This window comes from Miniopterus natalensis, chromosome 1 (assembly GCF_054644295.1).
Source record: "Miniopterus natalensis isolate mMinNat1 chromosome 1, mMinNat1.hap1, whole genome shotgun sequence".
Classification (NCBI taxonomy): domain Eukaryota; kingdom Metazoa; phylum Chordata; class Mammalia; order Chiroptera; family Miniopteridae; genus Miniopterus; species Miniopterus natalensis.
The window spans coordinates 23598625-23717442 of record NC_142081.1 but is presented as its reverse complement, the minus strand read 5'-3'; the positions used below and the strand labels follow the sequence as shown (position 1 = coordinate 23717442).

The window sequence follows — 118818 nt, the reverse complement described above, 5'->3', positions numbered from 1 at the left end:
TCAGAGCACATGCTCGGGTTGTGGGCTGCAGCCGATCAGTGACACTCTAATCATTGATGTTTCTCTCTCTCTCTCTCTCCCCCTCCCTTCCTCTCTCTGAAAGCAATAAAGATGTATTTAAATAAATAAGTAAATAAATAAATGTGGGATGGGAAGTTGACCAGCTTAATAGAGATTTTGAGAAATAAATCGCCACAAAAGATTAGGCTGAATGGTAATCAGTATAGTATCTTGCTAATCACTGAACCTTTAATGCTAATGCTTTTACTATGAAATAGCCTATACTCTTCATTTATGAATGTCAGTTCCTCACTCATTCAAACTATGTAGCACATCTTTATGTGGATCATTAGAAGGCTCCAGGAACACAAAGATGAAAAGAGGTGATCCCTGCCTTAAAGATGCTGGCAGTCTAATGGGCACACAAGTGAACATGGGTCTAACTGCTGTGAGAGCTCAGGAAACAGCCCCCATGTGCCATTTACCAGGGCGAGTCAGAGAAAGCCTCACCTACCAAGAACTACATAGTCACTCCAACTTTCTCAGCAAGGAATTTGAGGCCCTTTGTGATATGACTTTGGCCTGCCTTTTCTGCCACTTTTCCTCATCCGCTCCATACTCCATTCTGGAGGAGATAGCCTTCCCTGTGTATTTCAAGAACTTCCATTCCCACACAGTGCAGCTTCAGGAACACCAGGTTCTTGAATCCTCCCTACTCCACAGGCAATGTCAATTACTCCCTGCTTGGGCGGTCCAGTAGCCTTTGACTAATATACATCACCGAGCATCATCACTGTAGTTTTAGTATATAAAGTCATTGTCGCGCTGCATAACATGTAAGCAAAATGAAAACAGCACAGTGGGAAGGATACTTCAGTTTGAATTTGAAACTTGGGGTTTTCCTTTTGCTTCTGGACTGAGGAAATGAGTCAAACCTGCCAACCACCATCACCATCCCCAAAAGCATCACCTAAACTGAATCAAGAGAGATTTTGGAGTATAAAAGGAAGACTGCTAATTCCTTTCCTCACTCCTATTTCTCCAACCTTTCCTCCAGTCTCTCCAAGGAAGAAACACCTTGCAAATCTGAAACAGTAAGAAAGGTGGGAGGACGTAACCTGAGAAGTTTGGGAGTGCTGGGAGAAAATTCTGTATATTTATGGGGGAGTCTGGAGCATTTGTAGAATGCAGGAGAGTTTAGGATTGAAACGATGGGCTTATAAACAGGGTCGTTATGGTTTATAAATAAGGTCTCCTTTAATGTTGTGATTCTTTTGTACTTTATTTTGGATTGTTTGACTTACGCTTTTTGTTGTGTCTTTGTTTAATCTGTGTGCAGAGAAGGAACCATACAGGGCCGTAGGGTTTATTAGAGAATGTATTGTGACATATGCTAGATTTGTGTTTGGGATTGTTTCTCTCCTCATTCATCTCCTTTGATATTTCAGAACTCCGACAGCATCCAGGTTAGTTAAGTGTATTATTTTTCCCCTTTCCCTCAGATCATAGATTCCAAGGGCACTATTCTAAAAGTCTAGACCCTTTTCTATCTTTTAACTACAAAAACATCACCATACTGGATCCAACTTCAATAAAGCTTTTGTACTCAGCTAGAGATTAACAATGGATTAAATAATACACATATACTCTAGGTAATACTATAGCGAATCATCTGTCACTCCTTCCAGATGAAGCATGTATTCAATTTAAGTGAATACATGTCTTCAGCCTCTCATTTGTTCAATCGTTCTAATAAGCATTTATTGAGAACCTTGAGATGACCCTGAAAATGCAACTAAATTGTAAGAACTACAAGTATGCTGGAAAATTGTCAGGAGACAAATTTGGGGTCAATGAGGAATTTAAGCACCAATTGAATATTATTATATAGGTGGGAAACTCTATTGTCTATGTTTAGTGCCCACCTGAAGTATCACTACTTGTATACATCAGTTTCTTTTTTTAAATATATTTTTATTGATTTCAGAGAGAGGAACAGAGAGGTAGAAACATCAATGTTGAGAGTCATTGATCAGTTGCCTCCTGCACACCGCCCACTGAAGATCGAGCCTGAAACCTGGGCATGTGCCCTGACCGGGAATCAAACCTCGATCTCCTGGATCCTAGGTCGATGCTCAACTCCTGAGCCACACCTGCCAGGCTACCTCAGTTTCTTTATCATCGTTTTTTTACAGTTCTCAAAAAACAACAAAAAAACCACACACAAAATAGCTCATCAGTATGGCCTCTACTATCTTCTCTGAAATATGACTCAAATCCCATCTGTGCATTTCCAATGTAATAAACAATCAAAATGTTTACTCAGCCATTATAACTGTCACACTTCCAAGTGGGAAGATATGAAAATTTACATGCAGGAAACAAGGCATCTCCACCACCCAATCCAGTCCCTCAGGACTGGTTATGTTCTTGATCTCTAGGTACATTATCCTCCAGTATCTGCTCTACCATCACTTAACTCATGCAGATACATGAGAGTTATCAAAATCACCACTCTTGAGGACTTTAGCACTGAGGTCAGGCTTTAGAACTATGGCCAGATCTAATGGCTTATGGTATGAAAAGATTAGTTACTTCATGAATCTTTGTATGATTCCATAATTGACATCTAATATCTAATTTGATTCACTCAAAAACTTTATAAAGTTTGAAAGAGCATGAGTGCATATTCATTTTGCAGGTGAGCACATTGAGGCTCAGAAAGATTAAGAGGCTTGCACAAGGTCCCACTTTGTAAAGTAGTACAAATGCCCCAACTGGTACTAAACTTCCTATAGCATTTGACAACAGTATCTCCTTCTTAAATGCCCTCCTCCTGTGACTTCCAAGGATGCTTGGCTCTCATGGCTCCTCTCCAGCTTCAGGACTTCTTTTTATCTCCTTCAGCTTTGTAGACTGCAAACTGGAGTCTTCGGCCCTTTTCCACCTTTGTTCTGCCCCAGGGACTCTCAAACTATAGTGTGCACAGAATCCCCTGGAGAGCTTGTTAAAACACAGATTGCTGGGCCTCATCCCTGGTTTCTAATTCAGTACGTCTGGAATGGGACCTGAATATCGGTTTTTCTAACGGGTTTCCAGGCACTGCTGCTGCTGGTAGTCTGAGGACTACACTGTGAGAACCACTGCTCTATTCTCTTTCCCTAGGTAAACTTAACTTTCACCTTGGCTTCAAAGGTATCACAGTGTGGATGACTTCTGGTACATTTCCAGTAGCCTCCATGGTTCTTGTACACCTCACAGTCAACCTGCCATGAAGATTTATTCCTTCTTCCCTTCCTCCCTCCCTCTCTGCCTTCCTCCCTTCCTTCTCTCTGTTCTAATTTCTATGGCTGGAACTAGAGGGGTTAAGAGTTGGCTACTCGGTTTCCAGTTCAGTCCAAGATTAAACCAGTTAAAATTAAGTCCTTGACGTTATTCAGCTACGGAATCAAGTGTTTCTCCTTTAACACACATTTCTCTTAAGATAGCGATCGTTAATTAACATTCTAGTTTTAGAATTATTTGTGTATTGTCGTATTACTTTTTATGGAATATAAGCTATGGGATGAATGGGGCCACGTCTAATACGTTTCCGTCCTTCATGACTTCCTTTGTAGTTCTAAACCACAATCCACGGTTTTTGGAAAAACAAAGAAAGTGGCAACAGGGAAGGTAGCAAGAGCATCCCATATCATGCCTTACCAAAGAAGAATCTGTTTTACACTTTGGAGAAAATCAAAGCTAACTCTTCCGTACAGATTAATGAAGCCAAAAACATTCACAGTTAATTGTATTGTTTTGAAGTGCACTGTTACCTAGATTGCAATGAATTTCATCAGGTAGAGCAAATCAGGAAAACTCTAACCTTCCAATTGCCTGGGGACTAAAGCCCATCTGAAAGCATTCTAAATATTGTCAAGGTAACTAGGGTTCCCTTTTGGGGTAGGTGGGTGTGTGTTTTTGTGATGTACGTCAATGGTGACAAGAGATTTTATCTATTGAGATTTATGTATGAAAAAAACTTTGCAGAAAAACATATTTAGAAATGTAAAGGCAAATGTTTGACTCTTGAGCAAGTAACATGTGTTTTTATCTCAAGATAAACTCTGAAAAGGAGACCGTTAACAAATGGCCTGTCTGCACGTGTGTTTTGTTTTGTTTTGTTTTGTTTTGTTTTGTTTTGTTTTGTTTTGTTTTGTTTTGTTTTGTTTTGTTTTGTTTTAAGGGCTTGAGTAACACTGTTGTCCACCACTGGTTAAAAAAATGTCAAATATCATTGTACATATAAAGTTTTGTATAAGTCAAAACACAGTTCATCCTTCAATAGATGATTGGATAAAGAGGTGATATAAATATATATATGCGCACACACACATATATATACATATATACATGCACACACACACATTGGAATACTACTCAGCCATAAAAACAATGAAATATTGCCATTTGCAACTACATGGATAAATCATGAGGGTATTGTGCTAAGTGAAATACATGGAAAAGGACAGGAACCATATGATTTCAATCATATGAGGGATATAAAACAAAAAGCATCAAGTGAACAAACAAACAAAAAAGCAGACTCACAGATACAGGCAATGGAATGGTGGTTAACAGAGGGGAGGAGGGTGCGGGGAGGGTGAAGAAGGTAAAGGGGATCAAATATATGGTGATGGAAGGAGACTAGACTTCAGGTGGTGAGCACACAATAGAGCACATGGATGTTGTATCATAAAGTTGTACACTTGAAATTTACATAGTGGTATTAACCAGTGTTATCCCAATAAATTTAATTTTTTAAAAATCCACACTGCACATCCAGTAAAACTAGAACTTGACACCTCAAAAGTCAATCTACTTCCAAAAGTAAGCCCTTCAAAATCATTTTTAATTAAAAATTTATAAATTTATAATTTAATTTAATAAATTAAAAATTAAAAATATTTTCCCGTTTTATTGAGATATGACTGACATAAAACTTTATGTAAGATTAATGTGTACAACATAATGTTTTGATATATGTATATATTGCAAAATGATTATCACAATTAATTTAGCTAATATCCATCACCTCACATAGTTATAAATATTTTTTCTTTGTAATGAGAACTTTTAAGGCCTACTATAATGGTATTAGTAGCACTATTTTGAATAACCCCCAAATCAAGAAGGATATAAAAATAAAAATTATAGCCCAGCCGGTGTGGCCCAGTGGTTGAGTGTTGACCCGTGAGACAAGAGGCCACTGGTTCGATTCCCGGTCAGGGAACACGCCCAGGTTGCGGGCTCAATCCCTAGTAGGGGGCTTGGAGGAGATAGCTGACTAGTGATGGTTCTCTCTCATCGATGTTTCCATCTCTCTATCCCTCTCCCTTCCTCTCTCTGTAAAAATCAATAAAAACATACTAAAAAATAGAAATTAGAAGTTATTTGGCAATTAATAAAAAAGAAAAAACTTTCTGTGAAATCCTATGATGACAGAAAATAAGCATCCAACTTATAAAAAAGAAAACAACGGCCCCCAAAAGAACCCAAAGAAAGTATAAAAAGAGAATTAGTCAAAATGAAAGCTAAAATAAAATAAATGGAAGACAAACAAAACCAGAATAATTGATTAATGTAAAACCAAAAACTAGTATTAGAAAAAATCAGTATATTAAGAAGAAAAATTAAATCTGTTAGGGATGATACAGAAAATAAAAAAACATAAGAAAGTAAAAAGGATCATATGAAAATTTGAAGTTCTAGTCTATGAACAGCTAGATACTTTAATAGTTTTGTGATAAAACATAAATGATCATTTAAAAGTCAAACAACAGTTAATAAGGAAATTGGAAATTTACCATTAAGAAGGGCTAGGCCCTTGGCTGTGGCATAGAAGGAAACATTCATCTTAATTGAGCCAAATCATAACTATCTTTCAAAAGTCAAGGAAAAACTGGTCTTTTTAACAAACAGCAGGGTGAATAAGTTGGACAAGGTTTATCAACAGCGGGAGTAAAATATATTTTACTTATTTCTCAACATCCATCACAGCACGTGTTCCCTTGGACAGATACTTTATGATCTTATTATCTAAAAGAATTCACCTTTATTTTCCTTAGCGCATCGCAGAAAATGACAACTGTATTAAAAGTCTAAAATAAACTTCCCAACCCCCTAAGATAATGCTGAGATAAAGAAAAGCTCTTTGTACTTTCCTTATCTCAGCAATCTGTCATTCACTTTGTTCTGCCAAGACAAGCACCAAAAGGCCCCTGAGTGCTGCTGCTGAATTTCCCTAAACTTGCACACCAGCAGCCCTCCCAAAACAGCCAGATTAAAATATGCTTGTTTCCTGTACCCCAAACCCTGTGCAAAATTTTATTCCTCTGTTAAGATCTTACTGGAGATTATTCTATTGATGCTTTTCCTGGTGCCTTAAAGGAATTTATCATTTCATGGACCTAAGCCTTTCCCTCTTATTTTCTGTACCATCCCTGAGCAGTTAGCTACCTCTTCTGCCAAATGTTTGAAGGTTTTCAGAAGAATTTGAGTTCTTATGGCCTGTCCTTTATGTCCTCTCTGGGTACAAAGCTCTTCACTGTCTATATATGTTGGGTGTCTCTCAAACAAAAAATTATATCACTTTCTGTGTAGCCCCAGAGTTGATGCCTGGGGAAAATGTAGAAACCCAAGGGAAAGGCTTGGAGACCTGAGCAATAATGAGACATGGACATGGACAACAGTGTGGCGATTTGGGTGGGTGGGGGCATAGGGATGGAAGAGGGCATAAATGGCGATGGAAAAAATTAAAATAAATAAAATGTTATTTATAATCTTTAAAAAATTCTTTAATACTGAGAATAGTGTATACAATCACTCAGTAAATGTAATGTATGTATAGGTTTTTGTGTGTGTTTTTAAAAAGCAAATTTGGAAACAACTGTGAATGAACAAGTAGTTGGTATTAGGACAGACTGATGGATGGAAAAGCTAGATGTTAACTGGTTAGTTTGTGCATGTTTCTGTGAGAGGCATGTTGGGCTGTGGGGAGAAGGTACCTGAAATACACAGTGACCAGGAAGGGGTGTAGAGACTGCATGTAAGGAACCAAAGTCTAAGGGGCCTTTGGGACCAGATAAGCTTGAAAATAAGGAAGGCTTCTGAGGAAATGACGCTAAATTGAGAATTTAGCCAGAAAAATCAATGGGGCAACAGACAAACTTTTGAGTTTGTGGAAAGACCTGATGTCAAGAGTCTGGCCTTTCTGAGTCACTGAAAGGCCAGGGAAAAGAGGGGTCAGAGAGAAAGGGTGGGATGTGGAGTGAGATGGGTTTGGAGAAATAGGCAGGAATAGATGGCATGGTGCCTTATAGGACTGAAGCCTGAGGGCAATGGGAAACTTCGAGGGGATTTTAAAACAGAGGAGAGACATGATTGAATCTATGTTTTGCCAAGATCTCTAGCCTAAGAAGGACAAATTGGAGGGGGCCCCGGTGGGTGGGGAAGAGGGCAGTTAGGGAGCCGGTGCAGCGGCCCAAGTGAAATTGAATGGTAGTTTGGACTAAGATTCAAGGAACGATGTGAGAGGTCAGGAGCAGTCATTGGGAAACCATAAAATGCTTAAAGCAACATGTCATTGAATTTAATAGGCCTAAGGACCACTCAGTGCCCAGGGTCATGTGACATGGCTGGAGACAGACCAATAGACTTTGCTTTAGATAATAGTTGCTGCCCAGAAAAGCTGGCTTAAAACTTTCTTTCTAAAGAGTGGTTCCTTATTGACCATTAAGGTCATGTATAAAGTTTGAAGTGCAATTCCACTGTGGTTGAGGATGGATGAAAACTGCCACATGGAAGAATCACTCTGTTAACTGCCTGGGGCCCTGGCGGGTACACATTGCCACACCCTAGCAATGCAGTAGGGCTAGCCATTGCCTTAACTAGTCATTAATGATGTAAGAAAAACAGCCAGCCAAACTTGTTAGAAAGGTATATAAGATAAAATGAAAGACTTTTTGTGCATGGATTTGGTGGTATCTGTTTTGGTTGCTTGGGCTTTTTTTAAAAATAAAATTTATTGTTGTTTTCCTTCCTTCCTTGTTCTTGGCTGTTTTCTAGATAGTTTAGATTACCTTTGGATAGTTCAGCCATTTCTGTAGGTTTGGGAGTAAAGGTAGAAATTAGAAGGACAGAGAATCTCCTATGTTAGTTGTGCATTCACTATGTCTTTTATTTTCTCTATTTTGAATCTTTAACATCTGACCCTCCCAGGGTCAGCCAAATTTTAGAGATCGTAAACAACTCTATCATGAACTCACTCTTCTTTTTTTTTCTCCCCTCCCCTCCCCTCCTCTGCCCTCTTTTCTTTTCTCCTCACCTGAGGATATTTTTAAAATTGATTTTAGAGAGAGAGGGAGAGAGAAACATCAATCAGTTGCCTCCCGCACGTGCCCTGACTGGGAATTGAACCCACAGCTAGGTGTGTGCCCTGACTGGGAATCAAACATGGACACACTTTTCAAATATAAACCAACCAATCCAGAGCCCACACTCCAACCACCTTCTTTATTGAGCTCTCACACACAGGGTCATTATCTACGTGCCTAATCAACCCAAGGCCAGGTACCAGACAACTAGGGACAGCCCCTATGCCACAGAGACCTCGGACATTACTCACACTAGACAATCCACAGTCTGCTTGCCTGGCCTTGCCTGTTCCTTCCCACAGAAACCACGATAAAGGTTCTTGCCCACAGGTCTTCCCTCTCCCTCTGCCAGGTGACCAATGCCATTGCTCCCCTGTGGCCCCACAGCAGGGTGTGTCCCCTTATCTTGGGAACTGTGAGTAACAGACAATCCTTTCAATGTCAGTTGTCTCCTGATCTTTTGGCCTTATGTACCTCACGTATTCTGTTAATACACACTATTTAAAACAGGTGGGAGAAAACTACCAATCCCTTCTTATTCCCTATCTTCTATCTGCACCCAAAGAGACACTATTTTTTGTAACTACTAGCAAATAATTGTTCCATGAGTAAGTTTTTTCCTACAAACATTACTTTCTTCTTAAACTCAAAAGGCAAGGAGCATAGAAAAAGTTTTGGTTCTGGCTTCAAACCTTGAGTGTTAAAACCCAATGATACTAACAAGGAATGGTAACTTCTCATCTCTAAAGTTCTATTTTTCCATCTTTAAAATAGGGAAATAGGGCAAGCATGGCTCAGTGGTTGAGCGTAGACCTATGAACCAGGAGGTCATGGTTTGATTCCCGGTCAGGGCACACGCCCAGGTTTTGGCTTGATCCCCAGCAAGGGGCGTGCAGGAGGCTGTTGATCAATGACTCTCTCATCACTGATGTTTCTCTCTCTTTCTCCCTCTCCCTATCTTTCTCTCTAAAATCAATAAAAAACATATTAAAAATGAAAGGGAATAATTTTAATCTAATAAGTTTATTTAAGCATTAAGTTACTTCCACTACAAAGTGCCTGGTAAGTACAAAATATCACTAGTATTTTTATGAGTCCTTGAATTTTGGGTGGTGTCCTGGCCATGATGGGGGCTCAGTCAAGTCTGACAATGGTCATTCTTCAATTCATTTCCACAATTACACCAGGGGAAATCTCTGGACTGTCTCTGGCTTCTCTTTCTTGGAGAGTAAGAGATTTTCTCTCTCTCTCTCTCTCTCTCTGTCCTAGGAAATGTGTCAATATTCTTCAATCAGGAACTCAAAAGGAACCAACATTTGGGAGCTTTCTCCTCTCCATTTTACTCCTACAAGTCCATATCAACCTGCAAGTCTTTGTCAGCGGTCCTCAAACTAGTCTGGCAGGGCCTGTTGTTTTCATAAATACAGTTCTACTGGAACACAGCCACACTTTTGCTTATATACAGTCTATGGTTTCTATCACCTTAAAACTGCAAAGAACCAAGGCCTATAAGCCTAAAATATTTATTATCTGGTCCTTTACCAAAAAGTTTGCTGACTCCTGGTCTTTGCTGTTCAAATCCTAGTTCCTTTCTGTGGTGGATTAAAAAAGGGTCACAAATTCTTTGCACTACCTCCCGTCAAGGGGTGGAGTTTAGGTCCCCTTTCACAGTGACTCTGGGCTTGGCCATGGCTTGGTCTGTGAAGAATGCAAAGGCTTGATTGGCGCTTTCCACATGGGGGCTTGCCTTCTTGAAACACGTTCCTAAGACCACCCCACCCCCACCCATTCTGTGAAGAGCCCAGTCCAGTCTATTGGAAGGCGAGAGGCAATGTGGAGAAGAACCAAGGCACCATAGCCAATAGCCAGCGCTAACTTCCAGATGGGGAAGACAGGCCATCCAGGACTACCTGCCCCTGTTCTGCCATCAGATAAACGCAGCTGCATGTGGCACCAAGTGGTGTCAGAAGGAGAAACACTCAGGCAACCCATAGGATCTTTTTAAAAAAATGTTTTTATTGACTTTAGAGAGAGGGAGGGAGAGACAAACATCAGTGACAAGAACAAGTCATTGATCAGCTGCCTCCTGCATGCCCCCTACCAAGGATGGAGGCTGAAACCCAGACATGTGCCCTGACTAATAATCGAACCATGACCTCCTGGTTCATAGGTTGATGCTCAACCACTGAGCCACCCCAGCCAGGCCACAGACTCTTTTAAAAATGTATTAAAATGTTGTTTTAAGTCACTAAGTTTTGTAGTGGCTTGTTATATAATTGGTAAGTGGTGTACTTTCTTTGCCCATCAAGGGAGATGACCATTCTATACACACTGCAGATATAAACTAGTGGTTTGACTCCATGTTTGCACTTCTCTTAAGCTGTGTGATGGAGCAATGATGACATCAAAGTAGGCTGTATGCAGAGTAACTTCAACAGGAGGTCAATAATCAGTTCTGACAAGTCCTTTTTCATCCTGTGGCACAAACCCATTTCTGCATTCTGTGTATCTTTTAAGGCTTTGGGGGATGAAGGGGTTACAAGTGAGACACTAAAGGTTGGCAACTGCCTTCAAACTTTGTGTATACATGCAGAATGGTACGACGACTGCTATATTGTACCTAGTGCAGCCAATTCCACAATGGAAAGCTGGGCTAGCCTGTATACTAAACTGTAATTCAGTATACTGAACTTTAATTTTCTGGAATGGTGAGAAATGAACTCCTCATTGGTTTTAAGTAAATTCCCAGATCTGGAACTAACTAGCTATGTATCATGACCAAATTAACCTCGTTAAACCTGAGTTATCTCATCTATAAAAATGGAATTATCAGTACTGCATTGCATAGTCCTGAGAATTTGTTGACACTAGGGTTATGCAAAAGAGCACCCCAGTGTAGTGCCTGGCACCATGGATAATAGGGACAGTATAGTGCCATGGTTATGTATGCAGGTTCTAGGTGTATAACTTGGGTGAAGTACTTAATCTCTCCATGCCTTGCTCACCTCATCTGTAAAATGGGGGTAATGACAGCAGTTGTTGTGAGGCCTAATGAACACATGCTTAGAACAGTAGTTGACATATTGAAAAGAGCCCAACAGTTGTTAGCCAATTAATAGTAGTACATGGTAATGCCATTATCTTTACCTCCTTAGTCAAAGCTAAGCCTCAAATTGATCATTTAGACTTTTCTTTCCTTTTTCTATTGTTGTCAAAGGTGCTACTCTAAGAAGTCGGCAAAAAAAAAAATAAAACAAAATTCAACAAACTTCAAAATCAGGTGGGAAAAAAATTGCAAAGATCACTGACAAATGCAACAAGTTTTTATTGGATGCCAACATTGAGCTGGGTACAGATACATTATCATCTCATTTGCTCTATCTGGTATCAAATAGCAAAGCTTAGGAAGTTATCTATTTTCATGGCCTCACTAACATATTTAATCTGTAGTGACATTTCCTAGAAGATACAGCTTTATGCCCATGTGTCTTCCAAGTTGCTATCGGGTATCTATTTGCTACTTAGATCCAGGCATGCAATGTGGCATTAGGATCAAAGTAAAAAGGAAGCAAAATAAAATAAAGTTCATAAGGTAAATAATCTTGTAAGAACTAATATGGCCTGGGGGTAAAATGCACATATATCCAGTAATAAGAAATTTATATCAAATCAGCACTGCAGATACAGAATTAAAATCAAATTCAACTTTGGGATTCCATTTGCCAATCTGCAAACTATGAACGATTATCCCATTTTCCTGTGATTGGTCAATAAATTTAATGATGACAGTAACTACAAAGTTCTTTTGTAAGTAACTCTGTTAATGATCGATTTGCATTTGAAAACATTACCCAGCCTTCTCCCTTTCCCTTTTCACTCTGCAAGAAGAACATGAACAGTAAGGATAACGTTTAGAAACAAGACCTAGTGTTTGCTGTAACTTGGTTTCTTAGACACAGCAATGCTTTCTTATATGTTATTATATTATCATCATCAAGTGCATCAGGTAAGCAGATTAAGTGCTTTGTAGCCCATATATAAATATCAACATCAGGCAAGAGTCTATGGCACTTAAGAACCTGGTTCTGATCAGAACAGAATTCCTTAAAATACTGTCTTCCTTTTTACCACAACTGCCCTTTTGAATATAAGTGCTGGTCTCAAAGATTTGCAGATAAAAGAGAAACAGCCAAAGGGGCTTACACAAGATCATAACCACCTTTAAACCTATTATAGCTGGGAGGTAGAGAGCTTCATAATTCAATTTTCTGCTTCTAGGTGGTGTTAGAGAAATACTTTAACATCAACGTCACCAACAAATACTCCACCACTTTCCGATAATGAAATTTTAGCTTAGAGTGACCATCTTATCTTTGTATCTTCAGCACCCGGCATGCACTCATTTGCTGAACGAAGGGAAAAACCTCATCTGTACAAAGATAAATTTCAACTGAAGTTGACTAGAATAAAATCTTTACTGGCTCCACATGAGATTGTATCTTAACCTGCTTATTTACACAAGAAAAATGATGTCTAATGTAAAAAAACATACTTCTCTAGTTTAGAACTATTGGAATTAGTCTCAGAAGAGCTCATTTAATTGAATTTGATATTAGATCTTTCTCAGGTTATTCTGTGGCACCTCCCAATTATGCATGGTGCTTGCAATACCCTTAAGTAGTCAATCAGTTCCTCTGGTCTTTATTTAAGACCCAAAGAGAGAAGATGGAAGCAGACTGAGATAAAAAGGAGTTTTGTGTATGTTCATGTAGTGGATACATTCAAGATATAAAGATGAGACAGAAAGAGCACCTCTGCAACAAGCTAAGTCTGTGACATGGGTTAAATTAGCTCACCTCCCTGAGCCTCAATTTGCTCACCTCTGAGACAGATTCATCCAACAGTCATTCTGGTTCCTTTTGCTCCAGTGTTCCAGTTTGATTTTGATGTAACAGATGCACAACCTAAAACACTAATACATTTTGCTGCAGGTTGGACAGTCCTTAGCAAATCAGAAGCCAAACAATGTTCCACTTATTTCACATCTATATTTGGGGCAGAAGCTCATGGAGAGCTGGGCTCTAAAAAGGCCCAAGTGAAATCGTCATTATTGGCTGGAGCAATGCCTGTGTGTAACTTAACCGGTGTCTAGGTTTAAATGCCACTGCGCATTTTTTACTGACACTGCACACCAGAATCACCTGGTAAACTGTATTCCATGGTGCCTGACTCCCACACCCAGAGCGCCTATTGAATTGGCCGAGGTGCAGCCGGCATCAGAATTCTTACAAGCTCTCTGGGTAATTCTGAACTGAGAACATGAGGACAATTTTTGGCACTGAGAAGTGATTCTTAAACTTCAGCTGAATCAGTCACCTGAAGGGATTATTAAGACACAGATTGCTGGGTGCCCTACTCAGTTTCTGAGTCAGTAGGTCTGGGATAAAGCCCAAGAATTTGCTTTTCTAAAAGCAAGTTTCCAGGTGATGCTGATGCTTTTGACCAGAGACCTCACTTTGAGAAGCACTGCCAGTGAGGAAATGTCATTGCTGGCGCACCTGTGGCCCTGAGTTTAAATCCTGATTCTGTTATTTCCATGTATGTAATCCGAAGGAGTAATCTTGTCCTCTTTTCTACGGTGTCTTTATAACAATACTTAGATCTCAGAGTTGTGAGGCATGAACAAATAGTGCTACCAACCAGGGTTTATAGTACAATAACTGGCACAGGATGCAGTAACAAATATTAATTTCCCTGTTCCATTATACATGGCTAGATGGTATGATTAATTAAATCAATTAGCACAGATAAAACTTGGCAGGAAAAGGAAACAGACGACTGACGCAAACAATGTCTTATTAGGGTTATATGTATAATATTGGGTAACTATAGAAAAGTGTTCTAAGTACATGGTCTTAAAAATACTTCTTTTTTTTTAAACTTTGAACACAGTAATTTAGGTGGTGGGAATAATTAGATACACTCTATAAAGTGACAGGAATATTAGATTCAATTTATAAAGAGCATAGACTTTTTTAAATGACTTACAATAGACTCTGACATCTTATCTATGATAATGTAGTAGTCTTCTAGAGAATCAGAAATAAAAATATAGCACACCTGCCTAAAATGTTAGTGACCCTTAGATGCTATTTAAATCCAGAGAAAACCAAAATTATTAAAGTGCATCAGAATCCCTATTATCAACCGAAGCAAAACTTCTAACAGTGATGGGATAGGTGTTCTCTTTATTTACACAAACCAATAAAAAACTAAAAATAGCTTTTCTTCTTGCTTGCCATTTTGCTTCCTTTGGTATGTATGTCCCAGGTCTTCTCAAGAGTTAATGTCCAAACCCTGAGGTGCATCCTGGGAGGCAAGTAGGCCCACTGCAGAAGTGGCTGCACATACCTCCAGATACAAGGAGAGCCCAAGAGGCTGCCTCCACAGTGGGGCAGTTGAGGCGAGAACTAAAATACTGTGTTTCTCTGTGGAACGTACAAATGCAGTTGTCTAAGTGAACAGTTCAGGTTTAAAGGCACGAGTCACACCAGCATTGTTTAAAGCCATTTTCTCCCTATAGGAATAGCTGACCCAGAGGCGAGGTCTTACTGGGATTTTTATTTTTAAAAGCCTTCCCTTTCCACTCTGGCCTCATGTCATTATGTGCCAGCTTTCTTTTTCTGAATACCTTTAAAAAAAAAAAAAAAGTGATGGCTGTCTGCATATCTTTTTTTGCTACGTGTTGTGAACAGTACTATTTCTTTTATTAGTGTTTTCAACTGTTATTTAACCTGATGATATATATCCTTTTAATTTCTCATCTACTTACAAATTCTCCTAACTAGACTGTGAGCTCCTAAAGGGTCCTTAAGTTGTCCCCTTCCTCCATGGAACTCTCTCAAGTGTCTCAATTCTCAGTAACTCTTCCCTTTTGTTGTCTGCAATATAAATCTGACACCAACTTAACATTGCCCTGACTATGAGGCCAATTACGTTTTATGTGTATAGGTGTTCTCTTCCAAACTGGAACCAAAAAACCCTTTAGGATGGAGGCTACATGTATTTTACTACTCTGTAAAAGTGTATTAACAAAGCTGATGTACAATCAACATTTGTAAAATACCTGCTAGATCATCTGAGCTAAAAAACAGACACAACTGATCATCCGAGGGAAAGTCCTCATACTCTTGTTGTCAAGATTGTATGCATAAGGCCGATGGTCTAGCCGGTATATTTGGACTATGGAAATGATTTTCTTGAAGCCAGGAAATTAGCCTTGGGCCAGCTCTCCTGAGTGCTTTAAAACCGCCCTTCAGCAGCACATAACCAGGATGTCCCTACCTTATTATTAGCCTTAGTATTCCCCAGCATCCATTCCTCCGCATCCTTCCCTCAAGGTTTCCCTACGGAGCTTCCCTCCCTCCTAAACAAACAAACCTTTTCTTCCCTTCCCCACAAAATTGTTCATTCATTAAAAGCCCAGTGTTAAGAACTTTTTTTAAAAAAACAACAACTAGCAATCCAAACCCTCTAAACTGAACTGAATCAGAAGCACGGCTGGTTTCATGCCCTTGCTGCCCAGGAGCAGTTCCTTCGCTAAGATTTGCCTGTTACTAGAAACCGGAAAGACTGGTTGATAGCCTGAGCGCTCGGGCACCACCTTGGAGGCACTATCTTCTTTCTTTTTAGAGTTTTTTCTTTCGGTTGGTTTGGCCCCATCACTAGTGCTCTGACCACAATCATTCCAGCTGATACTTTCACAGGACTGTAAGGTATCAAAAAAGTCACTAGGGCAGACCACAGATTGGCAAGATTTATCTTTAAATCTCAAAGGTTTTCGAACAGATTGACATGCGCAAAGCTGTATTATGGAATTTTGCCTCAATTTCACCTTAATTATTATGAGAAAAATAAGAATTCTAAGATTTTAAATTAGTTGCTTTAGTTTTTTGTTTTGTTTTTTTTTTTTAATGACTCAGATTGGGCATCCTGTCAGGCTCTCTCTCACTCCCTCAATTAAGATCATCCCTTACATCAGGAACCTAGAAAACAGGGCAGCTTTCTACCTCTTTACCTCTCCATAAGGCATCACTGTTATACTATCATTTATGCATGTATGTGTATACATGTGTAGATATATATTTGTTTTTTAAAAAGTAAAAATGGTCTCCTCATTATGTTTTGTTTGATACAGGCACCCAAGTATGTTGTCAGAAAGTAAATAAAGACCACAAAAACTTCCCAAGGAAGATCATTAAAAAGAAAAATCCTCTCTTCCTCTTATATCACACCGCTGGCCTTTGCAGCATGCCAGCTAAGAAAATAGGTATCACCATGGTGACGGGAAGACTGGACTTTTCCCTCTTTGGCTGTAGCTGAACTTCTACTGGCGGTCCTAGTAAAATGTCCAACTCCTCATTTGTTCTAAGCAAGTCTTTTCTTCAGCTTTCCTTCAAACAATGCCTTTCCTCTCCCATTAGAAAACAAGGACTTGGAGATTTTGAACAGCAAGGTTCTAGGCTGGGAAGCAGTCTCTTTAAATCATGTGTGAGCTATGCAAAGTGAGGGAAAGATATGGGAGAATGGCAGGGAGGATGAGAGAAAGGAAGAAATGTTCTCCTCATCAGGAGCACTGGGAGAAAGCAAGCTTTTCAAAGCTGTTGCCGGTATCTCATGAAGGCCCAGGCTGCTACCATGGCGAGGGCAAACAATGGCACCAGCACCATAGGTATGGGAATACCACTCGGCTCCCCTTCACCTCGATGTCCTATAGGCCCATTTTGCACCTGTAACTGGAAGGGAAAGAGAAATGTTAACTCTAGTGACCAATGTGTGTTTACAACAACTGAAATATCTGGGTTGACACATTACTTGGGTCTACAGTCTCTAGACTACCCAAAGCTGCAAATCCAGGCACTACCTAGCAGAGGGTGTCCTCTCCGTTTGTTCTTACTTGATACATCAATGTCACCAATTTTTTGGAAACAAAATAAGTCTTATGGGGAGGCATCTGACTTTGCTGTGCTACTGACCTAACGGAACCCTGAAGGTAAATGAGATAACACCTTTCTGCTTTTGTACTGCTTCCACCAAGTTCTACGTGTATCATATCGGGAAATGAAGATATGAAATGAAGTCCATCGATCCTATAAGAAACCTGAAAATTATTGGGCGGGATGAGGGGGGACGTCCATCTTCCTAGAACGTTTACTTAGAAAGATTATCAGTCATTAGAGTACAATAAGAGCAGATCTGAGCGATGTTATTTAAATGATCTGTTATCTAACCGTAAGTTGCACATCGGTGTAATGCCATTATTTGGAAATGCTTTACAATTCTCAAAAGGCACCCACTCCCTTCTAAGATGCGGTTGTGTCCTTCATCCCCTATTGTGTAACACTGGACATGGACAAAGGTGAAATCTGTATGGAATGGAGGTAAACAGATTCAGAGGTAAGTCAGTAAAAAGAAATCACATCCAGGCATCAAGTTAAGAGGAAATAACTTTAAAGACACCTTGAACCTGTGTTGCAAATGCCCCCAAAATCCTTGCTATGGGAGGAATTATGTCTATAGGCTTCTCTTTCCATCATTCAAATTATAAGACACCTGACCTAAGAAGTGGATACAGGGATAGGTGCTGCCTTGACTGAATCCTGAATTCCATTTTCCGTTCTCCTGGAGCTCACCTTTGAGCATCAGGGCTTTGGTCAGGAGCGTCACCAAACTGATAAGTAAATGGTTCGTGGAGGTGAAAGGGAAAAGCACACAGTGAGTAGGCATGAGAAAGCCCACCATCTTTGTACTTAGAGTTTTATAAACAAGAATGTTCAATGGCAGACATATGTTTTCCTTCTCTACTGAAAAATTGATTGTGGTGGTATTTCTCCCCCATTTATTTCAATTTGGTTGTCAAGTTTTATCTTTAAGGTACATTACCTTGAAGCTAGGACCTGGGTTGCAAAAGATACTGTGATGAATTTCCTTTGATGATAAGCAGAGTTCCAGAAGACCCTTGCCACACAAGCTGTTCAAAAGAGCGGGAGTGGCCCTGGCCTGTGTGGCCCAGTGGTTAGTGTCGGCCTGCACACCGAAGGGTAGAGGGTTCAATTCCCGGTCAAGGGCACATACCTGGGTTGTGGGTTCGCTCCCTGCCCCCAGTCGGAGTGCGTGTGGGAGACAACCAATCGATGTCCCTCTCTCCCCCCTCCCTCCCTCCCTCCCTCCTTCCCTCCCTCCTTCCCACTCTCTCTCTGAAAAGCATTGGAAAAAATATCCTCGGGTAAGGATTAACAAGAAAAAAAAGAATGGGAGCGAAAGGAAAAAAAGCCAAACACACCACTGAAGATTACATCACAGGGTTTATTCACAAGAAAGGTACAAAAGCCTGGTGCCAGGTTCCTAGCAGCAAATAACACGACACCTACACGACACCTACCCTGTGCTGCACTCTCAGGGACACGGCATAGCCTGCGTTACGAAAGAGGTTTACAGCATCCTGGTGCAGCAGGTTCTTTAGGTCTTGGCCATTTACCTGTGGAAAACAGCAAGAAAAAGTAGTAAGTGGTAGAATGTAAACTCTCTGAAGTCAAAGATTTACTTTCGTGTGACCAAACATTTAAAAAACAAACTCCTACAAGAGCAAATTCCAAGGGTTAGGAGAATGGGTAAAGTCCCTTAGAACTCAGCATGACTTTTTTCAAAGCTATGTATTCCTAAAATTGAAGTTCCATGGGCCATGTGAAGATCACTTAACTTAAAAAAAAAAAAAGTAGTCTCCCTTTCATCTTAGCTCTTATGGCCTGTCTCATTTGGACACCTGGAATTCTTTTTGCTGTATTTGTATGTTTTCCATAAGCATCGGCCTAGCTTTCTACAGCTAGCATGGTCTTCCAGGTTTATTTCTAATCCCTGGTATTGCCACCTTCAACTCCAGAAATATAATTATATGAAACTCTCCCACAATTTATTTTGGTGTGGTACAGATCTACTGGCCCATTCTGTTGGTCTTGTTCTATTGTGAACAATTTCCCTTGCTCCCATTAACACTCCTATCCTCCTCAAGTTTACCAAAAAACATGTTTCTGTGATAATACAAGCATGCTTCTGGGTAGGTCAGTCTTACCACTTAGAGGTGAGAGATGTGAAGAACCACTGGTATTAATACTTTTTAGTGTCAGGAGTGACACTGGCTACAGTGCTATCTATCCTATGCTGCACTCAGTGACACAGCACAGCCCACTTTATGCAAGAACTACCTATCCGTTACACATGTCAATGTCACCAACAGCAGCAGCAGCAAAAACATCTATCTAACATGTTTACTCGGCAGGCTCTGTGCTACATGCTTTACATTATGAATTATCTAATTTAATTCTCACAATAATCCTATCAGGCAGACACTATTTTTATCTTGTTTTCACAGATGAAGAAACTGAAGCTTAGCAAGGTTAGGTAATTTACCCAAAGACATAGTAAGTGTAGAAGCTAGGATTAGGGTTTTTAAACACCGGAAGGAAGCTGAAAGTGCCCTGCATTTTATCATTCTTTCTGCACTACACTACTCCTCCACTTTGACTCACCGACTCTTCTCTGCTCAGTGGAAGCCCAAGTCATTGACTTTTTGAACCCTCTGTCTTCCTTGACAGTGTTCCTTCTCCTAGGGGTTTGTCGTAGTCCTTCCACTCTATCTCCTGCCAATATCCTTGGTGAATTCATCTACCAACAGTTTGGCCTTCCCAAATTAATAGTTCCTACTACTACTAATTACTTCTACTCCACATTAGTCACCACTTGGCATAAGCCTTGGGCTTCAACGTTATGCAGTGAAATCCAATAATCAAATCCTACAGCCCCCTCTGCAGGCTCCAGACCACCTCCCCATTCTGCAGCTCTCCCCTGTCGGTTATGAATACTTGGCTCTCTTGGTTCTTTACTATTCCCTTCCTAATTCCTTTCCTCTTCCTTCCCTCTTAATATTCCTGTGCCAGCTGTCTCTTGTCATCTTACTTTTTCTCCCATGTGATCTTTCACAAGGTCAGCTGTAATCTTCAAGACAACCCCCAAATTTGTATCCCTACTTCTACTTCCAGATTTACCTAATTTCCTGTTGGGTACCTGTACTTCGATATTCTGCTAGGCCCCAATTCAACACTTCCAAGGCCTCTTTATTACTTTCCACAAAACCAGACTATCCCAACTTCCTTCTTATTGCCACTACCATCCCTTCAGGCTAAAATTTTGATAATAGTTTTAAACTCTCCCCATTCTGTCAATATTCACATATAATATATTGCAAAATCCTATAGTCTAACATAATGACATTCCTCATATGCTATTATTTTCTTTCTATTACCTCTCTCTTTAGGCTGTGGATACTTTTAGTTGAACTATTGTAATCTTCTTTCTGATTTACTTTTCTCTGGGTACTCCCCCATACCACCCTATTCAAACACTATGTCTCCAGACCAATCTTTCTAAAGCACAATTCTGTTTATACCACTTTATGGCTCAAAAACAAAAACAGAAGTAGGAACAGGGGAGGGGAGAGTACATGCCTGATTTCTCATTCTGATATGCAAAGTCCTCCAGGAAATGGCTGGAATCTACCTTCCTAATTTAACCTCTCATTACTCCCTTTCACATATCCTTTGCTTTAGCTAAATCACATAACTTATTGACCCCGAGACAAAAAACATATATTCTTATTTTCATACCTGTGCTTAAGCTATATCCACCATCTGAATACCCTTTCCTTTAAAACAATTCTATTTATCTTCCAAGATTGATCTTAAATAAAATCAGACCTGGTACCCATAGTATAGAAATGAATACAAGATTTTCTAAATTGATGGACTTTGATTTCATGCTACCAAACCATGTTCTGATCACATCATTTTTTTAAAAATAAAAATTAATAGGCAGGGAAAGGATCTTTTAAAAAAATATACATCTTTATTGATTTCAGAGAGAAGAAGAGAGAGGGAGAGAGAGAGAGAAACATCAACGATGAGAGAGAGTCATTGATTGGTTGCCTCCTGCACGTCCCCCACTGGGGATTGAGCCGAAACCTGGGCATGTGCCCTGACCAGGAATCAAACCAAGATCTCCTGGATCCTAGGTCGATGCTCAACCGCTGAGCCACACCCATTTTTTTGTTGTTTTTTTTTTGTAGATATGCCACAGGGAAAGAACTTCAAGTTTTCTGAATTGAGTCATTCTCAATGACTTGATTTTTAAGTTAATTCCTGGGGAGAGAATAGGTGTGAGATTGCTGCAGTGAGAATACTCACTTACCTAATTTAGCCCATATGATAACTGTATTTCTCATTTAAAGAAATAGGTATTTATTTACTTTCTCTCAGAGATAGACAAATAAGTTAATGATGCAGTTCTGTTAACAAAGTGCCAGATATGTCATAGCTCAATATCAGAGACAAGTTTCATAGTAATATGAATGCAAGTGAGAGAACTATATGACATTCAACGGCAAGAATACTGAGTTCAACCCTGGCTGGGTGGCTGTTGGCTGGAGTGTTGTCCTACATACCTAGGTTGCAGGTTTGATCCCCAGTCAGGGTGCATATTGGAGGCAACTGATCAAAGTTTCTCTCCCACATCGATGTTTCTCTCTCTCTTTCTCCCTGTCTCTCTCTCTCTCTCTGAAAAAAAAAAAAAAAAAATCAATAAAAACATATCCTCAGATGAGGATTTAAAAATATATACTGAGTTCAAAATAATCTTTGCCACAGTAGTCAGTAATAATCGCCAGGAACCACTGCATATTTATCATCATCTCTGGAGCTGTCCGTTCATTTTACGTGTACGAATTTATTCAGTCTTCACAACAGTCCCATAAGCTAGGAGCCCCATTTTATTGATAAAACTAGAGAGGCTATACAACTTGTGCAGGGGCATATACAATGGGAGCAACAAAATCAGGATTCAAACTCAAGCTGCCTGGCCTCAAAACCCTCACTTTAAAACGCTCAACTATAGAAATTTACACTGTAAGCAGGGATTTTATTTCAGTAGTATGGAACCATCCATCACGTTAATGCTGTAAATTGAATTTTTCTTGATTCTGCAGTTTCATTTGTATCTAATATAGGGTGTTCCCCCAAAAATGTATACACACACTTTGAATAATTATAAAGGCAGTGTTTATTAAAATACATTTCATTTTCAAAACTGAGCTATCAGCTGTTAAAGTGAGTAGACATTCTTTTGGGACACGCCTGTACATAACACATTGAAAAAATTTAGAGTTGTATAAAAATATGTGATCGTATATTAATATTTTTATTCATTTGAATATATTGAAGTAGCATTAGAAAAGCAATTTAGTTAACTGCCACTTCACTGACAAGGTTGTTCTAGATGTGACTGATATGCTCCCTTGACTCTCTGTACTATATAACCATCTTAAAGCTCAAACCAGACTCTGCCTTATATCATAATCACTTTACATTCTACTGTAAATAACTTGGAGAGCTCCTATCTCAACTCATCATTATAATCCCTATAATACATGAATAGTGTTGAATAACACTTGAGCATAAGTGTCACGTGATTTCCTGAGGCTTGGTTGCAGAGTACACCCTGAAAAAGCCATAACTACACAAAGCCTGACTGACATATTCTCAGTATGACACAAAGCTGAAAAGCCTGGGCCCTATTAGAAGCTTTACCCACCAATGACTCAGTGTGTATGTAAACTTGGTCCTCTGCTGAGCCTCCTTCTGCTAACAGGAAGAAAGATATTGGAGACATCAGGCAAAAGAAGGTGCTATACAGGGCACGGGCACATTATACTAATTATGTCTTTTGACCCTCCTAGTTAAGCCTAACGGTATTCTAATATAAGAGGACTTTTACTCTAATTGCTTAAAAATAAATAAATAAATAAATAAATAAAACCCCAAACAAGAGGTCTTTTAGAAATGCAAAGGGGATTCTTTTTTTAAAGAACCATTTCTCATCCTTTGCCCAAGGTAAAGCAACCCCATAAAACAAATTATGACTCTTTCTTTCTTGACAATGTCATCTCTACTCCAAAGACAAATTTGCTTTCTAATATTTACCTCCTCTACGTGTTTTTACAGATTCCAGCTCATACTGATTAACCACCAAGTTCTGTAAGCTTTACCCCTAAACATATGTGATATCCACTTTCTTTATCACCATCTTTACTAATACAGACCAGAGGGTCTCAGTGTGGTCCCAGAGTCCGCAGCATTAGCAGTAACTGGAGAACTTGCTTCACGTGAAAATTATTAGGCCCTATCCTAGTATTCTGTGCTTTAAAAAAGCCCTCCAGGTGATCCTGAAGTTTGAGTTAGCTCTAACCTAAAATGCCTGAAATAGTCTTCTCACTGGTTGCCATACCCACTCTATTTACCCTATTTAATACATATTCTACGCATCCACAGATTTCATCAATGATTTTCCATTCACTGCAGTGGTGATTTTTAAAACAATATATGGTCTGTTGACCTATTACAGAAGACAGTGAAGGCAATCCAGTATTTAATTTTTAAAAAGTGAAATGAGAAGAAAACACAACATATCAGAAATCATCACATATAGAAGAATTATTATTTTGTTAAACTTTGCTTCAATTGTGTGTGTGTTTGTGCCCCCATAGGCACACGTGTATTTCCTATTATAGGTAATAATTTAAAAGGCTTGAAAGATATTTGCCTAGAGCAGTGCTTCTCACACTTTATTCACACTCACCCAGGGATCTTGTTATAACGCAGGTCTAGGAAGGTTCCTGGGACTCTGCATTGGTAACAGACTTCTGGGTGACGGCCAGATGGTCTTGGACCTCACTTCTAGTACCAAGAGCTACTCAACTGAGAAATCTTAGAACACTCCTAAACTTACTACTTCAGCTTCCGTAACTCATGGCATAGTAAGTTTTTTACTGAACCTGAGATATGGCAGATTTGCAATATGCTAGAAAATTTTACTAAATGTTCGGCGAATTGGGATGGTGGTACTCTAGGTGCTCTGATGGGAAAACACAAATGTTTTGCTTTAACTATGGTTGTTAGCAGTCTTTAAAAACGAGTTTCCTATTTCCTGCCTTAGGAAATGAATAAACTGAGTTAAAATTAGTTTTCTTTGACGATTAATCATTTTGAATTGCCTCAGGATAATCTAGCATTATCTCAGGATGTTAGTTACAAGAACTCTATTAACTATAGGATAATATAAATGGAGATGTGTAAGACGTAGAGGAAAAAATGGGCTCAATTTAATAAGCACTGACCTCAGATTATACTCTGGATATTTTAATTTTTTACCAAGATCCTGAAATGAACTGCAACTTTGGGGAGGGGGGATGTCTCTTTTTCCATCAAAATTGAAGGAAAAATATTATCCTGTTCCAATTAATCAGGCCCAACCCAAAATGTCAATCATGCTGTAATATATTCACAGAGCAAGTAACTTACTAGATACTTACTCTGTGTCAGCCTCAGGCCTACATCCTGGAGGTACAGAGATGACAAGACAAAGACTCTTCCTTAGAGGTACTTTGTCTAAAGGATTCTGTATATTTCAATGTCTCTGCAGCTGATTGGATGAGGATTTCTGGTGGGTCTTTCCTATTGATTTCTAAGCTGAGGGCAGAAACAAGTCTTTTATTTTCTTTGATTTTCCATAGCACCTGGCACAGTGCTCTGCAGGCCATCAAGTACAATAGTTGATAAATGTTGATGACTACTCAACTCTTTCATCCACCAAATTAATAAGTGCATTTGAACAGAATATGAAATGCAGCTGACTAACGGCCTGATCTGTGCCATTGTTATCTAAGGGGTGTGGTCAAAATGATACACTCATCTGTGCAGTACAATAACTAGCTATATCACCCTAAGCTTTATAAAAATGTATAGTTCACTGACGACTCACTATTCTTGACTACCCACCTCTCTTCATTTAGGCAGACACATGGGAAAAATGAGAAACCTATACAGCTGACTTTTCTTTTCCCCACAAAAGTAAATTTCCCTCAGATTCCCTGGTAACCTATACAAATATTAAACCATCCTTGCCATCACACACACACACACACACACACACACACACACACACACGAACTTTGGATAAGGAATCTCTTGCCCTCATCTCAACCCAGGTCTGTTCTTCTATTGGTAATATCTGTTTTTTTGTTTCATGGTTATCAGATGTAATAGGGCCTAAATCTTAAATATCATTTACATTTATTAAAGAAATTTTTTTCTTTCTTTTCAGTTTAAACCATCCACAGTGATCACAAAAAATTAAACTTCACTTTTGATGAGAAAGGGAAAACTGCATAATAAAATATGCAGTTATTTAATTTTAGAACTTGAAATGAAGACAAAACATTGGGATTTGGGGAGAAATGCAAAGATTAAATTAATGGTCAATAACAACTCACAAGAAATCTAGATAATGTAATGATACTTCTATTAGTTATCCAAAACGATTGTGTGCTAAGGAAGGGGCATACTCTTAGTTTGATTATCTAGCAAAAGTTAAAAGAAAGAATTAGGGCATATTTTACAACAGGGACCCATGTGAGGAGAATAGGAAAGTCCATAAAGACTAAATGGGGCCCTGGCAGGTGTGGCTCAGTAGTTAGAGTGTTGGCCCATGCACCAAAGGGTGTGTGGCTCGATTCCCAGTCAAGGGCACATACCTGGGTTGTGGGTTCAATCCCCCATCCTGGCCAAGGCGTATGCAGGAGGCAGCCAATCAAGGTGTCTCTTTCACATTGATGTTTCCCTCTCTCCCTCCCTCCCTCCCTAAAAATCAATGGAAAAAATATCCTCGAGTGAGGATTAACAACAACAACAAAAAGAATGGGAATATAGGCTAATAAATAACTTGGCATCATTTTATAGAGACTCCAAAGCCAATAAAAAGTACTCAAGTACGTCAAAGGGATAAAGTGAGCTAAAGCATAGATGTTAATTGTTTAATAATTAATGGCTAACTAGTTCACTCAAGGATAAAGAGGAAACAGGATGGTGAGACAAGAGAGTCACTCTTTCTTAAGGAATGGGATCTAGAAAGAGTAATTTTGGAGCAAACTCTTGGAAGGGAAACTGGAGTCAACGACTATAGATCTGGATAGAATGGAGAGGATATGCTGGCGTTTTCTATCTATATATGCTCCACCGTTTCCTCTTTCTCTGTCTTCTTTATCTCTCTCCATATCTAACTTGCACTTTCCTCTCCCTTCTTTCACATGTCTTTTCCTTATTGGACAGAACATAAACTGGAATCATTCTTTGTAATGTGTTTTATATATATTTGTAATACTTAATACCTTGTATAGATCTTCATAATATCTTGTATTTTGATAAAGTGAAATCCTCTTTGCTATAAATTTTAAAGTCAAGCGAACTAAGTTATTTAGACATCTACTTCTCTCCTCGACATTCATGTCCTACCCTTTTTAACAACTAGAGTGGCTTTGTGATAATTTCTCTGTGGGGCGATGGCTCTTCATCTCGGCTGCTGTCCAACAAATTCTCTCGCACTGAAGTTTAAGTCCTTTCTTCCTTATCCAATTCTACCCTTTATAGAAAGACTAATTTCCATTTTTATATAAAACCGTTTTTACATAAAATCTACTATTAACTCACCACGCAACTTTCTGTTTAGGATAACTAATCCTAGCTTCCCATTGACCTGTTAGGAGGCAGTATAGTAGCTGGTTAAGAGTACAGGCTCCTCCTGGCTGCTGTGGCTCAGCGGTCGAGCACCGTCCCACACACCAGGAGGCCACCAGTTTGATACCAGGTCCGGGTCCACGCTCGCGGTGCTGGCTCGATCCCCAGTAAGAGGTGTGCAGGAGGCAGATGACCAATGTCTCTCTCTCATCGATGTTTCTATCTCTCTCTCCCTCTCCCTTCCTCTCTCTCCCTCTCCCTTCCTCTCTCTAAAATCAATAAAATTTTTAAAAAAAGAAGAAAAAAAAGAGTATAGGCTCCAAATTCAGACAGGCCTAAGTTTTAGCCTCTCTGCACTTACTACTTGTGTGACCCTGGGCAAGCTGCTTGACCTTACCAAGCCTCAGCTTTCTTAGCTGCAAAATAGGCATAATAATTGTACCTAACTCATAAGGTTACTACAATATTAAATAAGTTTAAAGTTCTCAGCATACTGCTTAGTCTATGGTGCTGAAAAACTTCCAACCGTTCTCATTTTTCAATAATATACCTTTAACCAAAGCTTTCCAAATAAGATGGCTTTCTTAACCCTTATACTTTTCAAGTCCCTCTTGTGTCAAAATATGGGACTGTATAGTTTCTAACTACATGCTACACCTTTATTTTAACCCCTGTCAAGTTTTCCTTCATGTACCACTCAAGTTGATTTCATGTCTTTAGAATGTCTGCCTCCTTGGAGCTATAGGAAATCTGCTTCTTAACTTCTCAATATCCTTTGAGATAAAGGGTAGGTTACACTATCATTGTCTCTATCTCAACAGATTAATAAATGGGGTCCAGAAGCTTAATGGACTAAAAAGAGGGAAAATGATCAGTGAGAAGGACTACAGTGGGATATTACCATCCATGATGCTTTATTTATATTCTGATCAGCCAACCTTGCTTGGGCTTGCCTGAATTTACTAACTTGTTTTATTTGTTAAATACATATTAAACACTGTGCTAGAATGTAAAAGGTTAAAAAAAGATGTGGTCCCTGCCTTAGGAACTTCCAGAAAACAATAAAATTAATGGTTACCATGTAGTAAGGGTCTTACCCGAGGCATTAGCAGAATGAAATGGGAGCACAGTGGACAGATATCCAAATCAGACTGCATTCCAATTTTTTATATTAATAATGGGTAGAAAAAGGGCTCTGAGTCTAAAAAGAACACAATTCCTACATTCTTTTTTTGCTGCTTCTGGTGTAAAGGGAGACATTAATCTTTTATTCTACAAAGAGGAAGTGATAAAGTATAACGGAAGAACAACAAAAATTGTGGATTTTAAGTTCCTCCCCCCACCCGCCAGTCCCTCAACCCTGTTTCATGTTTTTGAACTTGGGTAAGTAACTTCACACTCTGGACTTAATTTTGCTTTGTCTATCAAGCAAGTTAATATACTCCATATTCTAGGGCAGGGCTGGAAAAGATCACTGATCAAGGTCCCTCCCACTGAACTCTACAAATTGGATATTTCCTGATCCAAAAAGGCAGGCAGGAATCTTACCAAGGAAGGCGCTAGGAGTAGGAAGCAGGGTCTAGGGAGCAAGGGACACTAAAGGAGGCCGAAGCCAGTTCTCACCGAGAGGATCTTATCACCCTCCTGGAGCCGCCCATCCAGGGCCGCAGCCCCATTCTCTTTGATGCGGCTGACGTAGATGCCACTGTCGTTGGAGACATACTGCTGATCTGTCCCACCGACGATGTTGAAGCCCAGCCCAGAGAAAATCATGAAGGAGTTGTGAAGGAGACAGGGGTGAAGAAAAAGAACGGGATTAGAGAAGAAGAGAAAGAGAGAGGAAAGGCCTAGTAGAGAGGGGAGGCTGGTGAGGCAGACTGATGTAGCTGGTGAACACTCATGGGCAAGGTCAGCGAAGAGTTATCACCAACAGAGGCTAGGAGAATCTAGAGTTGCCCACTCAGATCAGGTAGAACTAAAAATACGAACACAGTGACCAACATGGTTTGTTGAATATAAATAAAGATCTGTGCTAACTCAGTGACAGAATAATGGTGATTATTTTAAGATGTGATTCTGATTCTGTTGATGGCATTCAGTGAACCCAATTCTTGACTTTCCTTAATGTAACAGGGTTAGCTGTGTTCATGAGAAGCAGCTACGCTTTTAACTAATTAGCAAATAAAATTCCTAATTTAGTGGAAGAGAGATTCCTAACCAAACTTTCCCTTCCATACTTCTCCCAACCTTTGGGAGACTTTGGGTATGGTGGTGTTTTGGAAGAAATGGTCTTGGTAGTCTCATTTATTTTTTCTATTTTAAGTTGAGGGAGCAGTAGTGTAAGTGTTGGCAGGAAACCTAGAATTAGAAAAGTAAGTGATGCTTCATGATAAACTAAATCACCAAATTCACTCTTTTTTCCTTTTCTACCTCAAGTGCAAACAACCATATACTTGGGGACAATGATTGCTAAGTTTTATGTGCAGAAGAAGCCTGACTACTCAATGATTAGCAACGCCCATTTCCCCTTTGCTCCAGCCTCTGGTGACCACCATTCTATCCTTCGCTTCTAAGAGTGACTATATTAAACAGGCACGGGCATAAAATTTCAGTTACACAACAGTAAGTTCTAGATATATGATGTACAACATTGTGCCTACAGATAACAATAGTGTATTTTACACTTAAAAATCTGTTCAGAGAGTAGGTATCATTTAAGTGTTTTTAACGTAATAAAATAAAAGAAGAAGAAGAAAACTGACTACCAAAGTACTATTTCAATGGACCAACCACTAAGTTGTGGGAAGGATTTCAGTTTATGAAAACCATTGTTATAAAGGGATTTTACCTATGCATTAAAAAGAAAAGAAAAAAACAGAACTTCCCTAGGGTTTTCTTTATGTCAGGTACTGTATAAGTCAAAGCACAGTGCAAAGAGAAAGGAGATAGTTTGGAAACAATTAAAAATCAAAAATCTGGTAGCACAATTGGAAGGACTAGCCATAATCACTAGCCTACTACTGGTTTCAATAGAAAGCAGATACTTAAAGAGACATAAGTGGGCTTTCTAAAAGTTCTCCTCATTGGTGGGATGAGAACTTGCATGTAAAGCTCATAATATTAATATAAGCACTAGAAAATTAATCTGTTATTTAAGAAAATGCATGGCTGAAGAGAGAAGCCGCAGGAAATATTTCACTTAAATAGCATAAGTTGTGCACAGAATATCTGTGGCTAGAGAATGAAAAGAAGGATTTACGATACATGATAGAACTACTTCTGGAAGACGACCACTTCAACTTCCTTGAAGGGTAGGGTATAAAAAAATGTAAGTTACTATATGGTTTCTCTTAGAACACTCTTAATTTGTATTATAGTGGGTGGCCGGGATTGGAAAAGGGATGGTGAGTGGTTATTCGAGATAAGGTGGAAAGGTAGGTGGAGACTACCTTATGGAAGGCTTTGAAATGATTTCAAAACTGTGACAGGTTTGAGGTAGGTGGCTCAGGCCAACCAGCCATTCTCAATACTAGAACAAACTATTTGGAGAAAAATCTTTCAATGAAATCCAGCATCCTCAGTAAGCACTACAGCTGCCTCTGGGAATCTTGGGTAGGAAGCATGTGTTAAGCAGATGAATGCAATACAGTAGTAAGAAAGAGGAGGGACTTTGCTTCTGGTTATTTAAACTTACAGGACAGTGTCTAAACAAGAAGAGCAGAAGAAATCTTACTGAAATTTTCTATAAACAAACAAGTACAGTCTACTCCCTCCAGAAATCACATTATACAGGCATGTTTACAACCTACTGCTGTTTCGGTTGTAAATGAACCACACCACTTACCATGAGAATTCCTAGACTGATTGATGTGAAATCCCTTTCTTCGGCCAGAACATTTACAGAACTGGACTCACTTGCATTGCCGCAATAAACAGAAATCACCAAAGCACTGAGTAGCAGCAACATTACCAATTCAAATCTGGGCCCTATGGATATCTGCATAATCCCCAGTTCATTTGTTCATTAAAAATTACTGGTGATTGGCCCTGGCCAGGTAGCTCAGTTGGTTAGAGCATTCAGATAAGCCAAGGTTATGGATTTGATCTCCAGTCAGGGCCGGCACATACAAGAATCAACCAATGAATGCATAAATAAGTGGAACAACCAATCAGTGTGTGTGTGTCTCTCTCTCTCAAAAATCAAGCAATAAATAAAAAAAGCACTGATGATTTGCCATATGTCAGGCACTGTGTTATGTTCTGAGAAAGACATAAAGCTAAACTGGACAGCCCTTGCTTTAACCACAAACAGAAATTGACCCTTTTCCCTGTCCCTTTCAGATTTTGCAGAAGCAAATGAAAATCAGAAGACCTGCTCACAAATTCAACTCCGTAACTTAACAGATATGCGGACTAAAAAAAGTCATTATACCTCTGATCCTCTGCTTCATTTTCTGTAACATAACAATTACAAATGCTGCCCTCTCTATCTCAAAAGGTAATTGTTAGGGTCCAATTACCTTAACAAATCTGAAAAAATCCTTATAAACTACAGAGCTGCTATATTGAGTAACTGCACTAAGAGTAGTTGTTAGCAAATTAGTAGTACCTGGTACAGCCCAAAACCAGATAGTCTGATAAAGGATGAATAACTACACGGTACGAATGTGAATAAACCTGAAATACGGGAAGACAGAGATGAAAAAGTCCATCTATCTATTAATAGGATAAGACTGGACTGGAACTCAAACTTTTAAGTATGTCTATAACCTGTGACCCAGACATTCTCCCTCATAACTACTATCTAGAAAGAATGGTATTAAAAATAAGCAATAATAAGTCCAACACATTCACCAATCAACTGCAACAGATATCAGCTGGAAACAAAAGGGGAAGGACTATCCCACTGCATATCTGCTGATTTATTGGCTGTGTCCTAGAACAATGAACAGGGTGGACCACATATCCTGGTTTGTTGGTAGTCCTGATATACACACCTGTAATCAAAATATTCCCCTTCAATTTCACAAGCATCTCAGTTTGGATCAATGTGATCATCCTATCTATAAAGGGGGATGTAAGAATATGTTAATCGCAGGATGTTTTGTGATGGTGTAAAACTGATTGTAATCTAGGTGTCCATTCTTTGGGGAATTGGTAACTAAAATATAGTTAAAAGTTAGAAGCATTGAATAATCATATATAAAATAATGGAGGTTTAAAATTTGATGTTGATATTAATAGCACAATATCTTCTCATTAATTAAAAACTCATGCACACAAAACAGTATTACCTACTTACCAAAAGGCATGCACATTTAAGGGCATGTGGAGACACATTAGAGTCAGTAGCTATTAGGGAAGGATACAGGATGAGGTTAGAAATGAAGGGTAAAAATGAAACCAAAAAAGGATCTTGCTTGTACTGATGATGACAATGTCTTTATGGAGCTGAAGGATATAATTAACTCAGTTCTCAGAATCTACGATCCAAATAGGATTAAGGGGAGAAGTCAAAGAAAAAGACCTAGGCTCAATAGGCTTAAAAAAAATAAATTTTAAAATGTGGTGTGAAACACATATCTAAACTGGAGTCACTAATAATGGTGTGTGGGGAGGGGGGAGGGACGAGGGACTAAAATGGAGTCAGGAGGCTATTAAGAAAGTAGGGCCTTTGCAGCCTATGCACCTTTGAGCCTCAGTTCTCAGAGCTGCTATTAAGTTGCTAAATCTGTTGCTAAACTCAGCTCCAGGCTGAGTCATCAATATCCTGGAACAACCCTTCTGTAGACACATATGGACTTTATCTCTTTTCTTGTAGTTTTTGCCTCCCTTATTTGCATATCAGAACTAACCAGGCCTGGTAAACCTAGCCAGTAATCCTTCATTTGCATGAAAGAATTACATTTTGTGATTTTTGCCTTTACGAATCCTTCTCTTTGTTCTCCCCAGAGCACAATCTAGGTCGCTACCTGAATCGTGTATCCTGGGTTGCAGCTTCTTATGCTCATATAAATGCTCTTTACTCTTTACCTCAGTCTGAAATTAATTTGGGTTTACAGTAGCAAGATTAAAATGGGTTGCTTAGTCTCAAAATTTAGAAGTCTCAAAAGCAAAAAAACTAAATATGGCATGAGAATGACATCCCCTTTTCCATAGGACTGGGAGAGAAAGAGTGCCTAATATAAAAGCCTTAGAGCCCGGTCAGGCGTGGCTCAGCGGTTAAGCCTCAACCTAGGATCCAGGCGATCAGGGTTCGATTCCCGGTCAGGGCACATGCCCGGGTTGCAGGCTGCAGCCGATCAATAACTCTCTCATCATTGATGTTTCTGTCTCTCTCTCTCCCTCTCCTTTCCTCTCTCTGAAATCAATAAAGATATTTTTTAAAAATAAATAAATAAAATAAAAGCCTTAGAAAGTTAAACAAGAAATGCCTTCTTGTGGACTTGTTTCCAGGTCTGGACCTTGAGCTTGTTTATGAATAACAGCAGCAATAGTAGCAGCAACACCTAATATTTATTGAGCATTAAATATGTACCAGGTATTCTGCTACGTACTGTACATACGTTACCTCAATCTTCTCACATGAAGTGATTATTACATTTTACAGATGAATTTAAAAGGTGAGGCATAAAGAGATTAGATAACTTTACAAAAGGTCAATTAGCTCTTCTCAAAGAAAAGACACTAAGCCAGGATGTTTGGTTCCAAATGTAAGTTTTAAACCATTTTGCTATACTGTATCTTTGTAGAAAATATGAACAACTGCTTTACAAAAAAAAGTCTTTGGGCTGGCTGTGAATAAGAAATGGTAGGACAATTGTTGTAGGACAGTTCCCAAGGGTAGTACATTGCAGAGGAAGAATTGGTCATTCTGGAGTTCTGTCACCTTAGTTGGGGTCTCTACTGCCTACTTTCAGGCCAGGGAAGAAAACCCTTCATTTCATTCAGATTCTTGTCTATTAAATCTAAAAGTTAAAAAGTAGACCATTGTTTAATAATCTGTTATTCCACAAATAATAACTTTGAGCATAATTAAAATGAAACAAAACAGTCCACTAACACAAATGATAATAGCCACTTGTTGAGTTATGACTACCAGATTGACAAACACCCTATTTTCCCCCTATTTAACTGTAGGCCTTTTCTATCCCAAGATAATCTTATAATTTCCCCTAGACATCAATCCAACTCTACAGAACACGCAACCCACTATTTATTTATTTTGTGATAAAATAAACATAACATTAAGTCAAACTGTATTAGACACACAACTCGCTGTTTGTTTAGTAGTAAAATATATGTAACATAAAATTTAACATTTTAACCATTTTTAAGTGTGACATTAATTCAGTGGCATAAAGTACATTCATAACGTTGTGTCACCATCACCACTATACATATCCAGAACTTTTTTATCATACCAAATAAAAACTCTGTACCCATTAAAGAATAACTCCTCACTCCTCCTTCCTCTAGCCCGAGAACTTCTATTATACAGTACTTTCTGTTTCACGCTTGCCTATTCCACATACTTCATGTAAGAGGAATCATACTATTTTGTTCTTTTGTCTTGCTTATTTCCCTTTGTACAATGCCTCCCAGGTTCATCCTTATTGTAACACATAGCTGAATTATTTCATTCCTTTTAAAGACTGAATAATAATCCATTGTACATATATACATTTTGTTTATCTAGTCATCTGTCAATGTGCATTTGACTGTGTTCACACTTTGGCTGTTGTGAATAATGCGGCTGCCTTAACACTGGTGCACAAGTATGTGCTTAAGTCCGGGAAGATGTGAGCCCTCAAACTTTCTTTCTTTTCAAGACTGTGCTGGCTATTAGGTCCTTTGAGTTTTCACATGAATTTTAGGATGGGGTTTTCTATTTCTGCAAAAAGGCTGATGAAATTTTGACAGAAATTGCATTGAGCCTGCAGGTTGCTTTGGATACTATTGCTTCCTTAACATTACTAATTTTCCAATCCATGAATGTCAGATGTATTTCCACTTATTTTTGTCTTTAATTTCTTTCAGCCAAATTTTGTACTTTTCAAAGTATAAGTTATTGTCTCCTTGGTTAAACTTACTTACAGTATAAGTATTTTATTCTTTTTGATGCTATCGTTAATGGAATTTCTTACTTAATTTCCTTTCCAGATTGTTCATTATTAATGTATAAAAACTTAACTGATTTTGTTTTGATTTTGCATCCTGCAACTTTGCTGAATTTATTATTAATTCTAACAGGTTTTTTGGTACTTTTTTGTTTTGGTGTAGATTCTTTAGCTTTCTACATATAAAGATCATGCCTTCTGCAAATAGAGACAATTTCACTTCTTCCTTTCCAATTCGAATGCATTTTCTTTTTCTTGCCTAACTATTCTGACTAGAACTTCCAATACCATGTTAAACAAAAGTCGTGAAAGCAGACATTCTTGTTTGTTCCTGATCTTAGAAGAAAAACTTTCATTCCTACATCATTGAGTACATTAGCTGTAGATTCTTTGTATATGGCCTTTATCATGTTGAGGAAGTTTCCTTCTATTAGTAGTTTGCTGTTTTTAACATGGAAAGGCGTTACATTTTCTCAAATACTATCTCTGTATCTGCTGAGATAATCATGTGCTTTTTTTCTTCATTCTATTAATATGTTTTATTACATCGATTGATTTTCTTAAATTTCTTTGCATTCCTAGAACAAACCCCAGTTTGTCACGGCACACAATCCACTTAATATGCTGCTGAGTTAAAACCATGTAGCTGTAGGATCAGCCTAGCTTTCTGTATAAAAGCAATTTCTGGATCATGACCACAGAAAGAAGGACCCGAGTAGAACCCAGCAGCTTCACTGAGTTGATGAGATGGGAATCAAAGTTTGGGGAGGTTGGGTTGCTAGAAATTACACGGTAAAGTTCTGGAAAGGAGGGAGTTAGACGGAAAAAAAGGGCTCCAGGTACCTACATGTGTCTTTACCCAGTACTAGGCCATGCATATGTTGAGTGAAACTCTACAAGGCTGGTCAACAACAAAAAAACAAGCAGGAATTTGTATGTTGAATAATTCTCAGAGCTCACACAAGGCAGGGAGACCTTCAAGTTCTGACAAGCCAGAATGGAAATCCTCAATGATTCACTTGGAAATTCAGTTGACATCCACTTAGAACATACCTCATGTATAGGGTTGAACTGTCCCTGAAGTGAATGCTACTTCAGAAGCACCCTAGAAAAGCTTACAAAGGGGCCTTAAAGAAATCAAACTCACCTGCAAGTTACTTAACTGCCTGCCAAAACAAAGATCAACAATTTAACATTAACCATGTTAATGAATGAAAATAAAATGCAGATATTCAACGACATAATATTCACAGCCTCCAGAATCTAATTAAAAATTACTAACATGCTGTCCTGGCTGGGTAGCTCAGTTGGTTAGAGTGCTGACCCGATACGCCAGGTTGTGGGTTCAATCCCAGGTCAGGGCACATACAAGAATCAACCAATGAATGCGTAAATAAGTGGAACAACAAAGTGATGTTTCTCTCTCTCACCCTCTCTCTTTTCCTCTCTATCTCTAAAATCAGTAAACAGATTTTAAAATTGTTTTAATTAACATGCTGAGAAGCAAGAAAACATGACCCATAGTCAACAGAAAAGCTGCTCAATAGAAACAGAACCAGAAATAACACAGGATGAAATTAGCAGATGAGGATGTTTGAAAGACTATTACAACTAGGCGAAAATAATTAAAGATAAGTCAAACGTAATGAAAAAATGGAAGATTTGTTTTTCATCTTTAATCCATTTTGAGTGGATTTTGTGTATGGTGTGAGATAGTAGTTTGGCTTCATTTTTCTGCATGTGGCTGTCCAGTTTTCCCATCACCACTTGTTGAAGAGACTATCCTTTCCCCATTGCATATTCTTAGCTCCTTTCTCATAAACTGACCATACATGCATGAGTTTATTTCTGGACTCTGTCTTCTGCTGCACTGATCTATGTATGAAAATGAAAGATTTAAAAAGTAAATAAAACATACACTTGAAAACTCATTCTGAAAAGAAAAATACACCAAATGTGATTAACATCAGATTTAACACCACAGCAGAAAAGGTAAGTAAACTTTAAGAAACCGTAGTAAAAATGAATTCGGTAAAGTATCAGGATACAAAATAAATATCCAGAAATCAGTTGCATTTTTATACCTTAATAATGAACTATCAGAAAGGGAAACTAAGAAAACAATCCCATTTACAATTGCATCCAAAGAAAAAAATACCAAGAAATAAATTTAACCAAGGATGTAAAAGACCTGTACTAGGAAAATTATAAGACACTGAAAAAAGAAATTGAAGAAGATACAAATAAGTGGAAGCATGGAGAGGAAGAATTAGCATCATTAAAGTGTCCATACTACCCAGAGCAATCTATAGGTTCAATGCAATTTCTATCAAGATATCAATGGTGTATTTCACAGTTGTAGAACAAATATTCCAAAAATTTATATGGAACCACAAAATATCCTGAGTAGCTACAGCAATGTTGAGAAAGAAGAAAAAAGTTGGATGAATCATGCTACCTGGCATTAACCTATACTACAAGGCCACAGTAATCAAAACAGCATGGTATTGACATAAAAACAGGCATACAGATCAACAGAACAGAGAGCCCAGAAATAAACCCACACCTATATGGTCAATTAATATTTGACAAAGGAGGTAAAAATATACAAGGGGGTAAAGACAAATAAATGGTGCTGGGAAAATTGGACAGATACGTGCAAAAAAATGAAACTAGACCACCTTCTTACACCATACACAAAAATGAACTAAAAATGGATTAAAGACTTAAATGTTACATTTGAAACCTTAAGGATCCTAGAAAAAAACACAAGCAGTAAAACCTATGGCAATATTTTTTCTGGGCAAAGGAAACAAAAAAATAAACAAATGGGACTACGTCAAACTAAAAAGTTTTTTGCACAACAAAGGAAACAATCAACAACATGAAAAGACATCCACTGAATGGGAGAACATATTCACCAATGATACATCTGATAAGGGATTAATACCCAAAATTTATAAAGAACTTATAAAACTCAACACCAAAAAAACAAACAATCCAATTAAAAAGTGGGCAAAGGGTCTGAAGAGACACTTCTCCAAAGAAGACACAGAGATGGCAAATAGACATGAAAAGATGCTCCAGGTCACAAATCATCAGAGAAATGCAAATTAAAATCACAATGAGATATCACCTCACACCGGTCAGAATAACTATCATCAAAAAACCAACAAACAACAAGTGTTGGCAAGGATGTAGAGGAAAGGGTACCCTCACGCACTCCTGGTGGGAATGCAGACTGGTGCAGCCACTGTGGAAAGCAGTATGGAGTTACTTCAAAAAATTGAAAATGGCCTGGCCGGGCTTGGCTCAGTGGTTGAGTATCAACCCAGGACGCAGGAGATTGTGGTTCGATTCACAGTTAGGGCACATGCCCAGGTTGTGGGCATGATCCCCAGTGGGGGCATGCAAGAGGCAGCCGAACAATGACAACTCTCTCATCATTGATGTTTCCCTCTCTCTCTCCATCTCCCTTCTTCCTTCTTTTCCCTGAAATCTGTGAAGATATATTAAAAAAAAAAAAAAAAGAAAGAAAGAAAATTACAAATGAAACTGCCTTATAACCCAGTGATTCTACTTCAGGGAATATATCTGAAGAAACCCAAAACACTAATTCAGAAGAAAAAATGCAACCCTATGTTCACTGCAGTGTTATTTACAATAGCCAAGATTTGGAAGCAGCCCAAGTGTCCATCAGCAGATGACTACATAAAAAAGCTGTGGTACAATTACACAATGGAGTACTACTCATCCATAAAAAAGAAGGAAATCTTACCCTTTCCAACAGCATGGATGGACCTGGAGAGCATTAGTAAAATAAGCCAGGCAGAGAAAGACAAGCACCATATGATATCCCTCATATGCGGAATCTAATGAACAAAATAAGCTAACAAACAAAATAGAAACAGACTCATAGATAGAGAACTGACTGACAGCTGTCAGAAGGAAGGGGAGTTGTGGGGCTGAGTGAAAAGGGTGAAGGGATTAAGCAAAAAGAAAGAGAAAAAGAAAAAAAAAATCCACATAGACACAGACAATAGTATGGTGACTACCAGAGGGAAAGGGGGTAGGGGAGGTAGAAGAGGGTGAAGGGGGGATAAATGGTGATGGAAGGAGACTTGATTTCGGGTGATGAACATAAAATACAATATACAGATGATATGTTATAGAACTGTACACCTGAAACCTGTATAATTTTATTAACCAATGTCACCTCAATAAATTCAATTTCAAAAGTAATAAAGAAGTAAATTCAATTAAAAAAAGTTAAAAGAACAACATAGTAACATATGCAATAATAATAGCAAGTGGTTTAATATATATGTTACTGGAGTTCCAGAAGGAGAAGGAGAAGAAAAAGGAAAACAGTAAAAATACTTGAAGAAACTGGCTCAAATCTCATGAAAAATATAAACAAATACATCTAAGAAGCTCAACAAACTCCAATCAGGATAAACACAAAAGGAACCAATGACAAATCATATCATAATCGCACTGCTCAAAACCAGGTATAAAGAAAAAATATTAAAAGTAGTCAGAGGAAGAAAGGACACATTACATACAAGGAGTAAAGATAAGAATGACAACGGACTTCTCAAAAACTAGGCAAGCCAAAAGTCAATAAAACATAATCTTTAAAATGCTAAAAGAAAAATACAAGTCAAGTTAGAATTCTATATCCACTGAATATAGCCTTCAAAAAGTAAGGTAAAATAAATACTTTTTCACAAGAACAAAAGCTGGGAGAATTTGTTGCAAACAGATCTACACTATGAAAAATGTTGAAAAAAAAATTCTTCAGACGTAAGAAAAATAATATTGAATAAAAATATGGGTCTATATGAAGGAATGAATATCACCAGAAGTCATAAATAAATGGGTAAAATACAAGCTAAAATTTAAAGGATAGACACAGATATACTAAGCAGTTGGACTTTCCCGATTAATATAATAAAAAGTAGATTTCAGAATAAGGAATATTACAAGGGATAAAAAGGAACGTTTGCTAATGAAAAAGGATTCAATTTATCAAGAAGACATTAAAACGCTAAATATGAGTGCATCCACTAACAGAACTTGAATATCAATGGAACAAACAAACATGAGAAAAGGGCATATAAAAAATGACAGATGCAAATTTCAACACTTCTCTCTCAGTACTTGATAGACAAAGTACAGAAAAATCCGTAAAAATATAAAACACTTGAACAACACTAAAAACCAACTTGACTTAATTTACCTTTTACAGAACAAACTCAACAACTATAGAATAAGCATTCTTTTCTAGTGCACAGGTCATGTTCACAAAGATTGACCGATGGCTGATCCATAAAGTAAGTCTCAGTGAATTTCAAGAGGGAACTGAATGAGAAGCCAGCAAAAAATAATTGTATTAGTTTTTTGGGTTGCCATAACAAAATACCACAGACTGGATGGTTTAAACAACAGCAATTCTGTTCTGGAAGACTAGAATGCCCAACATCAAGGTATCTGCAAGGTAAGTTTCATTCTGAGGCTTCTTCTCTTGACTAGTAGGAGGCCACCATCTCACTGTGTGTTAATGATTTCTTTGTGCCTGTGGGTCTCTTCCTATAAGGGCAGTGATTCCATAAGATTAGGGCCCCACTCTTATAACTTCAGTGAACCTTAACTACTTTTGTAAGGGCCCTATCTCCAAATACAGTCACATCAGGGGTTAGGGCTCCAACATATTAATTTGGGGAAGACACCATTTGAAAGTCCCTAAATGTTTGGAAAACAAATAACCTATTAGTTAAAGATAAAATTATATGGGATAGAAAAGATTTTAGCTAAATAACAATGAAATCATAATATATTAAAAATTGTAGGATGCGGCCAAAGCAGCATTTAGAGGAAAATTTACAACTCTAAATTCTCATGAAAGAAAGGAAATAAAAAGGCATAATATTAATTATCTAAATTTCTATCTTAAGAAACTAGAAAAAGAGGAGTAAATTCAATCCAAGGGGAGTAGAAGTTAGGAAATAGTAAAATAAGTACAGAATCAATAAATAGAAAAAAATTTAACAGAGCCAAAAGACTATTCTTTGAAAAGATTAATAGAGTTGATGAATGGCTGGCAAGACTAATCCAGAAAAATGAAATTTACAAATTACCAGTATCAGGAATACAAAATAGATTTTCACTAGAATGGCTAAAATACACATATTTCACTGACATTGCTTGTTTAATTATCTCTTTACTTCAACAAAAGAATCAGTTCCAATTATGAACAAAACTGCTATAAACAGCCATGTACAAATAAATGTTTGTTCATTTAAAAAAATCTTGGTCCGGCTGGATGTGGAGGAGGAAGCCGATCAATGACTCTCATCATTGATGTGTCCATCTCTCTCTCTCCCTCTCCCTTCTTCTCTCTGAAATCAATAAAAATATACTTAATTTAAAAAAAAATTGTACTCCTGTGCCCATACACTACCTAGTACATAAACAAACCTTGGTTGGTGCCAAATGACTATTAATGCCATAAGAAATAACAGGAATTCCTGACATTTCTATTTCTGTGCAAATCTAACAAGGTTAAAAATGTCTCTGTGAGCCGCTAGCAGGCTTTTCCATAATCCAAAAAAAGGACATTAAAAAAGGGGAGGTGGGGCAGGAGAATATAAAAGAGGAAGCCCAATGTCCTTAAAATTCCTATGACACAGGTTACCCTATCTTTTCTACATGACTCAACTCTTGCCCCACTAAAATCTATTCTCTACACAACAGCAGTAATGACAGGCGGCATTTAAGCTCTGTAAATTAATTAAGTGATTACCTTTTGGTAAAATGCTTAGAAAAGTGCCTGGTAGAGTCAACACTATAAAAGTATTTGTAAAACAAAACAAAAAAACATTTAATTTTTTCAACTCTATGAGTAGGTTCTATTAATACTCCCATTTTTTTGGCTTAAAAAAATTAAAGCATAGAGAAGTGAGGTAACTTGCCCAATGCCACAGAGCTAGTAACTCAGACATTGTAGCTTTTATTTACTATGCTCTGCTGCTCACTGCACTTGTATTAAAATTCAATTCTTTTGTATCCACAGAGCCTGGCACAGAAACTTGCCCTACAGTTGTTGCTCAATAATATGTCTGGATTGAAAGAATGATTCAGTGATTCTAATGAGTGAATCCAGAGATTAAATGACTAGGCATCTTTAGACCCAAAACTATTATATATTCCCTGGAGAAACTCTCTGATCCAAAGATGAAATATGTCACTTGTCATTTTGTTACCTCTCCCAAAAGCCAGTAAGAAATATGCATTGACAAATAAAGGCAGCAAGAGGAAAATCTTTCACCTCAAAGGAACAAAAAGATGGTGCAACAATAAAAAAAATGTATTATGCCCACGGTCAGTCAGTGCCTGCCCATCCCACTGCTTCATCTGATGGGGGCAACAAGTATGGCCTACCAAAGATGTTTCAGGCAGTACGTGCCAGGATGTACACCGGGGCCTCTTCTTATTGCTCCTCAACTTCTCTTTCAAATATCTAAGTAGACATTCTTATTTTCACATCCCAGAATAAGCCCTTGTTCAAGCACTGAATGTAAATGCCTGGCCTCTACTACATCATGTCTCTGCTCCCTTGCTTTTGAAATGTTTCAGTCTCTTCATTTTTGCCTCATGGTACAATATGTACCCTCTCCACTGCCCTCTTTTCAACTTTCTCTTACTCTACCTCTTCTTGCCCAACATATAGTAAACTGCACAATGTCTATTCATTGCATGAATATACTTTAGTTTTGTGCAAGGGGAAAATGACATTATCTGTTTCCAAAATATTTCCTAAAGGTATTTAATATTTTCTTGGGTCTTTTGCCTGAAATGGTTAATTGACTTTGACTCTTCAAGGAACACAACATACCTGATGAAGATCCATAGCTCTTTCATTATTCTACCTCTTGAAGGTACTTAACACATGCCTACCATCCTTATCCTCCTATTGAACTGCAATATTCCTAAAAATAAGGATCACATTTTAATGTTTTATTCTAGAATCCATGATTTCTAATCATAATGTAATAAACACTAAATGAAGATTTTTAAAAAGAGCTTCCCACCCAGCCGGGCGTGGCTCAGCGGTTGAGCGTCGACCTAGGATCCAGGCGATCAGGGTTTGATTCCCGGTCAGGGCACATGCCTGGGTTGCGGGCTCGATCCCCAGTCGGTGGCATGCAGGAAGCAGCCGATCATGACTCTCATCATTGATGTTTCTACCTCTCTCCCTCCCTCTCCTTTCCTCTCTGAAATCAATAAAGATATATTTAAAAAAAACACACACAAAGAAAAAAACCAGCTTCCCTTAATTTCTGAGTCTCCTGAGACCAACAGTTTGTTCTGATTCATAATCTAAGTATAAATTTTTTCCTCAATAAATAATTTTGCTTTTATTCAAATACAGTAATTGGCTACTTTGCTGCCTAGTCACATGGCTTTACAAAATGTTTCTACAGTTGAGCATCTATCAGCTTACCTTTCTACTTCTTCAAAGTAATTCCTAGATATTTAACACTTTATTGTTATACTAAAGGAGTGTCTTTGAAAAAAATCTTAATAAGATTGATCCTTGCCCTGGCCGGTGTGGCTCAGTTGGCTGAGCATCATCCTATGCACCAAGAGGGCGCCGGTTTGATTCCAGTCAGGGCACATGCCTGAGTTTTGGTTTGATCCCAAGTGGGGGGCCTGCATGAGGCAGGTGATCAATGTTTCTTATCAATGTTTCTCCCTCTCTCCATTTCCCTTTCTCTCTCTCTCAAATCAATAAAAACATGAAAAAAATAAATAAAAAGACCGATCCTTAAGCAATCTTTAGAGACTTGTACCATATACTCTTCTCTCTATGTGGTTTCCCATCTATTCCATCTCCTTGTTTCTGGTATCTTAGTTTCCTATTCATTATAATATATTATGTCCAAGTTCATTCTTTCAGTCTTAAATTATATTTATTGGAGAACCCTGTTTGTGACTTTTTGAAAGCTGAAACAGACCACGTTACTGTTTTAATTTATTTAACAACATGCCTAGTCATTGAATAAACATTTGCTGACCACTTTATGTCATGTACCAGGCAAGGTGTTAGGAAAACAAGGGATGAAATATATATCCTTTGAATCAGAAGAGCTCAGAGTAAAGTAGAGGAAGGAGACACAGTAAGCAAGCAAATATAAAAATAAACACTGAGATAGGAATATGCACAGAGTCCTTTAGTAGCAAAAGGATAAAAATAAAACTTTCTATGATAGTTCAGAGCCTCGATTTTTAAGTCACACAGACCTGGATCCAGTTCTTAACTCTGCCACCTAAAGAGTTATATGACGTGAGGGCCAAGGCTTTCTCATTTGTATAATGGAATAATAACCATTTCATCTGTTCTTTGTTGGGAGTAGATGAGACAAAGTGCTTAGCGTGGCAGTACACGACAGGTACTCAACAAGAGGTGTATGATATTCTTAATAAGAGGAATATCTGACCTGGGTCAGGAAGGCTTCCTAGAGGCAGCGACTCCTGAATTCAGTCTTAACCACTGAATAGGAAGGGAAAGGAATCAAGATGGAATCTTAAAGAAAGGTTAAGTTTCACCCTGGCTGGTGTGGTTCAGTGGTTAGAGCGTCGGCCCATGCACCAAAGGGCCGCAGGTTCAATTCCCGGTCAAGGGCACATACCTGGGTTGCAGGTTCGATCCATAGCACTGCCAGTTGGGGTGGCATTCGGGAGGCAACCAATCGATGTGACTGTCTCACTTTGATCTCTTTCTCTCTCCCTTCTTCTTTCCCTCCCTTCCTCCCTTCCACTCTCTCTACAAATCAATGGAAAAAATATCCTCTGGTGAGGATTAACAAAAAACAAAAAAAGAAAGAAAGGTTAAGTTTCCACAGTAGCATTGAGAACTTTTCATAATCCATTCTCCACCTCTCTTAGCAACCTCGTCTCCCTTAACTCTCCTTCTACCCAGGCTGCTTGACTCACTAATTTATTTCCTTTTCTCTATTACTGCTTAGGCCATACTCATCCCTGTTCCTCACACTAGTCTAAAGCCTATCTATAAAACTAACATAAGTTCTATCTTCTTGGAATTGATCAGTCTGGCCCTTATCAATGCCTTCATTCTCTGAGCTTTTCAATGACAGAGTCAGATGAACACACTCCCCTACACACATCCTTTGCCCTCCCTCCCATTACATACATGCTGGTCATAGTCCATAACCATCGCACCGAGATTTCACTTTTTACATGAGAATGCCATGTCTCCATTGAAATGTAATTTCCAGGAGGGCTAGATTTCGTGTAATCAAGAGAAAATAGGGCAAGGATATAGCATTTTAGTCTCAGATCTATTGGGTACATGAAAGAACAGATCAGAAAACTGTGAGCAGCAGTCTCAGGGTTAAACACAAAGCATGTGATGGGTCTGTAGAGGCTTAAACGCTTGCCCTTAATGAGGTTTCTTGTTTTTAGGTTCTCACCTTGACATGCCCTCAGCTCTATCAACAGCAAACTATAAAAACTTTCCCCTGTGGATTGTGTAAGTCATTTAAGATGCCTCAAATCCTCTGGGGATAAGGCATGATATAATAAAATAAAGGTCAGGAGAAAAGTTGGAGTCAGCTCCTTAGACTTCGCTACTATACTGGGATGCAGCATATGAAATAGTAGAAGCAAGAGATCGGGGGTTAGCCCAGCCGGTGTGGCTCGGTGGTTGGGCATCAGCCTAGGAATCAAGAGGTCATGGTTCAATTCCCAGTCAGGGCACATGCCTGGGTTGCAGGCTCAATCCCCAGTATGGGGCATGCAGGAGGCAGCCGATCAATGATATTTCTCTCTCACCAATGTTTCTCTCTCTCTAGTCCTCTCTCTAAAAATCAATAAAAACATATTTTTTTAAAAAGAGAGAGAGATCTGGGTTAAATTCCTGACTCCTGAAACGCAATGGCTTTAGAACTTGGTTAAACCCTTAACCTCTCTGGGATACAATTTCCTCATCTAATAATGTGGATTAATCACTTAACCACTCAAGGTTCCTGTGAAAGTTATATGAGTTTAATACATATATAAAGCAAATAGCAGAGTGCCAGAAAGATAACATTTGCTTAATTATTCATTATTAAAACATTAAACCAACCCATTTATCCTTTGCAACTCCTTTAAAGTAGAGAAAGGGAGATTTTTTTTCCCTCTTTAAAGGTGTATCAGGAGCAACTTGCTGACACCCACTGAGGCCTCAGTCCTGAACAAGGAGTCCTAATCCTAATACCCAATGTACAACAGAGTTGTATTTATGGCCAATCTCTGGGGGGGGGAAGCTAGATTAGATTCTTGTCATACTTCTTGTAGTAACTGAGTCTTTCCAACATTAAGAACTCTCAGTTTGATAAAGGAAAAAGTGGGAGGCTTAGAGAATTAATCAAGCTGGACTCCCATAAAAAGAAAAGAGATAAACAGTGTTCCATAAAGCATAAAAGGTAAACCCTTCAAACCCTTAAAGGCACTTGAGATTCTGACCACTGCCTTTGACAATTCTTTGAGCACCTATTGTCAAACCAAAGTGGCAGGAATCACAAAATAACAGGCGAAATAGGCCAAAGAATCCTGAACTCTTGGAAGTGGAAAAACCTACAAAGTTATCCGGCCTAAGTAAGCCTCTCCTTACAAAGTTGAGGAAGTTGGTACAGGAGAGAAGCCAAATTGCATGCCAAGCTTCTCTTTGTCTCCCCAAATTGTTCTAATTTTCCTAAGACTTCATTATTTCCTTTAAAGTAACCAAGATCAGACGGTTCATCTGCCTTGCAAAATGGATCCAAACACTGGGAATATTTAAGACTCTTGCCCCTGACACAACACTGCTGCCAAAAAGAAAGGAAAGGTATGTACATATTTGCAGTTACCTGATTAAACTATCAAGTCCTTGCATAGGAAGTTGTACACAAACAGTGACAATACTACCTACAAACAGAAATGAGAACTAGAGGCTTTTCATAGTTCTACAGAAAGATCTCTATGGGACTACCAAAATCACTGGAAGTTTCTAGTGGTGGTAACTTACTTCTTGCTTGTTTATCTGCATGATGACACAGGGAAGAAAAGCAAACTAGACTGAGAGACTTCTTAGGAGTACCAGCTCTGGGAGGTGATAAACAGAAACTTGATACCTTTTCTTGTTAATTGAAGCACCCAAACTTCAAATGACGGATTTAATCTAAGTGCAATCCAAAATTTGTGGCTCTACTCTCTAAAGTTCATCAACTTATATGAGTATGACATGAACACACTTAAGAAATTTAAAGAAGTCACCCGGTGAATAAATCCATTCATTTTGAGGGTTTTTGTTTGCTTGTTTTTGTGTTTTTTAAATATGTTTTTATTGATTTTAGAGAGAGAAGAAGGGAGAGGGAGAGAGAGAAACATCAATGATGAGAGAGTCATAGATTGGCTGCGTCCGGCATGCCCCCCACTGGGGATGGAGCCCACAACCCGGGCATGTGCCCTGACCAAGAATCGAACGCTGACCTCCTGGTTCATGGCTCGACCACTGAGCCACACCAGCCATTCATTTTGAATAAATGTACGTATAATACAGAAATTAAAACACTTTTGAGTGAAATATATTAGCTAAATATAATTATTATTCTTAATTAGTCCCTTGAAGTTTGTCCAAACTCCAATGATTCAGAAAAAAATGCTAACATTAGGAACTTTAGGTCTGCAAGATCAACATGGAATTTTAGTGAATGGTGAACTAAACATTAAGCAACACTGTTAGGCAAATACCAAAAAAAGGTGAAGCAATACTATACTGAACTTTAAAAATATTTAGTGACTGGAACATGCAAGATCATTTCAGAGTTCTGCTCTGCTCCAGTCAGGAGATACTGAAAATACTGTTGGATACCACAGCCCAAGGTCTATGTCAAAGTACGTTAAATTCCTAACAGACAAGAATCAAACCTCAAATCACATCACAAGACAACAAGTATAATAACTACAGGTATTTAGGCTATAGAAGGAAGAGACAAAACAGGAGGAGGACAACTCGATGCCTTTAAATACAGGGGGTCCCAAAAAAATGTGTACAAACTTTAACAGCTGATAGCTGAATTTTGAAAATGAAATGTAAATAAACATTGCTTTTATAATTATTCAAAGTGTGTGTATACATTTTTGGGGGGGACACCCTATATTTGCAGGGAAATCAGAAAAGGAACTACCATTGTTTTAATGGGCCCTTAGGAGAAGAACAAGTACCAATGAATGAAAAACAGATTTTGGTTTAATAATAATTTTCCATGTTAGCTTCAAAGACAATAAATATTGAGAGTGAAAGGAGAAATTAATACAGAACGGGAAAAGTGAACCTAAGAAACAGGCATAAGAGCTTTTGACAAAAGTTTAGGAGCTCATACGGCGCATGACACTAAACCATACAGATTAGCAATGAATTATATTGATAAGTCAACTTCCAATTTTTTATAACCAGAAAGAAGGCAAAGTATGAATGATTCTGAAAGCCATATTTTGTGGAGAATAATCTAAGTGGTGGTCAAGCTACTGCAAAATTCCAGGTGAGAAAATATCATTGGACTGTTCTAGGTAGTGGTGATGGGAACAGAAAGGAGTGGAAGGCTCACAGAAACATTTCAGAGATTGTGCTCTTGGTACTTGATGACTTATTGGAGACTCTCAGGATAACAGTATTGAGTGGGATTTACTGTGTTATTAACAGTAACAACAGTAATAGTAAATACTTACATAGTGCTAACCCTGTGTTCTAAATGTTTTACATAGTTTAATTGATTTCATTCTCATAACCCTATGAAGTGTATTCTATTATGCACATTTTACGGAAGAGAAACTAAGGTTTCCATCAGTCAAACTGAACAGAGAATAAATATCAAAGAACCTACATTATCCCACAGCTAAAACTCTGAATCCATACACTACACAGGTGTAAAGGAAACGCAACGAAATTTGAGGCAGGCAGCATGCAGTAACAGTAACAGGCTCAGTGAGTGAAGAACATCAGAGGGAAGAGGGCTGTAGGTGTGAGAATTTGGCAGTATCAGAATCAGAGAACCATGATCCATGTCAAGAAACAGAAAATCGTTGGCGCTCCAGAAGCATGATGCGCTTGTTTAAAAAAGAAAAACAAAACAAACACACACAAAAACAAAACAAACACACACAAAAACACCAACACATAAAACACCCGCATTAAATCTAAATTCCTAGAGACAGGGCCTAGTAATTTTATTTTAAAAGCAAAACCCCAAACGCCTGAGTAATTAATTCTGAGGCAGAACCAGGTTTAGGAACTTCTGTAATAGATCTCTAAGGTCTCTTTATAATTTAAAATTCTAGATGACACGAAATGAATTTCCCAGAAGTGAACAGCGGGAGGGAGGGATGGATACTAGCACCAAGAAAACGGCTGTGCATTTTACAGTCTACACCGTTTATGCTCCCATTTTTACTATACAGTCCTCTCATAGAACAGGTATAGCCCAGGCAATGGGAGGAGAGGTGTGTTGTTCATGGTGTGCTGGCTAAAAAGCAGGCTTTCCCCCAGGATTTTCTGGTACCATTCGCAGAAAGAAACCTGTCCTGACTATAATAGAGGCGGTAATCAATTGAAAAAATGAGATGGATTCCTCAGGTCCATGTCTGGCTAACAGTGGGTACCAATATATTCTTCTACGTGCTCAAAAGCATCGCAGGTAACCTCTAGGTTGGGGGCTGTCTGCTCTGAGGCCAAAAAATCTGGCTTAGCAGAAAAGGTGTCTGCTCTGCAAGCACACCTCAGTACGCCGCTCCCAAAGATGACCAGGACCTGTTCCGGACGTACCTGAGGGTCCTCTGGTAAGATTGATCTCTTCCTCTATGACCAAATAATCCACTCTTCCGTTCATGTTTTACTACCTGCCTGGTTTCCCACTTGGTCCACTAAGGCTCTCACAGGTGAAGGTGAATCAATCTCAGCAGGGCGCCTAAAACACCGCACTTTCAGTTTCAGCGGCCCCTAGACCGGAAGAGGAAGCCGGGAACGCTGGGAGCGCCAGGAATGCTGGGAATTGTGGTTCCGGTGGGGGGCGCGTTGCGACGTCTTCGCCGGCCGTCCGGCCTAGTGTGAGGTGAGCAAAGAGCTAGTTACTGTTGAGGGTGGGGACGGAGGGAAGGTAAAGGTAAGAGGCGTAAGTAAATTCAGTGTGGAGGAACATGAAAACTAAGACCTCCTGCTACTTCAGGAAATCTCCACAATGAAAAGGGAAAAAGAAGAACTGTGTTATTCAGTACGCACTAAACCAGACTGGGCTGGGCGTCTCCGGCAATCTGCTCTTAGGACTCAAAGACAGAAACCTCACCCTTTTATGTAGCCAGGCCGATACAGTGCACGTTTTCACGTAGGAGGACTTCCAACAACACCGTTTGCTATACCACCTTTGGTAAGTCACCTTTTGGGTGGCCATTATCCAGAGTGAAAAATAAAACTTTTCTATCTCTATGGCAAGCAGGCCCTTACAGCTTGGAGCAAGGCCCCTATCGACATATAAAAGGGGCAGTGGAAGGATTTATGATTACAAGTTCGCTCAAGAAGATACCTTAAGAAAAGGGGTAAAGTTCTCTTTCTTCTAGTAAAAGAGAAAATGCAATCTTAAAAAAAAAAAAAAAAATCCTTGCAATAAGACTAGTGGGTGAACTGTGACTTCAGCCGGGCCTTCCAGACCCTGAAGGTGGAATTCCAAAACAGGGCTTGAAGGAAGCTTAAGGGGTCAAAATCTGACAAGCCTTAAGGGCCAAGAAGGTGATTTAAATGTGGGAACAACCTGGAGTTAGACCACAGCAGTTAGCGGGGACTCTGGGGGACTGAACAGTGCAGTTCCAATTAAGGCATTCGAATTCAGATTAAATAATTAAAACAGAAGCTACAGTGTTTACCAAAGAAAGAAAGAAAGAGGTGGATTCCTCAGGAAGGCCTTTTATTTGCTAATCCTGAGAGAAGTTAATAGGAAACAGTGGAAAAGAAAACGAGATAATGTTAGAAGGCTTGATCTCAAGTTTCGATTTTATCTTCTTCCAGTTGTCGAGCTTTGAGCAGGTAACATAATTGTCTCCCTTGTTTCCCCATCTGAAAAAGGGCATAATCATAGATCTTTAAAAGGTTGTTGAAAGGATTAAGTGAGATGAAATTTTAAAGCTTGCGCCTCAACTTCAAACTCAGATCCCTACCACCCTCACTTCCAACCCTCCTCAACATAAGTTGGTTGAATGAGTGAATAAAATGATCATAATAAAACATGGAGTATGATAAATTAAAAAAGTATGGTATAAGTAAGAGACGCTGGAATACTGAGAGGGAAGAGATAAAATAGAAATAGGAAAGGGAAATCAAGGAAGTTATCAATGAAGAAATTTGGAGGGGAAAAAAGTTTCTTGGGGACTACTGGGGGAAATCACTAGCCTGTACCTAGGAAGGTTACCTTTCTCACCTGAGCACACAGCTTTAAGAGAAACACGTAGGACAGTAAAAGGAAGAGTCACCAGTTATTTGCTCAGGAAACTATGTTCAGGAAATGCTGGTAATAAGTGGGGTGACAGATTAGGCATGTAAATTGACTTTATATCTTAATGTAAGTATAGTTTTTTAACAATGAGGAAACTTTAATATGTATGAAGAAAGAAAACAGGATATATGGATTTATGCTCAGAGAGAACAATTCAGAAAAATGATGGAATCAGGATAGTAATGGGTGGGGGTGTTTAGAGAATAGCAAATACAACAGAGCCTATGAGTAGAAAAAGCATGACTTGGTAGGTGATGACACTGAAAAAATCGGCTACAAACAGATGATGGAGGAACACTATGGCAGAAATATTCACTTAATTCTATATGCAATAGGCTAAGATGGAAGTTTATTTCTCTTGTATTAAAAAACTCTGGAAATCCATAGTTCAGGCCTCATATCAAGGCTCCTTAGTCACTGAGGCCCAGGTTCCTTCCAGCTTTCTGTCCTCTCTCCAGCCCCCTCCCCAGAGTGTGGCCTTTGCTTCATGGTCCAAAATGGGTTTTGGAACTCCCACCCTCATCTTCACACTCCAAGAAAGTAGTGAAGAAAAGGCAAAGAAAGTTTCACTCCATACTTTTATGGAGACCTCTTGGAAGTTTCATACACTTCTTATATCTCAGCCAGAAATCTGGTCTTACGGTTATACTTAACCGTAAGGGAGGCCTAGGATATGTCATATTTTAGTGAGATAGAAATGTGCCGACTGAAAGAAACCAGGATTACTATTATAAGTAAAAGGTGAGAATGGATATTGGTAGTCTGACACACAAAGCGACAGTCTGAACTAGCCTTTCTACTTAAGGCCTTATGACTTTGAGGTATGTAAAAAGTATGAATCTTGGTTACTTCAGCCTACTGTTTTTACAAGATTAGTGGAAACTTTGCCTCACAGCTTGAGGGACTTTATTCACAACTTGCTCTATTTTTGCATATTTCGTGTCATGTAGTCACTTTTTCTTCCCAATCTCCTGTTTGCTCCTACCCCCTCCTACTTCAATATTTTATTGAAAACACTGACAGCCAGGTGTATCATAATCAATGCCTAAGTTATGACCTAGTGATTATGCCCCAATAGTGGCACCTAAAAATAAGTGATAATCCGCTATACATACATGTGCTACTCTCCAATTGGGGTTGCATACTACATCAAAGTTAGAAAAGTAGGTCGCCCCATGTATTTCATGTTCTGTAAGAAGCAATGAAGTATCATGAGGAATAGTGAATCACCATCCCCAATATTTCCATAGACCAAATCAATTTATAGCAGCTGCAACATTGGGCCAGTTATACATATCCACCTAATCCCACCCATTTCATATACATATCATATGCATGTGGACCTCTAGAGTATTATGGTTACAAATGCTATGCAGGATGCTGTTTATGACCACTGCATTCTCTATTACATGTGTCTCATTATTGTACATTTGAAAGCTGTCAAGAGAATAGGTCTTAGAAGTTCTCATCACAAGAAAAAGTTTTTAACTATGTATGGTGAAGGGTGTTAACTAAATTTATTGTGGTGGTCATTTCTCAATATATACATATATGAAATAATTATGTTATACAACTAAAACTAATAGGATGTTATATGTTAATTATGTGTCAGTAAAACCCAAAAACACACACACGCAAAAGACAAAAACTAAAAAAGAATGTGTATACTTTTATTTTTCTACTTTAAATTTTTAAAATATTGACTTCACATTTTGTGATAATATAATTTCAAGGTCCATTTCTTTTTTATTTTATTTATTTTTCAGTTACAGGTGTATTTTGCTCTTGTTGGGTGGAGAATTCTGTGTATCTCTGTTGGTCCAATTGGTTCAAGTCCTAGTACCTTATCAGTACTCTGCCTCATTATATCAAATGTTTATAGTGGTATGTTGAACATCCAACTATTTTTATAAATCTGTATTTTCCCTTTCAATTCTGTCAATGTTTGCCTCACATATTCTGGAACTCGGGTGCTTGTGACATATATGTTTATAATTATTATATCTTCTTGGTGAATTTACCCTTTTATAAGTACATAATGTCCTACTTTGTCTCTTTGTACAGGTTTTCCCTTACCATTTGAATATATTTAAAACAGTTGTTTTATAGCCTTTGTCTAGTAAGTCTGATGCCTGTGCTCCACTGGGGATGGTTTCTGTCAGCTTATTTTGTTCCTTCAAATGAGCCACGGTTTACTGTAGTTTTGTATGTGTTGTGATTTTTTAGTTGTTGAAAATTGGATATTTTATTAAAATGTGGTAACTCCGGAAATTATTTTCATCCTTCCTAGTGATGCTTTTTAAAAATTTGATTGTTGCCCTGTGTAGTGTGGCTCAGTTGGTTGGTGCATCATCCCGTGGACCAAAGGGTCATGGGTTTGATTCCAGGTCAGGGCACATACCCAAGTTGTGGGTTCAATCCCCCGGTCAGGGCCTATACGAGAGGCAACAGATCAATGTTTCCCTCTCACACCGATGTTTCTCTCTCTCCCTCTCCCTTCCTCTTTCTAGAATCGAAGAAAAACATATCCTTGGATATAGATTTAAAAAAATTTGTTGAAAGTCACTGGAGACTTTTTCAAACAAAAGTTTCAAAGACTGCTCAGGGTTATGGGTGCTCTCTGAAGACTGTTCCTTTAGCTCGTCTTGAGCTTATATGTTCACAGAGGTTCCCATGAATTCCTGAAGCAATTTGAAGATGGCTCATTCCTTTTTGTTGTTGTTGTTAATCCTCTCCTGAGGGTATTTTTTCCATCTACTTCTAGAGAGAGTGGAAGGAAGGGAGGGAAGGGGAGAGGGAGGGAGAGAAACATCGATGTGAGAGAGACACATCAATTAGTTGCCTCCTGCATGTGCCTGGACCCAGGCCAGGGATGGAACCTGCAACCCAGGTATATTCCCTTGAAGGGGAATTGAACCCATAACTCTTTGATATGCTGGCCTACGCTCCAACCACTGAGCCACACCAGTCAGGGCAAAGATGGCTTATTCTTGATTGGGCCTTTTCTTGGTTGCTGGAAACATTTATTTTTTCCCCTGATCTCCTATAAAGTTGGTTCAGATAGTTTCTAGTTGTTTTTCTTCAGTTTTACTGTGGCGGAAGGAGAGCTTGGAGCTTCCTAGTCTGTCATTTTACTGATGTCACTCTCAGTACAAAACTTTTAAAAGTTGTATGATTTACACTGACCAGGTGGCTCAGTTGATTGCAGCGTCATCCTATCCATGGAAAGGTTGCCGGGTGTGTACAGGAGGTAGCTGATCAGTCTCTCTCTCTCTTCCTCTCTCTCTAAAATCAATGAACGTATCTTCAGGTGAGGATAAATAAGTAAATAAAATCTGTATGATTTCACAAAACAACACAGAGTAGTTCATTAAAACCCACAAATTGTTTCAAGACTGCCACTTAGCAAAACATGGTCCTGTTTCATTTATCACCTTAGGGAATGGTATGAATTACAATTATTGCAAAATCCATCGAATTACCTCTCATTTTCATATATATCCAAACCTCTTTCTTTTTTTCTTTCTGTAATAGTAGAGCCTAATTCTACCATAAGTACACCTTTGCTTATAAAATATTAATTTATATTCTGGTCCATGATATTCTTAAGAATCTTACTGACTCTAAAACCATGATTTGTTTAAAATCTCATGCAGTTTTTCAATTGGAAAAATACATGAATCAGCGTCCAATTGTCTCCACATCCTAACTCTCATATTGAATACCCCCACACTTACCACCCTCCTTCCTCCTCCCAAAATACCCACATTACCCTCCCTTAAGCAGGAGATAATATAAGTTGGTACAAGTGTTGACAGGTGAGATGCAAAAGAAAAATTCACAAAGACTTTTTTCTGACTTTCGGTTTTTTAATAAAATGAAGAAGAATTTTGAAAGGTTAAACATACACACATGATTACTCAAAACTAACTCATTTCTGATTTCTCCATGTATGGGAACAATCCTCTTCAGACCATTCAGATAGCCTATGCATTTGGTCAACATATTGTGTAGTAGCTTTCCTGGCTATACTTTTTCTACAGCCTGAATGCTAAAAGCAGCTTAATTATCTTTCAAACATTACCATCCTTGTATCACCCCTGTCCTCACAAATACCCTCCCAATAAACATAAAGGAAAAGTGGGTAACTTACTATCACTCTGTCCCAAATGGCCGAACTTTCTTTTCTGTTCCATTTTTCCAAAAATACATATCTGATGTTTGAGTTCATCAGTTTTTCTAATCCTTACCAATACAGTTAGTTCTATTCATTTTTATACCATTCACAGTACTTTTTGTTCTTAAAATTATCTTTTTTTTAATCATGGCCAGTTCATCTCAGGCTGAGGTCAAGGCATGCTTATAACTTTGCAAATGTTCCATATTGCACTGATACTGAAAAAAATCTTCCAGTGCTGCATAAAACATTTAAACATTTAAATATTAATGTGTGAGTTACTCTTCCCAACTGAAAGATATGATCCATAAGAGAAGAAAATAGGTGCCTGGCTCGTCATCCCATGAACCAGAAGGTCATGGTTTGGTTCCCAATCAGGGCACATGCCCAGGGTTGTGGGCTCGATTCCCAGTAAGGGGGTGTGCAGGAAGCAGCCAATCAATGTTTCTTCTCTCTCATTGATGTTTCTGTCTCTCTCTCCAGCTCCCTTCCTCTCTCTGAAATCAATGAAACATATATATATATAAAAGAAAAAGAAAACAGATGAGATAAGTTCTTCTTGGTAACTTCCCTATATGGACTTGAGTACATTCACATGCAATTCAATGTTGAAATGATTTTTGAAAAGGTAAAGAAGATGGTGCGTGAGATAAGTTAATGATGTGTTTCTTCAGACTGGGTCAAAAAGAGGCTGAAGTCAGAACTTTTATACAAAATTAACTTCCTGAGGCATACTTAGCATTGCAATAAAATACACAGATTTTAAGGGTGCAGCCTGATGGATTTTGATTTGTAACCACAAGCCTGTCTTAGTCTGTTTGGGCTGCTATAACAAAATGCCATAGAGAGCAAGGGGGCTTCTAAACAAGAGAAGTTTACTTCTCACGGTTCAGGAGGCAGGGAAGTCCAAGTCCTAGGCACCAGCAGATTCAGTGTGTGGTGAAAACTGCTTTCTGGTTCATAGATGGCACCTTCTTCCTGTAACCACACAAGGCAGGCAGAAGGGGTGAGGGATCCCTCTGAGGTATCTTTAATAAAGGCACTAATCCCATTCCTGAGGGCCCTGCCCTCCTGACCTAATCACTTCCCAAAGGCCTCATCGCCTGATGCCTTCCCCCTAGGGGGTTAGGATTTCACCCTTTGAATTTGGGAGCTACACAAACATTCAATCTATAGCACACCCCCGTCAAGATACACAAGTTTTCCATCACTCCAGAAAGTTCCCTCCGTTCCCACGTCAGGAAACTGCCACGTTAAATTTTATTCCCAAAACTGACTCTGGACTATTCTAAAACTTTATGGAAATTAAATCACATATTAACTTCCTTTGGTCTGATTTCTTTCTGTCGTCATCCTTCTCCTCCTCCTCATCATCATATCTGTGAGATACATCCATGTTCTTACACGTAACAGAACTTTCTTCTGATTTACTGGTTATTCCACTAATATACCCATTTTTTTATCCACTGCTGTATTAAGTGCTGGTGGTTCCAGGTGGTGGGATAAATTCATGAATAATGCTGCTATGAACATTCATGTGCAAGACTCAGTGAATAATTTCCTAGGGCTAGAATCGCCGGGACATAGGGTAGATGTAGGTTGCACTCTTCAAGAAACTATTAATATACGCCCTGAATTTCATACTCATGACATTTCTTTACACTTTCTTTCGATAATTCAGCCCAAATGCATTCAGTTTTCATAAAGTGTGTGAGAATATATTTCTCTCCTCAAAATTCTTAGAGAGAGAAGCTTCCACTCTCCTCACCATGCTCTATTTTCATGTCATGTTGACGTATTATGTCCTCCAAGCTTAAGGCAAAAAGCCACCATGTGTCTTAAAACTGTCACAAAAGCACATCCCCTGTGGGCCAAGACCTGTAGCCCTGGAGACTACACAGGTGCAGGGAGGGCAGCGGAACAGCCGCCAGTGGGTCAGTAAGAGGAATGGAAACTGGGCCACCCAGCTCCTACTCCTTGGTTCCTGGTCCCATGTGTTCTGCGTAACGGATGTACAGCACCACATAGCGGTCTCTGATTTAACACAGACACTGCACGCCGAAGGAGGGCGCTCTGTCCGTCCAGAGTAGTGTTTCAGGGCTGGCATTTTGGCCATGTCTTCAGTAGGCTCTCTCACACACTACGAGGGTAGCTGCTACTAAAAATTTGATAAGCGATGCAGACTGTGTATTCCCATGGGTGGGCCCGTTCCTGTACCTCATTCTCTCAAGGGTGAATTCTCTGTTTTCACACTCAGTCGTGTGGGATTCCGTTTTTAAAGATCACACATCTCACCAGGAAATCCACTTATTCTTCCCCTGGGTGTTTTCTAAGAGACCAAGGGACCTTTCAGTGCAGGCTCCCTGGATCCCTGAGCACAGCCTCCCCTAATGAATGCACCATTGTTATGTAATAGCTGCCCCCTCCCTGCTCCACCTCTCTGGGGGTGCCAGACCTCCAGTCTCTCTCTGCTCTCCTCCTGACTACACAGCTGGGAAAGGTGCTGTTGCAGGTTAGTCTTGCCTGCCTCCCACTTGCCTGTAGTTTCTTTGGTCACAGGCTGCCTCACTCATGGGGCCTGCCTGGGCCCAGGCCCACCTGACAGGTGATCTCTGGCTGCCTCTACTCTGGCTGCTCCTGTCCCAGGTCTGCTGCTCCCATGCCCTGCCAGGATGGCGCTTCACTTCCTCTGAAATTGTGATCCCCAGGAAGGTGTCCCACAGGGTGGGTGGAGCTGGGGTGCAAGACCAGCTGTCCTACAGGATTCACTTCAGGGGCCATAGGCATGTGGTTCACATGAAGGTCAAGAAGAACTTGCTGCCCAGACAGTTTCCTGTTATCACCGATAACGACCAAGGTGCCATGCAGGAGGACTACCCCTTTGTCCCTCGAGACTGCTACTACTACAGCTACCTGGAAGGAGTTCCCGGGTCCATGGGCACGCTGGACACCTGCCGTGGGGGTCTGCGTGGCATGCTGCAGGTGGATGACTTCACTTACGAAATCAAACCACTGGAGGATTCTTCCAAGTTTGAGCATGTGGTTTCTCTGCTTGTGTCGGAAGAACAGTCAGCAGAGAATGAAAGGTGTAGGATTGAAGAAGAAGATGGTGATCTAGCATATGAAGAGGCAATGGTTGCTGAAAACCCTAGAGCTGTGCCCGTGTATTTGTGGTGGACCCATAAGCAAGACGCGAAAATTCACTATACAGTTACTAGCTCATTATACAAGATGTGCCGTAATATGACACAGGTAGTAGAGAACGTGGTGATGATAAACAACATAATGCATACCATTTATATTCAAAATCAACTAGTCATCAACATACGCCTTATGTGCATATGGCAACATTCGGATCCTACGGACGTAACCCGTCAGAATTCTTACAAAATTGTAGAACAGTTTGCTTTGTGGAAATTTTGGAGGTTTTATAAAGAAATTCCTCATGATACTTCATTGCTTCTTACAGGACATAAATTGGTTAGAGATATATATTTTAGCCACGACAATGGAGTATGCAACCCGAACTGGGGGTCAATGGCTGTATTTGTAGCAAATTATCATATATTTTTAGCTGCCTCTATTTCAGCACATGCACTTGGTCATGGTTTGGGCATCCTACATGATAAACCCGGATGTAGATGTTTTCGAAGGACCTTCTGTGTCATGGTTCCTAAGCCAGGTCTTTTTGATATGTTTAGCAACTGTTCTTATCTCGCACTCCAGTTTCGTCTGGCTGTCTTTCCCAACTGCCTGGCGCATAAAAATGTACCATATGGTAATTTTCCTTATATAGCTCCTCGTTGTGGTGACCAGATCATAAATGAGAGGGAAGAATGTGACTGTGGCACCTTTAGAGACTGTGCTAAAGATAAATGTTGCGAGACCAATTGTGCCCTCTCCCTTGGCAGTCAATGCAGTGGAGGAGGTTGCTGTTTGAATTGTAAACCTGCTAAACCTGGATGGATTTGTAGGGAGAGGTTTGGCATTTGTGATCTAGCAGAATACTGTGACGGGAAAACGGCTCTTTGTCCAGAAGATGTTTATATCCAGGATGGAACCCCGTGTTCAGGATTAGCCGTTTGTGTGAGCGGAAACTGTAGTGACCATGATATGCAGTGTCAGGCCCTTTTTGGCTACCAAGTAAGAGATGGTTCTCCAGCGTGCTATAAGCAATTGAATGCAAGAGGTGACCGATTTGGAAACTGTGGGTTGGTGAACGTCATTTACGGAAAAAGAACTCAGAAATGTGAACCAGATGATGTTTTTTGCGGAATGTTGCACTGTCGTAATGTCCCAGAAGTACCTGGTGGAGGTGATCATATTACATTTCGTCACATAATAGTAAAAGATGTTCAACAAGAAGTATGCTTTGGATATGATCTACACCTTGGCTCAGAAGAACCAGCTCTCGGACTTGTAATGGATGGTGCAACATGTGGGCCAGGAAAATTTTGTGTGAAACAGAAGTGTACTTTTCATGCAGACATGGGTTATGATTGTGATGTCAGGACATGCAATTTCAGAGGGGTGTGCAACAATAAGAAACATTGTCACTGTCAACGAGGGTGGAATCCACCAGGATGTAACCAAACAGGACCAGGTGGTAGTGTGGACAGTGGCCCTGCACCTGACAGAGAACCAGGTGTTCGCGGCAAAATAAGTGTTAATGTAAACCACATCCTAGTTGCGCTCTTTATTCAATCAGCCCTTTTACTGCTTGCATTCATTTTGGGTTGGCTTACATACTTAACTGAAGATGATGATGAAGGTGATGATAAAAGAAGGGGTAAAAAGTAAACTGGGAAAGAAACAGAATCCCCTGAACTTTACTAAATGCTAACTGGAACCTACACAATGGAGAAAAATCACATTGGCACTTACTGGGAGAATCGATCAAGAATCACTCTGAGAATGGCATCATCCTACAGCTATTCATCCCAAGGTTGTCATCTTGAAATAAAGTGACTTGGAAACTGAAAAACATTCTGTGTGTTTCAGTTCACTTAACATATCATGTGTGGCCATATTGTTAAAATTCCTGTAGATGTCAGTAGGACCTCTTAGATTCGCTAGCCAGAGGGCCTGTACTTACTTAAGATGTTGGCTCTTATGTCTTGGAGATGCTCCTGTAGGAGATCTTGTGGGCAGTGGTGTGCCCTTTGTTATAACAGTTTTGCCCAATTGGTTATGTGCTAGATTTTTGTTATTTGTTCATTTTATTGGTAGTGTCAAATAAGCATAAAGAGAACCCCTCAGCACACAGAGTAGGAAGATCAAAAACTTCTGTGTCATAGGCCCGTGATGTCAACAGTAGTGCTAGCACCTGCTCTTTATGTGATCTTGCCTGAAGTCTTTGAAGTTTACATTTTCAAGGTCCACAATTACATTCAGAGAAGAAATAGATTTTTCTAAGGTTGTGTGATGATCAAAAAAGCCTGTAAGCCCAGCTGGTGTGTCTCAGTGGTTGACCCATGAACCGGGAGGTCACAGTTTGATTCTCGGTCAGGGCACATGCCCAGGTTGCATACTCGATCCCCAGTGGGGGGCATGCGGGAGGCGGCCAATCAGTGACTCTCTCTCATCATCGATGTTTGTCCCTCTCTCTCCCCCTTCCTCTCTCTGAAATCACTAAAAACATTGCTTTTCGTTTTTTCTTTTTTTTCCCCCAAAAAAGCCTCTAAGAAAAGCCAGCCCAATTTAAGCACTTACAGGCCAACTCTTATCATTTTTGTTCTTCTTCGGTTGTGCTAAAGCTGGGGTATTCCAAGTATGATGAGTTCAGCATCCCTCCTTATTGTAAAGCTTTCACATAAGGAAGGGGCCACTGATGACTGATCCATCATTTCCTAAGGCCTCGGGTTATTGTGTCATAGTATCTCACATTCAGAATCACGGGAATTGACTCATCACAGCCTGTCCATAAATTACAGAATGGCACCGACTGTCTGACACATAGGGTGTTTCCAAAAAAGTGTATATACATTCTTGAATAATTATAAAGGCCGTGTTTTATTAAAATACATTTAATATTCCAAATTGAGCTATGGGCTGTTAAAGTGTGTATACGTTTTGGGGGGACACAATGTATATATGAAGACAAAATTTTAGGTAAGAGGAAACAGGAAGCGGTCACTTCAGAAACAGTGCACTAGAACAGAGTCTGACAAGTGGTGTGTTGTGTTTGTGCTATTTAGATGCCTCAGGCCAAAGTTTACATCTCTTTCTGAAAATATGGGATGCAGATGAGGCCAGCCACCAAATGGTGGAGGAAGGATGCAGCAGTGGAGAATCGGTAGGATCGCCAGTCTGTGACACTGTAACTTGTCCATCTTTTATAGAGCTCTCATGGCCAGCTCTTTGTGTCCGGTTGGCTTCTCTGATCGAGTGATCTGGACCTTCATCCATGATGGGTCTGAGCCCCTGCTTCCTTTACTCTTATCAAATATGGGTGCTCCATCAGCAACTGTCATCAGTACCTCCTAAAATCGAGGTTGGATGACCATTTCCTAAGAGGGTTATTTCTTGCTGATCCATGGGCAATTGTTGAAACTAGACTGTCTTCCTGCGGGGGTGGGGGTAGGGGGTGGGGGGTGGGTAGCAATTCTGTTTCTGTTTCAGCAGCCTGTTTACCAAAGCATGTGAACTCTGGGCCCTGTCACATTTTCCCTCTTTTTTCCTCACTTTCCCAATACTGGTTCATATCCTCACTGATCTGTTTTGCATTTGTTAAGGGCCTGTTGTTTCCCTCAGGCTGTTTAATTTGTACTACAGTAAGTTTGATTGTGTGTGTGTGTGTGTGTTTTCTTTGGTTATCATGCTCTCTCCAAAAGTGTGAAGTAAGATTTTGACCCAAGGATGGGTGTGGCGTGCAAGTCTACAATGTTTCTAAATAGCATTGACAATTCAGGTTATATGCCATAACTTCTAAAGAGGTGGCTGTGTCATGTTAAGGCCTAACATGTGTATTCCTTAAAAGTGGTTTCTAATTGGTGCCAGATACTCAAGACAGATCCCTTACAGCCTAGTGAACACAGCTGGACTTTTCCCAGTTAACATAAGAGCAGACATGCTCAGGGTTAGCCTTAAGTTCCGTTTAACCCTATTTGTAGGGCTTTGGCATATCAAGAAAGGGTGAAGTTCCAGGACAAAGGTAAGGGGGAGCTGCAGAAGGTGAGGAAGAGGAGCAGTGGGGCTGAAAGGAAGAGAGGGATCAGGATAGGAGGGAGGTGAGAAAGGAGTGGGGCTATGAGACACACAGTTACAGAGGTAGACCGGAGGACAACGTCTTTGGGAGGGGGAGAAGGCTGAAGTTGTTTAAAAGGAAGCCTCAAAGTCTTAGAATTTGTTCAAAATCTTTCTTTCTTTTCTTTTCTTTTCTTTTCTTTTTTTCTTTTCTTTTCTTTTCTTTTCTTTTCTTTTCTTTTCTTTTCTTTTTTCTTTTCTTTTCTTTTCTTTTTTCTTTTCTTTTCTTTTCTTTTCTTTTTTCTTTTCTTTACTTTTCTCTTTTCTTTTCTTTTCTTTTCTTTTCTCCTTCCTTCCTTCCTTCCTTCCTTCCTTCCTTCCTTCCTTCCTTCCTTCCTTCCTTCCTTCCTTCCTTCCTTCCTTCCTTCCTTCCTCCCTCCCTCTCTCCCTTCCTCCCTCCCTCTCTCCCCCCTCCCCACCCCTCCCCTCCCCTCCCCTCCCCTCGCCTCCCCCTCGCCTCCCCTCGCCTCCCCTCGCCACCCCTCCCCTCCCCTCCCCTCCCCTCCCCTCCCCTCCCCTCCCCTCCCCTCTCCCCTCCCTCTCCCCTCCCCTCCCCTCCCCTCCCCTCCCCTCCCCTCCCCTCCCCTCCTCCCCTCCCCTCCCCTCCCCTCCCCTCCCCTCCCCTCCCCTCCCCTCCCCTCCCCCTCCCTCCCCTCCTTCCCTCCTTTGGACCAACAGAAGTAAGCGGCCCGTGGTGTGATCACTGTTTCTAATACCCTCTCTTCTAAGGTGGCACGCTACACAAGTGTGACCTGCCCAAGAAACCAAAGGGCCCCTGCAGTTCAAGACTGTACTTCCTAAAATCATGCCACTTTCAGAAGAAAGTAATAGAGTCAGGAGCTTTGTGGCACACGACAGAGCTAGCACAAATCTGACCAGGGCTTGGGCGGATTACGGGTTTCCCCTAGTTAAAGAGGACTGACATAGAAGGAGGGACTTGCCCGACCTTACAGTAAGCCTGATTCTCTGTTCATCCAAAGGACTCCAGAAAGCAGGCAAATACTGACATGAGTCTGGCAGAGGGTTGACCTGCAGAAGAATGGCAGCCTGCAATCTCCATGCTATAAAAAAGAACAGAGACCAGGAGGAGGACTTGCAGCCCCACCCAAGGAAGTTAGGGTTCTTTGATAGGTGCTGTTCTTGACCCAGCCACCCAGTGTTTGGGGTTTGCCCAACCTTTCTCATGTAATGGCACCAAGTTATTTTAAAAAACAAAGATGTACATGCCTCAGATAGAGGTTAAAGGCTTCATTCGGTTGAAGCCTATCAGGGAATGCCTGAAGACCAGGCGGGAACCAAGGTCAGGGTTCTTCTAAGATGGAAAGAATTTGAATAACCCACCCGTGTTTTAACTTCAGTGGCAGTTTCCACCTTTTGCAAAACTTGTGGATGGGGGTGGTTCCTCTTTTCCTGCCCCTTGTTTGGAGTCCCAGTAACCAACAGAACAGTATTTCTGACAGCTGTTTCTGTAAGCCTTGCGGCACTTTTAGGTGGTCATGGGGTGTAGGAGGTATAAAGCCAAAGAAAGAAAACGGGGCAGAGTAGTAGGAAGGTAAGGGAAATGAGAGGACTCTCTGTATTATTTGTTGAAAATCTTTTGCTCCTTTATCCTTGAGGGGTCTGAGGCCTTCTGGGTCAAGTTGGCTACACAGGTCCGTTCGGAGTTACCATTGCCCAAGGGAGTTCCACGTGGCTCCCAAGTGAGTCACCTGGATTCCACATATAATCCTCCATGGCTGTACCGAGGTTCAGCAGCAGCCGTTCCCTCCCCTGCTACTCAGAATCAGTTAGTACTCTGTCCAAAATGGCAACTCCCCTTCTCACCAGCTGGACACAAGATGTGTGAGGTGCCCTGATGGCACCTGTAGCTTGCAATTCTGTGGGACTCGTGCCATATCCCTGGCAAAAGCACATCCCTGTGGGCCAAGACCTGTAGCCCTGGAGACTACACAGGTGCAGGGAGGGCAGCGGAACAGCCGCCAGTGGGTCAGTAAGAGGAATGGAAACTGGGCCACCCAGCTCCTACTCCTTGGTTCCTGGTCCCATGTGTTCTGCGTAACGGATGTACAGCACCACATAGCGGTCTCTGATTTAACACAGACACTGCACGCCGAAGGAGGGCGCTCTGTCCGTCCAGAGTAGTGTTTCAGGGCTGGCATTTTGGCCATGTCTTCAGTAGGCTCTCTCACACACTACGAGGGTAGGTGCTACTAAAAATTTGATAAGCGATGCAGACTGTGTATTCCCTTGGGTGGGCCCGTTCCTGTACCTCATTCTCTCAAGGGTGAGTTCTCTGTTTTCACACTCAGTCGTGTGGGATTCCGTTTTTAAAGATCACACATCTCACCAGGAAATCCACTTATTCTTCCCCTGGGTGTTTTCCAAGAGACCAAGGGACCTTTCAGCGCAGGCTCCCTGGATGGCTGAGCACAGCCTCCCCTAATGAATGCGCCATTGTTATGTAATAGCTGCCCCCTCCCTGCTCCACCTCTCTGGGGGTGCCAGACCTCCAGTCTCTGCTCTCCTCCTGACTACACAGCTGGGAAAGGTGCTGTTGCAGGTTAGTCTTGCCTGCCTCCCACTTGCCTGCAGTTTCTTTGGTCACAGGCTGCCTCACTCATGGGGCCTGCCTGGGCCCAGGCCCACCTGACAGGTGATCTCTGGCTGCCTCTACTCTGGCTGCTCCTGTCCCAGGTCTGCTGCTCCCATGCCCTGCCAGGATGGCGCTTCACTTCCTCTGAAATTGTGATCCCCAGGAAGGTGTCCCCACAGGGTGGGTGGAGCTGGGGTGCAAGACCAGCTGTCCTACAGGATTCACTTCAGGGGCCGTAGGCATGTGGTTCACATGAAGGTCAAGAAGAACTTGCTGCCCAGACAGTTTCCTGTTATCACCGATAACGACCAAGGTGCCATGCAGGAGGACTACCCCTTTGTCCCTCGAAACTGCTACTACTACAGCTACCTGGAAGGAGTTCCCGGGTCCATGGGCACGCTGGACACCTGCCGTGGGGGTCTGCGTGGCATGCTGCAGGTGGATGACTTCACTTACGAAATCAAACCACTGGAGGATTCTTCCAAGTTTGAGCATGTGGTTTCTCTACTTGTGTCGGAAGAACAGTCAGCAGAGAATGAAAGGTGTAGGATTCAAGAAGAAGATGGTGATCTAGCATATGAAGAGGCAATGGTTGCTGAAAACCCTAGAGCTGTGCCCGTGTATTTGTGGTGGACCCATAAGCAATACGCGAAACTTCACTATACAGTTACTAGCTCATTATACGTGAAGACCCGTAATATGACACAGGTAATAGAGAACGTGGTGATGATAAACAACATAATGCATACCATTTATTTTCAAAATCAACTAGTCATCGAAATACGCCTTATGTGCATATGGCAACATTCGGATCCTACGGAAGTTACCCGTCATCAGAATTCTTACAAACTTGTAGAACACTTTGGTTTGTGGAAATTTTGGGGGTTTTATAACCAAATTCCTCATGATACTTCATTGCTTCTTACAGGACATAAATTGGTTAAAGATATATATTTTGGCCACCACGATGGAGTATGCAACCCCAACTGGGGGGCAATGGGTGTATATGTAGCAAATTATCATATATTTTTAGCTGCCTCTATTTCAGCACATGCACTTGGTCATGGTTTGGGCATGGGACATGATGGAACTGGTTGTAGATGTTTTCGAAGGACCTTCTGTGTCATGGCTCCTACGCCAGGTCTTTTTGATATGTTTAGCAACTGTTCCTATGAACGATTCCAGTTTCGTCTGGCTATCTTTCCCAACTGTCTGGCTCATAAAAATGTACCATATGATAATTTTCCTTATATAGCCCCTCGTTGTGGTGACCAGATCATAAATGAGAAGGAAGAATGTGACTGTGGCACCTTTAGAGACTGTGCTAAAGATAAATGTTGCGAGACCAATTGTGCCCTCTCCCTTGGCAGTCAATGCAGTGGAGGAGGTTGCTGTTTGAATTGTAAACCTGCTAAACCTGGATGGATTTGTAGGGAGAGGTTTGGCATTTGTGATCTAGCAGAATACTGTGACGGGAAAACGGCTCTTTGTCCAGAAGATGTTTATATCCAGGATGGAACCCCGTGTTCAGGATTAGCCGTTTGTGTGAGCGGAAACTGTAGTGACCGTGATATGCAGTGTCAGGCCCTTTTTGGCTACCAAGTAAGAGATGGTTCACCAGCGTGCTATAAGCAATTGAATGCAGTAGGTAACCGATTTGGAAACTGTGGGTTGGTGAACGTCCTTTATGGAAAAAGAACTCAGAAATGTGAACCAGATGATGTTTTTTGCGGAATGTTGCACTGTCGTGATGTCCCAGAAGTACCTGGTGTAGGTGATCATAATACATTTCGTCGCCTAATAATAAAAGATGTTCAACAAGAAGTATGCTTTGGATTTGATCTACACCTTGGCTCAGAAGAACCAGCTCTCGGACTTGTAATGGATGGTGCAACATGTGGGCCAGGAAAATTTTGTGTGAAACAGAAGTGTACTTTTCATGCAGACATGGGTTATGATTGTGATGTCAAGACATGCAATTTCAGAGGGGTGTGCAACAATAAGAAACATTGTCACTGTCAACGAGGGTGGAATCCACCAGGATGTAACCAAACAGGACCAGGTGGTAGTGTGGACAGTGGCCCTGCACCTGACAGAGAACCAGGTGTTCGCGGCAAAATAAGTGTTAATGTAAACCACATCCTAGTTGCGCTCTTTATTCGATCAGCCCTTTTACTGCTTGCATTCATTTTGGGTTGGCTTACATACTTAACTGAAGATGATGATGAAGGTGATGATAAAAGAAGGGGTAAAAAGTAAACTGGGAAAGAAACAGAATCCCCTGAACTTTACTAAATGATAACTGGAACTTACACAATGGAGAAAAATCACATTGGCACTTACTGGGAGAATCGATCAAGAATCACTCTGAGAATGGCATCATCCTACAGCTATTCATCCCAAGGTTGTCATCTTGAAATAAAGTGACTTGGAAATTGAAAAACATTCTGTGTGTTTCAGTTCACTTAACATATCATGTGTGGCCATATTGTTAAAATTCCTGTAGATGTCAGTAGGACCTCTTAGATTCGCTAGCCAGAGGGCCTGCACTTACTTAAGATGTTGGCTCTTATGTCTTGGAGATGCTCCTGTAGGAGATCTTGTGGGCAGTGGTGTGCCCTTTGTTATAACAGTTTTGCCCAATTGGTTATGTGCTAGATTTTTGTTATCTGTTCATTTTATTGGTAGTGTCAAATAAGCATAAAGAGAATCCCTCAGCACACAGAGTAGGAAGATCAAAAACTTCTGTGTCATAGGCCCGTGATGTCAACAGTAGTGCTAGCACCTGCTCTTTATGTGATCTTGCCTGAAGTCTTTGAAGTTTACATTTTCAAGGTCCACAATTACATTCAGAGAAGAAATAGATTTTTCTAAGGTTGTGTGATGATCAAAAAAGCCTGTAAGCCCAGCTGGTGTGTCTCAGTGGTTGACCCATGAACCGGGAGGTCACAGTTTGATTCTCGGTCAGGGCACATGCCCGGGTTGCATGCTCGATCCCCAGTGGGGGGCATGCGGGAGGCGGCCAATCAGTGACTCTCTCTCCTCATCGATGTTTGTCCCTCTCTCTCCCCCTTCCTCTCTCTGAAATCACTGAAAACATTGGTTTTCTTTTCTTTTTTTTACCCCCAAAAAAGCCTCTAAGAAAAGCCAGCCCAATTTAAGCACTTACAGACCAACTCTTATCATTTTTGTTCTTCTTCGGTTGTGCTAAAGCTGGGGTATTCCAAGTATGATGAGTTCAGCATCCCTCCTTATTGTAAAGCTTTCACATTAGGAAGGGGCCACTGATGACTGATCCATCATTTCCTAAGGCCTCGGGTTATTGTGTCATAGTATCTCACATTCAAAATCACGGGAATTGACTCATCACAGCCTGTCCATAAATTACAGAATGGCACCGACTGTCTGACACATAGGGTGTTTCCGAAAAAGTGTATATACATTCTTGAATAATTATAAAGGCCGTGTTTTATTAAAATACATTTAATATTCCAAATTGAGCTATGGGCTGTTAAAGTGTGTATACGTTTTGGGGGGACACCATGTATATATGAAGACAAAATTTTAGGTAAGAGGAAACAGGAAGCGGTCACTTCAGAAACAGTGCACTAGAACAGAGTCTGACAAGTGGTGTGTTGTGTTTGTGCTATTTAGATGCCTCAGGCCAAAGATTACATCTCTTTCTGAAAATATGGGATGCAGATGAGGCCAGCCACCAAATGGTGGAGGAAGGATGCAGCAGTGGAGAGTCGATAGGATCGCCAGTCTGTGACACTGTAACTTGTCCATCTTTTATAGAGCTCTCATGGCCAGCACTTTGTGTCCGGTTGGCTTCTCTGGACGAGTGATCTGGACCTTCATCCATGATGGGTCTGAGCCCCTGCTTCCTTTACTCTTATGAAATATGGGCGCTCCATCAGCAACTGTCATCAGTATCTCCTAAAATCGAGGTTGGATGACCATTTCCTAAGAGGGTTATTTCTTGCTGATCCATGGGCAATTGTTGAAACTAGACTGTCTTCTTGAGGGTGGGGGTAGGGGCTGGGGGGTGGGTAGCAATTCTGTTTCTGTTTCAGCAGCCTGTTTACCAAAGCATGTGAACTCTGGGCCCTGTAACATTTTCCCTCTTTTTTTCCCCCACTTTCCCAGTACTGGTTCATATCCTCACTGATCTGTTTTGCATTTGTTAAGGGCCTGTTGTTTCCCTCAGGCTGTTTAATTTGTACTACAGTAAGTTTGATTGTGTGTGTGTGTAAGTTTGATTGTGTGTGTATGTGTGTGTGTGTGTGTGTGTGTTTTCTTTGGTTATCATGCTCTCTCCAAAAGTGTGAAGTAAGATTTTGACCCAAGGATGGGTGTGGCCTGCAAGTCTAAAATGTTTCTAAATAGCATTGACAATTCAGGTTATATGCCATAACTTCTAAAGAGGTGGCTGTGTCATGTTAAGGCCTAACATGTGTATTCCTTAAAAGAGGTTTCTAATTGGTGCCAGATACTCAAGACAGATCCCTTACAGCCTAGTGAACACAGCTAGACTTTTCCCAGTTAACATAAGAGCAGAAATGCTCAGGGTTAGCCTTAAGTTCTGTTTAACCCTATTTGTAGGGCTTTGGCATATCAAGAAAGGGTGAAGTTCCAGGACAAAGGTAAGGGGGAGCTGCAGAAGGTGAGGAAGAGGAGCAGTGGGGCTGAAAGGAAGAGAGGGATCAGGATAGGAGGGAGGTGAGAAAGGAGTGGGGCTATGAGACACACAGTTACAGAGGTAGACCGGAGGACAACTTCTTTGGGAGGGGAAGAAGGCTAAAGTTGTTTAAAAGGAAGCCTCAAAGTCTTAGAATTTGTTCAAAAGCTTTCTTTCTTTCTTTCTTTCTTTCTTTCTTTCTTTCTTTCTTTCTTTCTTTCTTTCTTTCTTTCTTTCTTTCTTTCTTTTCTTTTCTTTTCTTTTCTTTTCTTCTTTCTTCCCTTCCTTTCCTTTCCTTTCCTTTCCTTTCCTTTCCTTTCCTCTCCTCTCCTCTCCTCTCCTCTCCTCTCCTCTCCTCTCCTCTCCTCTCCTCTCCTCTCCTCTCCTCTCCTCTCCTCTCCTCTCCTCTCCTCTCCTCTCCTCTCCTCTCCCCTCCCCTCCCCTCCCCTCCCCTCCCCTCCCCTCCCCTCCCCTCCCCTCCCCTCCCCTCCCCTCCCCTCCCCTCCCCTCCCCTCCCCTCCCCTCCCCTCCCCTCCCCTCCCCTCCCCTCCCCTCCCCTCCCCTCCCCTCCCCTCCCCTCCCCTCCCCTCCCCTCCCCTCCCCTCCCCTCCCCTCCCCTCCCCTCCCCTCCCCTCCCCTCCCCTCCCCTCCCCTCCCCTCCCCTCCCCTCCCCTCCCCTCCCCTCCCCTCCCCTCTCCTTTCTCCTTTCCTTTCTCCTTTCCTTTCCTTTCCTTTCCTTTCCTTTCCTTTCTCCTTTCCATTCCTTTCTCCTTTCCTCTCCTTTCCTCTCCTTTCCTCTCCTTTCCTCCTTCCTTCCTTCCTTCCTTCCTTCCTTCCTTCCTTCCTTCCTTCCTTCCTTCCTTCCTTCTTTCCTTCCTTCCTTCCTTCCTTCCTTCCTTCCTTCCTTCCCTCCCTCCCTCCCTCCCTCCCTCCCTCCCTCCCTCCCTCCCTCCCTCCCTCCCTCTCTCTCTCTCTCTCTCTCTCTCTCTTTCTTTCTTTCTTTCTTTCTTTCTTTCTTTCTTTCTTTCTTTCTTTCTTTCTTTCCTTTCCTCCCTCCCTCCTTTGGACCAACCGAAGTAAGCGGCCCGTGGTGTGATCGCTGTTGTAATACCCTCTCTTCTAAGGTGGCATGCTACACAGGTGTGACCTGCCCAAGAAACCAAAGGGCCCCTGCAGTTCAAGACTGTACTTCCTAAAATCATGCCACTTTCAGAAGAAAGTAATAGAGTCAGGAACTTTGTGGCACACCACAGATCTAGCACAAATCTGACCAGGGCTTCGGCGGATTACGGGTTTCCCCTAGTTAAAGAAGACTGACATAGAAGGAGGGACTTGCCCAACCTTACAGTAAGCCTGATTCTCTGCTCATCCAAAGGACTCCAAAAAGCAGGCAAATACTGACATGACTCTGGCAGAGGGTTGACCTGCAGAAGAATGGCAGCCTGCAATCTCCATGCTATAAAAAAGAACAGAGACCAGGAGGAGGACTTGCAGCCCCACCCAAGGAAGTTAGGGTTCTTTGATAGGTGCTGTTCTTGACCCAGCCACCCAGTGTTTGGGGTTTGCCCAACCTTTCTCATGTAATGGCACCAAGTTATTTTAAAAAACAAAGATGTACATGCCTCAGATACAGGTTAAAGGCTTCATTCGGTTGAAGCCTATCAGGGAATGCCTGAAGACCAGGCGGGAACCAATGTCAGGGTTCTTCTAAGATGGAAAGAATTTGAATAACCCACCCGTGTTTTAACTTCAGTGGCAGTTTCCACCTTTTGCAAAACTTGTGGATGGGGGTGGTATCTCTTTTCCTGCCCCTTGTTTGGAGTCCCAGTAACCAACAGAACAGTATTTCTGACAGCTGTTTCTGTAAGCCTTGCGGCACTTTTAGGTGGTCATGGGGTGTAGGAGGTATAAAGTCAAAGAAAGAAAACGGGACAGAGTAGAAGGAAGGTAAGGGAAATGAGAGGACTCTCTGTATTATTTGTTGAAAATCTTTTGCTCCTTTATCCTTGAGGGGTCTGAGGTCTTCTGGGTCAAGTTGGCTACACAGGTCCGTTCCGAGTTACCATTGCCCAAGGGAGTTCCACGTGGCTCCCAAGTGAGTCACCTGGATTCCACATATAATCCTCCATGGCTGTACCGAGGTTCAGCAGCAGCCGTTCCCTCCCCTGCTACTCAGAATCAGTTAGTACTCTGTCCAAAATGGCAACTCCCCTTCTCACCAGCTGGACACAAGATGTGTGAGGTGCCCTGATGGCAGCTGTAGCTTGCAATTCTGTGGGACTCGTGCCATGTCCCTGGCAAAAGCACATCCCCTGTGGGCCAAGACCGGTAGCCCTGGAGACTATACAGGTGCAGGGAGGGCAGCGGAACAGCCGCCAGTGGGTCAGTAAGAGGAATGGAAACTGGGCCACCCAGCTCCTACTCCTTGGTTCCTGGTCCCATGTGTTCTGCGTAACGGATGTACAGCACCACATAGCGGTCTCTGATTTAACACAGACACTGCACGCCGAAGGAGGGCGCTCTGTCCGTCCAGAGTAGTGTTTCAGGGCTGGCATTTTGGCCATGTCTTCAGTAGGCTCTCTCACACACTACGAGGGGAGCTGCTACTAAAAATTTGATAAGCGATGCAGACTGTGTATTCCCTTGGGTGGGCCCGTTCCTGTACCTCATTCTCTCAAGGGTGAGTTCTCTGTTTTCACGCTCAGTCATGTGGGATTCCGTTTTTAAAGATCACACATCTCACCAGGAAATCCACTTATTCTTCCCCTGGGTGTTTTCCAAGAGACCAAGGGACCTTTCAGTGCTGGCTCCCTGGATCCCTGAGCACAGCCTCCCCTAATGAATGCGCCATTGTTATGTAATAGCTGCCCCCTCCCTGCTCCACCTCTCTGGGGGTGCCAGACCTCCAGTCTCTCTCTGCTGTCCTCCTGACTACACAGCTGGGAAAGGTGCTGTTGCAGGTTAGTCTTGCCTGCCTCCCACTTGCCTGCCGTTTCTTTGGTCACAGGCTGCCTCACTCATGGGGCCTGCCTGGGCCCAGGCCCACCTGACAGGTGATCTCTGGCTGCCTCTACTCTGGCTGCTCCTGTCCCAGGTCTGCTGCTCCCATGCCCTGCCAGGATGGCGCTTCACTTCCTCTGAAATTGTGATCCCCAGGAAGGTGTCCCACAGGGTGGGTGGAGCTGGGGTGCAAGACCAGCTGTCCTACAGGATTCACTTCAGGGGCCGTAGGCATGTGGTTCACATGAAGGTCAAGAAGAACTTGCTGCCCAGACAGTTTCCTGTTATCACCGATAACGACCAAGGTGCCATGCAGGAGGACTACCCCTTTGTCCCTCGAGACTGCTACTACTACAGCTACCTGGAAGGAGTGCCCGGGTCCATGGGCACGCTGGACACCTGCCGTGGGGGTCTGCGTGGCATGCTGCAGGTGGATGACTTCACTTATGAAATCAAACCACTGGAGGATTCTTCCAAGTTTGAGCATGTGGTTTCTCTGCTTGTGTCAGAAGATCAGTCAGCAGAGAATGAAAAGTGTAAGATTGAAGAAGAAGATGGTGATCTAGCATATGAAGAGGCAATGGTTGCTGAAAACCCTAGAGCTGTGCCCGTGTATTTGTGGTGGACCCATAAGCAATACGCGAAACTTCACTATACAGTTACTAACTCATTATACGTAATGTCCGGTAATATGACACAGGTAATAGAGAACGTGGTGATGATAAACAACATAATGCATACCATTTATTTTCAAAATCAACTAGTCATCGAAATACGCGTTATCTGCATATGGCAACATATGGATCCTACGGACGTAACCAATTATGAGAATTCTTACAAACTTGTAGAACACTTTGGTTTATGGAAATTTTGGAGGTTTTATAGAAAAGTTCCTCATGATACTTCATTGCTTCTTACGGGACATAAATTGGTTGGAGATACATATTTTAGCCACCACGATGGAGTATGCAACCCCAACTGGGGGGCAATGGGTGTATATGTAGCAAATCATCATATATTTTTAGCTGCCTCTATTTCAGCACATGCACTTGGTCATGGTTTGGGCATGAGACATGATGGAACTGGTTGTAGATGTTTTCGAAGGACCTTCTGTGTCATGGCTCCTAAGGCAGGTCTTTTTGATATGTTTAGCAACTGTTCCTATGAACGATTCCAGTTTCGTCTGGCTATCTTTCCCAACTGTCTGGCTCATAAAAATGTACCATATGATAATTTTCCTTATATAGCCCCTCGTTGTGGTGACCAGATCATAAATGAGAGGGAAGAATGTGACTGTGGCACCTTTAGAGACTGTGCTAAAGATAAATGTTGTGAGACCAATTGTGCCCTCTCCCTTGGCAGTCAATGCAGTGGAGGAGGTTGCTGTTTGAATTGTAAACCTGCTAAACCTGGATGGATTTGTAGGGAGAGGTTTGGCATTTGTGATCTAGCAGAATACTGTGACGGGAAAACGGCTCTTTGTCCAGAAGATGTTTATATCCAGGATGGAACCCCGTGTTCAGGATTAGCCGTTTGTGTGAGCGGAAACTGTAGTGACCGTGATATGCAGTGTCAGGCCCTTTTTGGCTACGAAGTAAGAGATGGTTCACCAGCGTGCTATAAGCAATTGAATGCAGTAGGTGACCGATTTGGAAACTGTGGGTTGGTGAACGTCCTTTATGGAAAAAGGACTCACAAATGTGAACCAGATGATGTTTTTTGCGGAATGTTGCACTGTCGTGATGTCCCAGAAGTACCTGGTGTAGGTGATCATAATACATTTCGTCGCCTAATAATAAAAGATGTTCAACAAGAAGTATGCTTTGGATTTGATCTACACCTTGGCTCAGAAGAACCAGCTCTCGGACTTGTAATGGATGGTGCAACATGTGGGCCAGGAAAATTTTGTGTGAAACAGAAGTGTACTTTTCATGCAGACATGGGTTATGATTGTGATGTCAAGACATGCAATTTCAGAGGGGTGTGCAACAATAAGAAACATTGTCACTGTCAACGAGGGTGGAATCCACCAGGATGTAACCAAACAGGACCAGGTGGTAGTGTGGACAGTGGCCCTGCACCTGACAGAGAACCAGGTGTTCGCGGCAAAATAAGTGTTAATATAAACCACGCCCTAGTTGTGCTCTTTATTCGAACAGCCCTTTTACTGCTTGTATTACTTTTGGGTTGGTTTACATACTTAACTGAAGATGATGATGAAGGTGATGATAAATGAAGGGGTAAAAACTAAACTGGGAAAGAAACAGAATCCCCTGAACTTTACTAAATGCTAACTGGAACCTACACAATGGAGAAAAATCACATTGGCACTTACTGGGAGAATCGATCAAGAATCACTCTAAGAATGGCATCATCCTACAGCTATTCATCCCAAGGTTGTCATCTTGAAATAAAGTGACTTGGAAACTGAAAAACATTCTGTGTGTTTCAGTTCACTTAACATATCATGTGTGGCCATATTGTTAAAATTCCTGTAGATGTCAGTAGGACCTCTTAGATTCGCTAGCCAGAGGGCCTGCACTTACTTAAGATGTTGGCTCTTATGTCTTGGAGATGCTCCTGTAGGAGATCTTGTGGGCAGTGGTGTGCCCTTTGTTATAACAGTTTTGCCCAATTGGTTATGTGCTAGATTTTTGTTATTTGTTCATTTTATTGGTAGTGTCAAATAAGCATAAAGAGAACCCCTCAGCACACAGAGTAGGAAGATCAAAAACTTCTGTGTCATAGGCCCGTGATGTCAACAGTAGTGCTAGCACCTGCTCTTTATGTGATCTTGCCTGAAGTCTTTGAAGTTTACATTTTCAAGGTCCACAATTACATTCAGAGAAGAAATAGATTTTTCTAAGGTTGTGTGATGATCAAAAAAGCCTGTAAGCCCAGCTGGTGTGTCTCAGTGGTTGACCCATGAACCGGGAGGTCACAGTTTGATTCTCGGTCAGGGCACATGCCCGGGTTGCATGCTCGATCCCCAGTGGGGGGCATGCGGGAGGCGGCCAATCAGTGACTCTCTCTCCTCATCGATGTTTGCCCCTCTCTCTCCCCCTTCATCTCTCTGAAATCACTAAAAACATTGCTTTTCTGTCTTTCTTTTTTTACCCCCAAGAAAGCCTCTAAGAAAAGCCAGCCCAATTTAAGCACTTACAGGCCAACTCTTATCATTTTTCTTCCTCTTCGGTTGTGCTAAAGCTGGGGTATTCCAAGTATGATGAGTTCAGCATCCCTCCTTATTGTAAAGCTTTCACATAAGGAAGGGGCCACTGATGACTGATCCATCATTTCCTAAGGCCTAGGGTTATTGTGTCATAGTATCTCACATTCAAAATCACGGGAATTGACTCATCACAGCCTGTCCATAAATTACAGAATGGCACCGACTGTCTGACACATAGGGTGTTTCCGAAAAAGTGTATATACATTCTTGAATAATTATAAAGGCCGTGTTTTATTAAAATACATTTAATATTCCAAATTGAGCTATGGGCTGTTAAAGTGTGTATACGTTTTGGGGGGACACCATGTATATATGAAGACAAAATTTTAGGTAAGAGGAAACAGGAAGCGGTCACTTCAGAAACAGTGCACTAGAACAGAGTCTGACAAGTGGTGTGTTGTGTTTGTGCTATTTAGATGCCTCAGGCCAAAGTTTACATCTCTTTCTGAAAATATAGGATGCAGATGAGGCCAGCCACCAAATGGTGGAGGAAGGATGCAGCAGTGGAGAATCGGTAGGATCGCCAGTCTGTGACACTGTAACTTGTCCATCTTTTATAGAGCTCTCATGGCCAGCACTTTGTGTCCGGTTGGCTTCTCTGGTCGAGTGATCTGGACCTTCATCTATGATGGGTCTGAGCCCCTGCTTCCTTACTCTTATCAAATATGGGCGCTCCATCAGCAACTGTCATCAGTATCTCCTAAAATCGAGGTTGGATGACCATTTCCTAAGAGGGTTGTTTCTTGCTGATCCATGGGCAATTGTTGAAACTAGACTGTCTTCCTGGGGGGTGGGGGTAGGGGGTGGGTAGCAATTCGGTTTCTGTTTCAGCAGCCTGTTTACCGTAGCATGTGAATTCTGGGCCCTGTAACATTTTCCCTCTTTTTTCCTCACTTTCCCAATACTGGTTCATATTCTCACTGATCTGTTTTGCATTTGTTAAGGGCCTGTTGTTTCCCTCAGGCTGTTTTATTTGTACTACAGTAAGTTTGATTGTGTGTGTGTGTGTGTGTGTGTGTGTTTTCTTTGGTTATCATGCTCTCTCCAAAAGTGTGAAGTAAGATTTTGACCCAAGGATGGGTGTAGCATGCAAGTCTAAAATGTTTCTAAAAAGCATTGACAATTCAGGTTATATGCCATAACTTCTAAAGAGGTGGCTGTATCATGTTAAGGCCTAACATGTGTATTCCTTAAAAGTGTTTTCTAATTGGTGCCAGATCCCTTACAGCCTAGTGAACACAGCTAGACTTTTCCCAGTTAACATAAGAGCAGAAATGCTCAGGGTTAGCCTTAAGTTCTGTTTAACCCTATTTGTAGGACTTTGGCATATCAAGAAAGGGTGAAGTTCCAGGACAAAGGTAAGGGGGAGCTGCAGAAGGTGAGGAAGAGGAGCAGTGGGGCTGAAAGGAAGAGAGGGATCAGGATAGGAGGGAGGTGAGAAAGGAGTGGGGCTATGAGACACACAGTTACAGAGGTAGACCGGAGGACAACTTCTTTGGGAGGGGAAGAAGGCTAAAGTTGTTTAAAAGGAAGCCTCAAAGTCTTAGAATTTGTTCAAAATCTTTCTTGCTTTCTTTCTTGCCTCCTTTGGACCAACCGAAGTAAGCGGCCCGTGGTGTGATCGCTGTTGTAATACCCTCTCTTCTAAGGTGGCATGCTACACAGGTGTGACCTGCCCAAGAAACCAAAGGGCCCCTGCAGTTCAAGACTGTACTTCCTAAAATCATGCCACTTTCAGAAGAAAGTAATAGAGTCAGGAACTTTGTGGCACACCACAGATCTAGCACAAATCTAGCACAGGGCTTGGGCGGATTACGGGTTTCCCCTAGTTAAAGAAGACTGACATAGAAGGAGGGACTTGCCCGACCTTACAGTAAGCCTGATTCTCTGCTCATCCAAAGGACTCCAAAAAGCAGGCAAATACTGACATGAGTCTGGCAGAGGGTTGACCTGCAGAAGAATGGCAGCCTGCAATCTCCATGCTATAAAAAAGAACAGAGACCAGGAGGAGGACTTGCAGCCCCACCCAAGGAAGTTAGGGTTCTTTGATAGGTGCTGTTCTTGACCCAGCCACCCAGTGTTTGGGGTTTGCCCAACCTTTCTCATGTAATGGCACCAAGTTATTTTAAAAAACACAGATGTACACGCCTCAGATACAGGTTAAAGGCTTCATTCGGTTGAAGCCTATCAGGGAATGCCTGAAGACCAGGCGGAAACCAAGGTCAGGGTTTTTCTAAGATGGAAAGAATTTGAATAACCCTCACTTGTTTTAACTTCAGTGGCATTTTCCACCTTTTGCAAAACTTGTGGATGGGGGTGGTATCTCTTTTCCTGCCCCTTGTTTGGAGTCCCAGTAACCAACAGAACAGTATTTCTGACAGCTGTTTCTGTAAGCCTTGCGGCACTTTTAGGTGGTCATGGGGTGTAGGAGGTATAAAGCCAAAGAAAGAAAACAGGGCAGAGTAGAAGGAAGGTAAGGGAAATGAGAGGACTCTCTGTATTATTTGTTGAAAATCTTTTGCTCCTTTATCCTTGAGGAGTCTGAGACCTTCTGGGTCAAGTTGGCTACACAGGTCCGTTCGGAGTTACCATTGCCGAAGGGAGTTCCACGTGGCTCCCAAGTGAGTCACCTGGATTCCACATATAATCCTCCATGGCTGTACCGAGGTTCAGCAGCAGCCGTTCCCTCCCCTGCTACTCAGAATCAGTTAGTACTCTTTCCAAAATGGTAACTCCCCTTCTCACCAGCTGGACACAAGATGTGCGAGGTGCCCTGATGGCACCTGTAGCTTGCAATTCTGTGGGACTCGTGCCATATCCCTGGCAAAAGCACATCCCCTGTGGGCCAAGACCTGTAGCCCTGGAGACTACACAGGTGCAGGGAGGGCAGCGGAACAGCCGCCAGTGGGTCAGTAAGAGGAATGGAAACTGGGCCACCCAGCTCCTACTCCTTGGTTCCTGGTCCCATGTGTTCTGCGTAACGGATGTACAGCACCACATAGCGGTCTCTGATTTAACACAGACACTGCACGCCGAAGGAGGGCGCTCTGTCCGTCCAGAGTAGTGTTTCAGGGCTGGCATTTTGGCCATGTCTTCAGTAGGCTCTCTCACACACTACGAGGGGAGCTGCTACTAAAAATTTGATAAGCGATGCAGACTGTGTATTCCCTTGGGTGGGCCCGTTCCTGTACCTCATTCTCTCAAGGGTGAGTTCTCTGTTTTCACGCTCAGTCGTGTGGGATTCCGTTTTTAAAGATCACACATCTCACCAGGAAATCCACTTATTCTTCCCCTGGGTGTTTTCCAAGAGACCAAGGGACCTTTCAGCACAGGCTCCCTGGATCACTGAGCACAGCGTCCCCTAATGAATGCGCCATTGTTATGTAATAGCTGCCCCCTCCCTGCTCCACCTCTCTGGGGGTGCCAGACCTCCAGTCTCTGCTCTCCTCCTGACTACACAGCTGGGAAAGGTGCTGTTGCAGGTTAGTCTTGCCTGCCTCCCACTTGCCTGTAGTTTCTTTGGTCACAGGCTGCCTCACTCATGGGGCCTGCCTGGGCCCAGGCCCACCTGACAGGTGATCTCTGGCTGCCTCTACTCTGGCTGCTCCTGTCCCAGGTCTGCTGCTCCCATGCCCTGCCAGGATGGCGCTTCACTTCCTCTGAAATTGTGATCCCCAGGAAGGTGTCCCACAGGGTGGGTGGAGCTGGGGTGCAAGACCAGCTCTCCTACAGGATTCACTTCAGGGGCCGTAGGCTTGTGGTTCACATGAAGGTCAAGAAGAACTTGCTGCCCAGACAGTTTCCTGTTATCACCGATAACGACCAAGGTGCCATGCAGGAGGACTACCCCTTTGTCCCTCGAGACTGCTACTACTACAGCTACCTGGAAGGAGTTCCCGGGTCCATGGGCACGCTGGACACCTGCCGTGGGGGTCTGCGTGGCATGCTGCAGGTGGATGACTTCACTTATGAAATCAAACCACTGGAGGATTCTTCCAAGTTTGAGCATGTGGTTTCTCTGCTTGTGTCAGAAGAACAGTCAGCAGAGAATGAAAGGTGTAGGATTGAAGAAGAAGATGGTGATCTAGCATATGAAGAGGCAATGGTTGCTGAAAACCCTAGAGCTGTGCCCGTGTATTTGTGGTGGACCCATAAGCAAGACGCGAAAATTCACTATACAGTTACTAGCTCATTATACTCGATGTCCCGTAATATGACACGGGTAATAGAGAACGTGGTGATGATAAACAACATAATGCATACCATTTATTTTCAACATCAACTAGTCATCCACATACACATTATGTGCTTATGGAAACGTTCGGATCCTACGGATGTAACCCGTCGTGAGAATGCTTATAGGCTTATACAACAGTTTGGTTTGTGGAACTTTTGGAGGATTTTTCATGAAATTCCTCATGATACTTCATTGCTTCTTACAGGACATAAATTGTTTGGAGGTATATATCTTAGCCACCATGATGGAGTATGCAACCCCAACTGGGGGGTAATGGGTGTATTTGTAGAAAATCATCATATATTTTTAGCTGCCTCTATTTCAGCACATGCACTTGGTCATGGTTTGGGCATGGGACATGATGGAACTTGTTGTAGATGTTTTCGAAGGACCTTCTGTGTCATGGCTCCTAAGGCAGGTCTTTTTGATATGTTTAGCAACTGTTCCTATGAACGATTCCAGTTTCGTCTGTCTATCTTTCCCTACTGTCTGATTGATAAAAATGTACCATATGGTAATTTTCCTTATATAGCTCCTCATTGTGGTGACCAGATCATAAATGAGAAGGAAGAATGTGACTGTGGCACCTTTAGAGACTGTGCTAAAGATAAATGTTGCGAGACCAATTGTGCCCTCTCCCTTGGCAGTCAATGCAGTGGAGGAGGTTGCTGTTTGAATTGTAAACCTGCTAAACCTGGATGGATTTGTAGGGAGAGGTTTGGCATTTGTGATCTGGCAGAATACTGTGACGGGAAAACGGCTCTTTGTCCAGAAAATGTTTATATCCAGGATGGAACGCCGTGTTCAGGATTAGCCGTTTGTGTGAGCGGAAACTGTAGTGACCGTGATATGCAGCGTCAGGCCCTTTTTGGCTACGAAGTAAGAGATGGTTCACCAGCGTGCTATAAGCAATTGAATGCAGTAGGTGACCGATTTGGAAACTGTGGGTTGGTGAACGTCCTTTATGGAAAAAGGACTCACAAATGTGAACCAGATGATGTTTTTTGCGGAATGTTGCACTGTCGTTATGTCCCAGAAGTACCTGGTGGAGGTGATCATATTACATTTCGTCGCCTAATAGTAAAAGATGTTCAACAAGAAGTATGCTTTGGATTTGATCTACACCTTGGCTCAGAAGAACCAGCTCTCGGACTTGTAATGGATGGTGCAACATGTGGGCCAGGAAAATTTTGTGTGAAACAGAAGTGTACTTTTCATGCAGACATGGGTTATGATTGTGATGTCAAGACATGCAATTTCAGAGGGGTGTGCAACAATAAGAAACATTGTCACTGTCAACGAGGGTGGAATCCACCAGGATGTAACCAAACAGGACCAGGTGGTAGTGTGGACAGTGGCCCTGCACCTGACAGAGAACCAGGTGTTCGCGGCAAAATAAGTGTTAATATAAACCACGCCCTAGTTGTGCTCTTTATTCGAACAGCCCTTTTACTGCTTGTATTACTTTTGGGTTGGTTTACATACTTAACTGAAGATGATGATGAAGGTGATGATAAAAGAAGGGGTAAAAACTAAACTGGGAAAGAAACAGAATCCCCTGAACTTTACTAAATGCTAACTGGAACCTACACAATGGAGAAAAATCACATTGGCACTTACTGGGAGAATCGATCAAGAATCACTCTAAGAATGGCATCATCCTACAGCTATTCATCCCAAGGTTGTCATCTTGAAATAAAGTGACTTGGAAACTGAAAAACATTCTGTGTGTTTCAGTTCACTTAACATATCATGTGTGGCCATATTGTTAAAATTCCTGTAGATGTCAGTAGGACCTCTTAGATTCGCTAGCCAGAGGGCCTGCACTTACTTAAGATGTTGGCTCTTATGTCTTGGAGATGCTCCTGTAGGAGATCTTGTGGGCAGTGGTGTGCCCTTTGTTATAACAGTTTTGCCCAATTGGTTATGTGCTAGATTTTTGTTATTTGTTCATTTTATTGGTAGTGTCAAATAAGCATAAAGAGAACCCCTCAGCACACAGAGTAGGAAGATCAAAAACTTCTGTGTCATAGGCCCGTGATGTCAACAGTAGTGCTAGCACCTGCTCTTTATGTGATCTTGCCTGAAGTCTTTGAAGTTTACATTTTCAAGGTCCACAATTACATTCAGAGAAGAAATAGATTTTTCTAAGGTTGTGTGATGATCAAAAAAGCCTGTAAGCCCAGCTGGTGTGTCTCAGTGGTTGACCCATGAACCGGGAGGTCACAGTTTGATTCTCGGTCAGGGCACATGCCCGGGTTGCATGCTCGATCCCCAGTGGGGGGCATGCGGGAGGCGGCCAATCAGTGACTCTCTCTCCTCATCGATGTTTGCCCCTCTCTCTCCCCCTTCATCTCTCTGAAATCACTAAAAACATTGCTTTTCTGTTTTTCTTTTTTTACCCCCAAGAAAGCCTCTAAGAAAAGCCAGCCCAATTTAAGCACTTACAGGCCAACTCTTATCATTTTTCTTCCTCTTCGGTTGTGCTAAAGCTGGGGTATTCCAAGTATGATGAGTTCAGCATCCCTCCTTATTGTAAAGCTTTCACATAAGGAAGGGGCCACTGATGACTGATCCATCATTTCCTAAGGCCTAGGGTTATTGTGTCATAGTATCTCACATTCAAAATCACGGGAATTGACTCATCACAGCCTGTCCATAAATTACAGAATGGCACCGACTGTCTGACACATAGGGTGTTTCCGAAAAAGTGTATATACATTCTTGAATAATTATAAAGGCCGTGTTTTATTAAAATACATTTAATATTCCAAATTGAGCTATGGGCTGTTAAAGTGTGTATACGTTTTCGGGGGACACCATGTATATATGAAGACAAAATTTTAGGTAAGAGGAAACAGGAAGCGGTCACTTCAGAAACAGTGCACTAGAACAGAGTCTGACAAGTGGTGTGTTGTGTTTGTGCTATTTAGATGCCTCAGGCCAAAGTTTACATCTCTTTCTGAAAATATAGGATGCAGATGAGGCCAGCCACCAAATGGTGGAGGAAGGATGCAGCAGTGGAGAGTCGGTAGGATCGCCAGTCTGTGACACTGTAACTTGTCCATCTTTTATAGAGCTCTCATGGCCAGCACTTTGTGTCCGGTTGGCTTCTCTGGTCGAGTGATCTGGACCTTCATCTATGATGGGTCTGAGCCCCTGCTTCCTTACTCTTATCAAATATGGGCGCTCCATCAGCAACTGTCATCAGTATCTCCTAAAATCGAGGTTGGATGACCATTTCCTAAGAGGGTTGTTTCTTGCTGATCCATGGGCAATTGTTGAAACTAGACTGTCTTCCTGGGGGGTGCGGGTAGGGGGTGGGGGGTGGGTAGCAATTCGGTTTCTGTTTCAGCAGCCTGTTTACCAAAGCATGTGAACTCTGGGCCCTGTAACATTTTCCCTCTTTTCCCCACTTTCCCAATACTGGTTCATATCCTCACTGACCTGTTTTGCATTTGTTAAGGGCCTGTTGTTTCCCTCAGGCTGTTTAATTTGTACTACAGTAAGTTGGATTGTGTGTGTGTGTGTGTGTGTGTGTTTTCTTTGGTTATCATGCTCTCTCCAAAAGTGTGAAGTAAGATTTTGACCCAAGGATGGGTGTGGCCTGCAAGTCTAAAATGTTTCTAAATAGCATTGACAATTCAGGTTATATACCATGACTTCTAAAGAGGTGACTGTGTCATGTTAAGGCCTAACATGTGTATTCCTTAAAAGTGGTTTCTAATTGGTGCCAGATATTCAAGACAGATCCCTTACAGCCTAGTCAACACAGCTGGACTTTTCCTAATTATAACATAAGAGCAGAAATGCTCAGGGTTAGCCTTAAATTTCATTTAACCCTATTTCTAGGGCTTTGGCATATGGAGAAATGGAGTTCTTACCGGGCAAAGGCAAGGGGGACAAGTGAATATAACCGTTGGGGGCAAAGTTCCAAATGTTTATCCATGGCACATGAAGCCTGGCTCTTTATGAAATTGTTTTCTGATGAGAATAGAAATTATTAGTCTTTTCTTCCTCCCAGTACCTGGCTCCCAGCTCCCCTCCCTCCCCCCTCCTTGCAGATGTTCTTTCCAGATGAGGTGCCTTGTTTTCCTTCAGGAGATTTTCTTGCTGCTGCCACCCCTGGGCTCATTTGCCCTGACCCCTTCTGGCCGCCCTGCCCCTAACCCCACACAAGATGTGAGAGGATCTAGCAAAACAGCTGGCAAGCTACAAAGCTGAACTTCAGCAAGTTGAAGTTGCACTGTCTGGAAATGGAGAGAATGAAGATTTCCTAAAATTGAAGAAAGATTTACAAGAAGTTACAGAACTAACCAAAGACCTTCTGTCAACTCAGCATTCAGAAACTCTTGCAAGTTCAGACTGTTTTGCTTCTACTCAGCCCACTCATTCTTGGAACGTAGGGGACAAGTGTATGGCAATCTGGAGTGAAGATAGACAGTGTTATGAAGCGGAGATTGAGGAGACAGATGAAGAAAACAGCACCGCTGCAATCACCTTTGCTGGCTATGGCAATGCTGAAGTGACTCACTGTTGAACCTCAAGCCTGTAGAAGAAGGAAGGAAGGCAAAGGAGGACAGTGGCAGCAAACCTATGTCCAAAAAAGAAATGATTGCCCAGCAGCATGAATATAAAAAGAAGAAAGCTTTGAAAAAACCACAGGGAATAAAAGATCTTGAGCAGGAGAGAGAGGACCAGAAAGTGAAATGGCAGCAGTTCAACAACAAGGGCCTATTCTAAAAACAAAAAAGTCCAGGTAAAGAGGAGTATTTTTGCTTCACATGAGAGTGTAACTGGCAAAGTTGGAGTAGGAACTTGTGGAATTGCTGACAAGCCTATGACACAGTATCAAGATACCTCTAAATATAATGTCAGACATTTGATGCCTTAATAATCAGAAAAGCAGTTGGATTTCATCTCTGCAGGGCTTTACATTTACCTTTTTATCCTTATATTTTTCTAAAGGTAAATTGTTAGATGAGTAAGGCAGATGCCATTGTCGTCATTGTTTGCCTTCGGTAGAATGAAGCTTGAAGAAATGGCTTTGATAACCGCTATTCATTTAACTTGCTTCATTGCTACCACCAGTTTCCTCAGTTTGTTGGGTAAAGCAACTTTTCTAGATAGATGGCTGTTTAAATACAGCAGTTAGATGAATTGTTGATCTTTGTAATATCAGGACCATACTTTTTGTGAGCCCTAACCTGGAACTTTGAGAAGCTTTGAACTTGCCACATATTCTAGCAATTCACTGGAACATCAAGGCAAAACTCCAAACTTCCAGAGATCTTTTAAATTTTTTTTCTTATCTCCCACTTAAACTTAGCTGTTGGCCATTTAAGCCTAAAAATAGGTTAATTTATAAATGACAAAGGCCATTTTGAGGTTTTCCTTCAATAACTTGTTTCCTCAGCCTGTTAGGCCATCTCTAAAATGTATCCAGCTCTTTTACTTACATTGAGTTTTAGTTTTATGTAAGAAACCATGTTTTAGGACCAGCTAACTTTTCTAATGTTTTTGGGTGTTTTTTTTGTACATTTGCTTTTTTCCTGTTGGTTTTTCACTTATGGTAGTGGTACCATTTTTTTGGATGTGAAATGTTTATATGAGAAAACAAAAAGCTGATGTATAGCCCAGTAAACAGTGTGGGTACTATTTTTGTAAAAATACAAACGAAAAAAAAACCAAGGCTAAATTAATGAGCAAGAGTACTAATGTTTCATCATTAAAAATTCGTTGTATTTCTTGTGCATTAATCCGACCGTAATGTCCGTGTATATTATGTTCATGTAGCTGAGTTTGCAATTTTTTGTTAATTAGATCAAGTTGTCAGCATTTGCTGGTGTTAAGTAAACATAGTTATCCTGACTTGAGTTTAAGCCAAATATATGCATAGAAAAGTGTCTTCCTGTTAATGGAAGATGGTGAATTTTTTCATGTGTTAATTTCAGTTTTTGTATGTTTAATTTTTATTAAATAAAGTGTTTTTAAAATCTCAAAAAAAAAAATAGAATAGAAATTGTCACATTTTTAAATTAATGGCTGCATGCCTTCCACTTGAGGCCATGCTAATTTGCTCTAGCAATGACCGCACATCTGACCCAGCAGCTACACTAAGAGATTCTACTGGCTAGAGCTTGATGTAATCTAAGGTCATTTTTCAGGATCAATACGTTTTGCGTAGGGGCCAGATTGGTGATTTGAATGGGATCTGATAGAGGCAACCACTGCTACATCTTCTAGTCTTTAATGATGGCACTTAGGTCCACCTTCCCTCACAGAACACAATATTGTCCTTGATTTACTACACTGGCCAGGGGTAGAGGGCCATTTAAGAACTTCTACCTGTGGTAAGATGACACCAAAGACCCTATGAGGACGTTATTCTAACTGCTGCAGATGTCAATCCCAATGATCTACCTAGGGTGTCCCAAAGACCACTGAACCACCGCAATCTCTACGTCAGCTAGGACTCCACTTACTGACTGATGTCCAAAGGCTGCCACTGTAACAGTGTCCATGATGATTTTTTGGAGCTCTGGGTATCCATGTCAGTGCAGACACTATACCCAATAATCCTCTCAACTCTAAATATTTACCTCTGGCATACAGACTCCCACGAAAATGGCTGTAGGTTTCTTGAGGGAAGAACAAACATAATGGTTACATTATATGTTTGTTATAATGTTGATATGTCCTTCCTCTTAGGAACCCACTGATCTCCTTAGTCAATAGATTCTGTATCTGAAAATTGACTTTGTTCCAGGAACTGAACTGAAATCATGATTTTATATCCCTTTAAAAGAGAATCTACCCAGAGTTAGAGTTAATATTTTATTGAATTAGTTTTTACTCTATGCAGTATTTATATAGCTGAAATCTTATAGATGATATATTTTGGCAAATATTATACCATAAATTCTCTCATAAACCATTGTGAGCATATTTTTCTTAAAAACATTATAATGGGACATGCAATTTAAAAAACATGTGTATAAAACAAAATAGCAAGGTTTTAAATTGTATAATTAAAAATATATTGAATATGGTAATTTAAAAGGGTATTAACCAAGTTTGACTCTGTACAAGTTGATAGCCAGAATATTATGTTGGATAATGGGAAGTTTAATTTTTGTTTTGTTCTCCTTGAGCATGGGTGGGGTAAGGTGTTGTGGATAGGGTGACTAACCATCCCAGTTTACCTACGACTGAAGGGGTTGCTGGGATATGGGACTTGCAGTTTAAAAGCCAGGAACCAAGACAGCCCAGGGCAAACCAGAATGAATTGCTTACCCTAACTGTCAGTTAAAAACTGGTAAATAGGGAAGAGTTGAAAGTAGGGAAAATTGACAGGCTCAGTCCTCAAATACGTAGATGTGATCTTGGAACAGAAGATGAGGGGCTACTACCTGAATCCGGGGGAGGATCACTCGTCTCCTGAGACTGGACTATGGAGTGGGGTAAAGGAAAAGTAGAAATGGGCTTGGATGCAGATGGGTTTGTACTGGTGAAAACCCTAGAAGCCATTTTGTCTTTGAATTTGGCATCACTATAGATATATATTTTTACTATATTCCAGAGTAAGAAATCCATTTTATATTGTGCCCCAGTAGCCACATACACAAACACCCCCCAAATTTTGGCACCATATGCATAAGAGTTGCTAAGGAATTTCTCGGAATGTCCTCTGATATTTTTATTCAATTTCCTTAAAGAAAAAAACTGCAGCTTATGACCCATTAAACTGATTTCATGACTTGCTAATGAGTCAACATTAATGACAGACAATGGGAAAACAGTGCATTTGAGCATGATAGAATAAGAGGAGATATGGGTAGGTAGTAGTCTTGAGGAATTGGAAATAGCTGTGAGGAAGGGAAGAGCTGATAAAACATATGGAGGAGGGCTGTTGTCTATTTTGAGATCCCAATAATGTTAGAGCATATGGAATTTTAAAAATGATTTTACTGAAGCGAGAGAGATAGAAACATCAATGAGAGAGAAACATGGATTGGCTGCCTCCTGCATGCCCGCTACTGGAGATCAAGCCCACAACCCCGACATGTGCCCTGACCAGGAGTCAAACCAGTGACCTCCCAGTGCATGGGATGACACTCAACCAACCGAGCCGCACCGGCTGGGCAAGCATATGGATTTTTAATGGCACCACTTTACATTATTGATGGTAGAATGATGTTCCTTTAGGAGTTTGGGTCTCTGGGGTCCTAGAAATAATATAACAAGGGCAAAGAGTATGGTGCAAAGATTCTTTGAAGCATTTTCCTATTATTGCCTGCTCTGAGCTCTAAGAAAAATATTATGACATGGTTTATCATATCTTATCAGCCGTCTTCACACTGTATTTTTATTAGCCCTTCCGACATTCCATCCACAACTGCCACTCCATGATAAGTAACAAACATATCAAGAGAGATAAAGAGAGTATCACCCAATTTAGAGATCTTTGCCCTTGGAAATTTTTATATAGTTGAATTTATCTATGAACTTTGTTTTTCTCTTGTGAGCTACTTGCACCTGGAATAAAGTGCCTATCCATTAGCAATGGAATGTGCTCATATGGATCCAAGCTCTCTAGGTAGGTTAATGCTAAGGATATTGTTCAGAATGAAACTAGTCCTCCCCGTCTACTAGCATCCACATAGCAAGTCTAGAATAAATTATAAACTTGAATACTATATGTTAGAAAGAAAAGATGAAATCTACTTGGTTAACTATTTAACTGTGATTGAAAGGCAACCAGAAGGTATGGACTACTGGCACTATATGTAAATTAGGAACTCAGAATATTAAGGATGTGTAAATGTAATGTCCAGGAGAATGAATGGAGAAAAGAGCAACGTGGCGTAGGAGAGTTTGAAGTAACCAGCTGAGTTCTTGTCTCTATCCCTTAGGGTGAGGAGCCAGCACAAATCTTTCTAGTTCTGACTATGCATTCCGTTCTTAAGATTTTCACAAACAAATTGTTTTGAGATTCTCCCCCGCAGTGCTATATGGGAATTTTGACACAGAAATGGAAATATAGTATATGACAGAATTAAACCAGTTTTGTTTCTTTTGAAAATTAGAGTTTACTGTAGAGCTTTAGGGAGTTAAAGGTTTTGGCATAAAGTGGTTGAAGTGATAGAGCCGGTCACCTAGGTTCAAACGGAATGGAACTGAAGACAGGGACATGAGATTGAGAGAAATGGGAGATAATGAAAGACAAAAGCATGTGGGTTTTCTTTTGAATCTGAGGAATAGGTATAGCAGGAGTAAGGGAGAGCTGGAATGATTAAAATTATTGGTAAGTTGCTTAGGATGTAAGAAATGGTTTGGTTTTGCTTCGTTTGGTGACAAGGTATAGATTATGACTGTGGGTGGGTAAACTGAAGTACACTGAAACTGAATTAGAGAGGTTAAAAAATGTTGAAAAATCCTTCTGGTTTTTAGATGCGTTGTCTATATACTTGCTATCGTTGTTCATGATGAAGGTGGGATTTTGGGTGGCGAATAATTCACGTATCAGACTTTGAAGTTTGTACAAGAATAATAGGGAATGATTAATGGAAAAGTGAGAAAGGAAGGTTAAAAATTAGTGCAGTCAAATGTAGCAGGATGAATGGTTTGGAGATGACTTTGTGGGCTGTCTAGAATAGGAACCCAGGCTCTAGACCATGAGGTACATAGGGCTTCTGAGAATTGGATTTCTCTAGAGTGAGCTTTAGGGAAAGCAGTAAATTCTGCTGAAGCTCAAATTTAGTAAGGTAAGTAAATATGGGGAGCTCTATGAAGAAGTTTAGGATTCAGTTTGGCTCTCTTTCTCTCTCTCTCTCTCCCTCTTCCTTTGTCATCAAGAAAAGACAGCAGAAGTCAGAGGGGAAGCTGTACAGATGGATGATGTAGAGGGATTTGAATCAGGGTAAAGGAGTATTGATAGGAGTGAATTCAGAGTCCAGGAGATTGGTAGTAGTGGGTCAGGCATCTTCATTTCCATATCTCCTATGCAAGTCTAATCAGATTAAATGAAAACCCAGGTACCTGTCACCTAACTGCAACAGTTATCAACATATGGCCCATACTGTCTTATCTATAACCCTAACTTCCCACCCCCATTTATTGAAAGCAAATCCAGAGCATTTTCATGATTCATTAATCCTTTTTCATGACTTGATTCTTTCTCTCTCCCACTTTCCTTACCCAATCCCACCACCTTCCCCACCCTTCTTTTTATTTTCAGTTTCAGCACTGCAGCCCTGATGGCCAACTCTGCCAGGATTCAGATCCTTAAAGGTCAGCTCTATACAATGACCAGCTCAGAGGAAGGAGCCAGACCAACAGTGTCTCACACTTTTTTTCTGGACAGATGACTCCATAATGACAGCTCCATAATGGAGGCTGGTGAGGCCAGGGTGTCCATGAGAGTAGTTCTCCTGCTGCTGTGGCTTCGAGTGTCTCTATCCCCTTCTGGCCTCTCCCAGGCTAGGCTCTCCCAATGCCTCAGCTCCCCAGAAGTGGTGGTCCCCCTGAAGGTGCCCAGCAGGGGCAGAGATGCTAAGGCTCCGGGCTGGCTCTCCTACAGCCTTCAGTTTGGGGGCCAAAGACACATTGTCAACATGAGGGTCAAGAAGCTCTTGGCTTCCAGACACCTACCAGTGTTCACCTACACGGACCAGCATGTCCTCCAGGAGGATCAGCCTTTTGTTCCTGATGACTGCTACTATCATGGTTATGTGCAGGGTGTCCCCGAGTCCCTGGTTGCCCTCAGTACCTGTTCTGGAGGCTTTCGAGGAATGCTACAGATAAATGACCTTGCTTATGAAATCGAGCCAATAAGGCACTCTGCTACATTTGAACACCTGGTGTATAAGATAAACACTAATGAGACACACTTCCCACCTATTCGATGTGGCTTAACAAAGAAGAATATAGCACACCAACAACTGGGATTTGAAGAGGCTGAGAAAACAACTCTGAAACAAAATTCTGATAACTGGTGGACCCACTCATGGTTTCTGGAGCTGGCTGTGGTGGTAGATCGAAATTTCTTTATTTATTCCCAAGGTAACTTCTCAAAGGTGCAGGAGGATATATTTCTTGTTATCAACATAGTGGACTCCATTTATCAGCAGTTGGGTACTTATGTGATTTTGGCTGGGATTGAGATTTGGAATCATGAAAATGTTTTCCCAATGACAAGCATAGAACAAGTTCTGGAGGATTTTGCTCAGTGGAAACAAATCAGTCTTTTGCGGCTACAGTATGATGCTGCACATATTTTCATTAAAAATTCACTTATACGTACACTTGGTATAGCCTATGTTGCAGGAATATGTCGTCCTCCTATTGACTGTGGAGTTAATAATTTCCAAGGAGACCCCTGGTCTCTTTTTGCCCTCACCGTGGCCCATGAGTTAGGCCATACTTTGGGCATGCAGCATGATGAAGAATTCTGTTTGTGTGGGCAAAGTGGTTGCATCATGAATGCTATCAGAGTGCCAGCAGAGAGATTCACCAACTGTAGTTATGCAGATTTTATGAAGACCACTTTAAACCAGGGATCATGTCTGCACAATCCTCCAAGTCCAGGGGAAGTCCTTATGCTGAAGCGCTGTGGGAATGATGTAGTTGAAGGAGAAGAGGAATGTGACTGTGGATCTACAAAGCAGTGTGAACATCACCCCTGTTGTCTGCTGAACTGCACTCTGAGGCCTGGTGCTGCTTGTGCTTTTGGGCTGTGTTGCAAAGACTGCAAGTTCATGCCATCAGGGACTTTGTGCAGACAACAGATGGGTGAATGTGACCTTCCAGAGTGGTGCAATGGGACATTCCATCAGTGCCCAGAAGATGTATATGTGCAGGATGGGATTCCCTGTAGTGACGGTGCCTACTGCTATCAGAAGAGATGTAGTGGCCATGACAAACAGTGCAGGGAGATTTTTGGTGAAGGCGCAAAGAGTGCGTCTCAGAATTGCTATAAAGAAATCAACTCCCAGGGAAACCGTTTTGGCCACTGTGGTCTAACTGGCACAGCATACCTCAAATGTAATACCGCAGACATCCTCTGTGGGAGAGTTCAGTGTGAGAATGTGGGAGACATTCCCCACCTAAGAGATCACTCTACTTTGCAGCACACTCACATCAATGATGCCACCTGCTGGGGTATCAGTTATCATTTAGGGATGGACACACCTGACATGGGTGAAGTGAAAGATGGCACCGTGTGTGGTTCAAGAAAGATATGCATACACAAGAAGTGTGTCAGTCTCCCTCTCCTGTCACAAGTCTGCCTGCCTGAGACCTGCAACATGAAGGGAATCTGCAATAATAAACATCACTGCCACTGTGGCTATGGGTGGTCCCCGCCCTACTGCCTGTTCAGAGGCTATGGAGGTAGTGTTGACAGTGGCCCAGCATCTGCCAGAAAAGGAGTTTTCTTTCCACTAGTTATGATTCTTAGTGTGTCTCTTTTACTTCTACTGTTGACTACTGTATTTATGTATATTCAAAAACATTTTGGTCCCAAGGAGACGAAGGCTCATCCTTCAGATTAAGAAAATGCCTCTAATTTAATATCTTATGCATTATAAAGATTTAGTTTCTTGGAGTAGAAATGTTACATGCCTGAAGCACATTTCTAAGTTTACAGAAAAATGAAGAGACCTTCCTTTCAGTCAATATCAGAAACATTGCCATCAAGGAAAGGTAATTTCCAACATCTTCCTAACTACTGTTCATTGTGTAAGCACCAAGTAAAGCTCGTTTCCCTCTGAGTTGGTGCTCTTTGTGTTTCTAGAGTACACATATGACTCACAGGAAAGCCAGGAGACCGACATCTGAAGACCCATGGGTGAGTCTTGCCTCTCCATTTATTCCCAAAGTAATTTCTCAAAGGTACAGAGGATACATTTCTTGTCAGCATAGTGGATACCATTTTTCAGCAGTTAGGTACTTATGTGATTTTGATTGGGATTGGAATTTGGAATCGTGGAAATGTTTTCCCAGTGATAAGCACAGAACAAGTCAAGGCTGTAAGTTCATGCCATCAACAGAATTCTGTGGAAATCAGGTCAATGAATGTGACCTTCCAGAGAGGTGCAATGGGACATCATCCTCTCAGTGCCCAGAAGATGGATACGCACAGGACTGGATTCCCTGTAGTGGCAGTGCCTATTACTATCAAAAGAGATGTAATAAAGTTGGGAAAATTACTTAAAATTTCTAATATTCTGCTTCAGAATCTGAAAATGATGATGATAGTATCGCTTGTTCCACCCAAAGTCTTGGGTTTATTTGGTAACCAAAAGAAAGAAATTTTTGTTAAATTGTAAACAAATTGTTGTTTAATAAAAATTCCTGGCGCTGTACCCTCTCTGTTTTCTAGCCAAGTTTGTCTGCTCTTACTCTATGAGGGCAGGGTTGTTTTTATCTGTTTTGCACACTGTTTTATCCCAAAACATACAACAGTGCATAATACGCAATAAGGAACAATATAATTAATTGCATGAAATTAATTAGGAAAAGTAAAAATAAACTGTCCTTTTTTTAAAAAAAACCCATATTTTTATTGATTTCAGAGAGAGGAAGGGGGGGGAGAGAGAGAGAGAACCATCAATGATGAGAGAGTCACTGATCAGCTGCCTCCTGCACGCCCCCGACTGGGGATCGAGCCCGAAACCCGGGCATGTGCCCTGACTGGGAATCAAACCGCAATCTCCTGGATCCTCGGTCGATGCTCCACCGCTGAGCCACGTCCGGCCTGGCCTTTTGTCCTGTTTTTAAAACCACTGAAACTCCTACTCAAAACTGGGCCCTGAATATTTAAAATACTGTGTATTTACAATGCTCTTTGCTTCTAGTCCTCTCTTCTCAGTCTATTCAGTGTTTTTAGAAATCCTGTCTCTAGAAAATACATATCTAATCAGGCACCCTCTATATATGGTCCAGATAACTTCTAAATGACACTCTTTGTAAACTGAGTCAAACAGCATTCTTGATATCGTTTTCTATTATGTTTTGCACACTTGGCATCCTCTGGCTGTCTTCTGTTTTGAGTATACTTGGTTGTGTCATGCGTCTGCACATCTGTACATGTAATTCTCATTTCCAAAATGCTGTTTACCACCCTTCCCCACCCCCATCCCTACCCGTGCCCTGGAAAACTCCAATTTTTCTCTCAATAGAGGTTAAACATCCTACCTTTAGAAAGGCATCTCCTTGTGAAATGTTATGTGTGTACTTGTGTGCTTCTGTCACTCTGTGGCCGTCCCTTTGAGGCGCTCTAGGAGCAGACCAGGAGAAAGCCTGACAGTGCACCAGCCGGGACAGAAAGAGGAGCAGCACATCTCGTGGAGCCACAGAACCAGGGATGCATGAACCAAGAATACAGTCTGATTAAACTTGGAGGAAGATCTACATGTGTTAAGTATATATGGCCATTTGGAGACAAATAGCAGCTGTTCCAATTTACTGATTGTCTTTTGAAGTTTTTTTTTGTTAAAAAGAAAAGTTAAATTTGATGATAGTCAAATTTATCAACCTAATATATTTACTGAGTTTTATATTTATATATTTTTATAATTTTGTAGAATTAACCTCCTACTACAAACATAAAGTCTTACGTACTATCTTCTTTGGATTCCCAAAAAAGTAGATGATAAGACCAGGATTTAGATGGGGTTAGTTTATTTGGAAGCACACAAAAAAGCATGTTACTGAGCAAGTTCCCACTGTGGACTACTGGGGCTATCCCACAGAAGAAGTCATGTGAAATACACCTCGGAATATTATTCCATGGTGCAGGAGAAAGCTGTCAGGAAAAGAAGTGAGGTACAACACTTAAAGCAGGAAACTGTCAGAGATGGATATTGTTTACTGCAGCTGCCAGTGAACACTGGTGGGACAAGGGGATGTAGGGTGGGGCCATCAGCATCTGCTGTATCCAGGTTCCCTAGAAAACAGATGCTAAGGCAAGGATTAAATGCAAATCTATCTTCTGTTATACTGGTGACAATTCCTAAATACACTAATGCCTTTCTACTTTACAGGAGTGTGCTTGGCCCATTCAGGAGCAGGCCGGAAGCAACTGTTAACCAATGAGAGATGTTTTGTGACTATGTCTCACAGCTCCCCCAGTCCTCATGGGATAATTGTGAGGTGTCTAACAGTGCCTCTCAGACAGGCCACAGTAGAATTGTGTCCTGGTTGCTCAAATGGTCACACTCACCCATTAATATATGCTTGAATTGCTTTTAACCCTTTCCTGTCTTAGTTTCCCACTCCTTCACCATGCACTCACATTTTGGGACAGTATCCCAGATAAACTGCTCACACTCAAATTCTTATCTCAGAGTCAAGGACAGTTGGTACCAGAAGTGTTCCTTAAAAGGCAGATCCATAGGATGTGAGATTCTAGAATTGGACGGTTACTTGTCAGAAGGCTACTAGGACCCATAGTTATAGCCAGTGGATTTGTGACAACTGGTGTGCTGCAACATCAGAAACTAAGACTCTTACTTGTGGTGTGTTAAGATAAGGTACAGATGGAAGGGGTGCCCTCGCTTATACAATAGCTTTCATGTTTGAATTAGAAATATGAGAATTGGGAAGTTAGTTAACTGATGAAGAAGCCATGAATAAAGAAAAAGACAGGCTCAGGCCAAATAAGTTGGGCATGGTACAAAAGTCCTAAGACCTCTATGAGGAGAATCTCATTCTATAGACTGTGTTGAAAATAATACCCAAGGTTTGTCATAAATATGCAGATTTATAAAGATTACTGAATTTAGAGCTCTGGTATGTTTCCTATGTAAAAATCAGAGGTCCTATTAAGGAAGAAATGCTATCCTGAGATTCAGGATGAGGACATTTGAGTGGATGCACTTGAAAATTTGAATCCTGAGATTCTTATGAACTCCCTAGGCCAACAGAACTCACTCCTTACCCTTTGCTAGAAGAGAACAGCCTCTCATTGCCTGGATACCATGTTTCACCAAAGATTATACTAATCTTCCTAAAGATCTGTCCTTAACTTTCTCTCATTGCATCTAGACCAGTAACTAGGGTCAGTACAGTTCTTAGGATAAGAGGAAGTAGATCACTGGTCAAGAGAGCTCCGGGAGCTGGCTAATATATGCCATCAGAAGCCAGGAATATATAGAAACAGATCCTGAGGATACTGCTTCAGGAGAAATAGAATATAAGATTATACAAGGGAAAGCTTATAAATAAGGAGGTGCTCAGGATTTAACATTCTTGCAAAGATACCCAGAGCTGATCCTAATGTGCTGCATCTTTGAGGCTTGGAAATGTTGAACTATAATAGTTGAGGTGGAGATGCTAAAACTACTTTGACAGAGAAGTGAATTTGGGGATCACAATATTCAGGGAAGGTGTTTTAGCATGGATTTCTTAGAAAAGGCCAGAGAAACCACCACTAACCCCATCACTCTGAAGGCCCTGGAGGAATGTCTTCACTCAAGCAGTAGGAAATGCACATCAAGCAGAGGAAAGCAGTCAGCATTGGGACCTCAACAGTGGCTGTCTCTGTAGGCCTGGGTTGATGACTCGACAGGATGCTTTAGAAATGGGCTCCCTAGGGTCAGTGAAGGTAATAAGATTCCAGAATACAAAAAAAAAAAAAAAAAAAAAAAAAGGTGTTAGGGAGATTAAAGATGGCCGTGGACTGAGTGGAAGCTACACTGACACTCCCAGGATCAAACTGGAATTTGATTATATTTGAACAACTAAAATATAGAAAAACCACCCTGAATAATCAACTGCAACTGAAGACGAGCTGGAGAGCACCCTCATAACCCAGGAGGAAAAGTGGAGACCACATAGAGACTGGTAGGAAGTGTGGAGGCATGAGAGGGCTGGCTGGGCCCCCACAGGCAGCAGCTGAAGGCCCAGAGGGATATCTCAGCTGTGGGGGTTCCCAATGAGGACTCTGGGGCCTAAACCCCAGGCTGGGCTTCCCAGCTAAGAGCACCAGAACTGAGAAAGGTGCCGACATAACATCTGGCTGTGAAAAGCAGCCAGGTTTCTGTCTGCCAGGGAGAAACAGCTGGAAATGCAGGCACCCTCTTAAAGAGCCAACACACAAAGTTTCATGTGCAGCCACTCACCTTGGGCACCAACAGAGAGAGGGCAGAGGGGACTGGATCTGTGTGAGGAGAATCTAGGGTTGTGGATGCTGGAGATAGAGCTCAGAGGACACCCCTCTGGATTCCTGTGCCATTCCTCCAAACTGGAGAGGACATGTTTCACAGACAGACATTTATCTTCCAAGCAGCTTTTGCCTGAGGGGGAAGCAATTGGCCCACCCTGCTGGAAAACCTCTCTCCCTACCTGTGGAGTTTGTATAGCCTGAGGCTCATTAAGAGAATCAGATTAATCAGCCTGCAGGCAGAGGCAGACCTCAGAGTGCTTTAAGTCTTTGCCTGATCTGCTTCTGGACCCAGGCCTTGGAAAAGCAGACTCTGATGTGCATCTTGGTCCTGTCCAAACGCACCCAGCCCCAACAGAGGGGATCTCAAGCTGTGGGTTGTTATAGCTCCAAACAGGGTACTCAAGGCCAGTCACAAACAGCGTCTGACATTGGCCTGCACCAGAGGCCCTCCAAAAAGACTGAGAGTCCTAGCAGGCCTACCTAATATATAGAAACAAACCCGAATAGGCAGCCAAAATGGGGAGACAAAAAAGAAAAAAAAAAAGCCCCAAAGGAAAGAACAAGAGAAGTCTCCAGAAAAAGAGCTAAATGAAATGGAGAAAGCAATCTCTCAGATATAGAGTTCAGAATACTGATTGTAAAGATGCTCAATAGCATGAAAAAAAGATATGGAAACTATGAAAAATGACCAGTCAGGAATGAAGAAGGACATAGCAGAAATAAAGAATACATTGGAAGAAATAAATAGCAGATTAGAGGAAGCTGAGGATCAAATCAGCGAATTAGAAGAAGGTAGAAAAAAAATCAGAGATCCAAAAAGAAAAAAACAATTAAAAAACAGGAGGACAGTCTAAGGGAGCTGTGGGACAACATGAAACATAACAATATTCGCATCACAGGAATGCCAGGAGAAGTCGAAAGTAAGCAAGGGTTAGAGAACCTGTTTGAAGAAATAATGGCAGAAAACTTCCCTAACCTGGTGAAGGAAAAAGTCACACAAGTTCAGCAGGCACAGAGAGTCCCAAACAAAAAGAATTCAGAGAGGCCCAAGCCCAGACACATCATAATTAAAATGCAAGAACTGAAGAAAAAAAGAGAATCTTAAAGGCAACAAGAGAAAAGCAATCCGTTACCTACGAAGGAGCTCCCACAGGCTGTCGGCTGACTTCTCATCAGGGACTCTACAGGCCAGAAGGGAAGGGCATGAAGTATTCAAGGTAATGCAAAATAAGGATCTGAAACCAAGACTACTCTATCCAGCAAGGCTATCATTCAAACTAGATGGTGAAATAAAGAGCTTCCCAGACAAAAAAAGGTTAGAGGAGTTTATCACCAGCAAACCAGCATTGCAGGAAATGTTAAAGGGACTGCTGTAATAAGAAGAAATAGAGAAACATAGGCATAAAGAATTAGAATGGCAATAAATAAGGACCTATCAGTAGTAACCTTAAGGACGTTAAGGGAGAGATCAACAGCAATACAGTCATAGTTGGGGACTTTAACACCCCACTGACTTCACTGGATAGATCTTCCAGACAAAAGGTCAACACAGAAACAGTGACTGTAAATGGCACACTAGATCCGATGGATTTAATTGATATTTACAGAACATTTCACCCCAAAGCTGCAGAATATACATTCCTCTCAAATGCACATGGGTTACTCTCAAAGATAAACCACGTTAGGACACAAAACAAGTCTCTACAAGTTCAAGAAAACTGAAATCATATCAAGCATCTCAAATCACAAGGGCATGAAATTAGAAATCAACTACAGTAAAATCACTCAAAAACATTCAAACACATGGAGGCTAAATAGCATGTTATTAAACAATGAATGGGTTACCAATAAGATCAAGAAAGAAAGAAAACCACCTTCCTGGAAACAAATGAAAGTGAACACACAGCCATCCAAAATCTATGGGACACAGCGAAAGCAGTCCTAAGAGGGAAGTTCATAGCACTGCAGGCCTACCTCAAAAGGCAAGAAAAATTTTCAGCAAACTATCCAACCCTACAACTTAAAGAGTTAGAAAGCTCCCCTGTGAAACCATCCTGACCAGGGCTTCTGTTTGCTGGGAGTTTTTTTTTATTGCTGCTTCGATTTCATCAGTTGTTATTGGCCTATTCAGGTTTTCTGATTCTTCCTGATTCAGTTTTACATGATCTCACTCATATGTGGAATCTAATAAACAAAACAGACTGAGGAACAAAATAGATCCAGGGACATAGAAGCATGGAACAGACTAATGAATCTCAGTGGGAAGGTGGGGTGGGGGAGTGGTTGGGAGAGATTAATCAAAGAACTTATATGCATATATGCATAACCCATGGACACAGACAATAGTGTGGTGAAGTCTTGGGGGGGGGGGGGCGGCAGATGCGGGGTGGAGGAGACCGGGGGAGGGGATATCTGTAATACTTTCAATAATAAAGATAAATTAAAAAAAAATTTTTTTTAAAAAGGTGTTCGTCCTTAACTATTAGAAACAAGGTGGGTATAATTACTGTAATGGGCCCTGACCTAAGTATATCTGAGGCCATGTCTAATAGAGTTTGGCTCTCCTAGGGATGATATAGGAAGGCAGGCAATGAAGGCATTTATTGCATTATACAACAAAAAAAGATTCAAAAAGTGGTGATCAGCATATTGATGCCAACTTCTGCAATGGGTATCTCAACCAATTTTCAAATCCTGAGATCAGTCTTTGACCCATTGCCAACTGAAAGAAAAACCAGGTACCTTTAGGAAGCACCCTGCAATGTCACCACAAATATATGCAATGAACATCCCTTACCTTGTTTCCCCAACTGGACCTTGTTTCCCAAAGGGACTTGCTCCCCAAATGGACACACATGTACCAGAGTAACTACACAATGGCGAAAGGGGAATACTCGGATCTTTTGAAGACTATCAAATGCAAGGTCTGACCTGACAGAGATACCACAGAATCCAAAATGCCTCATGAAGGAGACCATGTTAAATAAAATCCTGATCCAAGGGCATCTCACAGTGGGTCCTATAGGTCCATGAACCCACTCTGTGGTAATTTCCCTGGCTCCTGAGTAAATAAATTCAGAAGATGACGGGACCCTCAAAATGGTTCTTTCACCTGTGAAGTCAGAGTTATGGTAGCAAAGACCAAGTGAGAAGCCTTAAATATTTCCTCCATACCCACCTATCTCCATAGTAAGACAGAAACACTAACACATCATGAGTGAGACAGCAGAGATTAGTGAGGCCACTTAACAGTTGCAGGTGGTGATCCACATCCATTCCCATTTAATTCAATAGTATTTCTGCGGCAAAGAATCAAATGGGTCTTGGTGAGTGATGGTAAATTACCATAAACTTAGCAGCTCCGATCATGGATACTGTGCTGGATATAGTAACTTCACTAGAAGAGATCAAGAAAACAACAATCTAACTGTAAAGGAACACAGGCACATAGAAAATTGATCAAGAACAAAATTGAGAAGGCACAGTATCAGGAAGGAAAGAATAAGGAGACATAATTAGAGACATAAATATGAAAAGATATTATGAACACTTCATGCTAATAACTTTGAGGAAAATACGAAAACAGGAGAAATGCCTTGAAAAACATAATTCACCAAAATTGACACAAAGAATTAAAAAACTGAATAGTTCTACCTCTGTTAAAGGGATTGAATCTGAAACCATAGGTTCACAAAGGATTTCAACAGTTAATTCTTCCAAATATTTTTGAGAAAACAAAGTATTGGATTGTCAGGAATCAGAGGTCTTGCCCTCATTAAACTTTGTAACTTCAAGGAAACAATCATATGGAACAGGCAGTGAAGGTGAGGTCCAGAACCACCAATACCTACATTTCATCTAAAACTAGGGTATGAAGGCCCTGCCATTGCATCCCAAAGCAAGAAAAATATGACAGGAAATATTTGGTCCACAGTGCTCATCCAAGTTGGCCAAGGTTTGTTTAGGCCTACAAAATAATTCAGTTTCTCTGTCTGTAAAACTGGCTTCATCACAGAATGCTTTCCTTTCCAGGTGTTCATTCCTAATAAACACCTTAGACACTAAAACTCCAACTGAGTGTCTGCTTCTGGAGAACTTAAACTATCACAATGGAGTAATTACTGATAAAGTACCAAATAGCCCTAGGGCCAGGGGAACAAAGAAAAGAAGTTGAGCTTATTAGAGTACTCATGATTAAAGGAGATCCTCTGCAGAGCAGGGACCAAGGCCCTTTAAGGAGGGCAAGTGACCAGCTAGTGCTCATGCTTCAGGAACTCAGAGGAGAATCACCCTGCTAACCCCAGAGCTGCAACTCAGATCTCTGAAGGTGTCAGTGGCTAACTGGTGCTGGTACTTCTAAGGAAGAATGAAGGTGGTTCTAACAAATCCAACAAAACTGGAACCCCAAACCAAGCATAGCTACCAGAGTGAATGGTCCCAGCCAAAATGACACTAAGTGTAACTTTTAGCACACAGGGGATTAAACTCTCTTCTCCCCTCATCTTTCATTCCAGGCTACTTCTCTGCCCCCTTTTGGCATAGCTACCTGGAAGAGTGCTGGCAAAACAGAAATGGGGTATATAGTGGCACATCCCAGACATTACATCTTACAGAACAAAGGTGGGAGAAGGTTTAGATCTGATAAACATCAGCTTCAAAATGTGTCTTTGCTGTTCTTCTGCTCAAGGTACATAAAGAGACGACTTCCACGGAGCATCTGAGATCTTGGTCCCCAGCATGTTCTCAATTTGGCTCAAATAAATTCTTTTTCAAAAGTCTTTTTATAGATTTTAGGGAGGAAATGAGAGAGAGAGAAACATCGATGTGAGAGAGAGACATTGATCAGCTGCCTCCTGCATGCCCCGTACTGGGGATCCGAGCCCACAACCCAGGCATGTGCCGTGACTGGGAATTGAACCAGTGACTTTTCAGTGCATAGGACAACACTCAACAAATTGAGCCACATCAGCCAGGGTTCAAATAAATTCTTATAAAAATTCTTTAAAAAAAAAAAAAGAGATACATGATTGCCAGAAATAATAAACTTTTAATATTGCTTGAAACACTGAAGAGGAAGTTAAGAACATGCTAGGAATCCTTCAGTATAACATGATCCAGACATGAGAGATCCTTAAATTTTGCTTTAAATAGTAGACATGTTTCTCTACTATTAAAAAAATGAGATTTTTAAAATGAAGCAGGAGCTTTACTGTTCCTTCTCTTCCTCCTTTATCTCCTCTTCCTCCTTTACCTCTTCTCTATTTTTCCTTTTATGTTTCTTACAAAGCACAAGGAAGCGATACAAAAAGAAAGCAAACAAAGGACCAAGGCACAATAACGACACGTAAGCCAACTTTGCCTCTGGTCCTTGGTTCTTAGGAGGTGGGCCGCTATCATCACTACCTCCATTGCCCTTGTGCATGCAGTTGGGAGGTGCCCACCCACGGTTGCAGTGGCAATGCTGTTTATTATTGCAGACCCCATTCATGTGGCAGGTCTCACACCGACAGTGCTGTGGCAGATGGACCATACTGACACACTTCTGGTAGATGCCCATCTTTTCTGGACCACACACTGTGCCATCTTTCACTCGACCAATATCAGGTATGGACATCCCCAAATGATAATCAATACCCCAGCAAGTGGTGTCACTGAACTGACCCTGAAGTCCTGTAGCATGTTCTACCAGATTAGGAATAACTGACATGTTCTCACACTGAACTCTCCCACAGAGGATGTCTGCGGTATTACATTTGAGGTATGCCGTGCCAGTTAGACCACAGTGGCCAAAACGGTTTCCCTGGGAGTTGATTTCTTTACAGCAATTCTGAGACGCACTCTTTGCGCCTTCACCAAAAATCTCCCTGCACTGTTTGTCACGGCCATTACATCTCTTTTGCTAGCAGTAGGCACCGTCACTACAGGGAATCCCATCCTGCACATATACATCTTCTGGGCACTGATGGAATGCCCCATTGCACCACTCTGGAAGGTCACATTCACCCATCTGTTGTCTGCACAAAGTCCCTGATGGCATGAACTTGCAGTCTTTGCAACACAGCCCAAAAGCACAAGCAGCACCAGGCCTCGGAGTGCAGTTCAGCAGACAACAGGGGTGATGTTCACACTGCTTTGTAGGTCCACAGTCACACTCCTCTCTCTCTTCAACAACTACGTTCCCACAATACTGTAACCTGAAAACATTCCCTGGATATGGAGGAGGGTAAATATACATGCCTTTACTCATAGTGTGGTCCCAATAGTAGGCACAACTGCAGTTGCTGAATTTAGTTGTCCCCTGCACGGTAGGAGCCATTATGCACCACTGGGAAGCACACACACACACACACCATTCAGTGTCGTGCTGATTACCCAAATTATGACCAAGCTCATGGGACACAGTAATGGCAAAAGAATACAGACTGTTGCCTTGGAATATACCAATTCCACAATTAAAAGGATGCTGGCATAGTCCTCCAATGTAGGCAATACCAAGCTTTCTGCCAAAATATTTTTTTATGAAAAGACGGGCATCATCATGTTGCAGTCAGGCATCAAGTTGGAGAAGCTTCCAGGAAGCAGAGTCTTCCAGCATCTGAACTATGTCATCGGTGGGAATTTGGTTTCCTTTATCCCAGACCTCAATTCCAGTCAAAATTACATCAACCTTGAAAGGCTGATAGAAGATACCCAATATATTGACAACATCAAGTACTTCACGCTGCACTAGTGACACATTACTTTCAGAGAAAAGGTATCGGAAATGGTCCACAACCACTACCAGCTCAAGATATCGCAAGTGAGTCCACCAGCCCACATAAGAACTTTGCATCAGAGTGGACCTATAAAACTCTCGCAACTCCAATTGGCGTGCTATTTTCTCTTCTGTTAAGCCCCATCTCATAGGTGGGAGCTGTATATCATCACTATCTATCTTATACACCAGGTGTTCAAATGTGGCAGAAAACCTAATTGACTCGATTCCATAAGCAAGGTCACTTATCTGTAGCATTCCTCGAAAGCCTCCAGAACAGGTACTGAGGGCAACCAGGGACTCGGGACACCCTGCACATAACCATGATAGTAGCAGTCATCAGGAACAAAAGGCTGATCCTCCTGGAGGACATGCTGGTCCGTGGAGGTGAACACTGGTAGGTGTCTGGAAGCCAAGAGCTTCTTGACCCTCATGTTGACAATGTGTCTTTGGCCCCCAAACTGAAGGCTGTAGGAGAGCCAGCCCGGAGCCTTAGCATCTCTGCCCCTGCTGGGCACCTTCAAGGGGATCACAACTTCTCGGGAGGAGAAGCGCTGGGAGGGGCTGGCCTGAGAGTGGCCAGAAATGGACAGACACTCCCCAAACCACAGCAGCAGAAGACTGACCTTGATGTGCATCGGGGCCTCACCCGCTGCCATTATGGAACTATCATTATGGAGCCACCTGTCCATGGTAGAGGAGAGGGCCGGGCATGAGGCGCTGCTGGTACAGTTTCTCCCTTTGAGCTGCTCAGGGTGCAGGGCTGACCTTTACAGATCTGTCTTGGAAGAGCTGGACCATCAGAGCTGCAGTGCTCGAAGTTGAAAACAGAGCTAAAGAGTGGTGGGTAGGGTAGGAGGGTGGGGGAGAGGGGGAGAGAGAAGAAAGTGGCGTAAAAAGTGATTCTTCAAATGGGACAAGGCTTGAATCAGTAAAATACCCGAGGTTGCTCTTATACATATGTAAGGGGAGGAGGTGGCAAAAAGGTAGGATTCCAGAAAAACAGATGAAGGAGATTTATCAGGTGGATTATAGTTGAACCTGTATGGGCGATACATAAAGTTTCCTTACAGACTATTCTCTAAACATGTAAACTGGCATAAAAATTTTCCACATTAAAAAAACTGACATCTGACTTCCAAATTTCTCTTCTATCCCAAATCTACCGATGCTCTGCTATCTTCAACAAGTACGTGGACACCCCATCCAAAACCCGACATTGTTGGTCCCTTTATTCAAACAGTTTGTTCCATCTCTTTTCTTCCGCAGACATCTTATCTACACCCCCCCCCATTCTGTTTGAAGTTACCAATCAAAGTAAGCCCCACTTAAGGGACTCATTAGTTTTGAGAGACCCCCTCCAATGAAGATAATTTTTTATTTTACAATGCAATCTTATCTGCAGAAAAGACTGGACGAATGTCCAGGGAGGCAGCCATACTGATGGAGTAACAGGGAGTGGGGCTGCTATTTTGGGGCAAGGCAGACAGCCTGATTGCCTCTACTCACAGCATGACGGCAGCAGCCTTTTCTCTACCCCGCCCAGTGCATCATGCTCTCAATCATAAGAGACTCATCCTGGCTGCATAAACACAGATTCTATTACATGTTTTACATGGCTGGCGAATTAGCTGAGCTCTCTAGAGAAAGCTGGACTGAAGAGTTTAAACCGAGAATCAGTTTGTTAAAATGTTCAAAAGACCACAATTCAAGTGGCCTTACATCACGACTCCTATTGCAAACATAAATTTTAGCTCAGGCAAAAGCTAATTTTTCTCATTCACTGACTTTCAGTTAAAAGTATCCCCAGGCACCAGAAGGTTGCCGGTTTGATTCCCAGTCAGGGCACATGCCTGGGTTGCGGGTTTGATCCCAAGTAGAGGGCGTGCAAGAGGAAGCTGATCGATGTTTCTCTCTCTCTCTCCCCCTCTCACTTCCTCTCTCCCTCAAATCAATAAAAACATAGTTTTTTTTAAAAAGAAAAGAATGCCTGCATACATCTGGATAATATTCCAGAACTAATGGGTGGCTACTGAAAACCAAGAATGCTAGATGAAACCTTTTAGAGAAAGCATCTCTGACAGAGGTGAAATCCTAATGACCAGATTTCCTCTTCATGACTGTCATGATATCCTTGGTACTTGCTATAGATCTGGGGTTATTAAGATGGATACGCATTTGGAAGAGAATTATTAACAATAAAATGTTATAAAGAAAATAACCCATACTAAATTTTGTCAGAAACATGATGTGGCGGTAATAGAAAAGTTTACTGACGAAAGTCTTTGAGGGTGCTCACCAGTCTCTGTCACCACTGCATGACTCCAAAGACAAGCTCTGAGGGAATATCTAACCTTACCATCAATGATGTGATGGTACTGATGTTACTCCAAAGCCCTTCTTTTCTAGCATTACCGGCACTTCAAGCAGTGTATCCTCTGTAGCAATCATTAATTCTTTCCTCTACAGGTGTCCCAAAAACATGTATACACACTTTCACAGCTGATAGCTCAACTGATGTTTCCTTCTTTTCAGTCAGACTAAGCTTTAAACAGAGGAAACTCATCCTAAAATGCTACTGGAATTTTGAAAATGCAGTTGAAGTGCAAACACTGCCTTTATAATTATTCAAAGCGTGTATACATTATTGGGGGGTCTAGGGTTTCCCCTCAAAAATGTATACACACTTTAACAGTCGATAACTCAATTTTCACTCCTTTCCAGGTTTAGCTGATTTGAAATAACGCGCGAAGCCAGACTAAGCTTAGAACAAAGAAAACTTATCCACTAGACTTTTTTATGAGGATACAAAAAAGATAAAGTTTATGGTACAAAACTGGCAACAGCTGACAAATTGAAGGCGCACAAATACTGAAAAAAATGATTCTTGATGTTTGCAGCTCCGCTGCTTCAAGTTATCAGCGATGCCTGGACCAGAACGGTCATCAGTTTGAAAACAGGCATTGACAAAAGAAAGTATTCATTTCTGTAGATTCTTTTAAATTTTGAAAATGAACTATACGTTAATAAACACTTGACTTTTTATAATAATTTGAAATATGTATACATTTTTTTTGGCACCACCTATATTTCCGACAGCTATTTCAACTCCTTAAAACTCCTATCTTCCATGCCTCCATTCACTCTCAATCTCGGGCTAATTCAGTGTTTCACAAACTTGAGTCACAAACCATACAGGGCCATGAAATCGATTTAGTGAGCCACAGCTAAATAAGACATAAAAATAAATAATATCAGGGCTGGCTTTAGCTCAGCAGTTCCTTCAAAACGAGCATTTGCTTGTCAACCACTCTTGTGAGGTTGGTCCGAGTCCCGTGGGCGCCCTCCAGCCCTTTCAATAATAAGAGTAAGAAGAATAAGAATATCATACAGCTTCACAGAGATCACATTCATGTCACCTGCCATTACCTGTCACAAGAGAAACTATAGCAGCATTTGGCAGCCCTTTCTTATGCTGATTATCAGGTATTTCCTAAACTCCAAAACTAAAACTTATACTCTGTCTATGAAGCTGGAGCTAAGACTCTGCATGGTGTATTTCTCCATTGCTATTTGCCTTCCGGAATGAAGTTCTACCAATCAGGGCACTAGAGGGAGAATGAAAGACAAAAGGAGAGAACAAGGGACTTATTACCACCTATTTGCCTGCTGTTACTTTCTGTGAATCCCCAGCAATGATGCCTTGCTCTGGTGGTGAGGGTAGGTTACCACAAAGACCCAGAACCAGTTCCATCAAGGCCTATCACAGGTACAAGTATCCGGGGGACAGTGAACCCTCCTGAGAACCACTTGTATAGAGCCATGCTCCAGTACCCTAGGCAACCCACAACAGTCAGCCAGTGTCCCTCTCTGATGTTCCAGGTCACACCACCACCTGCCTTGGTACAAGCCCCACGTATGTAGCACCTCTCTCCGAGATCCGAGTCACAGTTTTGGAGGAACTTCTTCCAATTCCCTAAGAAGCCAGCACCAACTCAGCATTACTTTATAAGAGGTACAGCTATCAGCTCCACAATGCTCCTTTTCTGAGTTCCTAAATTACCAGCATCGCCTGGGCAATGCCCTATCTTCTACAGTCCAGGTCTAGATCTATGAGGCCCGTTATAAGAGTTTCTATGTTATGATAACCTCGACCTCTTCCTTTTGTTCCCCCATTCTTAGGGGTGGGTCTCCTTCTGGCAACTCCTACCTATGTACCTCAGTATTGTTTCCTTTTTACTTTTTCCGGTCTCTAGCACCTTTTAAAGAATTCCCTATATTAATTACGCTTGGTGGATTTTTTTCTTCTGGACTAGATCCTGACAGATACAGAACTTGGTACCAAGAGTGCTGCCGAGAGAGACAGACAAAACGGGACTCTGGGATTGGTTTGGGCATGTCCATGGCTTTAACACACTGCTGAACTCCTGTCCAATGAGGAACGAGCATGTACTGGCATCATAATTAAACTGCCACCGAATGTGGATTGTGATGAAGTGCCCTATTGAAGCAAGTGTGTGGGGACCCAGCTGTGATGGTAAGTACCTCAAGGACTGAGGAGCAGGTTGGCTATACTGAATTCTCCTGCAGAATTTATACAATGAAGCTCACAGTTCTAAATTCTCAGCTCAGAGAGCTGATAATCGTGGACCTAAAAGAATGTCTCCTTTCTTTCAGACACAGAGTCAACCTCATAGAAAGTCAAATTTTAATTGTGGAGTTAGAGAACCCCAGTGTAAGTCGAATACATAGATTTGCCAAGACTTGAGCGGGAAAGTTAGGATGCTGAGAAGGGGGAAAACCTTGACAGCTGCAAAGGGGAATTCCAGCTGGACTTGACTGATTCTGAATATCTAGAGCCTGCAAGTATCTGAGTCTCCTTTAGCAGGGAGAGAACCCAGCCCTCTCCCGAGAGAAGTCTAGCCACCTCTAGCTTGAGACCCTGTCATTATCTCAGCTAGGGAAGTTGCCCTGCAAGGGAATGTCTAGTCTCCTCAAAATGTACTCTTAACACCCTTTATTGGCTCTAAATGCAAATCAGAATCTAATTCAACATGTTCCAGAGGAATAAGTTCAATCTGAATTGAGAGGAAAGAACTTCTACTCCAGAATAATTACAATATTTTACTAACTCACACTGGCAAAATTAAGGAAACAAACCATATTAATAGAAATGATGAAGTAGTTACATAAAGATACATTTAATATAAAATTCAGATACAGGAATATGTATCTAATTTTTTAATATAAAATTTAGATACAGGAATATGTATCTAAATAAATAGCTTCAAAGATATAAAGCACTCTAGTGTTTCTCTTCAGAGCGTACAAATCTTTCCCCTTTTACAAAATATATAAAGCAAATGTTGAGAGATCAAAAGGAGAAAGAGAAAAATCCAAAATCTGCTTGTAGGTATTAACACACTTCTCTGAGCAACTGATAGATCAGACCAAAAAACCAAACCAAAACAAAAAGATTTAAGCAAGGTTTATCAAATTAACCTAATTGACACATATAAAACACGACATCCAACAATTGCAGAATACTCACTGGGTTCAAATGCACTCAGGCCCCTCCCTAGTGGTGATTTCCTGGAAGGCCCCGTGCCCCCAGCACCAGCCTGTGCTTGGAGGGCGGCACCCACAGCATTTGTCTACAGCCTAAGAGCCTCCTGGTTTCCAGACGACTGCCAGTGTTCACCTACACAGAGCAGCACACCCTCCAGGAGAGCCAGCCCGTTGTCCAGGATGACTACTACTATCATGGTGATGTGGAGTGGCCCGAGTCCACACGCTCCTCTGTACCTGTTTGGGGGCCCTTCAAGGGATGTTACAGATAAACAATCTCGCTTATGAAATCGAGCCCGCCCGCCCGCCCGTAAGGCACTCTACCACATCTGAACACCAACTGTATAAGATACACAGTAACAAGACAAGACTTAATTCCCAGCAATGAAATGTGGCGTGACAGAAGACGAAATCCAGCATCAGAAGCTGGAGTTGGAGGCAGAGAATTCAAAACCACCACCAAACTCCCAGTTGGTGGACCCACAGGCCCTTTGTGGAGTTGGTCCTATAGATGGACAGCTATAGTTTTAATTACCCAAACAGGAATGTCTCAAAGGCAACAGAAGAAATATATATTCAATGTGATCAAATTAGTAGATTCCATCTATCCACAGCTAGCCCTTCATGCTTCCTTAATTGGGGCTGAGATTTGGAACCAGGGGAAGCTTTTCAAGACGTAATCAACTACTTGCCAATTCCAGTGAGTGGAAGTGCTCATCTTTATCTCTGTTTGCCACATTATTCTGGGCATCTCTTTGTGGGCAAGAGTTTTTCTAATATATTTGGTCTGGCTTGAAACTCAGGAGTATGCTACCCTCATTTTGGGCCAGCAGTTTGTAAATGCATCAAAGAGGGTTTCTTTCATTTTGCAGTGGTTACTGCTCACCAGCTGGGCCATAACCTTGGCATGTCTTACATGGAGAAATTCTGCGTATGCAGGAAAACAACACTGCAACTGCAGTCATGGAAGTTCTTTAAACCTCATTAACCACGGGAGAGGAAATCTGTCAGGCGAACATACACTGGCTTTTTGAAATGCTACCCCATTGGAACATGGTAACAAGGTAGTAGACGATGAAGAAGACTGTGGGTCAGAACGTCAGTGCAGAAAGGACGCTTGCTGCGGCTCCAACTGTGAATTGAAAACCGTGGGCGTGCTATGCTCTTGGACCTCTCCTGGAAAGCCCTGTAGAATACACATCAGTGAATGCGACCTTTCTGACTGGTGCCATGGACGGTCAAGGTGGTGCCCTGGGGATTTCTATGTGTAGGATGAGATGCCTTGTGGTGACAGTACCTACTGTTATCACAAAATGTGCAACAGTCACAACAAACAATGTTACTATATTTTGGCCAAACAGTAAGGAGCCTCTGTGAGCTGCTATTCAACAATTAATATGCAAGATCATTTTGGCCACTGTGGTATAAAAGGTTTAACATACAAAAGATGCCCTCCAAGTACTTTGTGTGGAAGAGTGCATTGTGAGAATACAGAAACGATCCCCAGTGTAAAATGAGACAATGCCGTAGAACTCAGATATATATTAAGGGTACCAAAGTGTTGGGGAATGGACTACCACTCTGGCAGGAATACAGCTGACACTGGACAAGGAAAAGATGGCACCTTGTGAGGTCTAGGCAAGATATACATTAGAAGGAGCTGTGTCGGTTCTTTGACCCTCAACTATGACTAAAAATTACAGAAATGTCGTGAGAGGAGAGTGCAACAATGAACAGCAGTGCCACTGTTGGTGAGCTCTTCTTATTGTGAGTGCACAGGCTACGGAGAAAGCTAAGACAGTGGCTCAGCTCCAAGGGGCAGTCCCCTTCCTCACTATTCACAACTCTTTACACAATAATTCTATTCACACAGTTTTTCCTTACCTCAATATCTTACGGTTTTGTTTTTATCCTCACTGAGGGTATGTTCTTTTCTCACTGATTTTAGAGAGAGGGAAAGGGAGAGAGAGAGAAAGAGAAACACTGATGTATGAGAGAAACATCAATCAGTTGCTTCCCGTATGTGCCCCCCGCCCCCCGGGATCAAATCTGAAGCCTGGGTATGTGCACTGACTGGGAATCAAACCAACAACCTTTCAGTGTAAGGGATGGCGCTCCAACCAACTGAGCCACACTGGCCAGGGCTCAGTATCTTATGTTTTTATCAGAGTACACTGTTTTTAAGAGTCCCTAATCAAGAAAATATCCTTACAACTTAGAACAGGAAATGGAAGGGTTACAAAATATTCACTGGTTCAAAGAAAATATCTTTGGAAAGAGAAGATACCGCATGATCATTGCCCAATGACCACAGTTCATTAATTTAGAAAGTGTGATCAAAGGTAGGTTTTCTTGATTCTTTGTTTAATTGAAAGATAAACGGCCAACTTCTGAAATTAAATGTCTTTTGCTTTTCCTTAGTAAGTACTCAGTTCTCTCCATTTTCAATAGGGTTGCACTCAGTAGGAAACGCTGGAAACGTGTTCCAGTGCGTTCATCATATTAGCTCTGTGGCTACACCCTTTAACCATGTCTAAGGGAACAAATGTGTGGCATAATCACTAAGACAAAGCGTTAAAAGACACAGGCTCCCTTTGTAATATCTGAAGGAGAACTGTTAGAGCAAATCAGCAGAAAGAACAAGGCTTATAAACAAATAGCCAGATAAGGAACCAAAAAATTGTAAAGAGATATAAAAAGGCAAAAGTTTGCATGGTTTCCCACTGCACATTGCTGTTTGCAGAAGGGACATACAAGATCACTTAGATACATCTTTCCACATGAGATTAATTGCTATTAATTTAATAGATGGCTGGGCAATGTTATTAAAATACTCCTTTAGATGTGATGTTTGATAAGAACTTTTGTTGTCACTAATAATCCTTTTCTATTTAATAATGATAGCTAACATCTGTTGAGTGCTTTCTCTATGCCAGTTACTGTTGTAAGAGCTTTACATAATTAAATCACATTAACTCTACTGTTATCATTCCTGTTTTCCACATAAGGAAACTGGGGCATGACGTAGCTAAATAATTTCCCCAAGATAATGCATGTATATATTAAATATATCCATATATATTTAATTTATACAATATAATGTTCCTCACTATGGTTCCTCTGTAGTTCCCTGTGACAGAAACAAGCTTATTTGCAGAGCATTTGGGGAGGGATGTGGTGCTTTGCAGGAGCTGGGGAAAGCTGACTCTCGGTGCATATGAAAGTAATGCGTTTGAGGGAGAGGGGGGCAGAAGAGCATGCGTTGGGAGGGTATTGGTTAACAGCAAGAGATCCAGAAACAGAAAAACCAGGATCCATTGAAGCTGGGCCCTACAGAGGGAAATGGCCAAGTGAGAAGAAGATGGAGTGCCCATGATGGACGTTGTGGGAAAGAGAAATTTAGTAAGGGGACTTCCTGAGTTACTCATTGTATGGTGTGCAGTGTAAACCTCCTGTTCTCTATGAAATCTTCAGTAAATTTTACATTGATTACTAATACTTTGTGTCAGAGAGCCGAGTATTCTTTAATGTGGGGAACTCAAAGACAATGACAGAACATCACCAGTCAACTGCGTTATAAACTGAAATGTTCCCATGGATTCTCAAAGGCAAAAGATATCAATGTCTTAAATCAATCTATTAATTTCTTACGAGGAGCTTGGAAGGACCTTCCACAGCAAATCAGCTCAGAAAGCAGTCTCTGGTGTTGTTCTTGAGAGAGGAGAGAGATTGGGGAGGATAATTAAGAAACATCCTCTGCCCTTGAGGTTTACAGTCTTACCAAATCCTAATGTCACCCTTTTAAGTGAATATCCCTGTAAGTGCTGAACTCATTTATTAGTTATAATAGTTGGTTGTTTTAAATATTTTTATTGATTTCAGAGAGAGGAAGGGAGAGAGAGAGAAAAAAAAACATCAATAATGAGAAAGAATCATGGATTGGCCGCCTCCTGCACACCCCCTCTGGGGATCAAGCCCGAAACCAGGCATGTGCCCTGACTGGGATTCAAAATGTGACCTCCAGGTTCATAGATCGACACCCAACCACTGAGACACACCGGCCGGGCAGTTATAATAGCTTTTAGTGGGTTCATTAGAATGTTCTACACACACAAAGTCATGGCATCTACAAACAGAGATCATTGTACTTATTTATTCCAGTCTAAATGCTTATTTCCTTTTCGCCATCCCAATCGACCTGGCTAAAACCTCCAGTTCAATGTGGAATAGCAGTGATGAGAGCAGACATTCTTGTCTTCTCCTTTCTTAGAGGCAAACACTCATTCTTTGCTTATTAAGTTTGATGTTAGCTGTGAGTTGTTTTTGTTTTGTAGATGCCTTTAATCAGGTTGATGACGTTTCTTTCTACTCCTAGTTTATTGAATGTATTTATCATGAAGAGAGGTCAAATTTTGTCAGATGTTTTTCTGCGTCTGGATTACAATCATATAGTTTCTTTTTTGTCCTCAATTCTACTGATATAGGGTATTACATAATTTTTGAATGTTAAATCAATCTTGCATTCCTGAGGTAAGTCTCACTTGATCATGATGTATAATCCTTTCAAAACATTACTGCATTTGATTTGCAAGTATTTTGTTGAGGATTTTTGTATGTGCATTCTTAAGAGGTGTTGGTAACTTTATGATGTCTACCTCGTGATGTTTTTGTGTTAGGATAATACTAGCCGCACAGAATGAGCTCGGAAGTGATTCATTCTCTTCTATTTTTTGGAAAAAGTTTGTGAAAAAATGGTATTAATTCTTCTTTTGAATATTTGGTAGAATTCACCAATGAAGCCCTCTGGGTCCGGCCTTTTCTTGTGGGTTTTTAAATACTAATTCAATTCTCTACTTGTTATAGGTCTTTTCAGATTTACATTCCTTCTTAAGTCAGTTTTGGTAGTTTGTGTCTTTCCAAAGACAATAATAGAACATAACTTAGATAATCTAAATTATCTAAGTTATTGGCATATAATTGTTCATAGCATTCCCTTATAGTTCTTTATTTCTCTAGGGTTGCTAGTAGTGTCCCTTTTTCATTCCTGATTTAATAATTTGAGTCTTCTTTCATTTTTTTATCTTGGTAAAACTAAAGCCTTGCCAATTTTGTCTATCTTTTTAAAAACAAAAAACTTTTGGTTTTATTGCTTCAGGTATATTGCAGCTATGTCATCAGGTGCAAGTACGTTAAATACTGTCCTATCTACCTGGAGAACTGACTCCTTTATCCCTCTTTATCCCTGACAGTTTTCCTTGCTCTGAAGTCTGCTTTGCCTGAAATTAAATATTTACTGCTCCCTCCTCCTCCCTTTTTTCCCCTCCTTCCTCCCTTCCCTTTTCTTTCTTCAGTCATGTCTACTCTGTGGATGACCCCACCAAAGGCATTCTTCATTTCTGTTCATTTTTGATTTCTAGAATTTCCTTTTGATTCTTAAAACTTCCATCTCTCTGCTTACATTACCCATCTGTTCTTGCATGTTGTGTACTTTTTCCATTAGCGCTCTAAGCATATTCATCAGATTTTAAATTCTCAGTCTGATAATTCCAACATCCCTGCCATATATGAATCTGATTCTAATGCTTGCCTACTTTCAAACTGTGCTTTTTCTTTTAGTACGTCTTGTAGTTTTTGTTGTTGAGTTGGACATGATACCCAGCTGGACTGGGTAAAAGAAGCTCCAGTGAATAGGCCTTTAATGATGTGGCAGTAATGTGTAGGGGGAGGGTAACATTCTATAATCTTATGATTAAGTCCCAGTCTTTTAGTGATCATGGGCCCCTGGGATGGACCTTCACAACTGCTTCTCAGTCTTCCTCCCGCCACTCCCATTTAGGTGAGAAAGGAAGGCTAGAGGGGCCTGGAGTTGGGTGTTTCCCTTGCCCCATTTGGTTAGGCTCTGGTAAAACCCAGTGTGATTTGGCTCTAGCAAAATAAGTTTCCTTTGAGGTGAGGCTTTTGTAAAAGAGAACAGAAGGGGGGGGGGGGGGCATATTTCTGAATGATTACTTTCCCCTTCCCTGCTGGAAACACAAGGATATTTTTCTCTGATATTCACTGTGAGAACCTGGTGGGCTCCAGGAAGTAAAACACAAAATATGCCCCCAGCCTGGTCTCTTTTTTAACTGCAAGTTAGTCATGCTCAGTCTCTAGTAATTAGTCAATTACCCTTTAAATTATTCCCAGTGGTGGTTTCCCCTCCAGGGAAAGTGTGATTTTCTGTATTTGCCTCAAGTGCTCAGGGTAGTGGTTTTGTCTTGTGACCTTAGTCTCTCACGCACTAAAGAAGTCATGGATTTTCAGTTTTTCAGCTTTTTTCTATGTTAGGATGGCAGTTAAGACTTCCAAGGTTTCTACAATGTTGAACTGGAAACCAGAAATCTATTTTGTTTTTCAAGAAACGGCCAAAACATTTTCTAGACTGATTGTACCATTTATCCTGCCAGCAATGTAAGAGATCTAGTTTTCTACATCCTTGTCAGCATTTGGTATTGTCAATTTTTAAAATTTTAGCTGTTCTAACAGATGTGTAATGATTTATCAATGTAAACAAATTTGTATTTCTCTAATGGCCAGTGATGTCAAACATTCTTTTCATGAGTTTGCCATTCATATATCCTCTTCAGTAAAATGTCTCTTTGTCTTTTGCCCGTTTTCTAATTGGATTGTTTGCTTTTTTTAACTGTTTAGTTTTCAGAGTTCTTTATATATTCTAGATGTGTGTCTTATGTGGCTTACAATATTTTCTGTCTGGGGATTGGCTTTTCATCCTTCCAAAAGGGTCTTTGGAAATCAGAAGTTTTAAATTTGATGAAGTGTCCAATCTATCATGTTTTTCTTTTATGAATTTTTTGGTAAGAACTATATACTAGGTCCCAAAAACTTTGTTTTTTCCTAAAAGTTTTATGCTTTTTACATTTAAATCTGATCCATTTGGAGTTAGATCCTATATAAGGAGTGAAGCTTAAGTAGAGGTTTTATTTTGTTTTGTTTTTGCCTATGAAAACCAATTGCCCCCTCAGATAACTAAGTCTTATGAGTCAGCTCTATCACAAATTATCACCACTAGATAATCAGCTTGCTTTGCTTTTTGCTAACACTGACCCACTGAAAATAGGTATTATTTATTATTTTGTTGTTGCTAATCCTCACCCGAGGATATTTTTTCCATTGCTTTTTAAAGAGAGTGAAAGGGAGGGAGTGAGCGGAAGACAGAGAGAAAGAAAAACACTGATGTGAGAGAAACACATTGACTGGTTGCCTCCTGTATGTGCCCCGATCAGGGCTGGGGATCAACCTGCAACCCAGATACCTGCACTTGACCAGTAATCGAACCCAAGACCCTTTGACACACGGGCTAACACTCGAACCACTGAGCAACACTAGCCAGGGCAAAAATAGGGATTTTGATTGCGGAAGAGGTGGGTGGATTTATAAATTGTTTTGGCAATTAACGTAGGGAAACAAGGCTGAAAAGAAAAAACTGAGTAAAAAAAACTAACTTTCCTCAATTCTACCCTTTTGCCTACCGTTTAGATCACAGCAAATGCTGGCCCTGGCTGGGTAGCTCAGTTGGTTAGAGCGTTGTCCCAATACACCAAGGTTGCGGGTTCAATCCCCGTTCAGGACACATACCAGAAGCAACCATTGGGTAAGTGGAACAACAAATTAATGTTTCTCTCTCTTTCTCTCTCCTCCCCTTCCTCTTTCTCTCTTAAATCAATAAAAAATAAAATAAATAAAATAAATCACAGCACATGCCAAGCTAAAAAATAAACTAGTTAATTTGCATGTCAAGGCATAAAGCATACCTTCAATCAGTGTTTCCCAAACTATAGTCATCTGTGGATTACCTGAATAAATTTGCCATTTCTGCACATAATATGTAATATTCCACGACTTTTGTTTTAACCAGGAAAGTATCATTGTCTTAACCATATTAATGGTATCAATACAATCATTAAGTGATGCTTTGGAAACTGATTAGCATACCATGTGAGGTACTATAAGTAAAGACAAGATTCTTATCAGACTGTGCTCAGTATTATCTATGTAGGTTGATACAACATCTCTGCTTGGTGTTCCTATGAGAATTTGGATCCAGACACTATTCTCATTAGGAATCAGGCTGAAGTGTCAAAATGCTGCCCTGGTGGCTGGGGGAAAAGGAGCATGGCTGTGTATTTGAGAGCGGGAAAAAAGACAATTGTTAAGCAGCAGTGTTCACATTTGTATTGCGTGTTATAAAACATATGTGGTCAACATCTGTTACTTTCATTTGCAAATGGCAGAGTTGGGAAGCAAAAAACCTGTACCTGATCTTTTAATCATGACTATCTGTCACCAAATTACTCACATCCAGGCTTC

The 118818-nt window shown here is 41.2% G+C and overlaps 4 protein-coding genes and 2 pseudogenes across 6 annotated transcripts in view; 3 read left to right on the top strand and 3 right to left on the bottom strand.

Annotated features, from left to right (window-relative positions):
* Positions 1 to 16288: 16288 nt before the first annotated feature.
* LOC148094045 (synaptojanin-2-binding protein-like) lies at positions 16289 to 29405 on the bottom strand. Its single transcript, XM_087819473.1, has 3 exons — positions 28712 to 29405; positions 18856 to 18951; positions 16289 to 17209 (listed from the first exon to the last, which is right to left on the bottom strand). The coding sequence occupies exons 1-3, from the start codon at positions 28859 to 28861 to the stop codon at positions 17069 to 17071; spliced, it is 387 nt and encodes a 128-aa protein (XP_087675599.1). The 5' UTR covers positions 28862 to 29405; the 3' UTR covers positions 16289 to 17068.
* Positions 29406 to 50491: 21086 nt separating this feature from the next.
* On the top strand, positions 50492 to 94507 carry LOC148094043 (disintegrin and metalloproteinase domain-containing protein 21-like). Of its 2 annotated transcripts, XR_015714008.1 has the most exons (3): positions 50492 to 50675; positions 91200 to 93664; positions 93756 to 94507. XR_015714008.1 is itself a non-coding variant. In XM_087813977.1 (2 exons), exon 2 carries the CDS (start codon positions 91351 to 91353, stop codon positions 93511 to 93513), a length of 2163 nt encoding a protein of 720 aa, XP_087670103.1. In that variant the 5' UTR covers positions 50492 to 50675; positions 91200 to 91350; the 3' UTR covers positions 93514 to 94507. The 2 variants fall into 2 exon arrangements, 1 of the variants encoding a protein (XP_087670103.1); XM_087813977.1 differs by having other exon boundaries at positions 91200 to 94507.
* Positions 81311 to 82495, top strand: LOC148094044 (disintegrin and metalloproteinase domain-containing protein 20-like). Its single transcript, XM_087828825.1, has one exon. The coding sequence runs from the start codon at positions 81311 to 81313 to the stop codon at positions 82493 to 82495; it is 1185 nt and encodes a 394-aa protein (XP_087684951.1).
* Positions 85140 to 85954, top strand: LOC107536247 (survival of motor neuron-related-splicing factor 30 pseudogene; annotated as a pseudogene).
* An 8649-nt stretch (positions 94508 to 103156) lies between the features above and the next one.
* On the bottom strand, positions 103157 to 105710 carry LOC107536238 (disintegrin and metalloproteinase domain-containing protein 20-like; annotated as a pseudogene).
* Positions 105711 to 118668: 12958 nt separating this feature from the next.
* LOC107536250 (cytochrome c oxidase assembly protein COX16 homolog, mitochondrial) overlaps positions 118669 to 118818 on the bottom strand; it is a 14880-nt gene continuing 14730 nt past the window's right edge. For both annotated transcript variants that reach the window (XM_016211903.2, XM_016211904.2), the window contains exon 4: positions 118669 to 118818. This exon is cut by the window's right edge and continues 200 nt beyond it. The gene's annotated coding sequence lies outside the window, so the exon portion shown is untranslated.

Excerpts from the sequence above, each read along its gene's own strand:
- LOC148094045 (XM_087819473.1), bottom strand. The coding sequence starts at position 28,861 with ATGATTTTCTCTGGGCTGGGCTTCAACATCGTCGGTGGGACAGATCAG. Across the intron at positions 18,952-28,711 it reads AGGGTGATAAGATCCTCTCG|GTAAATGGCCAAGACCTAAA; the intron begins GTGAGAACTGGC and ends TGTTTTCCACAG. Across the intron at positions 17,210-18,855 it reads CCCTGAGAGTGCAGCACAGG|TTACAGGTGCAAAATGGGCC; the intron begins GTAGGTGTCGTG and ends TTTCCCTTCCAG.
- LOC148094044 (XM_087828825.1), top strand. The coding sequence starts at position 81,311 with ATGGGACATGATGGAACTTGTTGTAGATGTTTTCGAAGGACCTTCTGT.
- LOC148094043 (XM_087813977.1), top strand. The coding sequence starts at position 91,351 with ATGGAGGCTGGTGAGGCCAGGGTGTCCATGAGAGTAGTTCTCCTGCTG.